This window comes from Artibeus jamaicensis, unplaced genomic scaffold, assembly GCF_021234435.1.
Source record: "Artibeus jamaicensis isolate MK-2021 breed Jamaican fruit bat unplaced genomic scaffold, CSHL_Jam_final scaffold_474, whole genome shotgun sequence".
NCBI classification, from domain to species: Eukaryota; Metazoa; Chordata; class Mammalia; order Chiroptera; family Phyllostomidae; genus Artibeus; species Artibeus jamaicensis.
In genome coordinates, this window is record NW_026522046.1 from 41,406,704 (window position 1) to 41,548,554 (window position 141,851).

At 48.2% G+C, this 141,851-nt stretch overlaps 2 protein-coding genes and 1 pseudogene across 4 annotated transcripts; 1 reads left to right on the plus strand and 2 right to left on the minus strand.

Moving 5' to 3' along the window:
• Positions 1-4,166: 4,166 nt before the first annotated feature.
• On the minus strand, positions 4,167-33,873 carry RRP1B (ribosomal RNA processing 1B). 2 transcript variants are annotated; one of them, XM_053657739.1, is made up of 16 exons: positions 33,641-33,873; positions 25,673-25,755; positions 24,581-24,638; positions 23,025-23,110; positions 22,603-22,664; positions 22,122-22,251; positions 21,465-21,529; positions 20,794-20,975; positions 19,028-19,122; positions 18,401-18,498; positions 17,126-17,148; positions 16,174-16,299; positions 14,899-15,626; positions 9,748-9,894; positions 7,611-7,674; positions 4,167-6,748 (listed from the first exon to the last, which is right to left on the minus strand). In XM_053657739.1, exons 1-16 carry the CDS (start codon positions 33,756-33,758, stop codon positions 6,555-6,557), a joined length of 2,259 nt encoding a protein of 752 aa, XP_053513714.1. In that variant the 5' UTR covers positions 33,759-33,873; the 3' UTR covers positions 4,167-6,554. The 2 variants fall into 2 exon arrangements, with proteins under 2 accessions (XP_053513714.1, XP_053513715.1); XM_053657740.1 differs by lacking the exon at positions 25,673-25,755 and having other exon boundaries at positions 33,641-33,730.
• A 1,171-nt stretch (positions 33,874-35,044) lies between these two features.
• HSF2BP (heat shock transcription factor 2 binding protein) lies at positions 35,045-115,994 on the plus strand. 2 transcript variants are annotated; one of them, XM_037136337.2, is made up of 8 exons: positions 35,045-35,219; positions 35,958-36,108; positions 47,016-47,119; positions 57,376-57,525; positions 59,729-59,861; positions 64,110-64,227; positions 75,876-75,979; positions 115,267-115,994. In XM_037136337.2, exons 1-8 carry the CDS (start codon positions 35,184-35,186, stop codon positions 115,473-115,475), a joined length of 1,005 nt encoding a protein of 334 aa, XP_036992232.2. In that variant the 5' UTR covers positions 35,045-35,183; the 3' UTR covers positions 115,476-115,994. The 2 variants fall into 2 exon arrangements, with proteins under 2 accessions (XP_036992232.2, XP_053513568.1); XM_053657593.1 differs by lacking the exon at positions 35,045-35,219 and adding an exon at positions 35,697-35,821.
• On the minus strand, positions 50,650-53,752 carry LOC119042584 (60S ribosomal protein L4-like; annotated as a pseudogene).
• Positions 115,995-141,851: the final 25,857 nt, after the last annotated feature.

Here is a 141,851-nt window from a genome sequence, read left to right on the forward strand (position 1 = left end):
ATCTCCCTGGCCTGGGAGACAGAGAACAGAAACCCAATTAATGTCATGTGTGCCAGCTGAACCAAGGACAGATGAAGTGAGGGGAGCTGCGGCAGATCCTGGCTGGCAGGATCCATGTATGTTGTGGCTGCTCGTGAACAAACACACACGGACAATGGAAGTCCTGTGGAGAAAAAGGGACGGCATGGCTGCTCTCTGAGAGAGAGAGGGCGAGAGGGCCAGAGAGCCCAGTCCCTGCCTGGACAAGCTTTTATTGCTTCTCTGGGTACATTACATGGAGGATGTTCCTCTTTACTATGCACAGGTTCACTGCAGGGCACTACCTTTTACAGATAACAAAGGAAAGAATGTTGCTAATTACTTCAAAGAGAAGGATGTTGCAAATCAAGGGGAAAAGTGGTTGAATGGTCACACTCCATACTTGGGAGGTTTAACTCAGATTTTAAGAAGTTACAGTAAGCCCTTGTGCCTCAATTCTGGGTGAGGGAGTTTTAGCAAAAGCAAGTCTCATAGAAGTATAGGTACAATGCAGGCCTGATTCCCCATGGGAGAACCTCTCCGTGGGCATGGTCCTGTGTGCTGACACGCACCCCACTGGTTTTTCACGTGAGTGCTGAGCTACATTTCCACGCCATATGAAGTGGTTCCCTACAGGGAACAAATCACAAAAACCCCGTTAAAAGCCAGACAGACCCAAGATGAAAATAAAAAGCACAGCAAAGAATATCCCCCCTCCCCATCAGCTCATTCTGATGCATCAGCATATTAAAAATGCACCTGGGAAAATATTCTGTGGAAACCTGCCCCTAAGATTCTCACCTGCAGAAAAAGACAGAAAGCCCTCAGGACAGACACAGTACAGGCTCACCCACTAGAGCACGCCCCTGCCCCTTCTCAGGCACGAGCTTTTTACTTCCTCCTTAACTCTAAGGGTCCCAAGGAGGCTTGCAGCCAGGGAAGCGGTGGGCAGTGGCAGCTTGAGGCAGGTTGACCCCTGATCCTGTCCCCAGGCCCCCTTTTCCCTAACTTCCCAGTGAGCTGACAGCAGCCTTGCCTCAGCTCACTCCTTTCCTGTAACTTTTCTAGGGAGCCACAGCAGAGCACTGCTCAGGATCTCTCTCTCTCTCCTGTTGCTTCTTCTACCCTGAGTCCTTCCTTTGTTTCACTCTCCCCAGCCTTAATAAAAATACTCCCCAAATCACCCGGACCCGTGTCATGAATCTTCCCTATGCAAAGTCAGGAATGCACATGCTGCTGCTGGCCCTCGGCAGACCCACTCAGGGCCAGGCGCCTGTCTGGCAACACAATGATGTGCTTATAGAGGTCACTCCTTGGCGATGTTGGCCCACTTTCTTGTCCATCATGGACTCTGAGACGGTTCAGTTGGAAAGAACATGTGGACCAGGTGCGCAGCAGCAGTCCCCTCGAGGTGACAGTCTGTGGGTGTTTGCATTCAGTGTGTGCCCCCCTGTGTGTCCAGAAAGGCTAAGGCCGAGGCCACCGGGTCTGGCAGGAACCTCTCCAGCATGGACCTCCGGGATGTCCTGCAAAGGAAAACCCCTTCTGCTCTGTGGTTTTCCAACCGGAGGGAATTCAAGGCAGCAAATACTAAACTGAGGGCCATGCTGTGTGGAGGGCTCCTGCGAATGGCTGCAGGTCTTTGGACCAGCTCACGTGGGCTGGTGAAATGCAGGAGCTGATTCAGTGGCTCTAGGGGCAGGGAGGCTGAGATTCTGCATCCCCGACTGGCTCTGGAGGTGCTGGCCAGGGTGCAAACTTGGAGAAGCTAACCCACAGCCCGATGGGGCCAGGAGTTGGTGGGGTAGGAGTAGGTCAGAACCTGGCCTTTGCAGACCCAGGGAACTGGGACCAGACTCCTGCTCAGGCACCTATGAGCCATGAGGTCAGGGCAAAGGCCTGGCTTCTCCAAGTCTTGTTGACTCAGCTGTGGACAGGGAGTCATCAAATCTCCTTTCTGGGAAGCTGTGAGGCCACCTGCAAATTACAGAGCCTGGCAGAAGAGAAGCACTTCCCCCCCGCCACCCCCTCAGAGGAGCTCTGTCACCTCTGTCACCTCTTCACCTCCAAGAGAATGGAGAGAGACATGGGCTTTTGCTCTGGGTTGCAGGGTTCCCCTGTCTTAGATTTGGAAGGTGCATCCTCCATAGCCCTGCACTGGCCTTGGAGCCCTGCCTGCCTGCACTCCCTCCATAGCTATGGGAGCTTGAGAGTGAATGTTTCCCTTTGGCTGTTGGGTCTACATGGACCAGCTCTTCCCCTCCAGGGAGCAGGGAGCTTCCCCTCCAGGGGGTGGGGAACTGCCACTCAGCTGCTGAGCCACTGAAGCAGTTCTGCAAGGGAGAACTGGAGTGTGTGGGTGCAGCCCGCTCCAATGCCACCTCACAGCCTCTCACCGATCTTACTCAGCCTCTGTAGATTTAATGGAATAAATGCCACTTGGTCTGTTGCAGCCTTTTGATCCATCTCTAGAGACTCTGAATGGCTGTCTTTGCTCATTCTGACCAGCACAGCAGATCCTGGGAACATCTGGATTCCCCGGTCTCCTCACACTCCCACCTAGGGGTGCCTATGGTTCCCTCTGGGTGCAACCTTCTCCCCAGATACCCATGTGGCTCACTTTTTAACCTCTTCAGTGTCTGCCTTCTTGTAAACAAACAGCCCTTGCCATCAGTCCAATTAGTTAGGACTGCTGTCCATAAGCAGTCCATAAGCCTTGGACTGCTCCTTGCCAGCAGTCCATAAGCCCTGGCCGGGTAGCACAAATGGTTGGAGCATCGTCCTGATATGCCAAGGTTGCAGGTTTGATCCCCGGTCAGAGCACATACAAGAATCAACCAAGGAGTGCATCAGTAAGTGGAACAACAATTCAATGCTTCTCTCTCTGAAATCAATTAATAAAAGCATTTTAAAATATTTAAAAAGTATTTAAAAAGCATAAAAATATGGATTCCATGTAATACTCTTTCCAAAACTTAATAAAACCAGCAACTGCTTACGCATATACTTCTTTGTGCTTGCAGCCCAGTAAACACTTGCGCCAACACGCCCCTGGTTTTGCTCTCCCACCTGGAGCTCCTGCCCCCTGCTGACAAGTACACTTCCACCTGCTTGTCATCCCCACCAGGCCAGGCACAGCTTTTGTCTGCAGCACGCCACCCAGGACAGCACCGGGTGCGGCAGGTGTGCAGCATCTGCTGGGTGATGTCCAGGACACACTGTTGGGGTCCACAGGGAGCGGCAGCCCCTGGGAACCTGTCTTCTCGGGAGGGTGGGTCCTGTCACCCACCAAACTGTTCTCTGCCGAGCACCATGTGAGCCCGTGTGGGGTGGCTGAGTGTTGTGGGGTTGAAGGGAGCTGAAGGCTGTGCCTCTGGGATGAGAAGGTTCGGGATGGCGGTGCCCATGCTGGTGGGGGGGGCAGGGGTCAGCCGAAGGCTTAGAATTGCAGGTGCACACATGGTGAGAAATCTTGGTGATGGTCACCCCAAAAAATGCTGTTGCAAGTGTGACCTTAGGCTTGCGGAGGGAGGGTGATGTGACCTCTGCCCTAACCCTGCTCCCTGATCTTAGGAGGAAGGTCCTGGTTGAGACTCTGCCCCTATTTGGGGGGGACAGAGAACAAGAGCCAGACAGAGGAGACAATCAAGCGTGGGGTCCCCAACGACAGTTGTGGGACTTTACACTCACCCCAAGGAGTGTTCTGATCCCACAGGCATGGGATGGACCCTCTGCTGATGCTGGAGCCACATGTGAGCTGAAACCTGAGTGCCCCTTGTTAGAGGCACGGGAGCCTACAGGTGCAAGGCGTATGATGGGGGGGAGGCCTCACGGGGATCTCAGTGTTCCGGTCATGCCCTTGACACCTGGTGGCGGCCACGCCTGTGGGATGCGCGGGCGAGCCCACCCAGGATGGCGGCCCCTGTGTGCCTGTCCTCACAGGCCCAGGGCTGGCAGTGAGTGCCTGCTTCTGCAACCCAGGAGGCTGCCCGGCAGCCCCGCGCTGGCTCTGCAGAGTGCACACAGGAGGGAGAGACAGGTGCCTGGGTGGTCTGTTTTCAGACCCTGCCAACCAGCACCTCCCACCCCGCTGCGCTGTGCTGGTCCCCGAGGTGGCACCCGCTGACAGTCAACATCCAACTCGAATCTGAGGGCAGACAGGCTTTTCTTTATTGAACTTGGTTTTGCTGAGTATTGATAAGCCCTGCGGATACTACTACAGACTGGCTGTAAACAAACAGTCCCTGCCAGCAGTCGCATAAATTCAGAGGAAACATACAAAAATCAGAAGATGGACTCAATTTCATAATCTTTCCCCTCACTAACAAGTGCTTCATACGCCCCCGTGTGCTTTCAGTTCAGTACAGGTTAAAAAGGACAATACATCGTAAAGTATGACACCAGGTCGTACAGACTGTGTTACAAAATACTGTTTAGATCACCAGCATCCAGTTAAATGATTTCCTTTTTTAGACTGCCAAGTCTGTTTGGCGATTTTCCCTAAGAAAATAACATGCATCAAGTAGAAAAAAGTTATTCTAAATAGTTTCTTTATGTGACACATTCTTCTGTGTATATGTACTGAGAATCTTTAAAAATTTTTTTTTCCTTTGTAGCCAAAATTTATAGAGATTAAAAATAAGTCACAGTCAAGCTACTGGACTTACCCACAAAATGGAGTAAGTGAGGGCGGATTCAGAGAAGGACGGATGTGACCCAGGACCCACGGCCTCCAGATCCAAGTTGACAGGCAGGTGGCGCATTTCCCTGCCGACGCCTCCGAAGACAGAGGTCGTGCAGAAGCCGAGAGGAGAGACTCCCACAGGCACCCCGAGAACAAATGCACCACCTACATGTGAGAATGTCTTGCTACGGCTTAACACCGTTGGGTTATGTGGTCCGTTTGGCTCTAAGACCTATGTTTGAAGCTAAAATAAAAGTTGTTAGAAAAATAATGTGACCAAGGATGAATTTCTTTTTAAGTTTAAAACACTGGGCCACTCAAACCTTATCTTTTCACACTTCAGTTATGGCTCCGATGGGATCTGGCACGACAGCAAATGCAGCGCATGGGAGCCACGCAGCCGCGACACCGTAGTCTCCGTCTCCCACACGGACGGGGTTTCCATTACAGAGACACGCCCACACCACCGCAAAGCTGTTTCTTTTTCTCCCGGCCTGCGACGACACTTTGTCACAGAGCAGGCAAGGGACAGTTCCCCTTCCTTCGCGGGCAAGTCAGCCCACCTCCAGAGTGCAGATGAAGCCCACCCTGGTTCTGTGATCACGGAAACCACAGTCAGCTGGATGATGTGATCTCGGACAGCTGCCCTTCACTTGAAGCCACTGCCGGAGCCACTGAGGACACGCTGGGGCCCTTGGCTGGGAAGTAGCAAAAGGGGCTGGCCTTGGTTTTGGTGAGAAACTGGGGCTCTGGCTTGGGGGGTGGGGGACTTTCACTCCTGGGAGGCCTGAGATCCAGGAACAGAGAGCAGGCTGGGAAGTGCTGGGCACCGGAGGGGAAAACCGAGTCCCCAGGTATGACTCCTCCTTCAGGTCTGCACTTTGTCATCGTGCAAACTCAAGAGAGAGCCAGCGACCAGGGGCTTTCCCGAGGTGACCACCGATTTCCGAGTCAGCATCCCATCCCTCTCTCAGGCTCAGGGCAGACCCAGCTTCTCCAAACAAGGTCAAAGATCAAGTGAGGCTGCTTGAAGTTCATTTGCTTCCCCAATTCAAGTCGGTGTGCCTTCCCTGCAACCCTACCCCAATTTTTTGTGATTAACTAAAATCAGACTTTATAAAAACCTGCAAGTGCAAGACTCAGTATTTCAGATACAAGGTAGCTATGAACAAATAAATATGCCCACGCAGTCCTGAAAGCTGCTCTGCCGCCTTCCAGTGGGGGCTGGGCTCTCCAGACGCTGCAGCCACCTCCCTGGAGAGCTGAGTTTTCCTTTGAGATGAAAGCTGCTCTGTGCCAGGTGATGCCAGGTGACACGGTGGCTGGTGCAGACACTTCCGTGTACAGAGCGGCTGGCGCACGGCGACCTGGGCTGGCGAGCGGGCCGGTGGTGCTCTCCTGGTGAGGACACTGGGTTGGCTGAGAGGTAGGGTCACAGGGCAGGACACGGGCCACAGGGCTCTGCTCTCCCGCCCCCACTCGCTGGTCCACCCCCAGCTGAGCACATGTGGAAATGTGACTGCACTGTGGATCCAGTCCAACTCCGGGCTGTCCCCGTGCCCATGGTGCCCACTCGCAGTGACGGTCAACACGCTCTTGGCTCCCATGCTCTTGGCTCCCACGCCCATGGAGGCACTGAGTGAACCCAAATGTGGGATACTGGGGAGCTGCAGCACGGATGATGTATGTAGCAAAAGCTTCAACCAAGGCGCCCACAGCAGCATCACAGCTCACACTCGGACCCTCGGACACACAACTCATAAAGCAATAGAAAACACCCCACCTATAAAGTTATAATTTATAGAGTATTCTGTACAAAAGCAGTCTTTACTAATAAGACTCTCCTACTCTCCTAGAAGAAGTCCATAGCCGTCGGTCTTCTCTTTGGTGTGGCGGTCAGTGGCTTCTTGGTCCCCAGGGGAGTACTGGCGGGGGAGCTGGTGGGGGTCTTCAGCACTCCATGGAGGGGCCTCTGCTCAGGGTTGAAGGCCACTCGGGAGGCACCCGTGGGACTGACTAAGATGCTCTTGTCTGTCTTCTTGAATTCTGCCCAATGAAAGCAAGGCCACATGTTACTGGGTATGACTTCTCTGTCCTGCCTCTGTGCTGTTCCCCCAGCTGGGGGCCTGCCCGCTCACTTCTGGGCAGGGAACCAGCCCTAAGGGCCGCCTGGATAGACCCTGAGGGGAGCACCTGGAGGGCAGGGCTGTTTCTGGGACGTGGGCAGTGAGTGAACCCGAGGTTGATGAAGAGCTGCAGGAGGAGTCGTTCCTTCTGTGACCTATTCCTCCCACCACCTCCAGCGGTGCAGACATGACCGGGGACGAGGGCAGGGTGGCGGTGTGTGTGTGTGTGTGGGGCGGGGCATTGCCCAGGTCTCTCCTGTGCCTCTGTGTGTGTGTCCCCACGCGCGCGCGCGCGCACACACACACACACACACACACACACACACACACAGAGGTACTTGTCCCTATAGAGAGCCAGGTCTTAAACTCATATACTTTTAAATGCATTGGCTTCCTTTGGAAAAAAACTAACACAAATGAATCCTGCCAAAGGTAAAAGCTGAAAGACAAGATATTCCTTTCCCCCTTCTTTTGGGCAGGGAGGTTCTGAATTTAAGTAGAGGTGGCTACTGCCAACAGACCGTTAAATCTCAAGCCAAGACAACTAATGCATTCTAGGCAGGTGGGCATGGGAAGATGGCCATTCATGTCACCTACCAGGTAACCACTGTCCAGAGGCCCCAGAAATCTACACACACCAAGCCCCCAGGCCCCTCGCCCCCACTCCCCACACCGCCCTTGGATGAAAGCTGGGCCCAGCCAGGGACTGAACCTGCCTCTGGACAGGGTCAGGGCCGTCCGCCCAGGGGCGGACCACGAGTGCAAGCACACCCCGCACTCACCCGCAGTCATGTTTCTGTTCAACCCGAAGGTGACCTTCTTGGAGCTGGATGGTGTTTTGTTGAGCTGCAGAAGAAAGAAAACCGTAACAGAGGTAAGAGGGAGGCACAGTGACCGAGGTGCCTCGTGTGTGGAGAGTTCCCGAGCACTCACAGGTGCCCACCAGCCGCCGGGAGCACACGGCACGGAGCCCAGGGGCCTGCGTCCACCTCCATCACCAGGACCTCGCTGCACACACCCACCCTGGGCCCGAGCTGCACGCGGTGCTTCTGCGAGCACACACGACGGGTCTGTGAGGTGGGCGGGGCCAGCGCCACTTCGCAGTAACCCCCTTCACCGCTGGCTCCAGCCTCTGCCTTCCAGGGAAGAAGGCAGCACAAAACTGCCATGTTTGAAACCTCCTAAGTAACAGAAGGGTCACCATTGAAAAATGATAGAGAGCACCCATTTCCAGTGTCCAATTTCAGCTTTCACTTGGAAATGAAACGGGTGACGTCACACCCACAATGGGACAGAGCTTCCACGGACAATGGAGCCACACTTGCCCGCTTTCCGTGCACAGGGTTCCAAACGGATTTGAATGTTCTAACTACTCATCAAAACTGACTAAGTTGAGCCCCAACTGGTGTGGCTCAGTGGGTTGGAGCACTGTCCCATAAGCTGAAAGGTCAAGGGCTGGATTCCCGGTTAGGGCACATGCCTGGGTTTTGGGTTCGCTCCCCAGTCCGGGCGCCTGGGAGAGGAAACCGACTGATGTTTCTCTCTCTCCATCCCTTCCCTCTTCTCTAAAATTGATAAGGATGTCCTCAGGTGACGATGAAAAAAAATAACCATCTCATATTTTAAAAATGTCTGGAAGCTGACCCATTTTGCGTATGTAGCACTTTCTCAGATTCCTTCCTGGAACCCACAGTTCTGTGAGAATCCCCTAGTCCCACCTCACACCCTTTTTGCATCAACATTACCATTTTATGAGCAGAACCTGACGCCTGTAAGCCCGGAGTCACTCACAGACATCCCTGAGGCATCCTGGGCAGCAATGTGAACACAGGCAGGAGTCAGTCTGCGGGCTCAAGGCCGCGGAAACAGCGCCTGCTCATGTCTCCCCAGCAGGGCCGGCCCGGGACCTGTGCCCACTGCTCCACCAAGACCTCCATCTCCTGGAGGCAACCCCAGATGAGCCTCCGGCATATGCTGGTCTGCACCTGGTCCCACTTCTTGGTGGTGGTTGGCGGAGGTGACCCTTTCCTTCATGGCCTCTTCCTGGCTTCCCAGAACAGGGCCCACTCTCGCCCACCATGGCTGGGGCACTGCACCCGCTCCTCCTACCAGCCTGAACACCCACTAGTGTCCTTGGCAGGAACCTCTGATGGGGGACTCAAGGGTTGGAAAGTTTAGTTTTAGGTAATAGTTAATAAGCCAATAGTTAACACATGGTAAAAGCTATCGTTCCAGGAACTGGAGGCAGGACTCCAGGAGACCGCAAGCAATTGACCTTTGTGCCCCAGAGGGGACTGCGAGCAGTCAGGGTGGTGTGTGAGCCACTGTGTTCCAGGGAGAGACAGTCGGCTGCCCAGGACACAGATACAGAAAACTGCCCGGGACACAGGACACAGGACACAGATAGAAAATCACTGGTCAGTGAATGAAAGGATGTCAGAGAAACTGCTGGACTATGGCTTTTGTTGGATTGACCTCTTTCCTGAATTCCAAATCCCTTACCTACACTTTTTCCCCTTAAAAAAAGGCTGGCGTGAAAGGAAACATAAGATGAGTTCTTAGCACATACCTGCCATCTTCCCAGACCACTGCCCAGCTGAACAAACTGCCCACCAAGACTCCGTCCCTGTCTCTCCGAACACCAGCTTTTCCGGTTCCATCTCCTTCCCTCCACATCTGATCTGTAAACCTGGGGTTCTCTGGGGCTTCCTGCCACCTGCTTCCTACCTGGTTCTCAGCTCTCCCCTCTTCCATGAATTCTATGAGGCACCCCTGATCAGTCCCTCCAGGCGGCCCCAGAGCCAGGGCCTTGCACAGCCTGCACAGCAGACCCGGGCTCCCCAAACAGGAGCCTGTGTGCCGTGGACAGCAGCGGAGGCCCAGCACGCATGGCCCCTCTTGTGCGGTCTCAGAGCTTACCTGCATAGCAGGGGTCACCGAGGTGGCAGGGCTGCTCTTAGCTTTTCTGAAGAACAGGGGCTTTGGTAGGAAGGGGGTATCAAATTTCACAAAGTCATTCTCAGTCCTCAGCTTCTTCTTCAAAGGGCTGAAAGCTCCACTGCTCCCCTGTGTGAGGGAGGGGTTAGAAGACAGGGGAGGTCACACCCAGTGCCACCTGTGCCACCCCCCCACACACACAGGAAGGAAAAGTGGGACAAGGGGGTGCAGACACCACAGGATGGGGCGGGGGGGTGTGTGTGTGAGGGCACAGACAGCAAAGCAGCTCAGATGAGACCCATTTACTAGCTCAGAAACCTCACACCTCGCTCTTCCCACAGCCAGATTTGCAAACAGCCCTTTTTTGCTCAGCAGAGCAAAACTGCCACTTCACCAGGGCTCCCTGCCAGCAGGCCCAGAGGTTTCTCATCTTTTCAGCCACAAGAACCATTTTTATTTGTCTGCAAATTCAGTGCCGCACTTTGAAGATTTCTGCCTTTCAAAGACACCTCACTGTCACGCACAGCTTCAGGATGGGGATCCGTTCTGAGAAAGGTGCGGTTATGCAACTCCATCGTGCGCCCACAAGAGAGGCCCTGAGACACACCTACACGGCACAGCGCCCTGTGCACCTGGGCTCTGCGGTGCAGCCTCAGCTGAGGTGCAGCCTCTGCTTCGGCGCTGGCGCTACAGGCCCGTGCAGCACGCACTGGGCTACGTGCTGTAGGCAACTGACCTGAAGGTCGGCGCCGGTGGTCTGAACACAGAGAAGGGGCACATGATAAAGGGCCCTGTACGGGGCGTTTCCCACGGATGGAGCTCACAGGACTGGGAGGTGCTCTGGGCAGGTCAGGGGCTACGTGGGGAGTAAGTGTGAAAGCCTCGGACATCACTGCACACTTAGGCAACGCAAATTTATAAAACATGCTTGTCTTTCTTCAATAAATCAATCATAGCTTACTGTAACTTTTTTACTTTATAGACTTATTTTTGTAAATTTTATTTTAATTGTTGTTCAAGTACAGTTTTCTGCCTTTTATTCCATCCCAGCCCACCCCCCTAGACTTAATTTTTAAAAAAATCCTCACCCGAGTTTTTTACTGATTTGAGAGAGAGACAGAGGGGAAGAGAAATGTGTGTGCAAGAGGGAGAGAGAGGGGAGAGCAGCACTGATGTGAGAGAAACTCCTATCGACTGCCTCCCGCAGGTGCCTCAACCAGGGATCGAACCCACAACCTTTTGGTGTATGGGACAGCGATCCTATTAATTGAGCCACCTAGCCAGGGCTAAACATTTCTAACGCGGCTCTTGTAATAACACTTAGCTAAAAATGAAAACAATATATGGCTGTACAGAAATATATATTTTTTAATGACTTTTTAAAAAAATGTTTTAGTGATTATGCTATTACAGTTGTCCCATTTTCCCCCTTCACTCCCCTCTACCCTGCACACCTCCTCCCACTCACATCCCCCCCTTTAGTTCATATCCGTGTGTCATACTTACAAGTTCTTGGCTTCTACTTTTCCCTTACTATTACATTTCCCGTCTATTTTCTACCTACCATCTAGGCTACTTATTCTCTGTACCTTCTCCCCCTATCTCCCGCTCCCCCTCCCATTCCCATTGATAATCCTCCATGTGCTTTCCATTTCCGTTGTTCTGTTCCTGTTCCAGTTCTTTCCTTAGTTTTTGTTTCTGTTTTAGGAGTGGCTGGTAATTATTGTGAGTTTGCTGTAATTTTACTGTACAGATGTTTTTTTATCTTCTTTTTCTTAGATAATTCCCTTTAACATTTCATATAATAAGGGCTTGGTGATGATGAACTTTTTTAACTTGACCTTATCTGAGAAGCACTTTATCTGCCCTTCCATTCTAAATGACAGCTTTGCTGGATAGAGCAATCTTGGATGTAGGTCCTTGCCTTTCATGACTTGGAATACTTCTTTCCAGAACCTTCTTGCCTGTAAGGTCTCTTGAGAAATCAGCTGACAGTCCTATAGGCACTCCTTTGTAGGTAACTGTCTCCTTTTCTCTTGCTGCTTTTAAGATTCTTTCCTTCTCTTTAATCTTGCCTAATGTAATTATGATGTGCCTTGGTGTGTTCCTCCTTGGGTTCAACTTCTTTGGGACTCTGTGAGCTTCCTGGACTTCCTGAATGTCTATTTGCTTTGCCAGATTGGGGAAGTTCTCCTTCATTATGTTTTCAAATAAGTTTATTTTCAATTTCTTGCTCTTCCTCTTCCCCTTCTGGTACCCCTATAATTCGGATGTTGGAACATTTAAAGATGTCCTGGAGGTTCCTAAACCTCTCGTTTTTTGGAATTCTTGTTTCTTCATTCTTTTCTGATTAGATGTTTCTTTCTTCCTTCTGGTCTACTCCATTGATTTGAGTCCCAGTTTCCTTCCCATCACTATTGATCCCCTGTACTTAGCATAGCCTTCATTTTTTTCATCTAATTTGCAACCAAATTCAACCAATTCTGTGAGTATCCTGATTATGAGTGTCTTGAACTGTGAATCTGATAGATTGGCTAACTCTTTGTCCCTTAGTTCCTGGAGCTTTGATCTGTTCTTTTGTTTGGGCTTTTTTTTTTTTTTTTTTTCGTCTTGAGGCACCTGTTACATATGAGGGGCGGAGCCTTAGATGTTCACCAGGGCAGAGAAACCCAGTCCCTTGGCTGTGATGCTGTGAGGACAGGATTGGAGAGGGAACAATGGTGCTTGCTCCACTCTCTGCTGGATTTCAGTCCCTTCCACCACTTCCCCTAAGCAAATTGGGCCCTTCTGGTGCTGATTCCCAGTGGGTGGGCTTGTGTACATTCTAGGGCCCTGTGGGTCTCTCCAGTGAACTCCCCTGTGAGGCTGGGAGTCTCTTCCGGCACCTCAACCTCCACAGATGTTTTCGATCAGTGTTTTGAGGCTTTATTTCCCTGTCCTGGGACCTCGGGTTGCATGGTCCGTCTCACTCCCCAATTTCATCTGGTTTATCTGTGTGAATGTGGACCACACAACCCGCCAGCGGCCTTTTGTGCCCCGTGCCCCCCTCCGCAATCTGCCGCCTCCACAATCCACTGCCTCGCCAGGTCCGCCCACTGCCGCCTTGTGCGGTGCCCTGGGTCCGCCAGCCACCCAGCTGGGAGCCCTCTCCTCCAGCTGCTGGACTCCGCCCCTCCTACCGGCCTGGATGAATGTGTCTACTTTAACTCCTTGGTTGTCGGACTGCCATACAGTTCAATTTTCTGTCAGTTCTGGTTGTTTTTTGTTTTCAAATTGTTGTTGTCCTTCTTTTGGTTGTGCAAGGAGGCAGTGTGTCTGCCTATGCCTCCATCTTGGCTGGGAGTCCTGGTTGTACAGGAGTATTTTCTTTCCACATATCCTCATTCTACAGGCACTTTTCTATTACTTTTTTTTTCATTTTTGAAACCTTTTTGCAAACACACACATTAGCTTAGGCTGCACGGGGTCAGGACAATGCCACAATCCCCACCTCTACACCTTATCCCATAGGAAGGCCTCCACGGCAGTGATGCGCCTGGAGCTGCCACCTGCTACCGCAGCTGTGCCTGCCTCTGGAACAGCCCCCAGAGGACCTGCCTGGGGCGCTTCTCCAGGAGATGGCACGCTGCTCAGAAAGCAGCAGGACGGCTGTGATGTCTCGAGGCAACAGGAATCTTTCAGCTCTATCATGGCACTAGGGGACCGCTGTTGTACAGACCGTCTGCCAGTGACTGAATGTCACTATGAGGCATGTGACTTATTAAAGAGCTCACTTTTACATTTTTGATCAGAGACACCATTGCGCACAGAAGGTCTGGCATGAAAGCGTGGGTGTGGTCTCTGGCTTAGGCCCTGCAGGTCCGTTTAAGGCAGGCCACGAATGTCCTCTGGGCGCTCTACACTGGACAGCCTCCTGCCCAGAGACCCTGCCTGGGTTTTGGGACCTTAGGAGTCTGGGAAACCCAGTGTGGTCGACGTCACTCTGGTGCTCCTGGCCAGTCTCTGGTGACCCTGGCTTGGAAGTTGGCTGCGTTCCCTGAGCAGGACCCATGAGGGGCACACCCAGGGGTCCTCTCTCATGCACAGCCCCACTCCTGCTGGCAGAGATGCAGGGACACAGTGCCCCCTTTGGGAGGGAAAACCACCGATAATCCTATCGCTATTTTGCAACTGTCCCAATTCTAAGAGCAGGTGCAGGGGCCTGAGAAACGGGACGTGAAGAAGAGATTTTCTGACACTCTTAGTGAAGAAAGAGCACTAAGTGAGTGGTGAGTGCAGGATGGAGGCTGCAGAGCCGAGAAGGTGACACAGCTCATCAGGTGAAGGTCCGGGGTGACGGTGGACTCCTGCAGTCCAGGTGAGTGTTCTGTTTTCCCCAGTGGGGACTTCCACTGACCAGAAACTCACTCACTCATGCTCACCCCGTTGGAGAGGCCTGGACATCACAACCGCGGCGCTGTAGTGAGCGCAAACCAGGCACTGTGCTGGGGCGGCGAGCTGCTCCCAGAGGGCCAGGGAGGGGACGGTTTTGGCTTGGAGGGCCATAAGGTGTCTGTTGGAACTACTCATCTCTGCCACTGAGTGAAAGCGGCACACGACCAGGCACGGCCGGCACCAGTGACTCTGTGTGCTAACCACTGGCACAGATGCACCTTGTGTCCAGAGCCTGGCTGGCTCTCATTCACACCTGGCTACAGAGGTCCAAGTGGGATGAAAGTCTTTCCATTGAAAAGACAAGCCACACAGAATGCTGGGCACGGGATTGGCTGTGAGTTGAAAATCAAGACCAGTGTTTGATGGGACACTTCTCTGCCTGTTGATACAGCAGTGCATTGTGCCTGCCTGGGCCACGGGGACAATCCTCCCAGCCTGATATGGCCCTTCCGTAGCCCCTTGGAGTGAGCAGCTGGGTAGGGGTGGGGAGGGAGTGGAGCAGCATGACAACTGTCTTGGCCAAGTCTCAGTCATAGTTCTTTACTCACTGGTAAAGGGTGTTAGGAACCATTATAGCCCCTTAGCCCAGAGGTCTGATCTGCCCGCCCTCCTCCCTAAACTGGGGCCCAAGGAGGCAAGAACCCCTGATCTTTTGGCACAGGAGCCTTGGCCACCCTGCCTGGAACCCGGCCACCTTACCAGAGTCTGGACGCGCTTGAGTTCAGATTCCAATATTCTGCTGTGTTCAACCAAGTTCAACATCTCCTTCATTTTCTTCCTCTTTTTGAAGATGGCAGTTTTCTGCATGCCTGGATTGTAGAGGTCAAGACGGCTGGGCTCCCCCTTCTTTTTCTTCAGTCTCCCACCCGGGGGCAGGGAGGCGGGGCAATCTTCTCCGTCTGCTGGGCTTGCTGCAGGGCCCTCCTCCTGTGGCGGGGGCCAGGCTAGCGTTGGCGGGCTACCATTGACCCAGGGGGCCTTGGGTTTCCTCTTCCTCTTAGGGGCTGGGGCTCCACTGGCAGGGAAAGCTTGGGAGGCAAGTGCCTGACCATGACCATTGCTGAGGCCTCCTTGACGCAAGTCCTCCAGAGGCGACGCTGCTGACTCCAAGGTCAGTCCTTGGAACCGTGGGCTCCGCTTCCTCGCTCGTTTCCTCCTGCTGCGAGTGGGAGGGTGCGAGGGGGGGCGCTCTGAGCCGCTCTGCTCCTGGGGGCTGGGGGCGGCCCCTGCCCCCGGCTCAGCCACACCCGGCTTCTGTGCTCTGCCCGGACCTCCCTCTGGCTCACTGCCCCCATTCTGCAGGGCGGGCACGGCTGCGTTCCCTGACCCTAAGTGTCCATGCCGAAGGTGGTTCTTCTTCTTTTTCCTTTTCCTCTTCTGAACACCGCCTTTCCTCTCTTCTCCCTCAGCCATGAAGAACTCGTTTCCTAGAAGGACAAAAAAGTCAATAAACAGGTGCCCCGCTCCCAAGCAGACAGCAGGGGTCGTTGGGGAATTCTGGGGGAGAGCGGCCCTGGTCCTCGGCACACCTGAGCTCCACTCGCTCCTCCGGCCCCTCTCCTCCCCTTCCCAGCTGTGATCAGACACCTTCCCAATGCCTCTTTCAATGCAGATGGAACTGAAATACACTCAGATTTCCACCGATTTTCAGGCCAGAGGTAAAAGCCACAGACCTGGGGTGGTAATAAAACCAGCGCTTCCCAGGGCAGTGCGTACCTAGCATCTCCAGGTCCTCGGGCACTGTCACCACAGACGCCGCGAGGAGTAAACAAACGCTTTTCGTTTAGGGAACGTGGTGCCCCAGAAAAGTCAAACACGTGGAAACAATCTTTCAGCCATGAAAGCAAAGCTTTCGCTCTGTAATGATTTATGGAGACAGTGGCCAGAGGCCCCCAGGTCGGCAAAGCACCCGCCGCCCCGAGGGCCACCCACCCCGTCTCCTCAGGCCGTGCAGGTCTCAAGCCTTTACCTCACCTTTCCCTTTTTCCACGTCTGGTTTCCCCAAAGGTTTATTTCCTCTTTTCTTATGCCTCCCTTGACTGAAGGTTGGGTCCTCCTCATCAGTAGAAAAGTCCTTGGTAAAACCGAGCCGAGGTATCCCACTTGCTGGGCACCAAAGTCACTGAGTCAGCTCTCTGGGACTCTCGCAGCTGTCCCCGGGGGCCCGGGTGCTACGTCCCCTCCCCACACCATGCAAGTAGACCTGTAACCTCGATTTTTGCCTCTTCATCATTGCTCCTCAGAGCAATGGACTACCTCTCCAGTCCAAACTGCATAGCTACTGAACACAGGAACTTCAGACTTAGAACAACCTTGTGGCCTCCTCCCTCAAGGCAAGGGGCTGTAAACCTCGGGTGGCGGTGGTCTCTAGCTCAACCCTGGGGCTTGGCTCTGCTGCCTCCACCAGGTCTGTGCACCCCAGTTCTCAGCACCCCCAGAGGTCCAAGGGACAGGTGCAGTGTACCACCAGTTTGCTCAAATGCAACGAAGTTTACAGAAAGCAACTCTTCCCCACAGGACGAGTGATCTGAGCAGTCAACAGAATTTTGGGCCCCTGAGAGACTGACTGTTCTTCATAAAGGGGCAAAGTGACACTGGGGTGGACCAATGGATATCCCTCTTGTTGAAATAACCCCCAACCCCCAATGCTCTCCAGGCTCCCCCTGCTCTGGCAGCCCTACTGTCTGGCTCAGCTTGGTCCCTGGGATGGGAGAGTGGGCGGGCAATATTTAAAATAAAACCCGCACTGGTTCTTCTAAGGGCTTCTCTCAGCTGTGCCTACAAGTAGTATAACTGACAACCTTTCAAAGGTAGAGGCCTCTGCTAGTTCTCACGTTCTCAATCTTGCATTTTACTATTTGGCACAAATGCGCTTGGTAAGGTCCGTATTTAGGTAAGAACGTCAGTGCTAATCTTCTGACTTCCTCACCTTCTGAGAGATCCTGGAATCTGAAAGAGAAAACAACGGAGGTTCACTAAGAAATCCCTTCTTTCTGTCTTCAGTAAACACAGGCACAAAACTTGCAACAATGCGGTATCTGTAAGTCACTTTGTCCCCTAGGAGGACAGGCCAAGGAGGCGGTGGGACACAAAGGCCAAAAACAAAGGACAAGCCCACTCTCAGTTGTCCTTCTTGCTCCTTAAGGCCGAAACAGCTTAGATCTCCGCCCCTACGGAGCCCTCCTGTTAGTTCACCAGGTGGAGAGATGCCAAGTAGTATTTGGTCTGTGAGATTTCGGTTCGTGAGAACACAAAGGAAGCGTGCAGGGCTGTGTGGACCCGGGGGCGGAGCCCTGGGCCAGAGGGCAGAAGTGTGCGACCTGCCCTGTCTGGCAGCAGTGACTTTGGGCAACTGGGCAATGGCAGCGAGGACCCCGTGCCCGAGTTAACCTGTGGGTCGAACGAGAAGTTTACAAAAGCCATCTTATAGAGCTTTTCTTTTTTCTTTTTTTAAGATTTTATTTATTTATCTTTAGAGGAGAAGGGAAGGAGAGAGGGAGAGAAATATCAATGTGTGGTTGCCTCTCGTGGGTCCCCTACTGGGAACTGGCCTGCAACCCAAGCATGTGCCCTGACTGGGAATTGAACCTCAATCCTCCGGTTCGCAGGCCTGCGCTCAATCCACTGAGCTACACCAGCCAGGGCAGGGCTTTTCTTAACATGAACTAATTTAAGTGCCCAGAGCAATGCCTGCTCACGTGGAGAGCCATCAAACTCAACTGTTGTATGTCATTGATCGTAACACACCACTGGGCTCTGCAGTGAATTACTGGTACAGTCATAACGACATCAACGACAACCTTAGCACAACCACAGTGAGGGGGGAGGGACAGGGCGCAAAGCCCCACCCCAACCCACCCGTGGCAGCAGGTTACCACCGCAGCAGCACCTTCACATGCAGTCTCTGAGTCTACTCAGCTCAGACGTCACCAGCAGACTTTTGTCCACATCACCGTGACACAGCTACGAGAGATGAGTATGGCTGCATGTGACGAGCAGGACCGGGATGGGGTGGGGGTGGGGGGGCGGGCGGCCGTTGTCGCTGAACATTGCAGTTTATGTGTATGTGTGTGTGTGTGTGTGTGTGTGTGTGTGTGCGTGCTATAAATAAAAAAGTAAGTGGTGACAGCGTGAGATAAATGAAAGGGCTGGACTTGAATGTGAATGAGAATCAAGTGACATCCGCTCAATTAATACATACTTCTTGATTAGCTTGGAGAGACGTTTCCTGTTGAAGGGAGGGATATTTTTCCTGTTGGTCATTTCTAGGAGTCGGTCAGCAATGGCCTTATAGTCAAACTAGGAGAGAAAGAAAAGTAACATAAACCCATAGTGACCTGACTCGGAAACGCACACCCACTAGTGACAGGACACGCGCAACATGGGGCTCTGGAAGCTCCCAAGGAGGACCACCTGGACAGGCACACACTCACACCTAGCAACCAGAGGCTTAAGGAAGACCTTCGAAAAACTTGTTCTATTTCTTCTCGGAAGAAGGTAGCTGTAATTCTTCTTTCTCTTCTAATTTGCACTTGGTAACATAGTAAACTTTATTTGAAAAGCAGTGCTGAGCTGACTTTGCTGAATGGAATAGAACCGACCTTAGCCATTCAAACCAAAATGAAGACTGACGTCTTTCAAAACCCATCATATTTAAATTTGTCTCCAATAAGCTTATTATGAAGAAGGTGACATCAGTGAATGGAGGGATGAAAAGGACTTTACGCACTAGGCCTTAGAGTTCAGTTAGCTCTGACCCTAATTCCCAATTAGTCAGGCCACTCCCCAGAAACTCTGTCTTCTATGGAAAGCAACAACTGCCACCAACCTGGAGAAGCGGCCCAGTGTCCTCCACGCTGCCGCCGCCGTCTCCCGCGCCTTCACCGCCGACTCCGTCCTTCCTGGAGTAGCATTTACCCAGTGCTATCAAAACACAGCCACAGACAAAGTTCCTCAGTTACTCGGCAGTGACTACTTCGGAAGGAACCACTGTCTAATTAGGCGTCTACGAGTCAAAAGAACAATTTCCTTGAAGAGAAAAACCCCACAAATACATTTATAATTTCCCAAAGACGTTTTGGTTTGTCGGCCCCTGGACATGGACACGCCTCTGGGAGCAACCACAAATTCCATCTTTTCAGTCCATCCCAGACAAGCGGTGGCCCTCCACGCTGCTGAACGCTCGGCCTCCCCGCCAGACAGCGGGGGGTGGGGGGGTAGGGCGGGTGGCGCGCGGCCCCTGGCTCAGGCACAGCGGGCTCTGGCCTGTGAGCGGGGAGCAGACTCAGGAGCCCACGCCCACCTTCAGGGTGGTCTGTGCGGTAGACAAAATCCGTACCGTGGTACACTAAGGGCACGGGGCTGCCTCAGGAAACACAATGTATCAAAGCAAAATTCACATTAAATGAGTAATTCAAAGAATTATTGACAACTCAACTTTTCAAACTTGCACTGTTTTCGATTCCTATCTGCTCGGGGTTTTAGTTAACCTGTCACCTGTGGGGAATTTAAAATTAAAATGTTTCTTCTTTCCCTTTTTGTTTCGTTCCCGATTAAAAAAATAATGTATGATCAATGTATAAAATTTAGGAAAACAAACAAAAGCACAAAACAAACAGAAGCTACTCACAACTCTGTCATGTAGGACTATTATATACTCCAAGATCATTTAGGGCACACGTAAATGTGAAATCAGCCCCGGCCGGGTGGCTCACTTAGTTGGAGCATCGTCCTCTGCACCAAAAGGCTGCAGGTTTGATTCCCAGTCAGGGCACATACCTAGGTTGCGGGTTTGATCCCCAGTCGGGGTGCGTACAGGAGGCACTGATCAGTGTTTCTCTCTCTCTCTCTGAAATCAGTAAGAACGTATCCTTGGGTAAGGATTAAAGTTAAAAAATCAGGCTCTTTCCACATTGAGTTCTGTGTCCTGATTACAAAGACATTAAATTTCCTGTGGTCACTGGTTTTTAAAAACTCTGCTTTTCAACGGCCTCGTAACATTTCGAAAGCGCAGGTATGCCCCGACCGGTTTTCGCAGCTGCACACCGAGATGCTGTGAACCACCGTCAGAGCTCTGATGGGCCACGACTTCAACGCACACTCTTGACGTGACCACAGGGACACAGCAGTGGTGAGAATGGTGAGAGCTCACAGCTGGCCTCAAGACAAAGAAGCTGAGGGAACGTGGAGATCAGAAAGGCCACAGAAACCAGGGCACGCATACGACAGAACTGCGCTGGGTCTCCCATCCGGGACCCTCTGCAGATTGCAGGCCACATCAGGGAGTTTAAATACAACCAAATCACCGAGACAACAAAAACAACACCCAGAGCAACAGCAACCATGGGAAAACCCTCAGAGAACGGCCCTCCATCCTGGGGGGTAACAGAATCACGCGCGCGAGGCACAGGGTCTCCCCCAGAGCAGGTACAGGGGTTTCAGACATGCACCCGCTTCCTGTCTCGGGTGGTGTCCAGGGCACCCGACAAACTCTGGGATGTAGGCAGTGAGACCCCAGCCGATATATCAAAAAGTGTTTGTTTGATGAGGACTTTACCTAAAAAAGAGAGAGACTACTCGAGGAAATTCTCTCACCTGTCTTCCGTTTCCTGAATGTTCCTCTCCACGTCACCTCCTCTCCGGCTCTCTCTCCTTCAGAGAGGTGGCCGTCGCCCACTTTAGTGTGCAGTTCCTCCACTGCCGCTTCAGGTACAAAAGGAGACTGATCTACAATGACTTCAAAAACACCCCTAGCTATAGTCTGCACCAGTGCATGGCTGAGGGGGAAGCACAGCAAAGAGGATGTGATTAAAACCAGTGGTCTGGACCTCGCTTCTGAAGGAGGACAGAGTGACAAGGAGGGCCGCTGCGCCTCCAGCTCCGGCCTACCCAGGACCCGGTGTGACCGGTCAGCTGCTCAGCGAGCACTTGTACTTTTACATACACTTCTGTGCTAACCAACTGTGGCTGCAAGAAGCCAGCCAGGGGCTCTGTGCTGGAAGCAGTGGGATGGACAGACAGCAGACTGAACTTTGGGTGGGGGAGGGTGTGATTCTTGGGATGACTGGGTCAAACAGTAAAGCTAGAAGAGCTGGATTATGACTCAAAGCTTCAAACATCCTTTCATTGGGAATTACGCATTCAGTGGTTCTTAGCTTTGGACAACCATCCGGCTACCCTGTGTCGTGCTGCACGACACAAAACAACCCCCCCCCCGCCCCCAATTCAGCACCAACTGCAGGAATAAACACATGTGAATCACTTACTCCTTAGTCTTGGCAGCAATTCTGCAGAATGGATCAATAAACTTGAGATTCTGATCTGCCAAAAGCTGTAATTTAGAAATAAAACAGGCAAAAAAAATAAATAAATAAAGGAAATAAGAACCTTTCCTCCTTTCTGATGTGTCTTTGGAAAAGGAACCACCTGTTTTTTCTCACGGGCTGAATCGGACTGAGCGACACTGACGATGCCCAAATGCACGGTGCGTGGGCTGCCCAGGCGCTAGAGCCAGGCACTGGAGCCAGGCGCTAGAGCCACGGCCCTCCTCCAGCTGCCTGGGCACCTCAGCAGGGCAACAGCAGAGCGCCGCCCAGCGCAGTCAGCGCTGCTCCATGCTGCCTCCTCGACACTGCAGCTCTGTGTAAATACCATCAGAGACTGCGGTAAGGGATTATTTTTTAAATAAAAGGTACATACTTTAATTTTTAAAAATCCCTGTTCACTGCAGAATGCTTGTGAAAAAGAAAAAAGTAAAAATTGCTCACAATCCCAAATCCAGATAAGCACTTGCATGCTGAAGAATGTTTCCTTTCTGGCCCTTGGTCCCCGCCACCCCAGCTCCCAGGAGCACTGGAAGGACGGCCAGAGCCCCGGTTGGGTCAGCCGTGGGCTCCGCTGGCAGGTGTCGGGCTGTTTCTCACCTCTTTTCCTCCTACTTTGGACAGTTCATCCAGATAAATGTCAATGAAGTGGAATTTCACTGCATCGGGAGACTGACTCTCAGGGTGCAAGACTTCCTTCATCAAGACATCGAGAAGAAGCTGGACCCGGCTAAAGAAAACACATGGGACTGTTAGTGCGACACGCCCCCCCCCCCCCCCCGAGAAGACACAGCCCTCAGTCTCATGCTGCACCACAGTGCCAGCCACGTGAGGCTGAGAGAGTCTTACAGGGGAAAATGCAATGACTAAGGTCAGTACAAAACAAGGACTGGCCTGTGCACTCAACCCTTTTATGCAAAAGGTCCTTAAGGGGAAGAGGATTCTGCTTTTCTTGGCACTCGGCAGAGTGGAAGACCCGGACTGGGCAATCCACACTTGCTGGTTAACTGAGAGGCTTGAAAACACACTACTCCTTTAAAAGTTTTCAGCCAACGCGCAGTAGCCCAAACAGTGTGCTGACCTTTCTTCCCAGCCGGTCTGCTTCAGAACTTCAAAGCACTCTCTCAGGACCAGACGGATCAGCTAAAGACAGACAACTTGTGTGAGAATGATTGATCAGCTCAGCGGAAGGAGGCCAACGACTTGGGCGGAGCCTGGATCCCCAAATGAAGAAACAGCCACAGTAATCATGCTTAACTTCTGGAACGTAAGAGGTTAACTGAAGAGCCCCAGACTCACTCCCAGCAGCTAAAAGGGACAAGACAGAGGGCCCTGCACACAGGTTCAAAGCCCTTTAACGTTCACACGGTCCTGTCACCTCGGCAAGCCTAGAACTTACTCTGCTTCACAGACAAACCTTCCCACTGTGCTTAGGGTGCTGGGCGTTCTCTCTCCCTCACACGAGCCTTCGCAGTAACTGGGATGAGGGCCCGCCGATCTCACCATGTAGAACCTGTCCAGGCGCAGCCTGTCAATCCCCGTCCACTCTCGGTTCATGGTCTGCCAGAAGGTCCGAAGGAACAGGCGCTCTGCAGTGAACAAAAGGCTCTGAACGCTCGGCTTTCGGGCCAACAGGTGACCGCGTAGCACAGAAGCAACGATGAGAAACAAACCAGGACCACTCAGGATTTACTATCTCGAGAATTCTTGGATTGCTAGAAAATTTGGTTAATCATTAAACACCTTCAATAATCCTATTTACATTTAACTAAAAGCGTATGTAGTATGGGAAGGCAGGTAATCTCTTTTGGAAAAAAAATTTTTAATCCTCACCCAAGGACATGCTTAATGATTTCAGAGATAGGGGAAGGGAGGAAGAGAAAGGGAGAGAAACATCGATGTGAAAGAAACATCAGTGGGTTGCCTCTCACATGGACTGGGGACTAAACCCGCAGCCTAGGTATGTACCCTGACCAGGGATCGAACCTGCGACCCTCTGGTTCATGGAAAGATGCCCCAACCAAACTAGCTACACTGGCCAGAACGAGACTGGTAACATCTCAACACCCAACTGGAATGCTCTCTGGAACATTTTTCTTAATCCGAAGAAAGCCGTGTTTCTAAACCAAAAGATCTTTGGAGCCATGTCTATCAGTCTTTTCCATCCGCCTACAGCTAACAATCCAAAGCTGGTCATTTTGATGGACACTTGGATGACCCATGTGGACACTCAGCATTTTGTTTCATGTTTAGTGTCGGCTGGGTGAGCTATATAATGAAACATTCTATTTTTCTCTTCTGAGCCATGCAACTAGCACTGTTTTGTCCAGAAAAATTTTTGATTTTTCTTGCTTCACTTCTTTTTGCACAAAGCTTTCTTGATAGGTGAAAATACTATATTATATTCCACGTGTAGAATTTTGTTCGTTACACGTCAGCTGAGACTCAGCTAAGATTCAGGGAACCAGGGAGGGTTATGAAGGCCACTGGGATGTTCTGTCCTCCGGAGTGGTGAGCAGAATGAACTCATTCTGCTGTCTCTTTCATCCTCTGAAAGTGATCAATGCCTGAATGTCCCAGAAGTAGTGTCTCCTTTTGTTTATTCTTCTTGATAAAGGGGGGTTACTTTACAATTTATTACCACTGACAACTTAAATGGCCCTAGTTTGAGGATAAACCTGGCACCTGGAGGTCACTGCACACACTGGCAATGCAGAGACAGCTTCCAGGAGTGTTAAAGTGACTCAGAATTTGGAGATTCTGGAGAATTACTATTTAAAACATTTTTGGGTCTCTTTGAGATGGCCAGTGTGGTAGTCTGCAAGAAACCAGTCCCCCGTCAGGGTCAATACCCAAGTTTACCACAGTTCCCGCCCGTGGAAAAGTGTGTCACCTGACACCCGCACGCTGGAAACCCCGGGTTCATGTTAAATTCGGCCACTCAAGAGGTGGAAACTTGGAAAAAGGGTGAAGAAATAATATGGACTAGATACCCTAGGCAAGTTCCCAAATCTGAAAAACGAGGAAGTTTTGAAAGTCACAAAAACATCAGGACTTACGGGCCTCTGGGTTGTTCACAGCATGGACGAGCTGGGAGATCGTGTTGGCTAGCTCCTCCTGCAAAGGCGGGGTGCGGAAGACACTGGGGTTACCACAGGGCCACACTGAGGTGACGGCGCACGGTCAGCACCTGCTCCCGCACCTGCTAGGCGGAAGGGTGGGTGGCAGCCTGTACCACTGTTTTCAACGTCACTCTCACTACGGAGTGTGCAGGTGGATTTTATTGAAATTCATACAAATGTGACACACCCAATTTCACAGGACTGCTGTGCCAATGTCCTACGCCTCTGAGATTTGTTTAAGCTGCATGTTTGAAAGAGTGCCTCTAGCTATCTGTTCAAATCATCCATAGAAGAACTAACTTAGCTGTCAATTCCTGGCTTTGAAACTGTGTTAAAGCTTAAATAGAAATGCTTATCCTGACCCCCCAGTAACAGAAGCGCAGATGCCCCGGAAGCGGGTGCTGCCGCAGCGAGACCCCAGACCGCCCTCCACTTTGCTTTTGCACATTGTAACAAAGCTCCTCGGTGAAAGTCATTTCCTAAGTAGTTGTGGCGGGGGCACCCAGTGTGCTTGTCGGCGGTCCAGATCACACGCACACCTGTGCTGGGTCCCCGCTGCTTCAATGGTGGGGGCGTCACATGGGGAGCTGCTAATGGCTCTGTGAAGACCCTGACCCCAGGGAGGTGGCTGTCCAGCTCTGGGCACCCCCTTAATCTGCGGCAGCGGTTTGCCTGGAGTCCCGGCCACTCAGAGGTTCTTAGACTAGTGGTACAACAATGACATTTTTGACCACGAATAACAGGAAGCCAACAAAAACTTTAAGTAATGTAAAACCTACTATAGAACTATGAAACTATGGCAGAGAAATAATAAGTCTGTAATGTATGTGCATTCTTTGTTATTTGAAAAGATAATTAACCTCAATGCTTAGACACTGCATCCCCTTCTATACAACAGGCGACAGGGGATCCTTGAAGCAATGCTTCTCGGTGTGGCACATTAGGGGACTGGCACAGCAAGTCTCTCTCGTCTCCGTGTGCCACAGACCCAGTAACACCAGTAACAGGGCAGAGGGAGGTGCGTGTCACCTGCAGAGGGGGCTCGTCCTGCACCCACATGCAATAGAAGAGTCCTTTCCATATTTTTAGAAGTTCTTCTTGACTGAAACCTCCTAGAGGGCAAAACAACACAAACATCTTAGTTCAGAGCCCTCACATTTCCCTTCTTAAAGTACAGAACTGCCGGCATGCGCAGTGAGAATAACACCACATACATTTTCATCTGCACAGGTCTTTTTTGTTTGAAGCACACATTTCCCCATTGTTACCAAACAAATACATATTAATTATGCAGTTTTATCACCTATGGAGGCAGAGTGGTAGTGATGGCATGTCATTATTCCAGTAATGTAAGGAAGCAAACGTCATCACAACAAAAAAGTTAATTAATGGAGTGTTCATTCATGAGTTCCCAAGGTGCCCCTCTGCTTCAACTGCCATTTCACCCTGCACAGCGACATTTTCGCTGGTCATGCAAAGTAAAAATGTAAATCCTACAAAAGGTGCAAGATTTCCCTGAATCTCACACAGCTGGCACCAGAGGAAGCGGCAAAGCTTTGGGGTATTTTTACTAAGATGACCCTTTTAAGGGTCCTGCTGGGAGGTCACACTTGGCCCCACCCTGATCTCTGCCGCTCCTGTTCATAGTTTTCATTCACGGGCCAATTTCCGTCTTGTGTTAACTGGTGCCACCGTGGTTGGCCTTGCTCTCATTATGTGAGACCCCCCACCCCCCATCTCTGTACCACCTGCAACCAAGCCGCAAGGTGTGCACAGTCTTTTACCTGCCGGGTCAACCCCAGGTGTCACGGAGTAACTGCTGAGTGACATAAGCAATCACAGAGTCAGGAAAATGGAAACTTCTGGAGTTCCCAAGCCTGTGGAGAATTAACCAAACCCTCGAGTCTTAACGTATCTTACAAATGGTCTTTATTAATACAGCACTAGCAGGTACTGAGAAGTGTCTTCAGGAGCAGCAAACTGTGGTTGATTGGTAAATGTAACAAGGATGTATTTGGAATCAACGTGATTTCAATACTCCAGAAGATAATTAAGAAGTGACAAAAAAAAAAGTGACAAATATCCTTTTGATGGACTGAATGAAGTTTAATTAGTGCATTCCGAGGGAAATTTTAGCTGTATGGGTGTTGATTTCCAAGTTACTAAAAAGTTTTCTTAGAATGACAATTTTGTGGAGGTGCATTTTCTTTTCTGATATTCTTGCTTAAGACCAATATACCAGAAACCATAGTAAAATTAATTTATTAAAGTGCATTTCCTTTAGAGGAATTTGAAATTTGGGCAAGTGATGTGCCACCTGACTTTTCTCTCCTCTTGTTACAAACAAGCCACATCCAGGGCTCTGCCCATTGACGATACAACACAGCTACGTGCGGTGAGAGGGATCGGTTCCACCGGAACTGAGCCTGCTGTGGTTCCGACCACAGAAAGTGTGTCTGGCACGGTAGGAACCCATGCTTATGTTCACTTAACGTTAAGACTAAGGAATTAGTGGACCTGGGCAAGGACCACCGATGGCTGCTAAAACATTAGATTAAAAATTACCGAGAACTTTAAAATGGACAAATCAGACCAACAACACACAAACCCACTGGTCTAGCTCAGTTCACAAAGATCAGCGCCTACTCACTCGATGCCGGATGCGATGCAGTGGGGGAGACACAGCACCACCTGCCAAGTCACCCCACAGATACGAAGACGCCGCTGTGGGGTTCAGAGTGAGCCGCCCAAGACGTGTCTCTGGGCCATGGGACTGCTGAGAGCTGCAGGCAACGGGGACCCCGCAGCCTCCGGAGGAGCTCCTCCTCCTCCCTTCGCCAAGTTGTGTCAGGGACCCTGCTCACTGAACGTCACCAGAAGTCACTTTTCTGACCCGTCCACAGGGCAGGACAAACGACTAATGACCAGACACCTGCTTTCTTATCGTCCTGCAATGGCCTCCTGCGCTCCGAAGCCCCAGGTGCCTGGCGCCCTCCCCAGCTCAGGGTGCCACACGCCCCTATGCTTCATCTTGTCTCCGAACCTCTCCCGTACGGGGGAGTCTCTGACTCTCATGTACATGGGGTTCCCACGTGTACATACATCATAACATTTGGTCATTTTCTCATTACTGTGTCTCGCTTTGATTTACTTATTTGAGCAGCCAAACACTGAAGGGTGGAGGAGAGTTTCCTCCTCCCCTGCACTAACCTGCACCTAACCAGATCTAAATACCAGCACCAGTTTGCAGGAAATGCGGGGGACAGAGGAACCTGTCAAATGAGACCCGAGATGCAGACAGCAAAACCCTAAATGCGGGAAGCTTCACAGGACAAATGACCCAGTTTCTCCAACAACTAAATTGCATGGAAAAGAAAAAGATGGATAAAAACTTTTAGAATATAAGCTCAACAGACGTATCAACCAAATGTAGTAAGTCTTGTTTGAATTCTGATTTGTCATTTAAAAATTATGAAATGATGGGAGAAATTCAACATCTTGAATATTTCATATTAAGAATTTTTTTAAAGGGTGTGATGATGGTACTGTGGTTATGTTAAAAAAGAGTCCTCTTCTAGAGATACATTCTGAGTACCTGGAAATGAAATGAGGTGTCTGAACTTTGCTTAAGGATTTAGGGGGAAGGAGGAAGCAGGCAGATCAGACAAACTGGCCAGGTACCGAAAAATGCTGAAGCTGACTAATGAGGACTACTCCTTAATAAAAAGACCTCCCCCAAGCCCCCAAAAAACTGTATGATATTACCAAAGTGTTATCATGGGCTCTTGTCTTTCTTCTTGTTTGGAAAACTCTTTATAATGAAATTAGAAAAGCACGGACACGGATGAACTGGATTTACATGACACGATTTTCTGCATCAGGCTTGGTACTGAGCATTCCTTGTTCTTGCTGGGCAGCTACACCTTTTGGGGAAAAGGTGTAGCCCCTCCAGCCCCTCCAGGGCTGCCCACTATTAAGGCAGGGCCCGTGGAAGGAGGCAGTAGTTTGGGCTGGACTCATCCACAGAGAGGCAAAGTGCACTGAGCTTATGCCAAACCAGCATGAATTCCTCTGGCCACAGGACTGGTTCAAGAATGGAATCCCCACTGACAAAGATCCCCCTGCTCAGGCTTTGGGAAAATCTCCAGTCCTCTCCTAGTTGATTTAAAAGAAGACACAGTTTGGACCCGCGCTCAGCCATCTTGCCACATGATGGGGAGCCTGAGAATGAAACCAATCTGGGGGCAGCAGAGTTTGCTGTAGAGAAAAACTGGGTCTGTGTCTTTAGTTGGCCTTTGAATGAAAGCTGTTTCAGTTTTCTCCCCTTAAACCTCGGGTGGCTTGGATGTTTTGTCAAGTTATAATCGCCAGAGTCCTAACCAATGAAAATGTTTTCATTGCAAAAATTCATGTACTACCAATTACACAACCATAGATGCTTGTTCACTGACTCCCAAACCTCAGTCTCCTCCAGAGGGACCACTGTTATCTACTGATGTGTATCTTTCCAGATCTTCCCTATGCATTTACTGACATGTGATACAAAAGTACATGGTTGTGCACGTGTGAGAGACCTAAACAGCATCACATGTTCTACATATTCTGTGCTCTGGCCCTGTTCACTTAAAAATAACACAGTGTATCTCCAGATGGCCCTTCCAAGTGCACCAGAATCTCAAACAAATGCTAAGTGATCATTTGTCTCTCTGAACAACCCATACCTTCAAGGGGTGAAGGTACAAGATGATGTACCACGTTTCTGTAATTGAAAACAGATTTCGACAAAGTAACCTTGATGAACAGACCCTAGACAGTGGGCAGGAAACTGGAGCTGGAGCGTGAGAGGCAACAAAGTAGTACAACGGAAACAAACCCTTGGTCAGACCTCAGCTTGCTACTTACTAGCTGCACAGTGTTACAGTTGCATTGTAGTGGGGTTACTGGGCTGTAGCTAGCCTTGTCAGCTGTCCTGTTTCCTCACCTTGACATACAGGGTCTGGCAGAAGTAAATCCTGCTTGAGTGTGGTTGGTAGGGTAATCACATGCATGTAATAATTTATAGTTTAATTTTAACATTTCACCTAAAATGTCACAGGCTCTGCCTGAGTGTGATATTGTTATGTTAACGAATTACATGCTTCTGATTTTGTAATAAAAAAGGAGCATTATTTGTGCTGGACCCTGTATATAATGTTTATGATCCAGGCCAAAATTAAGAGCAAGCATGAGAAGCTTTTTGTAAAAGCAAAGCACTGTTCGATTTGCAGGTGTTAGGATGGTTTCACATTTGCTACCCACAAGCTGTTGGAGTTCTCCTTTCATTTAAAATACCTATTTTCAACATAAGTATAAAACCACTTGTTTTCACCCAGGAAATTAGCTGGTAAAAACAAGGTACCAATTTTTGGAGCATTTAAAGCAAAACAGAGAAATGTTCATTATTTAATTTCTTGCAAAACTCTGAAGGTGAAGTATTGGGTTGGCCAAAAAGTCCATATGATTTTTCCATAAAATAAAAGACATTTTTCATTTTCACCGATAACTTTATTGTGGATATTTTGAAGATGTCGGCTATCTCCCATGTGGTATAATGTTGACTGTTCTCAATTTGATTGCTACCTACTTCAAATGGTCTACCCAAGCATGAAGCATCGTGCTATGAGAAATCTCTAGCACAAAACCTCGCTAACCACTTTTGACATATTTGATCGGCCACAGGATCTTCTCCATACACCACACAAATCTTTTTTTGTGTTTCAGTTGCCTTTTTACCTTTCTTGAAATAATTAGCATAATATGCCAAAAAGTTGCATATTTTCTTCCATCTTTAATATTAAAATGGCTATACAAAAATTCACCAATTTTGATGTTTTTGTTTTAAATGCATGCTGATATGACAGCTGTCACAATCCAATCTAACAAAATTATTTCAAATGAGGTTAAAGACAACTAACTAAGCACTACTAGGTCCACCTTATGGAAAAAAAAATCAAATGAACTTTTTGTCCAACCCAATAATGATCCAAAGCAGTTTTGTTTCACAACTGCTTCTTGGCCTGCTGAGACTCTTAATACAACTAAGTTTCTGACGACAATATAGGTTTAGTTAGTTTCAAATAACTGAGATGAAATGAAAGTGAGCTGTGGATATAGGAAATAGCAAGCTTTGAAATGAGAAAATCCAAGAGCCCGCCTCACCACAAATGAGCACAGGAGCCGTCTCTCAGGTGGGGGTGAAGTGATATGTTGAAACCCACACCTGTTCAGAACAGGTGTTGCTCCCAGTCATTACCACCACTGGGGCGAGAGACCCCCTAAAACTATCAGCATGGGAAATACTCATCTCTCCCATTACCGCCACACACCTGACACCAACCAACTGTAAGGTGCACTGATACTGAGTGTGCCACCAAGAGAAACCAAGAATGCAAATCGGAGTTGCAGAACTGATAAAACAGGTGGGGGGTTTTGTCTGTTTTGTTCATGGCTGCATTACCAGTGCCAAGAATAGTGTACACAGTAATAAAGCACACAGTCAGCACTCCCTTCATATTAGCCACATACAAGAATGAGTAAGTGAAGACGGATGAGCCCTCCCGAGCAAAACCACAGACGGTGATCACTCTGTGGCTGGGAATATACAACATGATCTGGTAAAGCACTAGGGCAACCTTTAGGTGCCTTAAGCAGTACAAAGACTTCTAATCTGTTTTTAAAACCACAAAGCTATGCTGCTGGTGGAGAGTTTACGTATCTGTAAGAGTAAAGTCTCAGATTCTCTTTATTATACCAAGACAGGATGCAAAAAAAAAAAAAAAAAACCAACCAAACAAAAAAACACCTGAACCTGTCAATAAGATTTAAATGTTAGGTGATTATTCCAAACTTGTCTTTCTACTTCAATGGAGCACAGCTGTGGCAAAGACCATCTTTATTTTGCCCCATCATCACTGTCTACAAAATTCACTTTGCAGTTAGTTTTTCAAAGGCCCACTATACTCTGTGTGACACGGATGCAGCATCAAACAAGAGGCAGTGGACGAGTGACTCTGGGTGCGATGGGTGCCAACCAGACAAAACCCTGGGCACTGATGCAAACCCACAGCCTCATGCTCCTGACTCAGCATCTCAGGTCCTGGATGTGCGCACCAAAGGCTGTGAGCATCAGGCTCTTGCTCAGCCCCACATGCACTGCATCTGGCCTCTCTCCTGTTCTTGTACACGGCCAGGCCCTTGTGTGCCTGGGTGTGCCCCCGCTTGCAGCTAAGAAAACAGACGAAGCTTACCATGTTTGGGGGGAAGAGTTACAAACACATTAACAGAAAATCAAGAAGCAATGTGGCTAAGCGTTACAACAGAGATAAACTGGGTATTACAGAACCCTAGGGGAGTTGGGGTGAGGTGAGGAAAGTGATACTCAATACTGGGAGTGGATCGAGGGTGGGAATTTTTTAGGCGTGTGCTGGAGAAGCAAAGGCAGAGAGGTGAGAGGTGGGGTGTTGGCCACCAAGACCCAGGAATGGTCTGCTGCTTATGGAGCACGAAGCAGTCACATTGGGGAGGGGGTGGGAGAGGGGAGGAGAGACCACCTGCAGACCTGGATTACCAGGAAGGTGGTGGTGTGTTTTAGGAAGATGACTCTGAGCTGGTTTGTGGAGGATGGGCTCAAGGTTAGATAGGGTAAAGACAACCACCAGAAAAGAGTAATTCAGGAGATGAAACAGGTAAGACCAAGGGACATTGGATGAGCGGTGGGGGAAGCAGAGAGGAATCTGGGAGTGCAATACCATGCACCCAGCCAGTCTGAGTGGATGGTGGGAACAGAATCAGAGAGCACGGGTGGCAGATGGGCAGTGGAAGGGAACAGGTTACAGGGAGAAGGAAATGAGTCCCCTTAAGGCATTCTGAGTCTGAAACTCCTGTGGGACACCCAGGTGGAGATGCCAGGTGAGCAGGGCGTCACTGAGCTGAAGTAGCAAAGGCCTGGGCTAGAAATTTAGGTTTAAGAGCCTTCGATGTATCTGGGATACCTGAAACCATGAGAGTCAATTCAGTCTGTCAGAGAGATCCTCACAAAATTAAGTCAGGAATTTTGGTCTTCATTCCTCTTTCTAACAGACTTCCCATGAAACTGTTTTTTTTTTTTTTTCCCTGGGTGGCCCCTTGTGACTTCTCTTCTAGGCTTGTACAATGCCAGTACAGGGGAGATAACATCTATTCTTTCAAGTAGACCCTGAATATATTAGTAAATAAACCAAACTTTTAGTGCAGTAGAAAAACCTCCATTTGATATTGTAGCGCACACCTCGGGGGTCGGGGGGGGCATAAGGATCTATAGGACATTTTGCATCAGGTGAACAAAATCCTTCAAGAGCACCCACTGCAGTTAAAATCCAGCTACAACCCTTAACGTGACCCTGCCTCACCCTCCCTGACTTACAGGTCTCTTCTAGCCATTCCTCAAGCTTGCCTCCCTCTCGCCTCTGTTCAGATATAATGAACATCGCCCCGGGGTGGCCTTCCTGGTCCAGCCTACGTAGAGAAGCTCCCTCCTTTCCCGATTTCCATTTCCGTTATAACACTACACAAACTCTGCTATAGCGATCTCCCTTCCCAGCTTTGCGAGCACCAGTTCCCCTAAAGTAGGGATGGTCTTCTCTCCCATAACCCCAGCTCCTAAAGGTATTGGTCAGATGATGGTGTGAATCGATGACCACAGCAGGATGGATCACGTTGAGCCTAGTATTTAAAGTACAGGCGCGGGGTCCGGCAGATCGGGTCAAATCCCAGCTTCCTCACTCACTGTGACCTCCAGCAGACTACCTAACCCCTGTCGGCCTGCCCCTTAAACGTAAAACAAGACTAGACCCAGCAGGAAGCGGTTCCCACGGTGTGAACACACAGAAAAGTAAGCGGCAGGAGCGCGAGCCACAGCTCCGCCGGCGGCTCGGCGCCGGTCCCGCCGCCATGTGGCGCGGCTCATCGCCGGGCGCCCACCTGTCTCCCTCTGAGTCTTCACGCTGATGTACTGGCGCAGCTTCCTCACCGCCCGGTCCCGGATGCCCTTCTCGTGGGACGCCAGACGCTGGGCGAACTGGATCTCGGCCGGCTGCATGGCGGGGCGCTTTGCAGCATCCCTGGCGACAGTCTTCCACCCCTCGACCTCCCGCCGTTCCCGAGCGACTGCCGCCTGGCCGCTCCGGCCGCGACTGCGCGGAGGAGAGTGGCGAAGCGCGGGGTGATGGCGTCACGAAGGCGCCGGCTGCCGCTCGCAGCGCGTTCTGGGAGAGAGAGCGTCGTGCCCTGGCACCTGGCGGAGCAACCCGCTGCTTTGCGCCTTCACGCCTCCGCTGTCTTTCTGCAGCCAGATCTGGGGGCTGTCGCCTGCGAGGCTAGCCAAGCAGGGTTGGCTCCTCGCCTGGAAGAGTCGGATGGCCAATTGTAAATGGCCTGGAATCTTTAAGGTCACACACACACACACACACACACACACACGCACATCCATTTCGTTGGCAGCTGTTCTACAAAATGCACAACACCGAGATTTTTTTGTTGTATTAAACTTCTTGTACCGTCTCCGCAGGTGGACACTGGGAAGAAGGGCTGTTCTTCAGATTCTTGCAGGGATGCTGGGGGTAGCCCCAATGAGAGGCCTCTGCTGCCGTTGCAGGCCGCGCCCCTCCAGCGTCTTGGTCTCGCTTCAAGGGCAGTTCTCGGTGCGCGGGCAGGGCCAGCGGCAGGTTATAGCAGGTGCTGGGGGCTCAGGGCAGGTCCCTGGGGGCAGGGGAACCGCAAGTGCAGGCAGATTCCGGGATGGGGGTGGGCAGGGATTTGAAGCCTGTGCTTAGGACACCACTCTCAGGTCTGGAGAGCACACACTACACTCTGGAGACTTGGTAGTGTCAGCTTCCTGGGGGTTTCAGAAACAGACAAAGTCTTAGTTGTGAAGTGACCCAGTACATTTGAACCCATAGGCTGCACCATATTTTGCGAACTCAGTGGGCCTAGTGGGGCAAGCGAATGGACTAGGTGGCGTCTCCAAACTTACGGTACTCATCTCAGTTATAACCAGCTGGCTAGATGGACGCTCCTGTATCAGGCGCACTTCCTGAGGAGCCTGGAGCCCGAAGTTTTCACCCTTGCTAGGAGTTTAGAGCGAGCGCAGGAGCGTGGCCGCTAGCTGCACAGGTAGCAATTCACTTGAACTCATTGCCCTTTAGCCTAGCATCTCTCGCCAAACAGGAAAGGCCGATTCTATTTACTTCACTTGTCACTTACACCTGGGCCTTGCTGTTCTTCCACTTTGCAGTTAATAAGTTTAAAACCGCAGCTACGCCAGAAGAGCCAAAGCGAAATCCAGCTGATCCCACCCCTCCTCCATAGTGCAGACAATGCAGCTCAAACCCTACGAAGTTTGAGCCTCGCCGCTCTCCATAGCCGCTCCGCTCAGTCCTGACTACGTTCCCGCACTTTCTGGCGTGAGAGGTCAGAGGGCGCGCCACCGCTCAGGCACACGGAGCGGACCCGGGCCGCAAAGGCCATGGATGAGGCAGACGGCGCTGAGGAGGCCTTCGGGGTTAGTGGGGAGGCCCTGGGCCGCTGTCCCATGGTCTGAGCTGCCACCCTCCCTTCCCCGCGCCGGACCGCAGTCTGTGTGCGCCTCGTCCAGTGCACTCGGGGACAGCGTGGCCTGGCTCTGGGGTGCGGGCCGCGCGACCCCGCCTCTGACACGGTGGATGCGGGTCCCGGAGGCCGCGCGGTTGGGCGGTGGGTGCGCGAACGGGAGATGAAGGTGGCTCCCCTCAGACACCCGCAGCCCTCCGTCCCCGGGAGGCCGCGAGTTGTGTGTCGGGGTTTAGTGCAGGCTCAGAGTTGCCCCCACGTCACTTGTGCTGCACGGGGTCGAAGAAGGACCCCGGTTCCGCCCGCTGTTAATGGCGGTACTCTGGGGAAGTTCCCAGCTTCCGGTTTCCGGCTTAGACCACCTTGGAGGGTTGTGGTGAACTCAAATGAGGTGGCCGGCCTTGGCCGCCCAGTAGGAATCATTTCCTCCATCACCTTGGCACTGAGACGTTAAGGGGAAGTTGCTGGCGTTTTCTTCGACTCTCGGGCTTGGGGCCTCGTATGCGCTTAAAGGAATAGCTCCCACTTTGAGAGCTGGGGGTTCAGCTCCGAGAGGTAATATATACAGCAGAGAGCACATTAGGTGAAGCCGTAAGTTTGCATCTAGGAACATAAGAGGCATTAAAAGGAAGCAAGCTGGCGGACTACTGGAGAGACTTGTAATAATCCAAAGATCTTGTTCTGATTTCAGCTCTTGGGAACCAAAGAAGAATTTGTTAAAGTCCGAAAGAAGGACCTGGAACGGCTGACAACGGAAGTGATGCAAATACGGGACTTCTTACCCAGAATACTAAACGGGGAAATGCTGGAAACCTTCCAGAAATTAAAGACTGTGGAGAAAAGTGAGTCTCACTTCATCTTGAGCAGTCACTTGGCGACAGTGGTCTGATCCCGCACCACTGGCTTGACCTGGAAAACAAAAGTACCGTATTTCGCTGTGTTTAATGTGCTCTCGTGCATGTATAATGCACAACCATGTTTTTGGCCCAAACTGTCAGGAAAAAGAAGCTTTCCTTTTAATTTTTTAATTAAATTATTTATTTATATTTAGAAACAAAACCAATTATTCTATTCCAGGGTATTATTTTGCATACACATACCATTATTGCTTTCTAGAGTTACACCTTTAATCATAAGCATAAATAAAATAGTTAAAAACATGTATATAGATATGGGGTTAGTACTACCCATGTGTAATGTACATCCTTAGTTTTCCCTCACAGATTTGGGCAAAAAACATGCACATTACCCACTACAAAATAGGGTAATTGTAAATAAACTTCAAGGTATGGTTGTAGTCCTTAATTATGTTTGGGAGTCAAGTAAGACATAAGAAAAGGAGAGGCTTGAGTGAGTAACTGGGACATATGTAGTTTATTTTGGAGGCAGGGTTGCTAGTTTTCTGAAGTATCTGTTACTAGCTTCTCTTTCTTTCCACCTGTCTTCCTTGGCAGAAGAATTTTGTACTTTGGAGTTGAAACAGATCTGCTCTAAAAATTAAGTCTTTATGGGTGGAATTTAAGGATCTTACCATGGAGTTAAATGTGTCTGCAGAGATGGCTGGATATGTGTTTACTTGCCTCCAGGTTGATGGGTGGGTCAGTTTCTAGCATTGGTTGAAGTTCCAGCTTGCTAGGACTTGGCCATTTAGGTTTTCAGATTTGAGACAAGCCATTGTGTCACAGATCTTTCTAGGAGCCTATTGAAGTTCTTGGGGATACTCAGGATTGATTTAGCACCTGCCTGATAGAGGCTGAGTTACAATTAAATAAAGTTTCAGTGGTTAGGGTTAACTCACCACAGTGCGTGGGGCTGTTCCCCATCACTTTAGGACAGGTGCACCCAGGGGACCTGGGTTGTGTTTCTAGCACTAGTCCAGACTGGAAGATAGCTTCACAGGACAAGTTTCTGGTTTGCACAAACATATTTGGTCTAGGAGTGACCACATCCAGTTAGAGGGGAGAATGTTCATTGTTCTCATAGCTCCCCCCACCCCCTTGCCTTTGTTTTATTCTTTTGTTGAAATCCTCAGATCCACTCTCCTCTGCTCTGCCCTGTGGACTCCTGCAGGCTGCCTGCCTCCAGCTCCCTTGCTGGCTGCCAGCAGGGCTCACCAGTGGAAGGCATCAGTGGGCAGAGAGAGGGATGGGGGCATTTCTGCTTGCCCTCTCCACCGCTGTGACTCTCACCAGGGGCTTCCTCCTCCGTGGTCTGTAAGCCTCCAGCAACGCTGTTTCCTACTCTTTCCTCCCCTCATTCCTTCAGCCGAGGGCTGTTGCCAGTCCCTGAGTGCCCCACCATCTTGTTGGGTCTCTTGTCCTTGCTCTCCCATTAAGTCTCAACATTTGGGTTGATTTGTTTGCCATCAGGACCTTACCACATACGTTCATGTTGCTGGTTCCCATAGCTGCAGGTCATTGATTTCTTAAACTCCCCAGTCTGACGCCAGCTTATCCAGCACCTTCTGAGCATCATCCTGAGTGCATTTATTTTAAGGGAAGGAAAGCGCCAACCAATAGTGAGTATGTCAGTCTGATGGTGGTTAGGGTTCTCACTGCAAATTAGGAAACTGGCATTCTGAAAAGCGCACCGGGGGCTCCTGAGCTGATCAGCATGAGTCGATCTTTGAAGGTCAGTCCTCTGCCCAAATGAAATTGTGCTTATGGAAGCAAGGGTCTCACCGAAGGCAGGCTTTGGGATGTCTTGCCCCGCAGTCCCCGGCCTTCCTCAGACCATGTCGTCGACTTTTCCTCACTGGTCTCTTGACCCATTTCTTCTCAGTCTCCTTTGCTGATTCACCCTCCTCTGCAGCAGCCTGTTGGCCAGTGGAGTTCTTTGAGGCTCAGGCCTGGGCCCACTCTGCCGTCATTCCATGACCGCTCTGTGGGCAATGTTACATACACATGGCTCCAGTGACCATCTTGGTGCCAGCAGCTCCCAGATTCATCTCCAACTCAGACCTCCTCCAGGCACAGGCCCTGCATCTAACTGCTGTGTGGCCTTTCTTCTCACATGTTTGGCAATCATTTCAAGTTCTAAATGTCTGTCCTAGCCTAATCAGTCTATGACCATGAGGAAGGACCTGATCGTCTCACGAGGTCAGGTTTACTGGCTCATCGCAGTGAGGAAGACCACACAGCAGAGGAACTGTGGGCATCTTGCCAACAAAGGAAAGGACAGAGTTACTGTAGGATTTGGGGCAGGGTGGAGTTTAGGTGACACACAGGTGAAGCTGTGTTTTGATGGGCTTCAAGCAAAGTAGGGCTGTGTGTGAAGTGGTCAGCATCAGGTCTGTCTGCGGTGGACCCAGGTTCTGTTTCCTTGGAAACTACAAAGTTAACAGGGATGTGGAACACAGTGTGTAGAAACCCCTGTTTGAACTCTGTAGCTAGCTGGAGAGCAAGGCTGCTGCTCTGGGTCACAGTGGTTTTGATCCCACAGGCGACAGTGGAGTGTTTCCTTCGTACTGGTGTCAGCAGAATTCCCAATAGTGTGGGACTCGACAGGCAAGTTCTAAGTTCTCTCTGAATAAGAAGCCCGCAGTCACTGAAAGGGGGAGTCGTCGTGACACTTCTACAGTTGCACTGTGTCCCTTGGGAGAACTATTACTTCCTGTTAACTTGGCAGCTGGCTTCACCTGTGTGTGTCATCCCAGCTTGACAAATCACAGGACAGTTTCACTCTCTCAGAGCAGGTCGTTTTTTTATCTTTTCACAGGTGACTCATGATATCCATCATCCCCCCATCCCACCCCAAATTGGGCTGCCTGAGACTCCTCAAATTCCCACCCTCCAGACTAGAGACGACCAAGGATTCCCCTTGTTGCCCACCTCTCCTGCTCACTGTTAACCTGTCCACCAGTAAGCCCTGTGCGTTCCCCCCGGGGATGCACCTGACTTTGTGAGTGTGCCTCCACGGCCACGCCGCCACCTGAGTCCTGGCCCCTGTCATTTTACCCCAGTTTCTGCCTCCTGGCAGTGTCCACTCTTTGCCGCTACCCAGTCTGTTCTTTGTACTGTAGCCCAAGTCATTTTTAACAAGTCAGTCTGATTGTGTCATTCTCCTGCCTAAGTCTTCAGTGGCTTCTCCTTGCCCTTAGGGTAAGGACCAAAAACTCGGCAGAACACGGACCAAAACCCACTGCCACCCAACAACCTAAACCAAACACTGCCGTGGCTGGAGAGTTCCATCCTAGCGCCATGAGATGGATTACGGCTCTGCTTGCCCCCGCTGCTGGCACACTGCCGGGCGCCTGCGGCGGGGGAGGATCCCTAATGGCAGCTCCTTCCTCTGCACTTCTCTGGGCTCCGGGATCATGACCCACCCCAGGCCCTGGCTGTCTGACAGCTCCATGCTCTGTGGTTATCTCCCTAGCCCGATGAGACCGTTGCCCACTCTGCTCCGCCCTGCTGCCTCTTTGCCTGTGCTGCTTGAGTATGCGGACGCCCAGGGAAGCGCTGGGGGGAGCCATGCCCGCTCACATCACAGGTTTGGGTCCTTCAGTGTGTGTGACCTGCTAGCTCTCGGGGACCTTCTAATGGCTTTTGTTTAAATTCTGCTTTCTTTTTATTCTCGGTGGGAAGACTGATCTGCTACATCGCTCTCATAGCTAGAAATGGAAGTCCTTCCGTGTAAGTTGTTGTGGTTGTAAAAGTACACTGTAATGTCACACAGAAAGGATAGGCTAAGAGATGTTCCAAATTAAAGGAAGCTAATGGTATGTGACAATGAAATGCAATACCCGACCCTACGGTGGATGCTGCACCTGGAAGGAAGAAAGCACTGTAAAAGGCAATTTTGGGTCATTTGACAAAATCTGGGTGTTGGTTCCAGAGTAGATAAAGGTGCTAATATTAATTTGCCTGGGTTTGACAACCGTGTATATAGTAGGTGTCTAAGACATTTTCTCTATTCTAGGGAAATAGTCATTGAAGTATTTAGGAGTAAAGGGCCTTGATATAAGTGTGTAACTTACCCTCAGGTGACTCCAGAAATATATATTGTGTGTGTGTGTGTTTGGTACAAGTGATGAGCAAGTGTGGTGAAATGTTACGAGTGGATAAGTCTGAGCAAAGGCTCTATGGCTATTTTTTGTTCTTTTTTTTAAATTCATGTAATGTTCTATAAGTTTGAAATTATGTCCAAATGAAAAGTTTAAAAACAAATTGTAAAGTTTAAATATTTACAGAACCGAAAGTATCCTTGCTGTCCTCTTAGGTTCTTAGCAGTGATTTCTGTACCACACGATTTCCGAAGCCTGGGTGATTTGAGATGAAGTTTGCAAGAGTTGGATATTGATGAGAAGAGAGGGGATCTCTCTTTTCGCTCAGGGAAGGATTATTATTTCTGGTCATAGAAATACGAACTAGAGAGAGAGTCATGAAGAGTGGGACAAACGAGGATCAAGAAAAGATTATTTAATTTGACCAAAAGTTACTGCAGCCCAAATGGGTAAGATCAGAGTGTATCACATCCATATCCTGGAAGGAAATAAAAGGGATAAAAAAAGAATGGAAGGAAGGGATGGCAGACCAAGGTATGAGCAGGGTTTCGGGAACCAGCCCCAGGCTAGCATAGGCCCGGGAACTAGAAAGTGGGGTGCCATCACCCCCCAGGGCCTGAAGGAGTGGCAGGAGAGCCACCAGACTCGCAGGAGGGTCGGGGCTCCACAGGACCACGGCCTTCCCCAGAAGGTAAAGTGACTGCTGATGTGATGCATTGGGGGAAGTCAGCGTCCCAACCTCCGTCTCCTGTCCTCGTTGCTGGTGGGGCCGCCACTCTCCAAATCCAACAGGAAGCCATACACAAGGGAAGCTGGTTGCTTTGGCCTTTGACTTAATGCTCTTTGGGGCACAGAGCAAGGCGGAGACTTGTCTAGAATATGGGGGGCCGGGGAAGAAGAAAACAGTCTCCCAGGGGCTTACAGACAGAGGCAGTTGAACAGTGGCCAAGAGAGCATAGAGACATTTGAGTAGATCCCTCCCAACCCCTGATTGTTAACATTGTGTTTGGATTTGTATGCCAGTAAATGAAGAGCAGAATTCCCTGACTCTGGGTTGGGAAATACTTAACAATTCATTTGAGTTCAGCAAGGTGGAGTGTAGTTTTTTTGTGATATTTAAAGTCTTCTAGTAAATTTAGTTGGTAAGTCAATCTGGTAGGTGTTATCTGCCGGATGTCCGTCAGTCACAGCTAGGTAGGGTGGGGATATAAGAAGGATAAGAATGAATCCTTTTCCTTGATGATTTACAGGTAAACTGAGGAGTTCTCGTGTGCAGGGGTGAGAAGGCAGCACTACAAGGGCCTGCCCCTTATGTTGGCAGCGCTGGCACAGGGCAAATTCCTATCAGTCACACATTTTCTTCATTCTGTAAAAGATTACTCCAGTGGTATTTATGTTAGAAAAATAGCGGTTTGCAGATTTTTGGCAGTGCAGGAAAAAAAAAATGCTATTTCCATGTTTTGGTTCTAAGCTCCCACCCCTACCCCACCCCTTTGGTTGCTTTAGAAACTTGACGGCTAATTAAAATGTTGTTTGGTTGGCTTAGAATGGGCCCTGGGATTTCAAGTGCATTAAAACTCCTTAACTGAGAGTTTTTAAGAAATGAAATCTTGACTATTCTAATTTTTTCACTTCTCAACATGCTGCCTCTGGCACTGAGATGGGAGGTGTTTGAGTTAAATGAGGTTGTTAGGTGGGCCCCAGTCTGCCTTGGTCCGGCCGCAGGGGGTCAAGGGGTCCCACAGGTGAGGGTAGGCGTCGGCAATGGGTAACAGACGACAACACGCCTCAAAGGACAGTGAAGCTCTGTTCCGTTTATTGCAAGCACAAGCAGGTTTTTATATTTTCATTTTAGGTAGTGATTAACATTTGCAGGTGTATAGCATGATCAGTTAAGCAGAAAAAATCAATACAAAGGTAACCAGGAAAAGTACAAGAATTTCCATAGTTTCAGTTATATTAAACAAAAATTGTTTTGACCAGGAGAACCATTAATCAGCTGATTTGAAATAGCTCTATGTACAGAGTTTGAATGTCTTATTGTTTATTAAAGGTCTAGAATTTGGCATGGGGCAAAAAGGTACGCTAGACCGAGCAGAGGTTAGGAAATTGATTATAAGGCCTTTGTGATGTCTAACTTAGCTATCTATCTTTCTGTCCAAAATGTTTCTCTATGTACTATGGACTCTAACTCCTTGGTAATTGTATCTACGTGCTTAGTTTATAGTATCTAACAAGCTTCTCCTGTTTCTTTGCCTGCTAAATTCTAATTAATATATATTTCTGTTCAAGGTAAAGGAGGGGCTGTTACTCCAACAACTTTTAGACATTCAGGGGCTATTTCATTAGAGGGGATTAACTTGGGGGAGCGCTCTGGGTAATTCTGGCTCCCTGCTACCTAGTATTAACTTGTCCTGCATCTGCTTAACTGGGTCAGGGAAGGAAATATTCTTCCCCTTGGACTCACTGGACACTGTGGGCCTTTCCTCCTCTGGGCCCCCAGAGAGGGTATTATTTGGGGAAAGGCCAAGGTGGCATAGTTCTCAGTCTGACCTAGTTGTTGATCAGCTCTGAGAATGGCCATTATTTCTAGGAGATTCCAAATTATCAGAAAAGTAAATGTCAGAACACCAAGAGACAGCAAAAACAGAATCAACACTGTATATCCACTTATGCCACGTCCTCCAGGCCTGAATATGCTTCTTTGAGGCCATATTCCCCACACTCGGACTTTGTCAGACAGCATGGTTGGAGCTGGAACTGGACGTGGCACCAGTCCTCCTCATAGAAGGGACATCTGGACACAAACAGGTGCAGACAGAATGGAGGTAGTGCAGAGAGACGGGGAAGGCCAGATGAAGGCGGCGGTGGGTTGGAATTGTGCCACCGCGTACCAGAGGTGAGGAGGAAGGAAGGATCCTCCCCCTACAGGTTTCGGGAGGAGTGTGGCCCGCAGACACCTTGATTTCAGACTTGTAGCTTCCAGAATTGTGAGAGAATACATTTATTTCTGTCCTAGACCACCCAGTTCGTGCTCTCCAGGCATCTTCTACTTGTCGAAAGTTTGCATTCCAACACTTACCTTTAAGAAAAGACCTACATTAGTTAGTACCTGTTTTTGCTCATTGAAAGCAATCTGAAGGCAACTTTTGCTTTTACCAAATAAAAAGGCTGGAAGTGAAAACAGCATTCAGCATTTGCTTTGCAGCAGTGGTTATAAAGGCAGCACGCACCTGGACCGCCAAGCTCCTCGGCCAGGAACCACACTCAGCATCGAGCTGCCAGAGCTTTCTACTGAGTCTGTTAGCATCTGGGCTTTATGTCCATTTATTTTGTGCATCTGTCAGCAAGACGTGTCCTGAGATAATTGCTTCTTCACTTTATGTCATTTGGCTCATGAAGGTTTCATAGGAACACTCTACTTTTGGATAGCTGGGGATGTCTGTACCAGGAAATGAATACACCTTCCAGGTCTCAGCTCAGAGTGGAATCCATCAGGAGTTAATTCTGAGTTCTTTTCTAGACCTATTAGAGAGTGATAAGGCAAAAGTTAATGGCTTTTAAAAAGACTTTACTTTGGATTTGAGACTCTTAGTTATTTTGATCAGAAACAAATATTTTCATATTAATATGAAACAACTAGTAATTTATTATAGACATGCCAAGTGATAAAGGCTAGGGGACTTGATCCCTTTCGTATAGTTTAAATTTCTTTTGTCAGTGTTTTCATCTGTAGCTCTCTGTCCTGCCTGTGAATAGTTCTCTGTACCTTCCCTGTGAATCAGTTGAGCATTAAGAGATACATCATTCTCATGTTATTAAAACTGTCGAAAAGGATTATAAAATTCAGAGGATAAATAGATAGTGAAAGGGCCTGTTGTTTAGTTTGTTTTTATGTGTTTGTGTTCTGTCTCAGCCACCCTTCATTCAGTTAACAGTTAAGTGGAGTTTTCTCCTTCATTTCAAAAGCTGTAGATTAGCTGTTGAAATACAGTGCAGGCTGAGTGGCTGCCCCTTCCCTGTTCTAATTAGTGAGGCTGGGCAAGACAATGCCTTGACTGTATATAGTATTTCATTCACTGTTCGGATTATTTCTGTCTCTGATTTTTTTTAAAAATTGCAAATTAATCTCATTACAGAAGAATAAAACATAAAGTACTTGTGGTTTTATTGAAGAATTAGCCAAAAGAATGTTTAAAGAAGTGAAATTTATTTTTGTGGCACATATTTATGCAGTGCCCATTACATGCCTCCTGGTGTTCTGTGTGGCAGGCATGGCCACGTTGAAAGTGCACGGTTGTCCAAATGTACATAGCGAAGTCCTAACCTCCCGTATCGCAGAATGTGACTTTATTTGGGAACGAGCCTTTACAGAGGTAATCAAGTTAAAGTGAGGTAACTAGGATGACCTCTAATCCAACATATGACGTGTGTTCTTACAAAAGGGAATTTTGGACCCAAGTGTGTATAGAAGACGGTGTGAAGAGACCAAAGAGAAGACAAACCGAGGATAGAGGTCTTCACAGTTCTTCATAGGAACCAACTGTGCTGACACTTCGATCTCAGACTTGTAGCCTCCAGAACTGGGAGACAATAAATTTATTGTTTTAAATAAAAACTGATAAGTAAATAAAATTAAAAAAGAAAATGCAAGGGGGCAGTTTTGTCAGGAGGCCACGGCAGCGGCAATGCTCCCATTTGGCCACAAGGCGGCGGCCTCGCACTGAGGAAAGGCACCTGCTTCCTCCTGGAGAGCCCAGGGTTGGGGGTCGCATCCCTAGTCCCTGGTGGTGACAGTGCGATGGGCTGGCCTGTGCTTGAATGGAGTATTTTAACCCCATCCTTCTGTTAACGTGCAGGTGGACAGCTATGTAGAGTGAGAGGCTATGGAATTACCACAATGAGTCAGAATTCTTACCGATTTTTATGTATAACAAGGCTTGTAGAACCGATTTCCAGTTTTACCATGTTTAAGTAACATGCAGTTTAATAATAGAAGAAATATTTAAAAGCTAACTCTAAAGAATTTACATCATCAATAATTTTGTCTTAGTTCCTTTCTCCATTTTGTTTGTCTGTGACCAGTTTGTATTTCATATATAATAATGGGTAACGTATATAAATATATGTCTTCATTTAGCATTGTTACTAAGGCAAACATAGTTTTCCAAGCGTAGCACTTGATTGGTAGTTGATTTCTTGTGTGTCCAAGATTAATGGGACAAGAAGGAATTCTAGTGAAAGTCAGTCACATTGTGGAATAAGACATCATAACAGGGCAGAAGAAAAGTGATTTAAAGGAGAAGTGGTCTCATGTTACTTCACCCCAGTTTCTAAGAAACACCTTTTAAAAGAAGCTTTGCCAGTTTCATAATCTCTATCTGAATGTTTAGCTTTAGGTTTTCATTTTTCTTCCAGGACAAAGGTTCTTTGGGAAATATACACTCCCTTTATTCTCCAGAGCTTTGGGGATGCCCATGTTGTTCTTGGCAGGCCCTCTAGGCTTCTTGTGTGGGCTTCCGCTTTCCCTCCCTCCTGAGACCCCCGGGTTCCAAAGTCACGCCCCTTCTCCTTTGTCTGCACGTCACCGGAGGAAGTGTCTGTTGGCTGCATTTCTCTATGGTGAAGTAATGCTCCGTTTTTGAAGGGTCTGTTCTCTGAGGCTCTCTCACCATCCTCTGTTTCTTTGCCCTTTAGCATTCCTACGCTTGGCTTCCCTCAATTGCTGTCACTAGTTGTGTGCTGATGTCATTTAGTTAGTGATGAGAAACCAGGCTGTTGTCCCAAAGCAGTTGAGTTGTCCTCAAAGTCTGTTCCCAGACCAGCAGTATCAGCCCACTGGCTACCTTGTAAGAAATGCAGAGTCTCAGGCTTACCTTAATCCTATTGAATCTATCTGGGCCCAGCCTGCGTCTACTCAAGTCATCTAAAGTCTGAGAATCACTGTCCTCAACTGTCCACTTTATTCAGAATAGTGACACCATCATCTCTGAGCACATGTGCTGTCCCAATCTTGGTACATGTCAGCATAAAAACTGATGATTTCTCAGCCCTTGAAGTCAGGGCACTTACTGTATGTGTCTCTCTGCTTTTTGAATGCTGGTATTTTTGCTGCATACTACTTTGTATCTGAAGTGATGATGCTTTTGTTTTCAGCTTTATTAACGTGCATGTCTTTCGGAATTTCTATTGGTCGTTCAAATCGTTTAAATGAACTTGGTGTGGAGGAAGTGCTCCATAGTCGCCACCTTCTACTGCAGCCTTCTTTGGTCCCTGTCACCATGCTGTCTTCCATTGACTGCGGCTGCAGCTGTCCCATTGAGTCAGCCTGCCCGCCGGAGAGACCAGCTCCGTGAATCAGCTCCGGCTGGCACCGTCTCCTCGCTGAGCCGCCTTCTGCTTTTCCTGGAACAGATACAAGTTTGTGCCAGGAGACAGTCAGGCTTCTCAGCCCTGCCTCCAGTCCTTCAAATGCACACTTTTCTTAAAGCCTGACTATATAAGTTTGGCAGTAAAGTGAGGTCCTAAAAACACAAAGCAAAAAACAAAAAAGTGTTTTCTTACTATGGGCTAAAAACTGATAACAGCTTAAAAAGCAGGACTTTTAGAATATTTACTATTCAAGGACTGGTTATGCACATGTAACCTAAGAAATCAGTGTAAGTTTTCTAAAGAGATCAGGCATAATGAATGGTTAAAAGATATTAGTGATTTGAAATAGAAGGTATTTCTGTCTCTTTCTTCTAGACATGGAAAGGAAGGAGCAAGAATTAGAGCAACTGAGAATGGATTGTGAGCACTTTAAAGCCCGCCTAGAGACTGCGCAAGCCGACAGCCTGCGGGAGAAGAAGGTACGGTGCTCACAGACGCTGCCTAAAGCCGCCGGTGTCGTGGCCGTGGCCATGGCCGCCGAGCGGGGTCCGCGGCAGTCTTTCTGCCTGTAAGCCCCGGGGGTTGTATTTTTAAAGGTCGGTGTTCCGAGTAGGTCGGAAAATAGTTGAACACTTGGATTTTATAACCATTATAATGTGGACATTATTTACTTGGTGCCTTTTAATAGTCAGTTGCTGTTAATTTTTATGTTTAAAGGACCATTCCAAAACAGAATTTATAATGGAAAGTCTTGAAAAAATATTGCGTGCACAATTTATATTCAGAGGTAGATATGTTAAACCAGAAATATTTGTAATTCAGGAGATCAGCTACAGATATTTTTAGAGTAACCAATTGTTATATTAGGGGAGACTAGTATTTCTTTTAAATTACACATTTTACTTTTTATGAGGAAGAAATTATTTCTTCTGTAAAACGAACTATTCTGCCAGTTATGGAATTTGGAGCTTGAATGTATTTTTATTTTGGAGTAGTAAAACAATAATTGGACTAGTAATAACCAGCGAGTGTGTCTTATCCACTGCATGTTGGCAGGGGGTCAGCAGCTGTCCGTGCATCTCACTTCTTCAGCGCAGCTGGGGCAGCAGGTACTGCTAATTTAAGGAATGCCCCTACCGCTGCACCGAGCCTGTTCCCTACTGCCGCCTTTTGCGAGGGATTCCAAATGTGCCTCAGAGAGGATTTGCAAAACAGGGATTTTGTGTAGACTTTAGTACTGAGCAAGTAGAAAAGGTTAGGGCAAGAGTTTTAGTCTCAAAACTGCGTTAGGTGGAACGCCACATATTGAAAGGTGAAGCTTTAGCTTTGCCATATTCTGCTTAAATTATGATAAACTGAAATTGCAGTGTGGGGACTTTGGGCCTAAAAGTGTCATAGTCTGAAAGAAGGTGACCACAGGGCAGGACAGGACTTGATCAGTGTTAATGCGGTCCATTGGTTCATTCTTTGTCCAATCGCTGAGACATCCTTGTTAAGGTTGAAGCTTAAATTGAAAAAAACCTTAGATTTCCTGTTTGTTTTTTTTAAAATTGAAAGCATAGGAGAAATGCATGTTTGCTGGTGTGTTAGATATAATGCTTAAAAACAAGCCATTCTGCTGTGGTGCCAGTATAGAGGATGAAATGGCCATGATTATCGCCCCAGACTTGACCGTAGTTAAATGCGAATGTTTTAGGTTCAACTGTTTCCAGTTACGTTTGCTGTTCAGTGGTCCTGCTGATACAGTTCCAGTTTGTGTAACAAGGCCACGTCTCTTCTTGCTTGGAGAAGTGGCTGCCTTGTCTGTGGTCTGTGTCCAGGTCTGCACAGGGCACGTGCCAGACTCTGGAAGCTTATCTTAGAGTTGAAGAACGAGGAAGGAAACCGGGGGCTGTATCCCTAATCAGCGTATTGCTGGTAAGGACTGCATGGTGGGTGACAGTCGTTAGGGAAAGGAGGGAGCTACTGAATTCAGTTGTAAAAAAAGGTCAGATCACAGAGTATGGACTCAGATTCATAAAGCAGCAGCTCCCAACTGCTCTGGAGAATGATGACTGGAACAAGGGGCACTTCGCTCCTGACCTCAGGGATGGTTGAGTCTGATCAGTGGAGGAGGCCAGCTGGGCCTTGATGCGATGTAAGGGGCTGGCCAGGAAAGACCTGGCAAAGCAGCCTGTGAACACTGGAGAAGAAAGAGCCCAGCTTTCACTGTGCAGGTGAAACCATCAGAGGCTGTCTGGATGGCTTTTGGAAGGACTGTGCTGCCACCGTAAGGTTAGAGGAGGCTTTCCGTAGAGCCCCTGCTGGCAGACCTTCTTTAGTGCCCGGCGCTTTACCGCGTGTGAAGTGATCACAGACAGCGCACAGTTCCGTGTGCTCTCCGGGAGCAGGCCTGTCGGCGGCGGCTGGCCTGTGGTTCCATCGCTCTGAGTGCGGCTCTCCTGCAGCACGTGCCCTTAGTCAGTAACCTAACAAGGATGGACTGCCAGGTTTTTGTTACCTACACTTTTAATTTGGTAGGAAAGCGTTTACTACTTTTATGGTGATAAACGGAAAGTTGTTACAAACTTTGTATGTTATTTCAGAAAACTTTTAGAAGAAAAATTAATTGACAGTGTAGTTGAGTTAAAAATCAGAAATGAACTACAGATTTTTGAAGGAATCTTGAAAGTGTTTTCGATGCCCTGTTATGTATTGAGTGTTCACTTTACATAGGAAAATATATCAGGGTTCAGTTATTGTTTAGTTTAAAACAGTGTTATTTAAATATATTTTATACACCACAGAAGTCATCTGTTGTACAAGTATGGTTTGATAATTTTTAATAAATTTATGCAGTTGTATAACTATCACCCCAACCCAGCTTTTAAAAAAATTTTATGTTATTAATTTTAAAGAGAAAAAGAGAAACATCGATTTGTTGCTCAACTTACTGATGCATTCACTGGTCAATTCCTGTATGTGCCCTGATTGTGTGTGGGATGATGCTCGACCAACCCTGGCCAGGGCACCAGGCCAGTTTGTTTTTTGGTAAAAAATATTTTGAAATAATTACAGATTCACAGGAAGTTGCACAAAGTCCCGGGAAGTCTCCTGTCCCTTCACCCATTGTCCCCTAGTGGTGACATCATGCATAACTACAGGACAAAGTAAAAGCCAGGAAGTCGACACTGGTACAATGACATTGATTTGGGGTGTCCACTTTTTGTAGATGATTTTTATCTGTCTCTATAGATTTCCCTTTTTTGAACATTTTGTGCAAATGGAATCATACAATATGTGGCCTTTTGTGTATGTTGTAATGTTTTGGAGGTTCACCGATATTAGCTAACATTGTTCCTTTTTAGTGATGAATAATAATCAATTGGCTGGATAGACCAGATTTTTAAAATCCATTCACTACATTATGGATGAAGTTAGATTATTTCCAGTTTTGGGCTGTTATGAATGCTGCTGTAAACATTCATGCACAAGTTTATGTGTGGACATATATCCTAATTTTTCTTGGGGAGATACCTAGAGGTGAAATTGCTGCATCATATGGTAAGCATATGGTTAATCTTTGGGAAAGTGCCTGACTGTTTACTGAAGTGCGTATCACTCTGTATTCCCCACAGCAGGGTATGAAGGGTCCTTCTGTTTCCATATTCTTATGAACCCCGGGTATTTTTGGTCCTTTGGATTATGGCCATTTTAATGTGCATGTAATGGTATCTCACTGTGGGTTAGTCTGCGTTTTCCTCATTACTAATTAAGTTGAACATCTTCTCACGTATTTATTATTAATGTGTGTAACTTATTTGGTTAAGTAGCTATTTACAGTTTTTGCCTGTTTTTAATTGGGTTGTTTCTTTTACTTTTGAGTTGCAAGATTTCCTTATATATTCTTCATACAAGTCCTTTTTAGAGAGATGACTTAGAAAAATTTTTTTCACTGCTTTTTTGACATGTTTATTCAAAACTGGCTGTCTATAATGATTTGACCTTCATGGAATAAACAAATTTAAATTTATGCTGTGGGCTTCTTTTCTTCCATTGTGGGTTTCTTTTCTGCAGGCTTCTTGTCAGCTGCTGGTTTCTTGGTAGCTGTAGCCTTTTCTCCCACCGAAGGTTTATTCTGCTCCTGAACACTGGCAACCTTCTTTCCTTTCTTCCCTACCACAGGCTTCTTGCCTGGAATCCCCTTCTCATCGGATTTGGCTTCTAGTAGCTGCTGCTACTCTGTCCACTGGAGCTTGTGGTTCCTGGTCTGGTTCTGGCATGTGGGTCTTTGCATGTGGGTTTAACTTCAACACGATTCTCCGGTTTTGCAGGGGATTCTTCTTTAGGACTCAGTGATGAATCTTCTTGTGTGGTGCTCGGAGGGCTCTTTGGATCTCTGGGCTTTTCAAGATTCTGCTGAGGTGTGTCCTGAGCGTCTTGTGCAGGGGAAGGTTGTGGTCACTCTGGAGGGAGGCTGCTGTATGCCAAGTGCCACCCAGATCATTGTGTGGAAGCACTTTCAGTCCAAATGCAGAAATGGCCTGCATGCCCTCCGGGAGCAAGTTTCAGAGTGTTCAGTTTGCTTCCATTGCCCAACATAGTTCCAGGGATGTTTCTGAAGGCTTCAGTGATACCTTTGCCCTCATTATAGGTGATGCAGGGTCCCCGCCGCTGGCTTCCTTTTGCCCTTGCCAGCTGTCATTTGCTGAGAGTCATAGATCTTTGTGATATCATTCCAGACCTTAAGTTTCTTAAGAAGCAAGGCGGCCTCCTTGGTTTTCTTGTAGCTTTCAACTTTATCTTCATCCACCAAAGGAAGTTTAGTAAACTTCCTCAATATGATGACCTTTAGCATGACCACTGCTGGTAAGACCAGGGCAGCCAGGGCAGAGCAGATGGTGAATCACTTCTGTGTTCATCTGTGGTGCCAACAGTGCCGGATTTTGGTTGGTGCAAACATGTGGCCCCCACAACACACGTTTCCACAAGCACCCTGGCCAGGATGCTGGGTCCCACCACCTTAAACTCTGGGAATTCGAGCCACAGCTCTGCTAGCACCCCAGGACTCAGCTCTGGTCTGATGTCCTGCCAATTCACTGACAGCTGTTGTTTTCGTTCAGGTCGGTGTGAAGGAAGTTGAAATATCTGGTCAAAGGGGAGCCTTAAACACAGTGGGCAAGGTGCCATTTTTGCCAGATGATTCCCTCTCTTCGGAGTGTGCTGATATCAGTGGACGAGCACACGTCCTGGCATGGAGAGGAGAGAGCACATGCTGCTCCTCTAGAAATACTTTCTTTTAGTAACTGGCTGACTTGTCACTTTCTAAAAGTTGTCTTTTGAAGAGTAAAAGTTTTAAATTTTGATGTTCAATTTACTGTTTGTTTTTAATGGATCATGATTTTGTTGTGATGTTTAAGAACTATTTGCCTAATCCCAGGGTCACAGAAGTCTTCTAGATATTTTATGTTTAGGTCTGTGATTCATTTTGCATTAACTTTTTTCACATAAAAATATCTAGTCATCCTGGCTGGCGTAGCTCAGTGGATTGAGCGCGGGCCTGCGAACCAGACAATCGAGGTTCGATTCCCAGTCAGGGCACATGCCTGGGTTGCAGGCCGGTTCCCTGCAGGCCAGTTCCCAGCAGGGGACCCACGAAGGCAACCATACATTGATGTTTCTCTCCCTCTCTCCTTCTCTTCCCCTCTAAAGATAAATAAATAAAATCTTTATAAAAAAAAACTAGTCATTTTAGCATCACTTTTGGAAAACACAGTTTTTCCATTGAATTGCCTTGTCATCTTTGTTAAAATTGATTGCCATAAATGTTAGTGTTTACCGAACTATTATTCGTCCATTCTTATGCCAGTGCCACACTGGTTTGATTTTTATAGCTTTATGGTAAGTTTTTATTTTTGAAATCAGTGTTAGTCCTCTAACAGTTTTTCTTTTTCAAACTTAAGTTGCATTTCCATTTCCATTTTGGAATCAGATTATTACTTCATACAAAAAAAGCCTACTGAAATTTTGATAGGGGTTGTGTTGAATCTGTGAATCAGTTTGGGGAGAGTTGCCAATTTACTAATCTCAGGCCTTCCAATCCATGAACATGGTGTGTTTCTCCATTCACAGATTTATCTTAGAGGTATCGTAGGTTCCACTCCAGACTGCTGCGATGAAGCTGGTCACGGAGTTTTCCATTTCCCAGGTCCCATAAACATTTATATTTCTACTATACTATAGTCTAATAAATGTGCAAAAATAGCATGATGTCTAAAAAAATGTACGTACCTTTACTAAAAATGCTCTGTTGTTAAGAAGCATAACTGTCATCCGAGCCTTCAGCGAGGTGCAGTCTTTTTGCTGGGGGAGTGTCTTGCTTCAGCGTTGATGGCTGTTGACTGTGCCCGATCGAGGTGGTGGTCGTGACAGCTTCTTAAAATAAGATGACACTGAGGTTGGCAGCACTGATCGGCTCTTCCTTTCCCAAATGATATCTCTGTGGTGCGTGATGCTGTTTGATAGCCTTTTATAAACCGCAGTAGAAATACTTTCACAATTGAAGTCATACTCCCAAACTCTGCTGATGCCTTATCAGCTAAGTTTATGTAATATTATAAACCGTTTGCTGACATTTCAGTAGTATTCACAACATCTTCATAAAGAGTGGATTCCATCTCAAGAAACCACTTTCTTTGCTCATCCATAAGAAGCAAATCTTCATGTGTTAAAGTTTAATCATCAGATTGCAGCAGTTCAGTCATATCTTCAAGATCTAATTCTAGTTTTCTTACTATTTCCACCATATATGCAGCTGCTTCCTCCACCGAAGCCTTAGAGTCATCCACAAGGGTTAGAATCAATTTCCAAATTCCTGTTAATGTTGATATTTCAACCCCTTCCCATGAATCTCACATGTTCTGAATGGTATCTTGAATGGTGAATCCTTTCCAGAAAGTGTTCAATGTGTGTGCTTTGACCAGACCCATCAGAGGATCCACTAGTGATGGCAGTTTGAGCTTGATTAATGTATTTCTTAAATTATAAGACTTAAAAGTCTAAGTAACTCCTTGACCACAATACAGAATGGGTATTGTGTTAGCAGGTGTGCAGACGACGTTGGTCTCGTCCATCCCCACCAGAGCTCTCGAGTGACCGAGGGCACTGTCAGTGAGTGGTACTATTTTGAAAGGATTTTTTTTCTGAGCAGTAGGTCTGAGCAGTGAGCTTAAAATATTCAATAAACCATATTGTAAATAGATGTGCTATCATCCAGCCTTTTTTGCCCCATTAATAAAACATTGGCAGAATAGAGTTAGCATATTCTTAAGGGCCCTAGGATTTTCTAAATGGTGAATGAGCACTGGCTTCAACGTAAAGTCCCCAGCTGCATTAGCTCCACCAAGAGAGTCAGCCAGTCCTTTGATGCTTTGAAGCCAGGCACCAACTTCTCCCCTCTGGCTGGGAAAGCCCTAGGTGGCCTCTTCCAATCCAAGGCTGTTTCATCTACATTGAAAATCAGTTGTTTAGTGTAGCCACCTTCGTTAATTACCTTAGCTAGATATTTTGGGTGACTCGCTGCAGCTTCTACAGCAGCATTTGCTGCTTCTCATTGCATGGTCATGGTAGGAGATGGCTTCTTTCTGTAAACCTTGTGAACCAGCCTCTGCTAACTTCAGACTTTTCTTCTGTGGCTTCTTCACTTTTCTCAGCCTTCACAGAGTTGAAGCGAGGTAGGCATCTCATTCTGGATTAGGGTTTGGTCTAAGGAATGTTGTGGCTGGGTTGATCTATCCAGACCACTAAAACTTTCTCCGTATCACCAGTAAGGCTGCTTCACTTTATCATTTCCTAGCACTTTTCTTTTCATCAGGAGCTTGTCCTTTGCATTTACAATGTGGCTAACTGGTGCGAGAGGCCTAGCTTTCAGCCCGTCTCAGTTTTCAGTATGCTTTCCTCACTAAGCTTAGCTGTTTCTAGCTTTTGATGTAAAGTGAGAGGTGTGTGACTCTTCCTTTCACTTGAACACTTAGAGCTATTATAGGCTTATTGGCCTGATTTCAATATTACTGTGTCTCAGGGAGAGAGACGGGAATGGCTGGTCATTAGAGCAGTCAGAACACATGCAACATTTATGAAGTTTACCGTCTTAAATGGAGACAGGTGCCATTCACTGCTCCCCAAAACAATTACAATAGTAACATCAGAGATCACTGATCACAGGTCATCAGAACAAAAATAATAACGAAAAGTTTAAAGTATTGTGCAAATTACCAAAATGTGACACAGGAACGTGAAGTGAGTGAAGGTGTGGAAAATGGCAACAATAGACTTGCTTGGCGCAGGGCTGCCACACACCTTCAGGGGGGCCGACACACGGCTCTGAGCGCGCGCAGTGAAGCCATTGCAATGAAGTGAGGGCTGTCTGTATTTAAATCTTTTTTTTCTCGCAATAATGCTTTGTAGTTTTTATTGTACAGGTCATGAGCTACCTTTCTTACGTTTACTCTTATTTTTAAAAAAAAGATTTTATTTATTCATTTTTAGAGAGAAGGAAAAGGAGGGAGAAATAGAGAGAAACATCGATCAGTTGCCTCTCATGTGCACCCTGACTAGGACTGAACCCAAAACTGGGGCATGTTCCCTGCCCAAGAATCAAACTGGCGACCTTTGGCTTCGTGGGATGGTGCCCAGCCCACTGAACCATGCTGGTCAGGGACCTGTTTTATTTTTGGTGTTGTGAATGCAATTGTTTTCTTTGAGGGTTTTCTTTCTTTCTTTTTTTTTTTACTATCACTGTACTGTGGGTACAGCCCTACGTCAGGGCATATCTGCCTGTAACCCCCAGATGGGACCACAGTGAAGACAGCCCTGCCCGGTCTCCTCCAGCCGTTCTTATGTGTGATCTTGCAGCAGCATCACCACAACCAGACTAACTGGCATTCATACTGCTCCCATTGTGAGAGAAGCTAGGAGTCTTTTCTTAAATTTTTATTTATTTTCTCCTTTTAATTGAATGTAGTTGGGTGACATTGGTTAATAAAATTATACAGGTGTACAGTTTTATAGTAGATCATCTGTGTATTGTATTGTGTGTTCACCGCCCCAAGTCAAGTCTCCTTCCATCACCATTTATCTCCCTTTTACCCTTTTCTGCCTCTTCCCTATCCCCCTGTCCCTCTGGTACTCCCTATACTGTTTTCTGTGTTGAGGAGATATATTTTCCTTAGTCCCTTCACCTTTTTCAGCCAGCTCCACAGCCCTCCTAAAAGCTGGAAATCTTATGGGAAATGCTGTGGTCTAGTCTTCTGCACACGCCACCTTGACTTCAGCAGCTTCAGTGATAGACACCTGAAGAACGAACCAGGTGTCCAGATCACTGTTGTGATGAAGTCAGGCCTTAAGAACCCAGAGCTGAAAAATCCTGTAAAGCAGTGTAAGAACATGTTGTTGGCTCAGTGACCACTTTTCTCCCAAAATAAATATGGCCGTATAGGGGAGGGCAGAAGTAGCTTTGCACTTGTTCACATGGGAAAAGACACACAGGGTGTGATTGTCATAGCAGCTTTGTTAATGCTGTGTTTCGTGTAGTTGCAGCTACAAACCTCAGTTTATGTTACAGGAGTGTGAATGAAGCTCTGTATACCAAGTGTACCCTTTCCGGGGGGCCACCTGGGACCAAGTTACAAGGTCAACAAAGTTTGGTTTGTGGCCCCACTGCTCTTTTCTACCGCAGACAAAAGCCCCTGGACTTTGTCCTGTACTCTCACCTCTCTAAATGAAGAACCTGGAGCATCTAATATACTTCAACTTTTTGGGCTATTGAGCTAATTATGCTTTGGAATAAATTAATTTAACTGTGTTTTTGTATTTTAAGTGTATCTCTTATTAGAGAAATACTACTACCTTCTAAGGGAATTTCAGGTAGCAAGGAATAGTGAATCCAGCAGTGGTGGTTGGGGACTTCTTTGTGGGCAGGACTTCCCACATCACCTAAGACCCACCTGCAGGTGAATCTTTAGGTGTTTTCGGTGGTCAGAGGGACACCTGGAGGACAGTTCACTTTCTCTCTCGTTGGTAAGAGCCCTGGCTCAGACTTCCCAGGGAAGGTTCCTCAGGGGTGCTGGTGGCAGAGCGAGAAGGCCTCCGTCGTCTCGAGACACTGGCACTTACCTTGCCGTGCCAGTCCAGTGCTTGCCCGGGAGGCCCTCCCTCTGTACCCCTCTCCTTCCTCTATTCCCGTCTTTCCTGTGTGGTGTTAGCTGTGTCCTGTGGCGGTTTTACAGCGGAGTGAGCCACTTGGAGACAGCAGGCTCCTTTATCAAAATGTTGCTCTGTGTGTGGACTACTGTGTGAGGTTGTCACTTTGTTCACGTGTCCCAGCTGTCCTGGTCCTGGTCCTGGTCCTGGTCCTGGGTATAGCCACTTGGGACCTGAGATGCCTAATGTTTTCCTTTGACTTGAGATGAATCTGTGTCCCTGCTGTTCCCTTTTCTCCCCTGAATGAAAGCTTCTGGACTTTGGCAGTATCTATAAACTCTAATGCAGTAGGATGTTGTTTTCTAACAGTTAATTTTGGTTCTGAGGTTTATTTTAAAAATATGGATTATGGCTTTCTAAGGACTAGTTTTCATTTGCCAACTGTTTTCTATAATTCTGTGTGCATTTCTTTTCTTTAAAATATCATTGAAAGGGAAAACATGGGATATTCTGAAGTTGAATGCTATTCATTTTTCTGATTTTGTTTTGATTTCAGGAGAAACTGGCTCTGCGCCAGCAGCTGAACGAGGCGAAGCAGCAGCTTCTGCAGCAGGCAGCGTATTGCACAGAGATGGGCGCAGCAGCCTGCACGCTGCTCTGGGGTGCTTCCAGGAGCGAGGAGGTGGTCAAAGCCATTCTGGGAGGAGTAAGTGCGGCCAGCTGGACATTGTCCATCAGTGTTTATGTGACTGGGAGGGCGCAGCGTGTCTGTTAGGGCTTACAGACGGTGTCCATTTCTCTTGTGCATTCGTCAGATATTTCAGGGATGTCAGCTGTGTGGGGCCCACTGTAACCTGCTGCTCTGAGGGTGTGTACAACGAATGCAGTAAGATCCCAGAAGCTGTATGGCCTTTGTTGCCATTGTTCCACTTGGGTATTATTCCTTGGCATTGGTATACATATAACACAGATTACAGTGTTTTTACATATGTTATCTATTGGGTAACATTGAATGTTATTGTGATTTAACATATACATGTTAATAGCACACACACATATCAAGGAACTACACAGAGGGAGACAGATTTGAGATGGGCTGTGATTAACTTGAATAGGCAGTAATGGCATAGAACAGGGAGGGTGTTCCACGAGGAGAGAAACAGCATGTTGAAGGCATCGGGCAAATTTAGGAGTTTGTTTGTGGGCACTGGGAGGGCGCCTGACGCAGAGTGGAGGGTTGCGTAATAACGTGGGCAGAGAAGGCTGCAAGGCCTGTGGAGTGCGACTTAGAAGACAGCCAGTGCGGGTTGGCGATGCAGCCCCAGGGGCGCGAGGACTGGGTTCCCGAGCACTGGGTAAAAGTGGGCAGGACCAGAGGAGAGTCTGGGAAGGCGAACCCGGCAGGAGTGAGGATGGATCGGAGGTGGGGTGTGGGGTCTGCAGGCGGGACAGGAAGACGAATCCAAGTTCCAGTGGCTCAGGCTGGAGTGAGCTGATCTGTAGGGGAGAAGGAAGGGGAGGGGAGCCTGTGGTCCATGTGGTGACAGCGTGGACTCCACAGCTGACAGAAGGAAGGGAACCAAGGAAGACTGAGGTGTGAACCTGCGAGAATGGGGTGTCGTGAATGGAAATAAAAGCCTGGCGGGGATGTTTGGTCAGGCTGGTGATGAACTGGTCACCATTTCTAAAAATTACAGTTGTGTAGGACTTGCAGGGGAGAGACTAAATGCATTTTAAAAAGAGCATTGAACTTCATCAAGGTGTAGTTTGTGTGCGGTAAGTTCAGCGTCTGTGAGTGGACCACTGAGTGGCATGTAGCTGATTGCCACACTCGGGTGCCAGCACCACGGCTGGGCGTGGAGCACGTGTGTCACCCTTGACACCCCCTGGCGCCTGGTGTGCACACCATTCCTCAGAGAAGTGCTGCCGCGGCTCCGCACACCTGGAAGTGCTCTGTGCTCAGTCACGACCGCCACATGGGCCTGCTCACTGTCTTGACCTCTTTTACGTGCTGAGGTTTCAGTTAAGATTTTATTTGAAAAGCAGTTTTGCCAAAGGTTTGAAAACCTCTGGTTTCATGTCTAGAACAAACAGGACATATTTTTCCGGTACATTTTTGGGTGAATTCATCCCAGTACTTCCGTCATTATGTGAATTTCAAACTGTTCCCCGCGCGCGCGCACGCGCGTGTGTGTGTCTGTGTGTGTGTAATCCTCACCCAAGGGTATGTTTATTGATTTTGGAAAGAAAGGAGGTTGGGGGAGAGAGAGATCAACGTGACAGAGAAACATTTATTGGTTGCCTACTATATGTGCCCCAACTGGGGGGTTGAACCCACAACCCTTTGGTAATTGGGATGATACTCCAACCAACTGAGTCACCTGGCCAAGTACCCCAAATACATACATACATACATACATACATACATACATACAAACACATATACACACACATATATACGTGTGTATGTATATGTATTTGTTTAAGATTTTACTTGTTTGTTTTTAGAGAGGGGAAAAAAACATCAACATGTGGTTGCCCCTCGTGCCCCCTACTGGCAACCTGGCTCACAGCCCAGGCATCTGCCCTGACTAGGAATCAAACCTGCAACCCTTCACTTCTCAGTCTGGCACTCAATCCATTAAAGCCATACCAGCCAGGGCATATTTTAATTTTATTCTTTGAATTAGTCTTCAGGGTAGTTTTTCTACTAATAATTCTATTAAAGTCTAATAAAGTAAAACCCTTTTTTCCTCATCTTTTCAACAGAAACTTTTAATGAAGAATAGATTTTCAAATATTGCTTCTGTAATTAACACCAGGGTCTTTTTTGTGTATCCTGCAGTTTTAAAATGTTTTCGTACTGGTATTTGTGAAAGGGCATGATATTCTCATTTCCGAACTTTCAGGAGAAAGCTTTGAAATTTTTCAGCATCACTGGGCAGACAATGGAGAGTTTTGTGAAGTCACTGGATGGGGATGTCAAAGAGCTCGACTCTGATGAAAGTCAGTTTGTCTTTGCTTTGGCTGGAATTGTAACAAGTAAGTAATTCTTTGTGCACAGTAACTGTGCTAAGTGTGCCCCAAGCCGTGGTGGCAGCCCAGCGACGGAGCATTAGCGTCTCTTGGGAACGCTTCCAAACGCCGTGTGGTCCTCGCTCTGGAGCCTCCGGCCAGCGGGTGGGGGGGGGGGGGGGTTCTGGTGTGTGAGCCGTGGGGCATCATGCAGGCTGTCTGTGGTCCGGCCTTGTTGGGCAGGCATGGCCTGTTAGGAAGCATGGGACAAGTTCGCACGACAGTCCGTACAACTGCAGAAGTCAGAGTAAAACTCTAGGTTGAGCTGCTTGCCATTTGGAGTCATTGTCACTTTACTAACGTCTAATAAATTCAGAGCCTCTGTGCAGCCAAGCTGTTGCTGCTGTTGTGGTATAATAATCAAGGAACTCCAAAACCTGAATTGTCCCTTCAGTGAAAGTCTCCCAAAGGTTAGAGCCACGGTAGAATTCTGTGGCAAAACTGCTATGGGGAACAAAGCCAAGCAAATAATTGATTGTTCAGTACAGCAGGTGTGGTATGTGCTAGTGAGGACTGAGGCTCTTTGTTCCGAAGTCAGTGAAGTAGTTAGATTGCTGCGACTTATTTTTTACGTTGCTATTTCATCTCTACTGTTTCTTAGGGTAGTTCTTTGCCACTGAAGAGAGAGGACACTTTGTTTTTCCTCACAGCGCTGCCCTTTACCTACTGAAATACTAGTGAGGCAGGTCCTGCGTAGACATCGCCCCTCCATGGTTCCTCACGATCCTTCTGGGACACGTTCAGACTTTGGTGTCCAGGCGGTCCTGCTTCCCCAGCACTGATGCGCGGCAGGGTTGCGGGCAGCGTGCGCTCGCATCCTCGCACCTTCAGCTGAAGGCGCCTTACATGGCTGTACCTTAAAAAATTTTTTTTAAAGACAGGGCATTTGAAAATTTGATGACTAGATTTTTGCTATTTGCAAATGACACCAAAAGTCTATGACATATGTGACTTGTCATTCTGCTGAGTTGAGAATTTGAGCTGCTTGAATTGCCAGCTGGTATGTAGCGGTGAGGCAGTTGGCCGTGAGCAGAGCCAGCCTGTTGCCCAGCATATAAGCTCAACTCGGCTTTGTTTTTCTCTGCATGGAGTGGTTCACACATGAACTTGCAGAGCTGGGATGCGGACACGTGTGTGTGCAGTTTTTACTTCCACATCTATGAGGTTTAGTGGGAGCATTACATACTGTGGTGGTTTTATTCAGGTGCTGTTTTGCAGAGGCCTGAGGGGCATATGCATCTCAAATACTAAGACCCTGTTCCTTGGGGAGCAGGCAGTACAGCAGGGACCTTGGTTAGCTGTCACGTAGATTCTCTGCCTTCTACAACAGAGATTCCTTTAAAAAAGTTACATACAAAAAACTCATCCTTGACAGTTTCTTTTGTCACCTTTTGGCAGTTCCTAAGTTCTGACAAATGCATGTTATCATGTAACCACCAGTCAGGCTGTGGGACAATTCCACTGCCTCCCCCAGATCTACTCAACGTCTCCCCACCCTTTCCTTCTGTAGTCGCCCCACTCTCTACCACCAGCCCAAGGCAACCGCTGTTCTGGCACTTTGTCAAAACCTTTAGCTGGGGTTTTCTTGATGGCTTGTCTGGCATCAGTGTCTGCGCCAGGCAAGCGAGGACCTGCCTCACAGTCTCCTCTTGGAGCCTCTGCCTTTTCCTGTTTCTGGTGTTAGTTGGTTGATCTCTGACCTTAGCTATCAGATGTGTTTAAGAACATGTGTGATTTTGCAAATTACTGCCCCCACCTTTTACAGAATCGAGGTGTAGCTCTTTCCAGTTCACTGTATCCTAAAGCAAAATCTGGAAGTCAGAAATTTGTTTGAATATGTTGTTAGATTTCTTACTTAACCATAGTCACCGTCCTTAGTAATAGGCTGGTGTAGTGAAAGGGTCTGGATTTTCAGCCCCAGTGAGTCCACTTCCCAGAATGCAAATTCTCTGGGTTTTCTGTTCCTCATCTGCAAAGTGGGACAGTAGCACCTGTTCTAATGGCCTCACGCACTGTTGTAAATGTCCTACTAAACTGTGGTAGGTGGTGCATGCTGTAAACCAAGCTGCTGTTTGACATAGTGGGTGTGGTTATTTCCAACAAACTTGTGTAAGGGGACAAATGAAGGAGATAGAAGAATGTGGCAAATTACTATCCCAGTCCCACAAAGATGAACTGGCTTTTCTTGCAAGTGGAAAACTTAATTTTCGAACTTGCTTTCTCTGCTTTTGGTTATTCTAAAGTCATAATTGCACTCTTTGTCTCTTTATTCTAGGCTTGTTCATTCAAATGTTATTAGACAATGATTTCAGAATCAGGATTGCTTTTTGATAATTCAGGGGCAGGACTGGTGCAGCTCGTCCTTCTTGGATGAAGTTGTTCCACAAAGTCCAGAGAGTGCGTGTGTGTCAGCGACCCTCACTTCTCCTGGCCCCCAGGCCCCCAGTGTTCCTGCTCCCTGTTCCCTTCCTGCTCACACTCCCACCGACACAGGGAAGCTGTGTGGTATGTGAGAAAGAAGATGGGAGGGGAAGGCAGGGAGGCCCAGTGTCCAGTTTTGCTTTCGTCACTGACCAGCCCTGTGTTCTTGCATCTGAGACTGTTGATTTCATCTTCTGAGAAGAGAATCTTAGTCCTCAGATGATGCCTGAGGTGCCCCCAGCCCTGGCTTCTGTGGTTCTGCATGTTGAAGAATAAGGTTCCAGTTCTGCCGCATTCTGCCAGTTACACCTTAGTCATAGGTCAGGGACAGCCCCAGGGTCTTCAGCAGAGGCATGGTTCATTGGCAAGTCATTTTTGCAAATTAGCTACCAAAGTTCATAGCGAGGACATATGGTTTCCTGTGGGGTTCCAGTATGTGGTCAACTGTAGTTACACGAAGGTTTTTCCCTGAAAAATTACTTTAAGATGACTTTTTATAGGTTATGATGCCAAATGCTTAGAGCTTCATCTCCCCTTCAGGTAGTTCTTTAGAAAAACTAGAGTGTGTCATGTGTTGTCAGGTTCAAATTCATTGAACAAAGACTGGTCCTGTCAGGGAAGGATCCTCTCTTCAGTAAAGTTATAACTGTCGTGAATCACACACCAAATAACACAGCACCAATTTCTGAGGCAGCGATTGCTGGGAAGACAAGCAGCAATGGGGAAAACATGGTTAGGTTCAGGGGACTTCGTATCTCTCTTGATCCTTCCCAGTGTAGGAGACAAAAATAAATAGGAATGTCTAGGACCCAGCTCTGAGAAGGTGAGCTGGCGGGGTGATGGACCTTTATGTTTTGCCATTAGAGTACAGTTAAAGAACAAGTAAGCCATAAAATGCATCCTCAGTTCTCGATAATTCTGAGCAAAATGAAAATAGAAGAAAACATCCTTAAACCAGTAAAGGTATCTACCAGAATCAGGCATCAGGCACCACACTTGGCTGTGATGAGTTGAAACCTTTCCTCAAGGCAGGGCAGCAAGGATGCCGCTGCCCTTCTCTCTTCCACTGTGGCCACTTACTTCCACTAGGAACTTTGCTCATTTCGAATCATGCTTATCGTTCAACTTAGCTAAGAAAACTATTATGTGTGTACATAAACACACTTGGGTCGCTGACGTGTCCTCACAGGTGTTTGGGATGCTGATGAGCCCGTGTCAGCCGCAGCCGTGTCCCTTGGAAGCTGTGGTCTCTGCAGGGCCTCAGGCATGAGAAAGTGTGCGAGTGGCTGACCCACAATAGGATGTAAACGTTAGGAAAAAAGCGTTTTTTCACCATTAGCTTTCATCCTCTTTGGCCTCACGATTCGGGTTTGGTACTGTGGTTCAAAGTCATGAAGATTCCACTCCCAGGACTGAAAGTCGATTTTAGTGTCCTCGGTCCCAGGTAAAGTGATCAGCCCCACTTTCCGTGTGGACCCTGGCTGCCCACAGCTGTCATTCCAGGGTTTGGGCAGATGGCATCCACTTGCTGTGTCCCCTGGTTGGCTGCGGACATGCTCGATTCCAGTTCTGGGCTTCACTGCCAAGGGGCTGCTCACCTTGAAGCGCATGGCTCCCTGTCTGAGTAACCGTGTGGCTGCCAGCTCTGTGGACAACACCATTTTTCTCTGTTTTGCCAGCTATTCTGTTTTCAGTAGGTCTTTCAGGAGAAAAACAAGCAAATACTGTATTGTGGACAAACTTTTCTAGAGTCTGAAGTTAGATTTTAAACTTGGTTTTGTCTTTCTGTTGTAGACGTCGCTGCCATAGCGTGTGGGCGTGAATTCCTGGTGAACTCCAGCCGGGTGCTCTTGGACACCATGCTGCAGCTTCTGGGAGACTTGAAGCCAGGACAGTGCACCAAACTCAAAGTGTATGGTGGACAGTATTGATAAGCTAATGTGGTTTTTTTACTATTTTATTTATTTATTTTTAGATACAGGTGAAGGGAGGGAGAAACAGAGGGAGAGAAACATCAGTGTGTGGTTGCCTCTCATGCGGTCCCCACTGGGGACCTGGCTCACAACCTAGGCATGTGCCCTGACCGGGAATTGAACTGGCGACCCTTTAATTCGTAGCCAGTGCTCAATCCACTGAGCTACACAGCCAGGGCTTTAAAAATTAACATTTTTATGGATTAGTCAGACATTACTGATTGGGCCTCTTTTTCAGGAAAACACAATTAATTTGGCAATAGTTCTAAAAAAAACAGAAGGAACAAATTGCCTGGAGAATGCAGGGATGTAGTCTATTCAATGCTACTTTAGAGCAATAACATAAACAAAAGGAGTGTTCTTACCTTAGAGCAGTCGGTAAGTACCAGATGCTATCATGTGGTACTCGAGGGTTACCGGTCTATTAATGACCTCAAAATGAACTTAAATAAGTATTTGTTATGGCAGCACCTCACTTCCAAGTATGAAAATCGCTCTTCACTTACTATTGTTGTGTGACACGTCACCACCAATTTAGCGGCTAAAACAACACCTGCTTCATTCACAGTTCGGCAGGTCGGAAGTCTGAGGGGGCTCAGCTGGGTTCTCCAGCGAGGGTCTTGCACAGCCAAAATCAAGGCATTGTCCAGGACTGGGCTTTTTAGAGGCTCTGGGCCAGAATGCTTCCAGGTGCATTCAGCTTGCTGGTAGACTCCAGTTCCTTGCCTTTGTAGCACTGAGGTCCTTGTTTCCTTGCTGACTGTCAGGGAGGGGCCACTTTTAGCTTCTATAGATGACTGAATTCCTTATCATATGACCCCACATTATCTTTAAGCCACAGTAACTCACTGAATCCTTCCTGGAACCTTTGGGCTGTTGACGGACTTAGATTAGACAACTGGGCAGACTCCCTTTGATGAACTCAGAGTCAGCTGGTCAGTAACTTCAGCTGTATCTGCAGTCTCCCTGCCTTGGCATTTACCAGGGTGTGATAGTCTGCACACAGTGCCAGGGGTTAGGGCAGAAAATCGTGGGCCATTGTCAGATTCTGTGTACCACGTCATTGATTTTGAGTGTGTGCTCTTCTTTTTGGAGCATTTTAAATAATAGCCTCTTTAAAGTCTTTGGTCAGATATCACTAACATCTGTGCCACCTTGGCCTTGGTGTCTCTTGGTTGTCTTTTCCCTTTGAGTTGGTATTTTTCCTGTTTCTTCATATGCTGAGTACCTTTGAGTTGCATCCTGGACATTTGAATATTATGTTTTGAGAACCCGGGTCTTGTTTGATCCTGTGGGATTGGTTGGTGCTTTGTTTTAGCAGGCAGCCGACCTGGTTGGGTTCAGCCTGCAAATTCTGACCAGCCTTCCCTGTGCTGTGGTTTTACCGTCAGTTCCATGTTCAAAAGCCTTTGCAGTGCCCTTGGGTCTGCCTCTCCTATGTGCCCCTGTGGCCAGTGTGAGACCTGGGCAGTCGTTGACGTCTTACTTCTCCAAATGTTGGATACACTGCTGTTTATGACCAGATCAGTGCTTGCCTGGCTTGGGCCGAGGCCAGGAGTTAATGACGACCTCGTGGGGTCACCTTCCTGAGCTTCAGCTCTGCACAGTGTCGCTGGTACTTGTTGGCTCCTCAGGTTCCCCTTTTCAGTCCTTTGTCTGGAATGCTGGGGTTTGTATGCCCTGCTGTGTCATGTGTCTCCTCAGCTGGGCCCGTGTCCAGGGCCCAGTGGCAGGAGGTCAGAGGGTCACAGTCCTCCTGGTGGTGAGGAAGATTTCCTTCCAGGGAGTCAGAGTTACCTGGGGGCCCCCACTGGCCACTGCCAGGGGACCCGCTTTCTGCTCCTCAAGTCTGAACTAGAGTCTTCCTGGAACTCTTCTCTGTGTGGGTCAGTGCCACTCAGGGGTTGGGGCTGAGTGGCCGACTCGCCGCGGGTTTGATGGTTCTTACTCTTCTGGTCTTCTTCCCAAGTCTCAGTCTGCCTGTGGCTGTTCACTCCAGACCTCTCAGTCTGCCTGTGGCTGTTCTGCTCAGTGGTTCAGGCTGCATTCAGTGGAAGCTGGGGGGTGGGCATGTTGACTCAATCATATCTGGAACCAGACTCTAGTCCACGTTGGTGTTTGTGTTACCAGATATGTGTACACAGTATCACATGAGTTACATAGTTTCGTGTAGACTTTATAAGTTATTTATGGATCTGATTAATTCTGTTCAAGTATCTTACATCAAAGAAGGTGGGACATTCAGTCGTCTTTTCCCTGACTGATGGACAGTCAGGGTGTCATCAGGTTTTACTCTACAAACACAATGCTGTAGTGAGCATCTTTGAGAAATATCTCCTGCTGACCTGGATGCGATTTCCCAGAGAGGGCATATTTGAGAAGTGGGGCATACACATTTTCATGTGTTGTTGTTTTTTAAAGATTTTATTTATTTTTAGAGAGGGGGAAGGGAGGGAGAAAGAGAAGGAAAGACACATTAATGTGTGGTTGCCTCTCACACGCCTACTACCAGGGAGCTGTCCTGCAACCCAGGCATGTATCCTGACTGGGAATGAACCGGTAACCTTTTGGTTTGCAGTCTGGCACTCATTCCACTGAGCCATACCAGCCAGGGCTCATACTCAGTTTTATGAGATACTCCAAGTTGGTCATCAAAGCGAGCAGGTTCATCGTCCATGTTCTGTGCTCTCCACACCCTCAGCACCTCATTATTCTGTTCTTCTAAAGAATTTTGTGCTGTTGACCTCTGTCTGCCTATGTACCTTTACATTTAGGTTACCAGTGAGGTTGAGACCCTTTTCTCATGTTCAAAACACTTAAGTTTTTTCCTGTGATTTACCTGTTCGTTTCTGTTGCCCATTTGCTATTGGGTTATACTTTTCTTAATGATTTGCTGCTGTTCCTTATGTGTTCTGGAGATTAGACCATTGTCTTGTTTGCTTCTGTGGTCTTTACAAGGGCAGTGTTTATGTGTCCAGCTAACCCCCTTCTCCGATTTCCAAGGCAAAACTTTGTGTGAGGGCCAGGATTCTTCTCTGGTTCTGGTACATGGGGCTCTGTGTCTGTGTCCTAACCAGCTTTTGTCCGTTGCACTGGAAGATGAGAATTGCCTTCAGAGAGGTTTGCTTACTTTGTCAACAGTCTTGCATCTGACCCTGGCAGAGCTCAGGTACAGTTAGCCTCACAGCCCCATGGGTCTCAGTGTGGGCCAGACTGAAGCGGGCTTCTCATGTGTTCTCTTTCTTCTTCCCTGCTAACCCCTCACCCTGAGTCCCCTGGAGCGAGGACCTTTCTTATACTATATGTAAACTTTTTTTTGCCTCTTCATTCCTTGACTGTAACTTGCCTGTTTCCTGGGGATTTTGCTTTCTTTGCTGCCTCATGATCAAAGGCCACTCATTTCAGCAGCTTGGGTGCCTCAGACCCAGGGATGGGGTTTTTAAAAAAGACTTAGGTTTTTTTTGTTTGTTTTTGTTTTTTTTGTTTTGTTTTTTTTTTTAAGCAGTTTTAGTTTCACAACAAAATTGAGAGGAAGATACAGAGATTTCACCTCTGCTTCTACCCCCACACCCCATAGTTTTGCCTTTTCCAAAATGTCATGTAGTTGGAAGCCTTCTTTGCTTGCCTTCTTTCACTGAGTAATATGCAATTAAGTTTCTCCATATTTTTTCATGGCTTGATAAAGATCATTTCTTTTTAGCATTGAGTAACATTCCATTGTCTGGATGTCCCACAGTTTATCTGCTCACCCATGGAGGGACATCTTCCAAGTCCGGGCAGTTATGAGTACAGCTGCTGTCAACACTGTGCGCAGGTTTTCATATGGACATAAGTCTCCAGCTCCTTTGGGTAAATACCAAGGAGCACAATTGCTGGATCGTATGGTAAGATAGTGTTTAGTTTTGTAAGAAACCGCCAAACTGTCTTCCACCGCGGGTGCACCACTGTGCACTCACACCAGCGGTGACGAGAGTCCCTGCGGCTCCACGTCCTCGCCAGCGTGTGGCGGTGTCCGTGTGCTGGACCGAGGCCATTCTAATGGGTGTGCAGTGGTGTCTCCTTTTAATTTGCATTTTTCCGATAACATGTGATTGGAGCATCTTCTTGTATGCTTGTTAACCATCTGTATCTTCGGTGAAATGATTGTTAAGGTCTTGTCCATTTTTTTATTGGTTTTTTGTTTTCTTACTGTTGACTTTTAAGAGTTTTTTGTATATTTTGGATAATAGCCCTTTATTAGATGCCATGTGCAAATATTTTCTCTCAGTCTATGGGTTATCTTCTTTTTCTTGACATTTTTCTCTTGCAGAGCGGAAGTTTTTAATTTTAATGAAGTCCAGCTTATCAAGAATTTTTTCATGGATGTGTCTTTGGTGTTGTAGCTAAGAAGGCATCATCAGATCTGAGGTTTTATCCCATGCTGCTATCTCCTAGGGGTTTTATAGTTTTGCATTTTACATTTAGGTCTGTGATCTATCTAGAGTTAAGTTCTTTGAAAGGTGTGAGGTCTGCGTCTAGGTTCATTTTTTTTACATGTGGATGTTCATTTGTTCCAGTACCATTTGCTTCATTGTATTGCCTTTGCTCCTTTGTCAGCTATTCATGTGGGTGTATTTTTAGGCTCTGTGTTCTGTTCTGTTGACTTACTCGTCTGTTCTTTTGCCAGTCCCATGCTGTCTTGATTGCCGTAGCTTCAGAGTAAGTCTTAGAGTTGGGTAGTGTCGGTCCTCCTCCAACTTTGTTCTTCTCCTCCAGGCTTGTGTTGGCTATGCCAGGTCTTTTGCCTTTCTATATACATTTTAGAATCATTTTGTTAATATCCATATAATAACTTACTGGGATTATGATCGGGATTTTATTAAATTTATAAATCAAATTGGGAAGAATATCTTGACAGTATTGAGCCTTGCTATCAATGAATACGGAATGTCTGTTTACTCAGTTCTTTGATTTCATTAATCAGAATTTTGTAGGTTTTCTAATATAGGTCTTATATGTTTTGTTAGGTTTATACCTAAGTATTTCACTTTTGGGATGCTAATGTAGATGGTATTGTACTTAAATTTCAATTCCATTTGTACATCATTGGTGCATAGGAAAACATCGACTTTTATGTATTTAACCTTGTGTCCTGAAACCTTGCTGTGATCTTACAGGTTCCAGGAGGACTTTTTTGTTGATTCTGGTGCTTAGTAAATTCTGCTAAGTGAGCAAAGGAGGTGCAGATAACTTTCCGGGTGATGATCATACCTTGTTTGCTGTTAGGCACACAGTCATTATTGTGCATTTGGGTGGCCTGATACCTTTGTCACGGGAGTGGCTTCATGTCAATTGAAAGAAATCTTCAAATAAGATTGGATTTCTAAATTGTTTCCAATCAAAACTTTAGTTATCTTAGGGCATGGGAAAGTTATCATTAAGAATATTGTAATATATTTCTAGGATGTTGGTTAACAGTTAAATATTTTTGAAGACATATCTTAGATAATGTTGAGATTTCTTAATTTAAGAGTTGTCAGCATTTCCAGATATTAACAAAGGTCTCCAAGCTTCTAAAATGTTTGTTTGTAACCCTTGGGATCTGGCAACTAATGATATGTATTATTTTCCAGGCAGTAGAGCTTTTAGCCATAAAATGTTTAACGTTCACTGAATTGGGCTAGTACTGAGATATAAATTGGTAGTTGGTGCAATGAATATAACCTTAATACTTCTGAAAGGCATTTTTGGTTTCACCCTATCTAGTTTGATCATTTTATGAACATTTAAAAAAAAACAAAAAATCTACATCTGGCTTTTTTAACAAGAAAAAGGCCAACAATTTAATACACATGTGGGCACAAGAGCTAATCGGGCAGCTCATGAAAGAAATTCACTGGCGAGCTTCATAAGCGTGGATGAGACTCACAGCCTCAGTGGTGGTGCAGATCACAACCGCGATGAGCTTTGGTGAGGCCAGGCAGAACTTACTTACACCTGCCTGCTTGCCGGCGGGAGGGTGATGAGGGGCAGTGAGCAGCATCTGTTGAGGTTGAATGTGCCCAGTGTCAGGACAGGTGGTCCGCATCCATGTATGTATTCTGGAGGAAGTTTTACCCACAACCACCAGGATGCTTGTGTGGAAATGCGATAGCAGCCATGTTGGTAATAGTTCACACTGGGAACTTACCTGTACCTCTGTCAGCTGAAGAATAGATAGATTATGATCAATATGTTAGGACATATCGGTGAAAATGTGTTAGAACTATACAAATTGACATGGAAAACATCCCACTGTGGTCTGGAAGATCACATTCAGTATGCTGCTGAGGATACAGACATGTCGAGTTCTGTATGTATTTTGTACAAGTTTATAGAAACGTATTCAGAGTTCATACAGGGTATTCGACTACGTGAAGGTTTTCTTTCTTACCCAGGGAGGTGTGTATTGTTCTTTGTACCTTGTGTGCCTTCAGTGTCACATAATAGGTAAAAACTAACCTGTGGATATTTGATTACATGTGGCATTGACCACCAAGTTTTAGGTTCTTTTTTTTTTTAATATAAATTTTATTTAGTTACTTTTCAAGTACATTTTTTTTTAATCTATTTCTCCCATCCCCCCCCCCCCCCCCCCCCCCTCCCTCCCCACCCCCCCCCCCCCCCCCAGTCCTCATCTCTGTGTCTTTCATACTTGTTCCTCAAAATCCCTCCCCCTTTTTTCCCCTTAAGTTCCCTTCCCTCTCCCCTCTGGTCGCTGCCCACTTGTTCTCTATTTCAGCGTCTTTGTTTTTATTCTGTTTGCTTGTTTGTTTTATTCTTTAGCTTCCTGTCAAAGGTGAGATCATATGGTATTTGTCCTTCAGTGCCTGGCCTATTTCACTCAGCATAATGCTTTCCAGTTCCATCCATGTTGTTGCAAAAGGTAGTAGCTCCTTCTTTCTAAGTTTTAGGTTCTAACTGGATTGGAGCAGGGGCACAGAATCTAAAACAAGCATGTTAAATCGTTAATTACTGCACTGCTCTTTCAAAACAGGTAGGCCTCCAGCTGCCGGTTCTGTCATGTGGTCCGATGTGTCTGCTTGCTCTGCAGTTGCTTCTCTGTCGTGTGCCATCTGCAGTCTTCTAAAGGGCTTCATTGCTCACTGTGCCGTAGGGTTACTTGATGGTGCCAATTGGGCCACTTTACATTTAGCCAGTTTTGGAACACTGGTGAGTGGCTTTTGTTTGTGCTGGGGTGGGGGATCATCACAATTGTGCCCTCTTGCTTATTTTTATTGCAGGTGTGTTTTGGAGTACTGAGTGAGTTTATTCTTTGTTAGTTGTAACTTCTTTTAAGAAGTCGGTAGTTTGGTTGAGTCACCTTTACTTTTAGGGAGCCAGCCTTGTCAGCAGACTGTCAGAGGGCTTCTCTCAAGGAGAACTTGTTCCACCCCAGCCCAGTGTATCCAGGTGAGGGAAGCGTCCTTTTATACTTGTGATGCTTTTGTACCAGTTTAGGTTCACCAGGACCTTTATTTTAGCCTCGCTTTCAGTCCTTTTCTGATTGATGTCAGATGTCTCTAAAATTTTCAAGACCGCAGACAGAGCCTGGGACGTTGTTCTTTTGGAGCTCATTGATCCACTTACAAGGAATCTTCCACTGAGGTTTGTGGTAGGGAGCAGGCTCTGCCTGCCTTTTTTGTTGTTGGGGGGCAGTCTGACTCCAGTTCCTTGGCACCTTGGAAAGGCATTCAGTGTCTTCGTACTAGAAGAGTCCATTGAACAGCCTGTCTCTTCTGACTTGTCATTTGGACACTTGACATTTTTATTTACAAAGTACTTTTGGTTGAAATAGAAATGTTGGAATAGAAGCATTTGCATAAGAAACTCATTCTGGGTTTGTTTTTTGTGAAGTCTTGTGTGACCTTGGAGATGTCTCTGGTCTTCTGTGAGATGCAGCCTAGCAATGACATGGGGTCTCACGTGGCACTGTGGCCATTGCAGTCACATTCGTTCTCTCTTAGCTCCTTAAGGAGGGCTGATTTTGCCCAAATACGAAGTTTTAAAGGTACTTGTCAATTTGTGAATCATTTTTAACACCTTAAAATTAAATGCTCTTACTGGAGACTTTCAACTGGACACATTTTCTGGAACTTGCCCCACATTCCAGTGATCTCCCAGAGGTTAACGTTGTCTTTAAGATCTAGAGAAGACTAGCCTACCTTATTTTCATCCTCTAAAGCAGGGGTTGGCAAACATTTCCTATAAAGGGCTAAATGGAGGGCCTTTCAGGCTCTGGGGGCCAGAGGATCTCTGTTGAGATGACTCAGCCCTGCTCCTGCGGTGCGAAAGCAGCAGAGACAATGCACTTAATTTTAAGGAATTCTACTCTCTCTGTCAGTCATCTACAGTGCAAACTTTTCACCCTGGCTGGGGTGCGCAGTGGGTTGAGTGCCGAACCAAAAAAGGTCACTGGTTTGATTCCCGGTAAAGGGCACAGACCTGGGTTGTGGGCCAGGTCCCCAGTTGGGGTGTGTGAGAGGCAATGTGATTGATGTTTCCCTCTCTCTTTTTCTCTCCCTTCCCTTTTCCCTTACCAAAAAAGTCTTCAAGTAGAAACTTGTCTCTTCCTGGGATATTGGATTAGAGATCTCAGAGAATTTTAATGAAGGTGCTGAATTTTCCTCAAGAATGTGACACTTGAATATCCCTTAATAACTCATTAAATAGGTTACTAATGCATAGATTCCAGATATGTGCAAAATTGTCAGGAAAATAGGAAAGGACTGCAGTTTTGGCTCATGTGGAGGCCTGTAGGGAGGCTGAGAATCGTGGTGAGAGCGGGGCGCTGCTTCCGAGCCGCCGGTTGTGGTGTCTGTGAGGACTCTAGCCCTGCCCGACTTTGCAGATGCCCATGGGTGCGTGAGGAGAGCAGAGCCTGTCTGCGTGTTTGCCTGCTGCCACTCTCGGCCTCTGGGAGTCACTCACTGTCCGTGCGAACGCTGAGTACTCACTGAGTCTGGCAGGTGCCAGCCCGTGTGGCTGTAAAGAAGAGCAGCTGTGGAGCTGGCTTTTGACAAATTGAGTTTAGTGGGGAAACAGAAAAAGGGAAAACATGTTCCCCGCCATGCACGCATTCACACCCCATCATTTATTTAGTTGGTCCCTTTTTTGTGGACTCTATGGCCATTACTGAGTTTCCTTTTACTGAAGGTGTCATTCTGTCTCATCATGGCCCTGTGACTGTCCCATCTCTATTTAAAATGTTGATATATTGCTAATCGTGGAGGCTTTTTTACAGCTCTTGATTAAAAAGATTAAACAATTGTACTTTTGATTTAAAAAATTGTATTGTAATGTATTCTACAATCTTGGTTACTGAGCATTTTGAGACCCCTTAAATTTGCACCCCAGACAAATGCCTACTCTGCTCGCCCCATGTGTCCTTGCTAGTTAAGTGTTCGATTGTATGCTGAACATTGCAGAAGATACGTCGTGGACTCTGGACTCTGTTGTCTTTTCCTGAAGAGAACCGATGTTTGTCCTCACAGGTGTCAGCTTTTCCTGATTCCTTAACTCTGGCTCCCTTGAGGGGGTCAGCAGCCAAACCCTGCACCTCATTGCTGGGGATGCCAGCTAACCTCTGTACTGGCTCCTGCTGTCGGCCTTGAGCTGGCGCAGTTCAGAGCTGGCCAGAGCCGGGATCGAGTCTGTGTTCTGTGCTTCCCTTGTTCTGGGATCGGCCTTGCGGGGCTTCCTGCTTCCTAGCTTTGCTGTTTGCTGCCATTTCTTTTTAGCTCTGTATTCGATGTAGTTTTTCTCCTTTACCATGTGTCAGTTGCCCTTGAGTTTTACAGTCTGATTATTATAGTTTTTATTTTTGTAAGTTTCACTAGGTTCTTTTGAAGTGCCTGGTCATTTATAATACTGAGTAGATCCTTGATCATGTTTTTAATTTCTTCTTGAATTATTTATGCCTGTTAAGTGTACTCATTTTTCTATTCTGCAGTTGATACTTCTAGTATGTGACTTTTTAAAAAAAAATTCTGGCTCTTATTATTTCTCTGTTCTGTTACTTATTTCTTGTTCTTCATGTGTTTCATGATTTTTATTAAGAACTCATATTTCTTAGTACTGTATTTTCGGGAATTCTTTGAAGAACAGGTTGAGGGTCCTTTAAGAGAATGTTTGTTTACTTTGGCAGCTGAAGGAGCTCCTATCCCTGGTCTCTTTGTGTTAAAATTATTGGCTTGTGGATTTTCAGGACATAACAAAAAGTATGGACTTCGCCAAGCTTAAAAGTTAACTTTCTCCTGGCTTTCGGCAGGGCCAGTGACTGAATCTGTCTTTGGCCAGTCTGAGGCTGTCCGTCTGCCTGACGCCATAAGTACTTAAGCTCTGTGCTTCTGAAATCTGGTATCTTAGGCGCTTACCTCCTTGAATTTGTGTTTTCACTTAGTTCTTGGTCAGAGATGTTTCCCTTCATTTCTTGCCAGCTTATCCATTCCTTTAAGGGTTTTTTAAATACTTGTGTAGCCTTTTTTCTTGCCTTGCAGTGTGAAGTTTTGGGATCTCTGTTTTGCAGTATTGTCAGAACCAGTCCCTATAGTTTTCCAATTTCCATTAAACTATTACCAGTTGTGATCAGTTCCCAAGACTGCTTATAGGGTCCTGTTTAACTCTGCATACTGTTGTTGTTGTTTTTTTTTACCTATTTTTATTTATTTATATTATTTTAAAATCTTCACCCAAGGATATGCAATGAGAGATAGATAGGGAGGGAGGGAGGGAGGGAGGGAGGGAGGAAGAAGGAAGGAACCTTTCTTGTTGTGAGAGAAACATTGATTGGTTGCCTCCCATCTGTGAAACTTCATCTGGTTGCCTCCCATACACACCCTGAGTGGGAGTCAAACCCATAACTGAGGTACGGGCCTGCCTAGAAATCAAATTCTCAGCCTTTTGGTATAAGAGATGACACTCTAACCAACGAGCCATCAGCCAGGGCTGCATTCTGTTTGGTTGGTTGGTAGGAATGGTTGGGGTTGTGGTCCTCTTTGTCCCACAGGCTGTGGATTAAACAGGCTTTTATGGCCCAGCCTGGCTATCCAGACATCATGGCTAATGCCCATTGACTGAAAAGATACGATTAAATTTAAATAGCTAAATCGAACTCTCAGAGTTCAGTGTACTTATGAATTTAGGGTTAGCTGCGTGTAAATGCAGGATTGGTAACAAAAGAGATGATCCATAAAGGTGGCGTGTGAGGTTTCCTCTCTGCATTTGTGTCTCTTGATGCTGTGAGCCTATAAGAGGTAGTGTTAGTGCTATTACTGCTAAGTTTCCCATTTTCCTGTAGAAGGAAAATATAATATTTGCCTATGTGAGTTTCCCATTTTCCTGTAGAAGGTATCAGGCCCTAACATTTCCTGTAGAAGGAAAATGGGAAACTCACATAGGCAAATATTATATTTACATACCTTCTGATCACTGTTCCTGTCATCCAGATTTTAGACTCGAATGTAAGGAACCCCTAAATATGCTCAGGTCTTCCTAGCCAGGAGCTGGATTTAGGGTACAGCGCAGTGCGGAGGGGCCAGTACTTCACCGCCTTCTCTTTGCATTGCAGGTTAATGCTGATGTCCCTGTACAACGTGAGCATCAATTTGAAAGGCTTGAAGTACATTAGCGAGAGCCCAGGATTCATCCCTTTGCTGTGGTGGCTGCTGAGTGGTAAGGAGAGTTACCTGCATGTGTCTCTGTACAGCGTGCACACCTGTCTTCTGTGGCTGAGGGAGGCCATCATGTATTAGAAATTGGGACCAGCTGTCCCATCGTGTCACCATTTCTTCAAAGGGGTATTTCACTGATAGAAATTCGGGTATGCCAGGCTATTTCTAGTTCTGTTTCTCAAGTACTGCTTTCAATTTAGGTATAATTTTCTGACACAAAGAAAAAATGATGAAACAGCTGATATATGTCATTAGCTCGTCTCTTCCTGTGAGAATGGTCCAGCACCACAGGTATTGTCTGTGGCGCTGAGCACCAGGTACAGGAGAAGTCCCAGTGTTAAGGAATGTGGGGAAAAGGAAATCTGAGCGAAACTACAACTCTCAGGTTTTATGTTTGTGTGTACACTGTAGCATACATAATTACACATAATGTATATGTGTTCTTTTTGGGTTTTTTGAAATAAAAGCTATCTCTACTGTCTCTCTTTCCCTCTTCTCCTTTACAACTGATTAACCTACTTTTTGTACCAAACTATTCATCGTAATTTTTTAAATCCTCACCTGAGGATATGTTTATTGATTTGAGAGAGCAAGAGACAGAGAAACACTGATGTGAGGGAGAAGCATTAATTGGTTACCTCCTGTACACACCCCAGCTGGGGGTCAAACCCGCAGTGTAGGTGTGTGCCCTGACTGAGAATCGAACCCACAGCCATTTGGTGTGTGGGATGACGCTCCAACCAGCTGAGCAACCTGGCCAGGGCTGTTTATTATAATTTGTAACGCTGTATTTAGTAGGTACATATTTCACTCAAGTTTGCAAAATAATTGACTTGTTTTCTTAGATAAACTTTTATGTTTGAGCTTCAGCTCCACTTTGTGGCAAATGTTCACTTTTTGTTACAGGTATTTTCAGGTATAATTTATGTGCGATGAACTGTACACAGTTAAGGCAAACAACTGATAGGTTTTCATGCACATACACACCTGTAAAATCATCACCACAGTCCCGACAGTGAGCATGCCCACCGCCCCCAAAGGTACCTTGTGCTCCGGCCTCCCAACCACCCGCCATCTCCGCACTCCCAACTGATTTCCATTTTCTACAGCGTCACATAAATAGAGTCATACATTTTGTATTCTTTTATGCTCAGGAGAATTATTTTGAGAGCTATTCATACTAAGTAGTATTCTGTTACACAGCTATACCACAATTGGTTATTTACTCAGCTGTTGATGGACATTTGGGTTGTCTCCAGGTTTTGGCTATTATAAATAAAGTTGCTATGAACATTTTATGTAAGTCTTTGCATGGACATATGCTTTTATTTCTCTTGGGCAGATACCTAGGAGTGAAATATCGGGGTCATGCGGCAGGTGTATGTTAGTTTTTATGAAGCTGTCAAATAGTTTTCCAAAGTGGCTGTACCATTTTATTCTCCTCCAAGCAGTGTGTTAGCCTTCTGGCCTCTGCATATCCTCATCAGTCTGTGGTATGGTCATTCTTTTCAATCTTGACATTCCAAGATGCAACCTAACTGTGGTCTTAATTTGCATTTTTATTAACATTAACGAAGTGCCTCAGATGTGGGAGCCTTAGTTCTGGGGGACTTCTCAGCTGTTCTTCCCTCAGAGTCCGGCTCGGCCCGGCCTCCGAGACTGGTGTCCTGAGACCACCTGCCCCTCGCTGCTTCAGCCAGCTTGCAGGCAGTGATCCTCAGCGCCTTCTGCAGATTGTTTACTTTCTCATAAAAAGAGGGCCTTAGGCTAAATGTTCTCTAGGGCCCTTTCTAGCTCTCCTACTCTAGAAATAGACGACCCCAAGGGCAGCTGTTCGTCACACGCATTGTGTCTGGTGCTCTTTGACCAGATGGTGGGCTTTTCCTACCTGAACCTCAGTCACGTACGGTAGGGCTGGTGCTGCTTTTTGCCACTGGGGCATCAGACTTTCCTGTCCATGAAGGCAGTCCTGTTCTTTCTTTAAAACACAGCACACCTCTAACCCTCGTAGATATTTTCAGGGGTCACCTTACTTGATACCCTTACAGCTGTTCCCAGTCAAACAAGAACAAGGTCTGCCGAGCCTGGGGTGTCTGACCCCCGAGTTGTGTGTGGAATTACCTTAACTTAAAAATTGAACTTTGTTATAGAATTTGGTGTGTATTTTAGGAAGGTGAGTATGTATTTTACTATAGAATAGGAAAATAGGAGCAAAAATAGTTCCCTGACAAATAATGTGTGGTTTTTTTTGTTCTGGTAGTATGACTGCTTTCAGAATTCTAGATTGTAATAGTAGTTTAGGAGCAGGAGAGAATTTGAAAAGTGGGTTATTCTATACTAATAAGAATGTTTTCTAATTTAAAAAGATCTAGAAAAAATTATTTTACTACTTCTCTCAGTAATCAGCTTCTACTTTTATCAGTTTTTCCATTAGGAAATTCAGTATATTTTAAAGAACACAGATTTTGGATTTATTAGACTCAGACCGGCATTGCAGCTCTCCTGCTGAGGACTTGCCTTGCCTTTGGGGCCCCTCTTTCCTGATCTGTATGGGAGTGGGGGTTTCTACCTTGGGGTCTTCATGTTTGCTAAAAGGCAGTGGTGCCTGGGCCAACACCTAATACTCATATAGTAGGAATTAGTTTGGTATTAGTTTCCCTTTTTTGTTTTTAATCTGAGTCTTTCATGCTAAAATGAAAGCTCATTTTCTTTTATTTCAATTGACCTAAAGGTGGCAAATTACTTTCAAGCATTTGGACTTTTCCACTATTAATCATTTCTAACCAAATACTCTCGTTTCTTTTAACCTTCACTGGATCATTTTCCCTCCCTTTATTCAACTATGTGGCTGGCCTTTTCCCAGGCGTTCTCCAGATTCCTCACATTCCTTTTAAGCCACAGGACTGGCAAAGAACTCTAGCAAATAGCTAATGAGAACAGAGTGTATTGGGATGATGACCACAAGTTGTGTAACCATTAATGCAAACTAGTGTTATAGTGACTCTTTTAACAGTAGTGCCACATTTCCTACCCAGGTTTCGGTGTTGACTAGGCATTTGCAGACCATCTCACATTTACTTGGTCTGTCTAAGTAATATGAAACATCAGTCAGTTTCGGCAAATTTGTGCCTCCAGCCCAGACGTCTCCCTGAACTGCGGACTCACATTTCTGACTATTTACTTGACATCTCCGTGTGGATGTTTAGTAGACCTTTAAACTCAATGTGTTTAGACTAAATTCCCAGTCTTCCCTACACTGAACTCTACTTGTGGCCTTCCCAACCTCAGTTGACAGCAACTCTACTTTTTTCTAATTTCTCAGGCTTCTTAAAACCTTGGAGTAATTCTTGTCTTTATTTTTTCCCTCCCAGACCCATATCCAATCTGTCGGAAAATCCTGACAGCTCTGTTTTACATTATATCCAAAATCTGACCACCACTGACTGATGCCACCTGGTTTGGGGTCATCCATTCTCGCTCTTTCAGACAACTTCGGCGCTTCCTATGGCTCTCTCCATGATCCACCCTTGCAGGCCAGGAACTGGGAGCCAAGTGTGTGAAGGGATATTTCCCAGACCAACGCTCCTCACTAAAAACAGCAAACACGTGTTAGTGGGCTCTAGGGGTCCATTCGCCTGTGCACATCAAAGCCCAGTAACTCAGAACAGTAGTTTGCAGCAAAGAAACTGGAGATTTATTTAAGGAAGTGGCGCTAAGCCTTGAGGCACAGGTGAACTAGTTTTCTGCAACCCGGCTCCTGGAGGTGGAGCAGCCACAGAACTTACACGCATGATCCACAGACGTGAGCAGTGGTGGGCGGGGTTGCCTGAGGGAGTGGGCGGTGCTGGGTGAAGGGGACAAAGGGAGAAAAATCAGGAAAACTGTAATAGTATAATCAATACAATATAATTAAAAATGAAGTACTGATCTTGTATCCTACAAGATCATTTATTACTTTAATGCTAAAAATAAAAAATAAAAAAACCTGGCTTCCTGCCAGCCTGCATGGGACAGATTATATGGAAAAAATATTAATCATGGTGATTAAGGGAGTTGAGAGTAGGTGATCATTGGTATCAGGCCCTAACATTAACAGTGGGTCATTCTAATTTCATGAGAATGTGGTCAGTAGGGTTGTTCTGCTTTCAAAGGCCTGGGGCTGAAAACAACTGAGGTCAAGATGTTATCTTGAGTTTGAGGAAACTGTTTCTGTGGTCAGCCGGCCCAAGACTTTGTTCTTAAAGCGGTTTGATGCTGACTAGAATCTGATGTCCTGAGGGCTTAATGATTAAGGAAGGGAGTGGACACACAGAAAGGAGAAGGGTCATGCTGGGCGACAGCTAAAGAAATGCTCCTCTGAGCTAGAAAAAAAAGTAGTTATACCCTGATCACAAAAGCAGAGTGAAAGTGGGATGCCAGGGGAAGTTAACAAAAAATGCCCTGCTTTGAGGGCATTTGTCAGACTTGACCTTCAGGTTCCATGGCCTCAGGGGGTGAGGACAGGAAGCAAGGCCCAGATTCCACCCCAGCTGAATAGCCTAACAGGGGCTCTCAAAGGTATTTACCCACAGTGCAGAGGTAAATGGAAGATGTTCCTCCAACCCTTGGGGACTGCAGGGAAATCGCCTTTTTTGACCTCTGGCAATGAGCACAGTGGAGGAAAAAAATCGCTGAGAATTAGTCATCATGAGCTGGTTTTCCTGCAGCTTCAAAGACCTAATTTAAACTGATTGGGTGGTCCCCATTTAGACAATAGTGCAAGTCATTTCTGGAGGATTCTTTAACTTCAACTAAGTTCTTAAAGAATTTTTGCAGGTAAGGTTCAAAAAACTTGAGCTCACATGTTAAAAATGACAAAGAGCATGGGAAACATTAGTGAAAAAAACAGCTTTCCAATCTCAGTCATTCATCATCAGAAAAATCATCAGACCTGTATAAAATACGGACATTTAATGTGCTTAAAGAAATAAAAGAAGGGATAGATAAAAAAGATGAAAGTCTCGCCCTGGCTGGTGTACCTCAGTGGATTGAGCACAGGCCTGACAACCGGAGGATTGAGATTCAATTCCCAGTCAGGGCGCATGCCTGGGTTGCAGGCCAGTTCCCAGCAGGGGACACACGAGAGGCAACCATACACTGATGTTTCTCTCCCTCTTTCCTTTCCTTCCCCTCCAAATATAAATAAAATCTTAAAAAAAAAAAAACCTGAAAAAAATACTCTAAAAAAAAAAGATGAAAGTCCCAATAAGGATATGAATAATTTATAAAACAGTTACCCAGTTTGCCCTCCTGGATGCATAGAACTCTCCAACTGTGTATGTTTCCAGCACACACAGAACATTTACAAAAGTGACTTTTCTGGGCTGTAAAGAGACTCAACCAATTTCAGACTATCAGTCATATGGAACATGTTCTTCAACCACAACACTGTAAAGCTGGAAATTGATCATAAAAAGAGAATTGGTAAAATCCCACTTGTAGAAATGAACGCATGAGTAAAAGAAATAATAGCACTCAGATATTTTAAAGAGTAATAAAAATATTACATATAAAATGGTAAATGTATTTAAAAAGAAGAAAGCAGGAAGCTGAGATAAACATCTACGATAAGAACTTTTTTTCATGAGTAATTTTAAACTTTATTCACCCTTAAACAACCCTGGCATCTCTATGTCCACACTTTGTAGGAGCTGTAGGGACGTGAGGTTACACACACATCAGGCAGTTACGATTTGTCAGCACATTTAGGGGCACAAATAAACTGGGGACTGAAGTGAAACTCAGCTGGAATTGTTGGAAAAACCCGTTCAGGACTGAACCGAGGTCCTTGGTTGCTGTCCGCAACTTCCTTGACTACATCCTTTATTAATCAGGAGAAGTGGTAACAACCGGATAGACCACGTCACCGGCACGTGCCAGTCCGGATGGTGGATCGCAGGGTGGACTGGAGGCTGGAAACCTGGCTGGTGGCTGCAGCCCCCGTTCAGGATCTGGCACAGAGCAGCAGTCTGGAAAGTCTAGAGGCAGAGTGGTTCTCTCCCTCCTCAGTCCTCTTTTTCCAGACCACCTCCTAGACGCTTTCCTTAAGCAGGATACTGTAAGAACTTTTTAAAAAAGTGAAACAACCCAAATGAAGTATAAGGAAGAAAATAATAAAGGAAAAAGTATAAAACATTTCACTGAGCAGGTTTAGCCGCAGATCTGAGCTGGCAGTTGGAAGATTGGACAAACTTAAAGCTAGATAGGGGTTATCTAGTCTCAGTAACAGAAGCAAAGAATGAAGAGAAATGACCACCACTCAGAGGCTTGTTCTAAGCACATCAGTGTGTGCTCAGTAAGAGTCCCTAAAGGAAATAAGAGAGGAAGGAGCAGAAAAATAAGAAGTAGCAGCTTAAAATTTTTAACTTTGATGGAAAATAGTTTATACATTCAAGAAATATAGTGTATTCCCAGTATAAACCCAAAGAAAGCTATGTCTAGATACATTATAGTTAAACTGTTAAAACTTAAGACAAAGAGAACGTCCTGAAATCAGCAAGAGAAAAGCATGGGTAAAGAAACCACAGTAAGATTATCGTGTGTATAAAGGAACCACAGCAAGATTATCAGCTTGCTGCTTGTTGGAAACAGTGGTCATAAAGCAGAGGGATGTTTTCAAAGTTCTGAAAGACTGCCTGCCAAAAATTCTATATCCAGCTACACTTTTCTTCAAAAATGAAGGCAAAATATATTTTTTGATAAACAAAGGCAGAGACGTTATTGCTAGCAGACCTCCTTTTCAAGTAAGGAAGTTCTTAAAGCTAGAATAAAATCATAGCAGAGGACAATTCCGATCCAGAGATGCTGGTGGAGGCCAACTTGCCGTGCGCGCGTGTGTGTGTGTCTCACACGGGTGGGCTGGTGTTTCCAAAGCACTCTGCTGAAACTGCTATTTGAAAGACTGCTAGTGAGAAGGAAAGATCTTATCCCATTTCTAGGTATTTATTCACAATGATTGAAAACAGTATCTGGAAGAGAGAGTCTCACACCCATGAACAGTGGAGCATTATTCAAAATAGCCAAGATAAGGAAGCAACCTACGTGCCCACCGATGGCCAAATGGATAAAGGAAATGTGGTTCATCTACCTGATAGAACATTATTCAGCCTTAGGAAGGGACATTCTGGCTCATGCTGCAGCAGAGATGAACCTGAGGACATAACACTCAGTGAAATAAGCCACACACACACACACACACACACACACACACACAAATAGTGTATGATTCTCCTTATAGGCAGTATCTAAAGTAATCAAACTGGAACAAGTAGAAGGGCAGTAGCCTGTGGCTGGGGGCAGGAGGACGGGGAATTGCTGTTCCGTGGGTACAGCCTTTCGGTCGTGCAAGGTGAAAGTGTTCTGGAGAGCTGTTGTACAGCAGTGTGCACATGCTCACTAATACTGTGCTGTACATTAAGGGGCTAAATTGGAGGGTTTGTTTTTTACCGTAGTTAAAAAAGAAAAAAAGATCTCGCATCGTTCCGCCCTCCCTTGACTCCGTGCACCTAGATGACCAAGCCAGCTTCCTAGCTGCCTGCTTTCCCCTCTTTGCTCACTCCTCTTTCCTCACAGTCTCAGTGTCCCCCTGCTCAAGAACACAGAGCTCTTAGAAGTCTCAGCCTGAGACTCTTGTCTGATTCCCAGCACCCATCCTCAGACTTCCCACACTCCACCCTCTCCTTCCTCCCAAACCAGTGCTGAGCCAGGGTAGGTCTGAACCTGACAGTCAGATCTGAATTCTCTCAGAGCTTTAGGACTTTTAGCAAGAACCGACCCTCTCTACGCCTGTGCCCTCATCTGTAGGGTGAGGATTACAGAGGTCATTATGTCAGGTGCCTGCATGGGCCTGGTGCATATATGACAGCCGCTGGACTGATGGGCATTCCCTCTCCTGGTCTTTTCTGTTTCACGTACTCTGCACAGCTCCCCATATCATTGCCCCCTTTGCCTCTGCCCCCGTCTCAACAGCTGTGAATACCACCATCATTCTGTACCTCTTTGCTATTCCTGCCTGTGTTTGAAGGCTTAGCTGAGGTCCTCCCTCTTAGGAGCTTTCTTCTGCTGCTCTAGCCCACTGAGTTCTCTCCTCTTTCCCATTTTACTTAGAGACAATTTGATGTAACTTTTTTTTTTATCATGTTGCATGAATACCAGTTATCTAGAGCTAGACTGTGTATACATTTTTGGTAGGCACCACATCCTAGGTTTCTGTGGAATCCCTGTTATCAGAAACCTGCCTCTCCCAATGCCCTCAGCTGCAGCCTCAGTGTATAAGCCCCGTGCAGCTTGACCTCCACTCAGGAGGGTCTGGTGCCCCTCAGTCCAGGGTTACCTGGACAGCAGTGTTCATCTAGCTTTCCACGTGGTCTCTGGACTCTCTCTGCACTGAGCTGAGCCCTGACTGGACTTCTGTGGGTCTTCTGGATCCATGCCACCTTTCCCAAGCTTTTAGGCCTCTCTGCTAGCACTTAGTGCCTGCCCATCTCTGGTCGACATTGCCTGAAGACTCCCCTGCTTTGCACACTCCTCAGGGGAACCTTGGGTCAGTCACCCACCCTTGACTGAGCTTGAGTCCTCAAGTTGGGCTGGGAAGGCTAGCCCTGACTTTGTTTCTGTGGGTTGGTTGCTGGTCTACTCAGTGCGCTCCTGCTCCTTCCTGTGGCTCAAGCTCCTCCCCTGACCGCTGCTCAGAGTGGGGCTGTACCTAGCCACAGCAAGGACCTCAGTGATCAGCGCAGGAGCTGCTCTGCGCCAGAGGCTTCCTCTAGGAGGTGTCTGTGTGCATCTGGTGAAGAAGAGCATTTTCTCCTCCTCCCGGCCACGGGACTATTAAGTGTGACTCCAGGGCTACCTAGAGAAAGTTCACCTGTGTTCAGAGCACCTCAGAGATACCAGTCACAGAGTCAAGTCAGGAGTACTGACACAGGAGTTGCAAAACGCATTCTACAGTTTGCAGTCGGTTCAGCCCCCTCCTTCCCGGGGCTCATTTTTTTAGCTTTTTCTCAAATTTAGTGTTACTCTAGCACCTTCAGAGAATAATTTTTGTTTGTTTGTTTGTTTTTTAAGTTAAAGCATCATTTTCCTTTCAGTTAGGGCTGGGTCTGTCCCTGTCCTCCCCACACTTGATCCCATTTCACCCTCCAGTCACCTCCTGATGTACCACATCGTTTCCGTGTTCCATTCAGTGTGTCTTGCGTCTTCACTGGGAGGGGAGCTCCAAGAGGCAGCGATCTTTGTTTAGTTCATGGATGGGTCCCAGGTGTCTCTAACACACAGAGGTGCTCCAAGTACACTTCAAATGAGTGAACAAAAGACTTACATGCGGCTGTACACATCTCAGGCCACAGAGGAAGAGCATTATTTGGAATTTGGTTACTTCACAGAGAATAGTTGGTGTTTGGTTATATATATATATATTTGTGTTACATGCACAGAAAGGATGAGAAGTTTGGTTGGTAGTTACATGTTTTTTAGCGTTCCTATCAAACGTGACATTGAAAGAGTACTACATATGTTATGATTCTGGTGAGCTACATCTTAGTACATGAGCAGTGACAATAACCACTGGATCAAAAAGCAAAATATTTAACATAAGGTCTTTAAACATGTATTTATTTATTTACTTCCTTTTTTACTTACTAGAGAGAGGGGAAATATTGATCAGTTGTCAGGGACCAAACCTGCAACCAAGGCATGTGCCCCGCCTGGGAATCAAAAATCAAACCGGTGTCCTTTTGCCTTGCAGGACAATGGGGTCTTTATTTACAAAGATTAGCCTACTGTTCAGACTGTTAGTGCAACAATGTTGTATTTATCTTTTAACAAACAGCAACAAAAAATAACCTCTCAAACATTATTGACTTGGAACTCGTCCCTCAGAAGGGCCAGTAGAACGAAGCAGTCCTCTCCCCACAGGAGGCGGCGGGGCAGTTCTCTCTGATCAGTCAGCGCTTATGCACTTTTAACAGGAGACATAACCTACCTGTTGGTTTTCAGCTGTTGACAGGATTGAGTGGTCCATGAAGTGGTCAGATGACCGCTTCCTATCTTGAAGGGTGTCAGAAAACAGTTGGTTTATGTATGTCAAACCCAGCAATCTAAAATTTAATGTAATCTGATTCAGGTATAATTAACTCAAAGTCAATTTAGAAAGGGAAGTTAGTTTACATGGAAGATGAGTTTGCTGTGGGACGTGCTTAGTTTGTGGTAACACTAAATATATGTATGTGTTATTATACATGTTTATATATATAAATTTAGTATTTATAAGTATGAATATATATAGTATTATTTTTGTGATATATAAATATATATATATATTTAGTATTACCACAAACTGAGCATGTCCCACACCAAACTCATCTTCCATGTAAACTAACTTCCTTTTCTCATATATATATACATACGTGTGTGTGTGCGTATATATATATATATGTATGTGTATATATATATTTAAATGGAACTATTCAGAAAGTTATTGGAGATGGGAAACTTGGAGTTCATATGACAGCCCAGAGACATGGCTTGGGACTCGTTCTTAAGTGACAAAGCAGAGCACTGGCTGGGGACACTGAGAACAGCAGCCCAGCCAGGGTAGCTTCCTAGGGCCAGGAGCAGAGGCCTGAGGGGAGGAGAAAGGTCTCTGGGAGCTCCAAGTTCAAGAGGCAGATCCCTCTCCCTCCTGAAGTTTCCTGGCTTATGTCTCTGTGTGAGTGCCTTAAATTCTGTGATACTGGGCTTGCCACCCACAGAATAAAAATACAGATACTGATTTTGTTTTCCTCAGAGGGAGACTGTGAGCACTGAGTAGAGCAGTAAATGGAAGTGATTTAGAAATTTTCTTTAGAAAAGAGAAAATAGTTCAGAAGAAGAAAGTCCAACAGTGTCAGAACTCAAAGATCAAGAAAACAGAAATGGAGAAAAGGCTTTGACTACAGAGAATTATCAGTGATGTTTGAGAAGACTTCCCCAGAGCGCAGAATTAAAAATAAGGGAGGTTTTAGAAGGGAATGGGGCGGAAGAAGCAGTAGTGATCGTAATGTTGGCTGGGTGGTGGGGGGTGGGGGGGGTTCATGAAAGAGTTTTGTGTGTTTCTATTTAAGACTAATCCGATTCTAATTTTCAGGTTTTTGATTTCAAATAGAAAAGAAATAATTAAAAATAAGAATTAATATACCTAACATCAAAATACACCATGACCTGAAAATGATTAGGAGTTATTTTCTCTTCTGGTTCATCTTTAAATGGTGACTTCTTTTCTGACATAAAAGTAACTTACTAAAATGTGATATTTGCTTTATTTTTGGTGGTTTGTTTTAATATAGGCCACTAATAATAGAGTAATTATTATAATAATTCTTTCTCTACAAATTATGCATTCTTTTAAAAAGAATAGTATTTTTCATTAACTCACTGCTGAAAGATTCAGGGCTTAGGATTATGGTTCTTTATAAGGTTGTTAAACCTCAGCTAATGAAATTTCCCATGTGATTTGTCAGCCTTCCAGCTGTGAACACTTTCTATTGATGACATCAGTCATGGAGCAGCTTAGAAGCCATTGTTATTCAGAAATCAATAGAATCCACTTAGAAGATCAAAACGGGGGAGTTAGCATTTATTAAATATTTGTTGTATTTCTTGGACACAAGTATGACATTTTAGATGATAAAATTGTAGAGAAAAACTTTCATGCCCCAAGGTCATATGGTTCAGAAGAGGTCCTGGCAGGAACTGAAAGGTACACAGCCAGAGCAACTTATGATCCTGCCTGTGACACCCTCCCAGCCAGGTGTCCCTACAAAGAGACTTAGGCCAGTGGAGACGTTGCCAGGGTACCAGGTGGCCACAGTGACTTCAACCTAGGAGCATGCAGGACTCAGGAACCACCCACTCCCCCTGCTACCATCCCATGTGATCTGGGGAGGTGCCCATTAGAGTTCTGCTTACTTAGGTGCAATGTACAGGATTCTTCAGAATCATCTGTTGCAGTTGTACCGGGTCATAGAAGCTGAGATTACTCTCCCTATTTTGCATGACATAAAACTGTGCACTAGACAGTGCAGAGGATAATGGAGTTCCTGAGCCGGTTGCAGCTTGGATTAGGAACCATGCTGCCTTTCTTCTGTGACTTACGTGCCTGTGTCTGTCTACACTGGACCCTGTGGATGTCCCTTTTGTCTCTTCCTTGTGTCAATCTGTTCAGGACTTCACTCTCCCTTTCATGGCCCATATGACTTTGGGAAAGAGATCCTAGGGGCTTTTGTGAAGAGAGAGAGAACAAGAGAATACACACACACACCCTGATAGTCCACCTTGGGTGCCCATCTCTCGAGGTTGTGATCTGATTGATTGGGAGTGGGGCCCAGGCACTAGGGTTGTCACACCTCTTCAGTTGACTTCCATGTATAAGACGGTTGAGGTGGTCACAGCAGTTTTTCCTTGTGCTAGTCACTGATTTCAGCATCAAGGCTTATGCCCGTCAATGTGTGGCATCCTTCTGCCCGCAGTCACTGGTCTGGAGGTAGACATACGAGCTAAGTAGGTCCACCCAAACTCCAAGGATGGTGGAGAGCTTCTCCCTCATTAGATGTGAATGAGGAAGCGTATAGCCCAGAGTCCTGGTTGCATCTCACTGTGAGTGGGTCAGCTTCACAGGCGATGATGTGGAGAACAGAACAGAGAGAATGAACAGAGAGAAGTTCTGTGATGACATAATCAAGCCACTGAATACAGCCTTGTTCCTGAACTTGAAATGAGTAATAAATGTCATTACTGCTTAAGCCACTTTGACCTGGAGTTTTATACTTTTAGTTGAAGTATTCTGAGTCATGTTTCTGTAGTAAATATAACAAAATCTCCTAAATTAGTTGCCCATTTCTTGATAAAGAGATATAAAGAGGGTACAATAATTGGAGGTAACATTTGCATTTGCTTGAAAACTTGAAATGAGTTTTGCCAGCATCAGCTTACCTGATTCACTCTTCTTTTTTTTTTTAAGTATGTTGTATTGATTATGCTACTACAGTTGTCCCAATTTTTTCTCCTTTGCCTTTCTACTCCTGGTACCCCCTTCCCTCCAGCAATCCCCCCCTTAGTTCATGTCTATGAGTCATGCATATAAGCTCTTGGCTTTTCCATTTCCTATGCTATTCTTAGCATCCTCCTGTCTGTTTTGTACCCACCATTTATGCTTCTTAATCTCTGTACCTTTTCCCCTATTCTCCCCATTACCTCTCCCTGCGATCTCCATCTATGTGATTCTCTTCCTGTTCTATTTGTTTGCTTAGTTTGTTTTGTTTTGCTTTTTTAAGGTTTAGTTGTTGATAGTTGCGAATTTGTTGTCTTTTCTTGTTCATAGTTTTGATCTTCTTTTTCTTAGGTAAATCCCTTTAACATTTCATATAATAAGGGCTTGGTGATTATGATAAACTCCTTTAATTTGACCTTATCTAGGAAACACTTTTTCTGCTTTCCATTCTAAATGATAGCTTTTGTGTATAGAATCATCTTGGATATAGGTTCTTGCTTTTCATGACGTTGAATACTTCTTTCCAGCCCCTTCTTGCCTGGAAAGTTTCTTTTGAGAAATCAGCTGACTGTCTTACAAGAAATCCTTTGTAGATAACTGTCTCCTTTTCTCCTATTGCTTTTAAGATTCTCTCTTTATTTTTTGATGTGAATCCTGGCCTGTAGGACCCATGTATGTTGTGGCTGCTAGTGAACAAATACACATGGACTACAGAAATCCTGTGGAGAAAAAGGGACGGCATGGCTGCTCTCTGAGAGAGAGAGGGCCCCGGCCCCTGCCTCTGCCTGGACAGGCTTGTTTTGCTTCTCTGGGTACATTACATGGAGGATGGTCCTCATTTACTATGCACAGGTTCACTGCAGGGCACTACCTTTTACAGATAACAAAGGAAAGAATACTGCTAATTACTTCAAAGAAAAGGATGTTGCAGATCAAGGGGAAGAGTGGTTGAATGGTCACACTCCGTATTTGGGAGGTTTAGCACAGACTTCAGGAAGTTGCAGTAAGCATTTGCTGCCTCAGTTCCGGGTGAGAGAGTTTTAGCAAAAGCAAGTCTCATAGCAGTCTAGGTACAATGCAGGCCTGATTCCCCTTGGGAAAACCTCTCTGTGGACATGGTCCTGCAAGCCACTCGCTCGCCACTGGTTTTCCACATGGAGGCTGAGCTACATTTCCGTGCCATTCGAAACAGTTCCCTACCATCTTTAACCTTTGGCATTTTAATTATGATGTGTCTTGGTGTTGCCTCTTTGGGTCCAACTTGTTTGGGACTCTTCTGTGCTTCCTGGACTTATATATTTATTTCTTTGCCAAATTAGGGAATTGTTTTTTTCAAATAAGTTTTCAGTTTCTTGCTCTTCCTCTTCTCCTCTGGCACCCCTATGATTCAGATGTTGACATTTTGGGAGATGTCCCAGAGTCTTCTCAAACTCTCCTTGTTTTTTTTGAATTCTTATTCCTTCATTCTTTACTGGTTGATTGTTTATTTCTTCTTTATGTTCCAAATCAGTGCTTTGAATTCTTTCCTTTACTGTTGGTTCCCTGAGGGTTTTTCTTTATTTCACTTAGTGCAGCCTTCGTTTCTTCCTTATGTGTTTGCCATACTCCTTGAGATCTCTCGGCATCCTTATCACTAGAGTTTTGAACTCTGCATCTGATAAGTTGGCTGTCTCTGTTTCATTTAGTTCTTTTTCTGGAGTTTTGATCTGTTCTTCCATTTGGGTCATGTTTCTTTGTCTCCTCAATTTGGTAGCCTCCCTGTATTTGTCTCTATGTATCAGGTGGAGCTGCTTTGACTCTGTCTTCGCACACCTGTTACATTGTAAGGGGCAGAGACTTAGTTATTCGCCAAGGTCGGGCAACCACTTCATTGCTCTGTGGTGCTGTATGTGGGGGAGAAGTCTAAGAGGGAACAGTGCTACTTCCTTGGCTCTCACCTGTTTCCAGTCACTTCCCCCACTTCCTGTATGTGACTGGCACCCTTCTAGCTGCTGCCCTGATGCTGAATCCCAGACTGGGTGGGTTTGCATACATTCTAGGGCTGTCTGGTTCCTTTAAAGGGACTCTCCTGACAGACTGGCAGTTTCTTCCATCACCCCAACCCCCACTGGTTTTTACAGCCAGAAGTTATGAGGCTTTGTTCTCTGGGCTGCATGGAGCCCTGGGCTGCACAGTCTGGCCTGGGGCTGGGATGGCTTACTCCCCAGGTGTCCCTCCCAGTTTTTATCCACCACAGGTGAATGTGGGATTGCCCATCCTGCTGGCCACCGTGGCTGCTGTCTCACCACTGCCGCCACACCATGTCCTCTCTGCTCCGGCTCCCCATCTCCACCTTTCCTACGGTCTGGATGAATATGGTTTCAAGTCCTTGGTTGTTGGACTTCCATACAGTTTGATTTTCTGGCAGCTCTGGTTGTATTTTGTTTTGAGATTAGTTGTTTGAGGAGGCGAAGCATGTCTACCTACACCTCCATCTTGGCTGGAAGTCCTAATTTGCTCTTCTCCACAAAACATGAAGTTACAAAATGCAAATTGAAAGCTAACAGAACCCTCTGCCTGTGGTTGGGACGTGGAGGTGACAGAGGAGAGCTGCAAATCCTGCTTGTTAGTTGTTGGTCCTGTGCAAGTTAGTCAACTTGCTCCCACTCTTCATCTGCGAGATGGTGTCAGTGACATCTGCTGCAGGAACTCACTTAGCCCATTGAAGCAGAGCCCCCAGCACAGTGCCCTGGCACAGGACTAGGTGAACCCTGTGAAATTGCCAGTATCTCTCTACTTTAGACCTATAAAGATGACAACTTCACATGGTTTAGCTGAACAATTTCTCCAATAATGGTAGCTGTTAATAGCAACATCAAGTGAAAACTGGGTGCTGAAGATGTGATCAGGATAATTAAAAGCATTATTTTGTCTTCAAATAATGTTCAGTGGAGGTTTTTTTTTTAAACAGCCATGTTTCACTTGGTTTACATGATTTAAAACCTCAGCCGAGCATAATCACACGTATAATTTTTAAGATTGCAAACAGAGTGCTTAATTTTTAGGAGTACAGATAAGAATTATGTCATTCTGTAAAAGGCTTCACATCAGTAAGTCCAGGCTTTGATCCATGAGGTGTGCTAGTAGAAGGTTGCCTTCAACGTTACATTTTGTGGAATAGACATCACTGGCTTATTTGCAGCTTGGATTAGGAGTTACACTGCCTTTCTCCATGACTTACTTGCTTGTGCTTGTCTATTTTGGACACTGCAAATGGTCCCTTTGTCTGTGCCTTGTGTCTAACTATTCAGGGCTTCACTCTTTCTTTCATGGCTCATGTGACTTCAGGAAAGAGATCCTAGACTCCATTGCTCTCAAGGTAGACACTCAATTTGTGGATTTTCTGGATGTCTTCAGAGGAATAAGCAGTGTGTAGCAACTGACTAACAACAGGTTGGTGGATCGGTTTTTTGTCCAATTTAAGTGCTAAATAGAACCGGTAGGCCAAAAGGGCATGGTGAAGTGACTGATGATTCAGGTGGAAGGCTTGATGGTGGCAGTCTGCTGAGAGGCCTGCTGGGCTTGTGGTCTGGGCCTCCTCTCTTTCAGAGCCCCAGAATGATCTGGATCATGCAAGGCTGCCTCAGGTTATGTATGCTTGCAGAAGCTGAGACTTACAGAGCAAGAGGCTAATGGAGTAGTTGACCTGGGGTGGTCATTGCTGGTACTGAGGGTACTGTCACTGCCATCCAGAGCACCTTCTTATGTCACACAGCTGCCCCCAAAGCATGGGAAGGATGTACAGAGAGTGGAGACGGATGAGCCCAGGAACCTGGAGAGCCACCCTAGTCCCTTAGCATGGAGCTCAGCTCCGGTGACAGGCCCATGTTCTATGCAGTCTGTCCTCAGCAGCCTCCCCAGCAATGACCCCAGGCGACCTTATACTACACTCTCACCTGGCCAGTTTCTCCATTTTCACATGATCTGCCCCACCAGGGTGCCTACCATCGGTCACACTGTCTGTGCCCTGTAAGGGCAGCCACCTTGTCCTGTTTGAGGCTTATCTGTTCATCGGTATTTAACAGATGAATATGTGGCCTGGCCTCTGGAGGGTGCAACACAGTCGCAACTCTACTTCTATTTTCAGTTAGGCTCCTAATCCTTACATTCTAAATGTGGGGTTTTCCCTGTTTCACCCAGAGAAGGTGGTGTTATTGACAAGTTCCTGGAGGAACCTTGTGTCTTCTGGGCTGTACACTCTCCTGGGCCATTGCACATGGGACTCACCCTCCCAGCACATGCTGAATTGGGCTGTGCTCGTCCTGTCTGTCACACTGAGAGTCACAGTGCCAGAAAGTGGGGGAGCAGAGGCCAGGCCCTGCCTTGCTCCCCCATGCAGGGATGTGGCAGGTGATGTCTGGTGGACACATTGACTCTCATGCTCACTCACTCATGGATTCACTCGGTTATGCCCTAACATTCGTGAGCACCTGCTGATTGCCAAGCACCACTGTTGGCGTAAGGTGGGGATGGCCGGGCCTCCCCATGTTCTCTGCATTGTGATGTAGGAAGGTAGAGTAGAGCTGGTGACATACAGAGTTACTGCTGTGAAGGGTGACAACTGGGCCGGATGTCATTCGAGTCCGAGAGAGGAAAGATGAGCAAAACCCAGAGATTGAGGATGGGAAAGGCCATTAGATCTCATGTATGGTCTACGGCCATACCACCCTGAATGCGCCCAATCTTTCATCATTCATGACTAACACAGTATGTAACATAATGTAGTATATAAAATGTTTCTAGTCCAGACTGGTTAACTCCGTTGGCTGGGCTTCATCCTGCAAAATGAAAGGTCACCGGTTCGATTCCCAGTCAGGGACATGCCTGGGTTGCAGGTTCGGTCCCTGGTCGGGGTGTGTGTGAGAGGCAGCCAGTTGACACTTCTCTCACACATTGGTGTTTTTCTCCCTCTCTTTCTCCCTCCCTCTTCTCTCTCTAAGAACAAATGAGTAAAATCTTAAAGAAAAAATTTTAAAAAAAAGTTTCTAACTTGTGGAGAATTGTGATATTATTCATTTATTTGACTTCACGACATTGCCTTACTCTTCTTCAGTATGTTGTGTGGCACATGATCCAACTCAAGGTGACTTATTTAATTTCCAGATAGTGTGCTTGGAGGTTTTCCGGATAACTCTCTGATACAGGACAGTTTAATTCTACTGTGGTCAGAGAGCACACTCTGTGTGGTCCCAGTGCTTTTAAATCTGCTGATGCTTGTTTCGTAGCCCAGACTGTGGGCTGTCTCCCATGTTCCACATGCACGTGAGAAGAATGTGTAGCCACTGTTGGGGTGGTGTGTGCTGTCAACATCGTGCTTTCGGGTCGGCTGGTGGTGCGTCCTGACTGCCGTTCTGCTTGTCCTGTCAGTTGTCACCAGGGATGCAGGATCTTTGACCCTTGTCGTGGGCTTGTTTACTTTGCCCTTCAGTTTTGTCAGTTTTCACCTGATTTGTTTTGCAGCTGTGTTAAGTGCATATACATCTGGGATTATTCTGTCCTCTTAATGAATTGATTCCCTTGTCATTACAAAATGTCCTTCCTTATCCCTGGTAATTATCTTTCCTCTGGATTCTGCTTTGCCTGAGGTCAGCTTTCTTTCGATTGGTATTAATGCATCTGTGTATAGAATTCTAAATGTATCTTTATTCTGTTACACTGTCTGTGTCTTTATACTTAAGTGTAGCTTTCTTGTAAACAATGTATCATTGTTGGGCCTTGTATTTTCCAAATTATTCTGATAATTTCTACTTTTTAATTGTAGTTAAACCATTTACAGTTAATGTGATTATTGTGTATGTTTAAATATCATCTTGCTATTTGTTTTCTACTCGTTCTATCTATTCTTTGTTCTTTTCTCCTTCAATGTCTGCTTTCTTTGGATTAATTTAATATTATTTTGTGATTCTATTTTATCTTTATCATTGGCTGACTAGCTATATTGTTTTGTTTTGTTTTTTAATTTTTTTTCAGTGGTTACTCTGGGGTATGAAATGCACGAGTCTAACCTACTCTAGTCCGCTTTCGCAGCTCAGCACACCCACCGCTCCTGCAGTGGGAGAAACGCACGGCCTCAGTCCCTTTTCTCTCTCCCACCGATTCCTGGTCATGCTTGTGTGGAACGCCTCAAAGCCCAGTTTTATCACCTTTGTTTTGAACAGCTGCCTTTTAGAGATCGGAAAGGTCTGAGAGGAGCATCATTCACTGTTCCGCAGCTCCACGTTCTCCGCGCCCATGCCCTTCTGCCACAGGGCTCCCAGCACTGTTCTCTCTGGGGGCTGCTCTGCTGGGCGCTGGGTTTGCGGTTGGCAGGGTTTTTTCTCTCTCGCTGCCGTGAAGGTGTTGCTCCATCCTCTTCTGGCCATGTGGTTTCTGACCAGGAGTCTGCCGCCATTTGTGTCTTTGTTGCTCCCTATCTAACGTGTTTTTCCTCCTGTGGCTTTAAGAGTTTCTCTTTATCACTGGCTCTCGCCGTTGGAGTATGATGTGCCTTGGTGTAGTTTTATCTTCTCTGATCCACAGGAGTACAAGTTTACTTCAAATTTGGTTATTTTCGGCCATTACTTCCTCAAGATTTGTTTTGTTTTCTCCCCCTCTTCTTCTAGGACTCCAGGGACATGCTTGATACCCTCCTGCAGGTCACTGGTGCTTTTCAGTTTGTTTTTTTTTCCTTTCAGTTTTTACATAAGGGTGAATGTCCGGTGAAGAGCGTACACATGGTGGGCGGAAGTTTGCCAGTTCCACGGTTTCCTCAGGGGTCGGTGGTCCTCCCCCCAGACAGCACCGAGGGACAGGCCGAGTGTGCTCATCACCCTCCCCACCCCTTTCCCCACCGTGTGTCAGCACAGTCAGTGCAGACACGCTCACTGCGTAGACTTGCCCATTTAAAGTCTACTGCCCACGGACTGGACTTTCTGGAAAACCAAACCCAAAGGCAGTTCTTGGAAAAATCCTTCAGATAAGATGTCCACATTCTGTCAGGCTGCAGGTACATGATGCACCTCATGGCAGAAGGAGGCACAATAGCCACAGCCCTGGGGCTGGCGGAGTGCCAGCTCTCCCTGGCACTGGCTTCCACATGTCACTCAAGGTGCTCTGGACACTCTCTGGGACGGGGGAACTGCCAGTCTGCTGAGGAGGAAGGCGAGCCTCAGCGACCGGGAATACTGTACTTGGTCAAGGCCAGTCTGCCAAAAGTACTGTGTCTGCTGTTCATAGCCTGGCCCCCCTGAGCTTTCTCCTGGGCCATGCTGAATTTATAAATTAAACCTGCGTTTAACTTGAAATGTAAGAGTTACATGTTGCCTCCATTTAACAAATACACACTGTCCTGAGGAGTCTGTGTTTGCTGCTGGGATTTCTGTTGCGGGCACTGACAGCTGCTTATTTTAATGTATTTTGACATGTGTTGAGGGGACTAGTTTGGTTGTGATTCAGGCTCTGCATATACATCAGAGCTGACCCATCTGCCACACAAGTATATTTTAGAAAAGGAGCAAATTCCTCGTTGGGATAAGTAACACCTTTTCCACTTCCCTCTGTGTGTGATCTGTTGTCTAAAGTATCATGTTGAAAAGTTGAGAAGTGATTTTGGAAGGAGGCAAGTGAGGAATCTGTTGCTAGAGTGTAATTCAGAAACAGATGAGCTAATGCAAGCCGCCAAGATGAGGGGGTTTTGATTTGTAATGGCTGAAGTAATAGCATCTCTTTGGGTTTTTGGAAGGAGAAATCAGAAACATAAGATAGACTACCCTGTGAAGTCGCACCAGTCCATCTCACGGTCACATGGTGGTGAGAGGCATTGCACCCCAAGACCTTCGGAATCCAACATGAAACCACTCTCTTGGAGCCTTTCCAGACATCCTGTCCCCAAACCTGACTGTCCTCTTCCAGAGCCCCATGGCGAGTGTGACCGACAGATGCATGTTTGCACTTTCTGATTTGTTGCTTGTTAATGTCCTGGAACTACTTTATTATTTAAAAAACCCCTAACTAGGTAAGAGACTAGAGACTGGATGTTTTATTTCTTCTATTTCCCACTACATATGCTTCAGGGGCTTGATCTCCCTTCCACAGCCAAGGGCTCCACCTACCCTCGTGGCAGCAGTGGGTTCTTCCTGCCCCGTCCCCCCCCCCGCCCCGTGGTGGGGGATTCCACCTGACTCCGAGGCAGGAGGAGGCTCGGCCTGTCCCCCAGGCGGCTGGAGCCATGGGCAGGGTGTTCTGTGGCTTGGAGTGGGCTTGGGCAGCTCATTTATTAGAAGTATTCCTTGAGCTCTGAGTTTTGTCCCGGGAACTAGAGGTTCAGAAGTGAACGAGACAAGAGTTCTTCCCTGTGAACCTTACATTCAGGTGGAGAGACTTGATAATGAACAGGCAGAATGGTGTGTGTCATGGAATACAAATAAGGATGGAGCGGCATGAAGGCTCAAGAGTGACCAGTCTTCAGGGTCTGCTCTGTAGGTTTTGAGTGGAGACCTAAGTGAGGCAAGGAACAAGCATGCAGAGATCTGTGAGCAGAGCATCATGGGCCAAGGACGGGCAGTGAGAGGACCCAGCAGCAGCCATGGGCAGTGAGAACGTGTGAGTGGGGGAGGCCCACGTGGCTGGAGAGGATACAGGCAGTGGCAGGAGAAGAGGCAGAGTGGGGCCTGAATGCCTTAGAGCTGGTGCACAGCTGAGAAGACTTGGGAGGGAACACTGAGCAGGGCGGTCTCATGTGCTGTTTGCTCAGCTCATTCTGGCTGCTGTGTGTGGGGAGGCAGAGAGCGGTCAGAGGCTAGGAGGGTCGGTAGGAAAACTGTGGCAGCCTGACCAGGGTGGTAGCAGTGCCCATGATGGAGGTACGCTTTGAGGGAGAGGCATGTGAGGGAGGAAGGTCCAGGGGACACTTCGGTTTGGGGCCGGGTAGCTGGGTCAGTGGTGGTGCCATTGGCAGTGCTTGGGGCAATCAGTACGGGAATGGAGCTTAGTGTGGCACGTGTGACGTGTGAGACCCTACTTCATATTCAGAGGGAGGAGTGGAGAACGCACACTCTGAGAGGAGGGGACGCTGTGTCGGACTCCACAGAGCTCATGCCCTGGAGTCTGTCACCCTGCAGCAGCATGTGGGTTCCTGTGGCAGTATAAAGCATCGTGAATCTCACCTGTCTTCAGGTTTACAGCTCAGCACCTGTCTGCTTAGGGGTACATCAGTTTTGGTTGATTTGTGAGCATCGATTTTGTTCTTATTAAAATGGGATTTTTTTCTTGATCCAGTGAATTTTTCCTCCTCCATTGTAGAGAAGTGATTGTAGAGAAATCCTTTGTGTTGTTTCTCTCAAGAGTATCATGCCTTTTCATTTATGCATTAAGGGTGGTTGGTTGCAGTAATAACCTGAGAGAAAAAAATCAGGAACCAGTGCAGGGACAGGAACAGTTGCCACCTGGGAGGCTGAAGAGATTCATTATGAATGTGACTAAGTAAGAGATTTTCTGAATACTTGTCACTGGGAACAAATAGTATATACGACATGATTTGGATTACTTACATTTTAATTGAGGATACTCCATTGACTCTAGAGATATTTGTATATTATAGTTTAATGCTCAAAGCACCTATTTCTTTAACCTAAAGAAAAAAAGACTTGCAGGGAACAAAAGGAAAATAAGTAAATATCTTATTTCTTATAACCTAAACAAGTAAATATCTTATTTCTTGGCTGGGTGAGCTGCTGCAGTGATGTGTAGCTCATTTTGAAGGCATGCTGGGCATTGTCTATTTCCAGAATTTGTCCAAGGTCAGACTTGAGTCTAATAGATAGTCAGCTGGAGCCAACACCTCAGGCACAGAGGTTCCTGCCTGCCTGGGAAACCAGGTGCACACTGCATACAGTGGGGCTCCCTGTGATGTAGGTGCAGCTCAGACGGTCTGCGGAGACATGAGCATCAGGAGTGTGCACGGTGCTGGATCTGGGTCCCAGAGGGTTACTGCCTTGTGGCCTGTGTTATAGAACTTGAACTCTGCAGAGAAGGTATAGTAGTCAGGGTTCACCAGAGAAATAGAACCAATAGGATTTGTCTGTTTGTCTGTCCATCTATACATACATACATACATACATCCAGATCTAGGAGGTGATACATTACAGGAATTGGCTTGTGTGATTATGAAGACCAAGCAGGCCCCAGATCTGCCTCTGCAAGCTGGAGATGCAGGAAATCAGTGGTGTCATTCAGTCTAACTCTGAACGTCCAAGAAGCAGGAGGGCTGGTGTCTGGTGGCAGAAGAAGATGATTTCACACTCAAGCAGAGAGTGAATTTGCGCTTTCACCGCTTCTGGTTCTGCTCAGGCCTCTGGGGACTGGTAATGCCATCCACACTGTGACCTCTACTCCGTCTGTGGCTTCGCCTTCACACACACACCCAGAAATCATGTTTTTCCAGCTCTGTACTTAGCCCAGTACAATTGACACATGAAATTAACCATCACAGAAATCAAGACTTAAACAAATTAGTCTGAGACGTACAAAGTACGTGATGAGATGACAATACCTAGCATTTCTCCGTGTTGTTCTCTACTGGGCCTTATCCTGAGCACATTAGATTAACTCCCATAATCCCTTCACCAGCCCTGGGAGGTCACTACTGGTGCCACCCAGAGACAAGTGACTGAGTGGGGACCTGAGCCAGGGAGGAGGGAAATCAGTGCGGGCCTGAGCAAGTGGGCTGGGAGGACTGGCCCACACGCCAGAGTGGGGCTGCAGGAGTCCTGCTGGCCTGGGTATGTGGGAAGGGTTTCTCTGAAATGGCTTTGGTCAATTGTTACTTTTCTTTCTGTCCCCTCCCTGCCTTCTCCTCTTTCCCTTCCTTCTGTTAACAGAATAAATTTAGTAAGTGCACACACTTAGAGAAAAGAATACAAAACGTAACAATGCAGCTGAGAACATTATCACAAAGGAACACTCATTATTAGCACCTCCTAGACTGAGAGATGGCGAGTTACCAGCACCCTGGAGGCCCTTTGCGCTCTCCTGATCACTGCTTGATTCCTCCTCGTTCGCAGCTCTGAACACTGTGTGAGGGAACCATGCTCCTGTGTCGGCTTTTCACTCCCATTCTGTTCGTGAGGCCCTCATGTGCGGCCTGACCCTGTAGGTGCGTTCATTGCTGGCCTTCTCAGTGCCATGGACATTCAGGTGGCGTGATTCTTGGTGGTGGTTGTCATGTGAGCTGCAGGATGTGGAGCAGCAGCCTTGGCCTCTACCCACTTGGCCTGTGGGCCCCCCCCCCCCCCCATTAACGACAAGCAACGCCCACCCACAGTTGAGACTCACTGCTGTACAGGATTTCATTGTATGATCCTGACCACTTACTACGCGGATCACACATTTGTATTGTTTCTGGATTTTGGTTTTTACAGATAATGCTGTTCCAGAATTCTGGTGCCGGCCTATGTAAACAACATATATTTTCCCATTGGGGGCATCTTTTAGAGGTAGAAGTTTGGGATTGATGGCAGTGCGTGTCTTCAACTCTAGCGGCTGGTGCTGGGCTTCCCCAGGTGGTTGTGCCAGGTGTAAATTTAACCAGCAGCCAGGGAGTGTTCTGGTCGCTTTGCACTCCCCCAGGCACCTGCTGTGGTGGGCCTCAGCCGGTCTGCTGACTGCTGCCTCATTGTGGTTTTAACGGCGCTTTCCTGATGAGTCCCTGTGTTTGCTTGCCTGCCAGATGTCCTTTTTTGTCAGGTTCTTTTCCACTCTCCTACATGTTTTTCTTTTAGGTTGTCTGTCATCTTAATGACTTTTACATTCTGGAAACAATCTTTGTTGGTTTTGTAAAAGTTGCACATGTATCTTATCATTCCGTGTCTTTTTTTATTTCCCTTAATGGTGACTTTTGATGAATCAGAAGTTCTCTGTAATCTAGAAGCCTCCTTTTTCTGCTTTTCATATTTAGCTGTCCCATCTCCCTTGTGTGTGTGTATGTTGCATGGTAGGCATCAAGTTTAATTCTCTTTCCATACGGATATGCACAGCCCAGCACCATTTATTGGCAGGATGGTCCTTTCCCCCCGGCCCCTCAGAGAAGCCTTTGTCGTTGCTGGCTCTCCATTCCACCGCTGTCACTGCAGCACCACGTGGTCTCTTCCAGAGCAGCACAGGCACGTCACGTCCCCCTCGCTTACTTTTCTTCAAGAATGCCTTTGCTGTTGTTAGCTCTCTTCTATGTAATCTTTACAGTCTGTGTATAAAAGTCCACAAAGGAAACTGTTTTGATTTTGATTAAAAGAGCATTGAATCTGTAGATCGGTTTAGAAAAACTGACATCTGTGCAGTGTCGAGACTTCAGTACATGACGTGATATTTGTCTTCACTGTTTAGATCTTTCTCTCAGGAGTATACTGTTCTCTGCATAGAGCTCTTGAATATCTTTCATTAGGTTTACTCCTAGTAGCCATGTTTTCTTGTTTTGAACTATGTAATTCCTTTGTCCTCTGTCACTGGACACTGAATTCACTCAACAACTGTTTACTGATGTGCCCCTACTATGTGCAGGCACTCTTTTGACCCTGGGGATACAGCAGTGAGCCAAACAGTCCCAAGACCCTGCCTTCACGGAGCTGGTGAGTGAAGAAAAAGTAGAGAAAATAAATGAGCAGAACAATGTGTTTTGTGATGTTTAATGCTACTGAGGAAAAAAGGCAGGGACGGAGAGTAGGAAGGCAAGTGTTGGCTCTTGTTTTAATTTTAAGATGTTTGTGGAAGGCTGCTGAGCAGCTGACTTCCACGTGCAGACCTGAAGGAAGTAGGACACTGGCTCTAGGATTTCTGGGGAAGCACGTGCCCCAGAGGGATGGGCGGTGCGAGGGTTCCGAGGTGAGGGTGCCGGCTCCGGCAGAAGAGCAGCAGAGGTGTTGGGAATGGGCTGCTGGTGGAGAGTGGGCGTGAGGTTTTGTTTCGTGTTGTTTGGAAATTGCTACTTACGGATGCCAGCTATGTACCGAGCGTTCCAGTAGACACTTCCATGCGTCTCCTTATTCAGTCTCTACAGTAACTGTGTAGGTGAGTAAACCTTCAGTCCACAGCTGAGGAAACCAAAAGCCTTTGTTTAAACAACTTTGTGAAGGTGATGGGGGAGACTCCAGATTCCATCCTCACTCCTGTAGGACATTCTGTCGTGCAGATGGACTACAGCCACCTCACAGTTCTGGTTATGCATTTAGTGCGTGGATTTTTAAAAATGAGGGTGGTAGTCAGATAAGTCAAGATAGACCATTTGTTTACATTTTCAGTATGACTGAGAATGGAAAGGCCTGGGGAGCATGTGCAAGTGTGTGTGTGTGTGTGTGTGTGTGTGTGTGTGTGTGTGCATGTGTGTGTCTGCGCATGTGAGTGTGAGTCTGAGCTGTGCCTTAGGGAGCCATGTCAGCTGTCAGGAAATTCATCAGGCTGAGTTTGTCGAGTCTTCTTTGTGTCAGCGTGAGTGCCTGTGTTTGAGAAGTGTGACATGGGGAGTCAGTGCCTGTGACAAGAGCTGTCACAGGTTGTGGAGTATGGATGTCTCAGTGCCACGTCTTTGTCTTCTAGTCCTTAGTCAGCCACAGCTCAATTCCCAGAGAGCCATGTTTCCTGGCCTTTGTTCCCTGAGTTGTGGGCCAGGTCCCCAGTTGGGGTGCACAAGAGGCAACCACACATTGACGTTTCTCTCTTTCTCTTCCTCCCTCCCTTTCTCTAAAACGATTAAATAAAATCTTTTAAAAAATAAAATAAATGTGTGGTTCCAGATACTTCTGGCCAAGATGGAGGCGTAGGTAGACACACTGTGCCTCCTTGCACAACCAAAACAAGGACAACAACAAATGTAAAAACAAAAAACAACCAGAACTGACAGAAAATTAAAGGGTATGGAAGTCAGACAACCAAGGATTTAAAGAAGAAACATTCACCCAGATGGGTAGGAGGGGCGGAAAGGACCCTCAGCAAGGCAGTGGCTGGCAGAGCTGGCGGTCCCACGTTCACATGCAGATAAGCCAGGAGGAACAACTGGGCAGCGAGACAGACTGTGAAACCCGGGGCTCCAGCGCAAGCAAATAAAGCCTCAAACCTCTGACTGAATAAACCTGTGGATGTTGCAGCAGCAGTGGGAGAAACTTCCAGCCTCATAACAGTTCTTTGGGGGGACCACAGGGACCTAGACGTACACAAACCCACCCACTGGTAATTGGCACCGGAAGGGCCCAACTTGCTTGTGGGAAGCAAGTGACTAAAAGCTGGCAGAGAGTGGATCAGACAGCACTGTTCCCTCTCTGACCCCTTCCCTGCATACAGCGTCACAACGCAGCCATGTGGGTTGCCCCACCCTGGTGAACACCTATGGCTCTGCCCCTTACTACATAATAGGCAAAACTGAGACAAAAAAATAAGGCCCAAATGAAAGAACAGGTCAAAGCTCCAAAAATAGAACTACATGACAAAGAACCAACATACCAGATGCCCAGTTCAAAACACTCGTAATCAGGATGCTCACAGAATTGGTTGAGTATGTCACAAAATAGAGGGAGAAGTGAAGGATATGCAAAGTGAAATAAAATGTACAGGGAACCAACAGTGATGGGAAGGAAACGAGGACTTGAATCAATGATTTGGAACATAAGGAAGAAATAAACATGCAACCAGAACAGAATGAAGAAATAAGAATTCAAAAAAATGAGGAGAGGCTTAGGATCCTCCAGGGCATCTTTAAATGTTCCAACATCTGAATCATAGAGGTGCCAGAAAGAGAAGAGGAAGAGGAAGAAATTTAAAACTTATTTGAAAAATAATGAAGTGGAACTTCCCCAATCTGGCAAAGGAAATAGACTTTCAGGAAGTTCAGAGAGTCCCAAAGAAGTTGGACCCAAGGAAGCACACACCAAGACACATCATAATTACATTAGCCAAGATTAAAGAGAAGGAGAGAATCTTAAAAGCAGCAAGAGGAAAGCAGAGAGTTACCTACAAAGGAGTTCCTATAAGACTAACAGCTGATTTCTCAAAAGAAACTCTGCAGGCAAGAAGGGTCTGCAAAGAAGTATTCAAAGTGATGAAAGGCAGGAACTTACATCCAAGTTTCCTGTATCCAGCAAAGCTCTTATTCCGAATGGAAAGGCAGATAAAGTGCTTCCCAGTTAAGGTCAAGTTAAAGGAGTTCATCACTTGGCCCTCATATGAAATGTTAAAGGGATCTATTTGAGAAAAAGAAGATGATCAGAACTATGAACAGTAGAAGACAACAAACTCAAAACTATCAACAACTAAACCTTAAAAAACAAAACAAGGCAAATGGAGCAAACAACTGGAACAGGAAGAGAATCACAGAAATGGAGATCACATGGAGGGTTATCAGCAGGAAGGGGAGGGGGAATGGGGGAAAAGGTACAGGGAACAAGACGCATAAATGGTCAGATACAAAATAGACAGGGGGAGGTTAAGATAGAATAGGAAATGGAGAAGCAAAAGAGCTTATATGCATGACCCATGGATATGAACTAAGCTAGGGGGGATGCTGGGGGGGTGCGTGGTGGAGGGCAATGAAGTGGAGGAAAAAGTGGGACATCTGTAATAGCATAATCAATAAAATATATTTAAAAAATAAAAATATGGTTCCATTCATATGATTTTCAAGAACAGGCAAAACTAATGTAAAAATGAAGACCTCAGTGGGACTGCCGGGAAGGAAGGGCAGGGCACGAGGGAGCTGTGCGGGGCTGGCAGTGTTCTCTGTCTGGTCAGGGTCAGCGTGCGCATGGGTGCGTACACCTGCCCGAGCGTTTCAAATCGTACGTGAGATCTGTGCAGTTTTATGCAAAATTTAACCTCATTTTGACAACCATCCACGAAAAAAATATTTTTATTCATGTAATTTTATATTATGTATAATAACTAATCCCTATCTACTGGGTCAGCTTTTTTTCGATTTATCTTTCCCCATTTACTCTAAAGTTGTCTTAAATAGTCTCCCTGTGTACATGGAGAACCGCAGCAGAGGCTGCAGTAATTTTTGCTTCAATCAACAAGCACACTTTACAGAACTCAGAGAAGCAGAGCCTGTCGTGTGCACCCTTATTTTATTTTCATTGTTCTTTCTTCTTGATGTTCTGAGATTTAGTCTTTACCATTTCCTTTCTGTTTAGATAACTTTATTTAGCTCTTCTCTCTCTTGTTTCTTCTTTTAGATTTACAGAAAGTTGCAAAAATTGTAGAAAGGATCCCTCCCACAGCTTCCTGTAACGTTAACCCCCTGGAGTAGTTATCAAAATAGGAAATTAACATCGGCTACACTCTCAAAACCTAATCTTCTGCCCTAAGTCAAATTTTGTCAGTTATCCCACTAATCTCCTTTTTCTAAAAACAGCTTTGTTGAGATACAGCACACGTGCCATAAAATTCAGCCACTTACAGTGCATCACTCAGTAGTTCTGAGTGTCTTTGCAGAGCTCTGCAGCCGTCACCACCACCTAATTTAAGGACACTTCCATCACCACCCTAGAAACCCCCAGACCCATTAGCAGTCACGCCCCATAATTCTTTCCACCCAGCCTACTACTCTCTGTTATGTCTCCATGGATTTATCTACTTCAGGAAATTCATACAGTTGGAATTTTATAGTATGTAGCTTTTTGTGTTGGCTTCTTTCATTTAGCATAGCTTCAAGGATCATCCATGTTGTAGCATGTTTTAGTACTCCATTCCTTCTCATTGCCAAATAATATCCCATTGTGTAGATGCCCCACATTTTGTTTATCCATTCATTACCTGATGGACATTTGTGGTGTTTCCACTTCTGGGCTGTATTATAAATAGTCAAACTAACACTTAATAAATGCAGCACAGGTTTCTGGATGGTGAGCTGCAGTTCAGTAGCAGAACACAAGGGGAATTGAAATAGAGTTTATTAGTCACAGGTCCGGGAGGAGGTATCTGGCAAACTTGGAGGGGCCACATGGGGAGGTCAAGGCAAAGTGCAGGCAGAGAGAGGCAGGGCCTGGGACTCATGCCTTTATGCGGGTCTGTGGGGGGTGTGCTTTGAGGTTCCTGGGCTGGAGCTGGATTGGTCAATTCAAACCAAAAGAGTGGGTTTTCAGCAAGCCCCATGGGGGTTTTATCTAAGGGGACATAGGGGTAGGCACTGGGAGGCAGGGGAGGCTGTTGGTCTCAGGGTGCTGGAGAACTTATATCAGGACTTACATTTGCTTGTGACCCTCTGGGCTGTCATAGAGGGCGTGGCTTACTGCATGAGGGGCCAGTGTCAGTTTAGGGGACTCCACTGAGCCAAACAAAATGGAAGGTGAGGCAGCAATACCACGGAGTAGCTGAGCTACGCTCTCCACGGGCTGTTTCAGAATAACACATCTTAGGAGCACTCCTGTACCAGTTTTCACAGGGTCTAGCCATTCTCTTACGGTAGGTCTGTGACAGCTTCTCTTAATTCTCCTTCAACTGAGAAAGAATGTCTTGAATTCCCCTTCACTTCTGAAGGACATTTCCCCTGGGTAAAGGATTCTGAGCTGACTGTTCTTTTGTTTCAAAACATAGGAAATATTGGGTCGACTCCTGACCTCCATGGTTTGTGATGAGAAATCCAGTATCACTGAATTGTTTTTCTCCCGTAGGTGAGGGGTCATTCCTCTCTTGCTGCTTTCGAGACTCTGTCTTTAGTTTTCAGAAGTTTGGCTGTGATGCATCTTGGCACAGATTTCTTGAGGTCTGCTCTGTTTGGTGTTTGCTCAGCGTCTCGGATCCATAGGTTTGTGTCTGTTGCCAAGTGGAGTAGAATCTCAGTGATTATTTCCTGGACACTTTCTAGCACTGCCGACTTTCCCTCTCTCTCCAGACCTGCCATGACTTGGACGGTGGATCTTTGTTATAGTCCCACCGGACAAGAGGCTGTGTTCGTTCTCTTCCCTGTCTCCTCCCTGTCATCCAGCTGGGCAGTTTCTGTCGTCCTGTCTTCCAGGACAAAAGAATCACTGAATCTTTCCTCTGCGCCCTCCATTCTATCTCCGTCAGGTTTTTAATTTCAGTTCTTGTATTTTTCATTTCCATTTTGTCCTCTATATTATCTGTTTCTTTGCTGAGATGCTCTGTTTTTCCATTTGTTTCCAGCATGTCATGGTTGTTCCCCAAAGAACGCGTATGGTGGCCGCTCAGAAACTCCTGTCACATAACCCTGACATCTGTGTCATGTCTGTGTTGCAGTCAGGTGAACGCCTTTTCATCTAAGTCCCTTCACCCTTTTGTAACCCCCAGATTGAGCCATCTGTGGGGATGTTCTCAGACTCAAGTAATTAGGTTTTCCATGATTGTTAAAAAAAAATAAACGGTGTAGTTATAACTCAGAATTTGCTAATCTGTGGCCCAAACGGACCCGAGTTGCATGTTATTCTCTCCCACCTATGCAGTTTGGGTGCTTATAGGCCATTTCCCTCCCCCCGTCCATGTTCCTTTCCAGCACGGTCACCATGTTGACTGTTTTCTTGCAATGATGTCACCGTGAAGTTGCTCCTGTCGGGCTGTACCCTTGAGTGCGTGTGTCTCCTCGTGTGTGACCTCCAGGGGCTTGTTCTGCTTTGCCCTTTGGTGAGGGCTGCACAGCTGTCTCTACAGCTTGCCCAGTTGTTTTATTTGCTCTGAAATGTTCTTATTGTGTGTGTTATAATAGCCTTAGCCGTACAAACACAGTCTTCTCATTCATTCAGCAAATATTTGTTGTATTGGAGATACGGTGACGGGCAAGACAGACAGGGTCCTTGCTTTCCTGAAGCTTTTCACTGGGGATGGGGGGAGAGAACATAACTCCGTAGAATCATTGATATTCCGAGAATAAAGTAGGGGATGGGTGACAGGGTGATTGGGTAGTTCCACTGGTGGTAAGGGAGTGACTCTCTGAGGAGAGAATATTTAAGTTGAAATGGACTCTTTTTTGCAGCTTCCACCTTCTCTGTTTACATGGTCCTTCTGTTCTTGCATTAGAGTCTGTTATGGGCTGAACTGTTGAAAATTCATATGTTAAAGTCCTAACCTACCCAGTAGCTCATGATCATTTTTGGAAATTGGGCTGCTAAAGAAGTAATTAAGTTAGAATGAGGCCACTAGGGTGGATGCTAATCCAATTTGACGGGTGTTCTTATAAGAAGGGATTAGGACATAGGGTGTGAGCGCAGAGAAGAGGCCATCTGCAGGACAAGGCTTCAGGGGAACCAGCCCTGCTGACACCTTGATCTTGAACTGTCTGTCAGCCTTCAGAATTGTGAGAAAATACATTTCTGTTGTGTAAGCCGCCCCATCTGTGGTATTCGGTTTTGGCAGCCTGAGCCCTTCGCATCCTCATCATAGTTCTTTAAATTCCCCGTCTGATAATCCAGAGTCTCTGTCATGTCTGAGCGTGGTTTTGAAGCTTGGTTTGTCTCTTCAGACTGTGCACTTTTCCTTTCAGTGCGCCTTGCAGTTTTTGGTTGAAGGATAAATGTTACTTGTTGGGGTGCAGTTTGATGTTCATCTGGCTGGGGATTGGGCTGCATTCCGTGTGTCCAGTGGCTTCATGCTCCTGTTCTCACCGTTTCCCCTGTCGCCTTTGGGTTTCCCTGAGAACTCCTCCTTAGACAGCGTCTGTGTCTTGCAGTCTCCCGGCTCTGATGCTCTGAGTGTGTAGTTCTGGTTGGGTGTTGTGGTGTACTGTGATCTCGCTGGTGTGATTTAAGGTATGTGAGAGGAGGGGGAGTATTCCATCATCTTATGATTCTAGTGGCCTGTGTCCCTGGCCGTGACCCTCACAAGTGTTTCTTAGCCCCCGCCCTCTGTAAGTGAGTCAGGAATGGAAGAAGGGGCTGTAGGGGGAGTAGTGCCCGTCCCCCTGGGTGGGCTAAAGCTGTGTCAAGTCTCTTCTCCTGGAGAAGGGCGTTTGTCACGGAAAGCACCCTAGATGTGTTTCAGGACAGTTACATCTCTGCCAGACCATGTGAGAACCTGGTGGGTTCCTTGGAGGTCAAACCCACAGGAATGTGGGGTTCTCCCTAAAATTGCCACATCCCCAGGAGTCTCTCACTGTCATGGTGGTCCACACCCAGCCTGCAGCAGTTTGTCAGAATGGTCACTTCCATGTTCCTCTCAGTTCAGGCCCCACTGGTCTCTGTCCCAGGATTACTGAGCTTCGCTGTCACTCTCTAGGTTTGCCTGTCATTACCCTGCAACCTCACTTCAGTAATGGGTCCAAGAAAAGTCTTTGATTTTCAGTTTGTTATGCTTTTCTTGTTATAAGGGTAGCAGTGATACTTTCCAAGGTCTTTACATGTAGGAGTTGAAATTGCTAAGCTGAAATTTGAAAGGAGCAAGGCAGAGGGAAGTTGGGGGAAGTCATTCTGGGCAAAGTGGACATGTAGAGCAAAAGGAATTAGGCCCATTTAGGGATGCAACAGCAGGCCAATGTCACTGGTGCACAGTGGGGAGGGGAGAAGGCTGGGTGATGACCTCAGGGAAGCCTCAGGGTTAGGTTGGGTGGGGCTTTTTTTTTTTAAGATTTTATTTATTTATCTTTAGAGGGGAAGGGAAGGAGAGAGGGAGAGATATATCAATGTATGGTTGCCTCTCGTGTGTCCCCTGCTGGGAACTGGCCTGCAACCCAGGCATGTGCCCCTACTGGGAATTGAACCGATATCCTCTGGTTCGAAGGCCCACGCTCAGTCCACTGAGCTACACCAGCCAGGGTCTGGGTGGAGCTTCTTGAGCCAGATTGAAGACCAGGGAGTTTATCTTGGATGCAGTGAAGACCTGTTGCAGAGCAGGGAAGTGACATATTCTAATTTCTATTTATGAGGTTTCATCTGGTTGCTGTTTGGCAAATGGAGAGGGATGGGAAAAGGAAAGAAGAGAAGTACTCAGTAAGAAAGCCACAGAGAGGGAGACTGTAGCAGTCTAGGTGAGACAAGATAGCCTAGCGCAGGGGGGCTGGTTACAGATTTAGGGCGTGTTGGAGGTAGAGGCAGCAAGTCTACTGATGGGTGTGATGGGAAGTGGGGAGGAATCAGCGACGATGCCTGTACTTCTGGCTTGAGCATGAGGTGAGTGGTGCTGTTTATTGAGATGAGGAAGACAGGGCAGAGACAGGTGAGGGTCCAGGGATGTGAATGCAGCCTCGCAAAGGTAAGGTTTATTGAGTTATAATTTATACAGAGTGCAATTCACTGATCAGTAGACGGTTCTGTGATTTTAAGCAATTGCGTACACCAGGAAACCACCACCATAATCAAGACATGGAACAGAACCGTCACCTCGGAGTGTTCTCTTGTGCCCCTTTGTAACCAGTCCTCCTCGGTGACCAGGCCCTGGCAACCTCTGATCTGTCTGTTTCCTGTTTCTGTATGTTTAGGCGTTTCCAGAATGGTATATAAACAGAATCATGAACTGTGTAGATTTTAAAGTCTGGCTTGTTTCCTTATAGTGCATTTGAGATTCATCATGTTACTGTATGTCAGTTGATTTCTTTTATTGCTAATCACTCACCATGGTTGCTGTCCATTCATCAGTAGAAGAACCTTGGATTATTTCGGGCAATTATAAGCATAGACACTGTGAATAAAATATTCGAAAAGACACCTAATCAGAGAATATGCAAATGTCAAGTAAGCACATGAAAAGATGTGTCTTTTCAAATATTTTGGGGGAACAACCAGGTTGCCTAAAGAAGGGTGAACAAGCCCAGGTTGGAAACAGGTAAAAACTCCTGTGCTGTCAAATATTTTGCTTATTCTTATTGTGTTGTTTTGTTGTTATTGGGTTTTCAGAAATCTCTTTATATTCTGGGTTCAGGGCTTTGTTTTTTGTTTGTTTTATCACATAAGTGTCTTGCAAGTATTTTGTTCCAGTCTAGTGGTTTGTCTTTTCATTTCCTAACTGTATCTTTTGAAGAGCAGTTGTTTTTTTGAAAGATTTTATTTAGTCATTTTTAGAAAGAGAGGGAGAGAAATACTGTGTAGGAGATACATTGATCAGTTGCCTCTCACATGTTCCCAACTGAGGACGTGGCCCAAACCCAGGGATATTCCCTGACTGGGAATCGAACCAGAGACCTTTCGTCTTGCAGGCTGGCAATCAGTCCTCTGAGCCACACCAACGAGGGCAGTTTTTAATTTTTAAAATAAGAAATGAAAGCTATGATAACTAATTTGAGACCTTTGTTTTTTTCCTAATATGAACATTTAATGCTATAATTTCTCCTTAAAAGCACTGATATAACTGCATTTCACAAATTTCTATAATATTGTGTTTTCATTTTCATTTTCTTCACAGTATTTCCTGTTTTTCCCTTAAGACTTCCTTTTTGATCCAGAGATTGTTTAGAAGGGTGTTATTTTACTTAGGGTTTTTTTCACATTTTTTTACTGTTATTTTGTTTTCTGTTATGCATTTTTTAATTTTGAATTTAATCTCTTGTGATCACAAAACTGCCTTTGAATTTTTTTAAATGTCAATTAGGTCAAGTTGGTCAAGCATTTATTATCCAGGGATTATTCTCTATCCTTACTGATTTTCTTTCTTCCTTTTTTAAAATTAGTAATGGAACTAAGAATGTTATGGTTCCCAGCTCTACTTGTGACTTGGCTTATCCATAAGCCTGTGGAGTTCTGCCGCGCCGCGCGCTTTGCGTCCTGCAGCCCCGTTGTCGGGCTCACGTTCGTGAGTCGTCGGCACCGTTGTTGCAGCGGCACGCTGACCTCTTTGTAATTATGCAAAGTCCCTCCTCATTTCTGGTAATAGTTCTTGGTCTGAAGTGTTTGCCTACTTACCAATCATAATAATTTGAAATTCCTTTTCCGATTGTTCTTGTATTTGTTCCTCTATTTGGGTCATCTCAGTCTGGTTGATTATCACTGTGGGCCTTGTGTTTCCCTGGCTTGGTCATTGTGATTTCTGATCCAGTGTTGGACATTGTGTGTAAGGCAGTAGAGTGTGTGTGAGGTGGGGGTGGGGGGGCTAGCACTTTTCCTGTAATGGGCCAGGTAGTAAATATTTTGACCTTTGAGGGCCATATGTGGTTTCTGTTGCACATTAGTCTTTTGTTTGTTTTTCTTTTTAAATAACCCTTGAAAGTGTAAATATCACTCTTAGCTCATAGCCCGCACAAAAATAGGTCATGGAGTGCATTTGGCCTCTGGGCCATAGTTACCAACCTCTTCTGGAGAGAACGAGGTAAATAGTGTTTACTGCCGGAAAAGGCCACGCCTCTTGTTGGCACGTTGGGGTGTTAGGCTGGGTTTGGGTTTTGTTGTTGCAGTGGTTACGTTCTGTGCGCTCCAGCTTCAAACTCCTCTAACCTTTGCTTGTGCTGAGGGTGCAGATACATTAAAAAAGAAAAAAAAGAAAAATTGGATCACTCTCTTACATCATACACAAAAATGCACTCAAAATAGATTAAAGATTTAAATATGAGACCTGAAACTGTAAAACTCCTTGAAGAAAATATAGGGAGTAAACTCTTTGACATCAGTCTTAGTAGTATCTTTTTGGATACATCTCCTTGAGCAAGGGCAACAAAAGAAAAAAAAAATTTGAAAGGCACTACATTAAACTAAAAAGTTTTTGCGTAGCAAAAGAAACCATCAACAAAATGAAAAGAATATCTATTTGATAGGAAAAGATATTCACCAGTGATACAGCTGATGAGGGATTAATACCCAAAATATGTTAGGAACCCATACAACTTAACACCAAAAAATATTTTTTGATTAAAAAGTGGGCAGAGGACATTTCTCCAAAGAGGACATACAGATGGCCAATAAACATATGAAAAGATGCTCAATGTCACTGACCATCAGGGAAACGCAGATCAAAACCACAGTGAAGTACACACCTCACACCTGTCAGCATTGGCTGTCATCAGAAAGTCAACCAGCAAGCGTTGGAGGTGGAGAAAAGGCCTCATTGGTGGGAACGCAAGCTGGTGCAGCCACTAGGAAAAACACCTGCCATGTGGCCCAGCAGTTCCAACTCTGAGTGTTTATCAGGAGAAAACAAAAACATGAATTCAAAAGACACATGCACCCCCACGTTTATTGCAGCATTATTTACAATAGCCAGTATATGAAAGCAACCTAAGTGCCCATCAATAGGTAAATGGATAAAGAATATGTGGTTTTACTTATTTATTTATTTATTGTACTGTGTGAAATAAGTCAGAGAAAGACAAACACCACACGATTTCACTTATATGTGGAACCTAAATAAAACAAAACAAATGAACGTACAAAACGAAACAAACATGCCCACAGATACAAAGAACAAACTGACGGTTGCCTCTAGGGAGGTGGCGAGAGGATGGGTCGGACAAGATCTTGTGATGTGACTAAGCTAGGAAATGAGTACACACAGATGAGTTATATTTTTTTTCTAATTTTGTGTATGCCTTATTTTATAATTTTAAAAGGCTTCATTAAGAACATGTAGAATAGGAATTTGAAGCCCCACCCTCCCCCACAAAAAAGAATAAAATCTCACTGGAGGCACTTTAAATTTTTTGCAGAAGCATTGTTTATAATTTATAATAACATATATCAAGAAAGCCTCAAAATACTCATTAACTGAAGAATGGACAATAAATTGCAATCACTTCATGCAATGAAATGGATGGGAAATGGATGAACTACAGTTTCTGTTTTCAATTCAGATGACGCTCTAAAACATAATGCTGGGTGAAAACTGCTCACTACAGATGATACACAATAGGCCAAAAAAGGGAAGAAAGGAGAACGTAGAATGGTGACATTAGTTCTTTTCCAAATTAATATTCTGGTTTACTGCAATTTCAATCCAGACCTGAGCAGACAAACTTATAAGTTGGGAGACAAACTTATACTAGAATTTATATGAAAAAGCAAAGGAATTAAAATAGATAAAACAAATTTGATAAAAATAAAGTTGAGGGATTACATATTCCTCTAACCTTTCCTTGTGCTGAGGGAGGGGGCTGAGGGGCCAGCGTGCCTTCCTCAGTGCCCTGCTGTCTCTCTGGGTCTGTGCCTCAGAGGATGTCCTGCCATCTGTTGCCTCTCCCCCACCACAGACTGCTCTTCTGGCTACTCCATGTCTGCTGGGCTCCTGGTAGAGGATGGAATGGAAATCTCTGTTGTTTTGATTCAACTGCTGTTCACATGTCGGGGGGGGGGGGGGCTTGCTAATGGTCTCCTCCTCCCTGTGGCAGCTACCCTCTGCCAGGTACCTTGGTAGGTCCTATACTAGACATAGCTTCCTTCGCCTCCCCCAAGGTAGGAGAATTCTAATTTCTGGGCCTTGGACTTCCTGCCCCTGCCCCTGCCCCAGATAACACAGGGTTTTCTTATCTCCTTCCCCAGCACGGCAGTCCTCACGATGCCCCGGGAAGGGAAGGTGGGGGGGGGGGTTCTGATTCAGAAGGGAAAGCCCTGGGTGGGCCTTGGTATTGTGGCAGTTCCTGCTGAAGGTTTGTTCTGTCCACTCTTCCAGTTCACTTACTTAACAGGTTTTGCAAGTCTAGTGCTAAGAACGAGGTCCTGATTTTGAGCCTGGTTCCAGTTACAATATCCAAGCAAGAAGTAAATTCATGGCATGTTAAAGGCTCCCCATAGGGAGAAATGGTAGGGGGAGCTGGATCCACTTGGTTAAGGGGCAGAACTTTGTGCTGGACTGCTGTTTCAGTCCAGCTGTTTTTAATGGACGCGACAATATATGCAGGGCCACCAGGTTCTGTAACTCACACGGGAAAAATGGAATACGGTGTGAAGGCCGCAGCCTGTGACTCTGGGACTCGGTGTTCCGAGCGCACGCCGCGGTTTCTCAGGGTTTGCCGCAGTCGGCGTGGAAGCAGAGTAATGCCCCTGAAGGCAGTCCTGCAAGAGGACAGCATGCCAGTCAACAGCGTGAAAAGCCCTTGTATTTTTAGTTCAGCATTTGAAGTTACACGGTTGTGAGTAATATTTGAAGACAGGATGTTACTAAATGGATGACAGATGAATTCTGTCATGCTGCTTTCATGAGCTAAGCTTTTACATCAAGAAATTATGTTGTTTCTGGGTCAGCTCGTAGTTTTCAAAACTGTCAAGTCTGTCATTCAGAAATCCAAGAACCCTTGGCGGTGGATGCTACTCAGAGGTTCCTGCAGGAGTTTCATTCTAACCAGAGTGTTACCTCTTTCTCCTTAGATCCCGATGCAGAGGTGTGTCTTCATGTTTTGCGACTTGTCCAGTCAGTGGTTCTGGAACCAGAAGTTTTCTCCAAGTCAGCCTCCGAGTTCCGGAGCTCCCTGCCCCTGCAGCGCATCCTGGCCATGTCCAGGAGCCGCAACCCCCACCTGCAGACCGTGGCCCAGGAGCTCCTGGAAGACCTTCGCGCTCTGGAGTGTGATGTGTAGGCGTGCCCCTTCCCCTTCCCGAGGTCCCCACTTTGTGTTCTGACACCATCACTGCGTGCCGTGTGTTACAGATGGCCAGGAGTTCTTGACTAGAGATGGATAGGAATGAATAGGTGTCCACACAGCTTCCTCCGGAAGTAAAGGTCCTTGCGGGTGGCTCATTAATCTTGCCAAGGGGAGCCTGAGAAAGAATCCATCCTGTCGCAGCGGCCGTGTCAGCTGGGCCGTGTCAGCTGGGCCTGGCTTCTCAGAGTGGTTTCTGCTCAGGCCACTTTCTGAGACCCGTGGGTTCCCCCCAGATGGGAGATTAAATAACCACCTACCCCATTGGTCAACATTTTCCTGAGACACATTTCTTTGAAAAACAGTTCATTCTCTCTCTAGTAATTATAATTAATCCCCTGAATGCAAGTTTACCTTTAAACCTTTTGGTGAACCTGCTAGTTCAGATGCCATCGGACACTTTAGTTTTGTATTTTTGTGCCTCTTTTACTTTTGAATAAAGAGAGTCAGAAGAGTTGGTGATGTGCTCCAGGTATTGTGTTCTGAAACATCGCAGACGTGGTATTAGGAAGCTGCATATGGCAGTGCTTGATAGGAACGCTCTCCTTATGTTTACTGGGCCCTTTGTAAACTCAGAATGAAGTCCACGTTTTCATGGAAGATATCATGAAAAGGCCTCCTGGATTAGAGCCTGTGCAGTTCGTTGACGTTCTTTAAATGATGTACACGGTGGGTACCAGGGTCCCTTCACCACAGGTTTCCTTCTCATCTGTGGCTAGGCCACTGGCCGAAGATAAAGGGGGCCCACTGCACTTCCCACAGATACCACCTGTGTGAGTTGAAGTCCATCTGAGTCACTCCTGAAGGTCACGTCAGGGAACACGGGCTCTCCTGGTGATGCTTCCGTCGGCATGACGCTGGGCCGTGGGCTCCGGGTGTCCTGTATGAGCAAAACCTCGTGCAGGTGTTCCTTACAGTGGCGGCCTTGGAAATGTGTATAAGCTGTTTCTGTTGTGTGGCATTTTAGAACAATTTCATTTTTCTTTTAAGTAGACTTCTGTAGGCAGCGTACGATTTATGGCTGAGGCCGAATGAAGGAGCTTAGGGGAAGGCACAGTTGCTTGAATTTCACAAGCCAGCATATTGTGAAACACTAGCTCATCAGGGCCAGAGAAATGTTGTAAAAAGCAATTTAAAATTCATGGAGGCAGAAATTGGTCCATCTGTGCTGCATGTTTTTGTAGGGCCTGATGATTGGCGAATGAAATTGAGGATGTTATGTTTCTGTAGTTTTTCTAGTGTGGTATCATTTCCTTTTTGATTGTTTGATAAGGTAATGGGAGCTAAACTAATGTAATTAGTTAGTGCTGTCTCTGCACGTGCAGGGTCTTTCTCCTGCTGAAGTGGGACCAGTGGTGCAGAGAGAAATGACAGGGGCCGAGCCCGTGCACATTTTGTCGTTCAGCTGATGAGCAGGGGGCGTGAGGAGGAAAGATAAGTTTTCTCTCCTAATTTTGAAGGCTCAGGATATGAAGAGTTATTATGAAAAAGCCTTCAGGAAGGAAAATGACAAATACATGTTTGAATGTATGTTACAGGAGAAGTATTTAAGGCCAGTTTCAAGGCGTGGCTAGTCTTTCTAATACTTTGCTCTTCATGTGAAGGTCAAGAAGAAAACATGAGTTCTTTAAATGTTTTTGAAGCTAGAATTCAAAAGAAATGCAGTTTTTAAAATATGCGTAAAAGCAAGTACTTGACAGTGTTCAAGGTCTGTGGTGAATTTTAAAATCAGGAACAAAAGCAATAAAATGGTACATATATTTTACATTTTAATTTGCGAGGAATTGCTCTTATATTTAAGTTAAGGAACTCTTCTTTCCTCCCATGCTGTTGATTTTTTGTGTAGAGTGTGAAACCTGTCAGCCCCCCAATGGGACTTCGCCCACCCGCCCTCCCGCCCCTCACCGGTTATCTGAGCCGGCCTCTTGTTCCCAGCTGAGTCCTCTCCTATGCGGTGTGGCGGGGGCGGTCCTGGTGGGTGGCTCTGCTCCTGTCTGCGCCTGGTATGAATTGGGAGAAGCCTGATGTTGTAAGTTCTGCTCATCCCAGATATTTGTTTTGCCCCTGTGTCTTTTACTTATTCCAGAGGATTTTAAAATTAGAGTACCAAGCAAGTATCACAAGTCTGGGGCCTGAGAAAACCAGCCTGAGGCTGGAGTCAGATCATAGGCAAGGCAGGGTTTCAATACGAGTTGTAAGTGTGCCGGTCACACTGATTCCGCCAGACCTAGCTGTATTGCCCTGGCATCGGGGTGAATGGAAATGGTTGGTAAGTACTTTCATAGACTTCACTAATTTCCTATTAAGTCCTGAAGGTGAAGTTTGCTCTGTTTTTGTTTTTTGTTTGTGTGGTTTTTTTTTTAATGATGTACGTGCGCTTAGACTACTTGGGAAGGACTTCGACCAGTGTCGGGTCTCTGGGGCAGACCCTGGTGGAAGTGTAGGACAGTATAGCATAAAGCATCCTGTAGGGGGCGTGCATGCTCAGAAGGTGGAATGAATGAACCCAAAATCTTGGGATGCTTGTTAGGTACAGGTTCAGGTGGGAGGGCAGAAGACAACTGGTAGACCTCTGCCTTTACAGGATTAGTCTCAAAGGCCCTGGCCTTCTCCCAGCCTGAGGGCAAGCCCATGTAAACATGTTTCCAGATGTGGAAGTGGACTGAAGTAGTCTTTGAATGTACTAGTGTGTTACAAAATTATTGTTACTGATTTTTTGTTATATGTAGTTTTCCAAGTTTTTAAAAATTGTGTAAAATTTGCCACATACACAAATGCTAAACATTCAATTTAACCATTTTTAAGTGTAGAAATCAGTGGCATTAAAAACATTCCCAGTATTAGGTGAGCATCACCACTATTTAAGAACTTTTCGTCATACCAAACAGAAACTCTGTACCCATTAAACAATAGCTCCTATACTTCAACTGCCCCCCTCCCAGCCCTGGAATCCTCTCTTCCACTTCTGTCTCTGTGAATTTGACTCTGCTACATGTCTCATATAAGTGGAATCACGAAGTATTTGTCCTCGGTGTGGCTTATCTCAGCATATGTAGTCTTCCAAGTTCCTCCATGTCATTGCACGTGTCAGAACGTCATCCTGTTTATAGCCCACTGGTAAGTATTCTGTTGTACCCGCACACCACAGGGTGTTGTATCTGTCTATTAACGGACCCTGGGGTTGCTTCCAGCTTGTGGCTGTTGTGAATAAGCTGTGGTGGATTTTGGTGTACAAGTCTCTGTCCCCAGTGCATTTTTGGGAGTGTATCTAAACGGGTAACTGCCATATCAGATGGCACCCTCATGTGTCACTTAGAGAAACTGCCAGACTGATAAACTCCTGTGCAAATTCTCCTCCTCCTCACCACACTTGTTTTCTATTGGAAGGTTCTGGTGGGTGTGAGGTGGTCTCTCATTGTGGTTTTGATTTGCATTTCCCTGATGACTAATGGATGTTGAGCATCTTTATCATGTGCTTATTGGCCGTTTGTGTGTCGTCTCTGGAGAAATACTGTTCAAGTCCATTGCTCATTTTTCAATTGGGCTGTTTGTCTTTTTGCTGTTGAGTTGCAGGAATCTGTAGTATTCTGATATTAACCCTTTGCTAGCCCTATGACTTAAAAATACTCCCATTCTGTGGGTTATCTTTTCACTTTGTTGATAGTGTCCTTTGATGTATAAGAGTTTTATGTTTTGATCAAGTCTGATGTAATCTGTTTTCTCTTTTGTTGCCTCTGCACTTGGTGACATATCCAAGAAGTCACTGCCAAATTCATGGTTGTGCGTATGTCTTCTATGTTTCCTTCTAAGAGTTTTATTGGTTTAGATCTTACATTTAGGTCTTTGATCCATTTTGAGTTAATGTTTGTATGTGGTGTTAGGGAAGGGTCCAACTTCATTCTTTTGCATTTGTATATCCATCCAGTTTTCCCAGCACTATTTGTTGAACTTTGTAATTGTCACTTGGAAATATTGTTACAAATATGATTTTCAAAATGCAAAGATTCATGTACATTATGCTTCTTGTATTTTAAAAATATCTGTTTGTTTCATGCATAGCCATGATTGCGAGGGTTTTGAGTTGTCCCCAGGGGACCTCCCTCAGCTGCTGTTCCCCTCCACGGTGTGCACTTACTGTTCTGAGCATGCAGCACAAATGGAGGTCCAGAAAAGTGGCTCCTGGTAGTAGAGGCTGTTATATTTTTTAATCAAGGGCATATTTGCAGCTCAACTTTTCAATAGGAATGGGTTAATGCAAACAAGTACTCTGGGAGAAGAGTCCAGGCAGCAGGAAGAGTGGGTGCAAAGGCCTTGCAACATGTGACTGGGGTGCATTTGAAGACCGTAGAGAGTGAGCAGGTCATGGGCAGGACTTTGTGGTTCCCTACGTGATAGCAGATGATTGGAGAGCTGGGGCAGGAGCAACCAACCTCTGATTCACATTTTTAAATGTAAAGAAGTGACTCTGATTTCAGACCCACAGTCTTCTGCCAGATCCTCCACCGTGAGCAGCAGGAGTCCAAGATGCCAAGACCAGCGCACTTGGTCTGTTTCCAGATTGAAGCCCTCAATCTCCCTGGGCAACCCAGGCCAGCTCGTGTACCTCTCAGCTGGCAGCCCACAGACTCACCACACCGAGGTCCGGGGCCCAGCGTGCAGGATCTCCCTGGACCCTGTGCCTTCCTGACTGCCATGCACATGTGCCACTGTGCAGAGCATGGACAGTGATGCCACAGTGGAGGAGAGTGCTTGTTTGGTGCCAGCCTGGCGGCCTGTGCCCACTCTCAGTAACTCACACTAGGAGCCCTTTTTCTGTTTCATTGGGCCTGTTCTTTGCTTGATTGCAGACCCTGAAAACAGTGTTTGTTAGCTCTGGTGCAGTCATGTAGCCCTTGGACAACCCAATACACTTCTCTACGCAAAAGTGCACAAGAGCACACGTGCCTTTTCTTGCATAGTTTCTGGGAGTTTGTGGGGTAAGGATTCCTTGCCTTGGTGTGAGAACCATATTTGTTGAACTTACATGGCCTGATGCAGTGCTAGTCACATAATGAGGCACTCTGGCAGGAAGAGCATTTCTGTGACATTGAAAGGTCTCCCACACTAATGTCAGCCCTGCACCTGCACAGGAAGTATTTGGTGTCCTGGTGGAGGTCAGGGCTTGTGTCTGATTTGTACTAGCTCAGTCCTCAGAGGCACTTTCTGCAGGTGAGGGGATGAGCCCAGAGATGTTAAGCTGCCTTCCCGAGTGGTGGAGCTGTGATTTGAACCTGCTTCCCTCTTTTGTAGCCCTTAATCACAATGCAGTGTCACCTCTGCCTCTCTGGGTTTGTGTCCATCCTCACCTGTGGTCACTAGTTCTCCAGACCAGGGCCTGGTCCTGTCTTGAGCCTTCACAGTTCTGGTGACTAGTGGTTTAAATTCCTCTGGCACCCTCTTAAGCCAGCATGCCCTGGGTGCCACCCACAGGTCCCTGGGATCATAGGGGCAGGGGAGGAAATCAGAGGACAGCGGCCAGAAGTCCACCAGTTAGTGTCCTGCCCACCCCAGGTGGAATTTAGACAGCATGTGCTGATCATGGCAGGCTCCCGTGGCTGCCTGGTCACATGATAACATTTTAGAAAGATGGGGGAAGGTGTAGATGAGTCATTGGTATTAAAAACATTGATTTTTAAAAGGTTCTGTTTAGTATCTTCAGGTCAGTTTGCACCATTAATATTTACTCCTATCTTAGGGAGCTAATTGTGGACAGGGTCAATACAACCTGTCTTATATTTGCCTGGGATAATTCTTTCTTTCAGTCTTTAAGACCCCAAAGAGTTCCAACCAGGAGCAGACTGATTCTCTTATTACCCGCTGTGGGCCAGAAAGCCAGCCCCAGGCCCACCAGGAGTCGACTACTGGCTGAGCCCCTGGCTGTAGGGCAGGGCAGAGGGAGAGTCGATCCCCGTGGGAATGGCGGTGCTTTTTCTTTTCTTTTTGTTCTTTAAATGCTAATAGAGGAGAAATACAGGGCAGCTGAAGCTTGCAGGTTATCACCGAAGGGCAGAGTGGAGCAAGTCCCAGAATTGTCAGGTAATTCACAGAAAGAGCTGCTCCCCAGGACCTGAGGGTGGCCTCAAGCATCACAGCTGCGCCTGAGGTGAGCCACATTCACGGAAGCCTGTGTACCACATGTGACACACTTGCTGCCTTTATGCGTTGTACTTGGTGCATTGATCTCTTCTGGGTGAATCAGCATCCTCCCCCACCTACCAGGGAAGTGAGTTTTCTAGGATCCTGGTGCTACACTTGGCATTTAAACACACTTCCTCCAGTGATGAGAGTAGGAGGCTGTTTCTCCAGTCAGGAAGAGTTTCTCACCTCTGTGTGCCTCCTGGTTACAAGGACAGGAGCACAAGTAAGTGTTGGCCCAGATCCCTGTTGGTCAGAGGTGTTCACGTTTGGTTCTGACTGGGCACTGGGAGTGTGAGGCCTTCAGGCCCAGCTGAGCTGTGGTCCTGCCCGAGGCAGCCCGGGCTGTGTGCTGTGTCTGTGGGCATGGCCATGTGGGACTGGTGACTCCTCGGTCCTCCTGGTTGCCGGGAGGTGTCCTGTAGGGTCCTTGTGGGAGCAGGCCAGAGCCCCTGCCCACACCACCTGCTTCTGTGGGAGCCCCTGTGCCCCTGGGTGGGCCCAGCACACCCTGGCTTCTCTCTCATCTCACTTCTCACCCGTCTTGATTCTACCAGGGCCCTGGCTACTTGGGAAGGAAGGGAATGGCCTTTTCCAGGCACTGGCCTGCCTGGTGGAAGCATCCATGGTGAGGCCGGGGCTGTTGGTGCCCTCACACTCTGGATTTTATCCCTCTCAGGAGCCGTGTGTTGCTGACTGCCAGGGCGGCCGAAGCCGTAGCTGCCACTATCCTGTGGCATCCACTCTTGCTGCTGAGCTGCTCCTCCCTTCTTCCCTGCCTACATACGCACCGCCACAGGGTTTCCCCACAGCCCTACTCCCACCCCCGAACACTGGCTGCTTGAATCAGGCGTGGACATAGTGCAGTGCAGGTCTTTGTAATGATGTCCCCGGCAGGTCAGTGAGTGGGTACAACAGCCACAGATCTTGTGTGCTCTATGTGTGCATGTGTGCAGACGTGTGCCGGTGTGTGTGCCTGTGCATGTGTGTGCACCCGCATGTGGACTAAGTCATACCTTCCTTCAGTGTTAGGCCTGCATCTTGGTTCTAGTGCAGCCAGGTGACCCTGTTGTGTCTGTTCTCCAAGCCCATGAAATCTTGGTGGGAGTTTGGCCACAAATAAGCCCACCCACACCTCCCGAATAGAGGCTTCTTCCCACAAGGAGAAGGGGAGCTGTAAAACCGTAGAAGTCTCGAGGCAGCAGTGCCCTGGGGCCATGTCCTCCAGGAGGGGCCTCAGTCCGTTCTCAAGCAGACAGTGCAGAGGAGCAGGCAGGTCACTGAGCCCCTCATGAGGGGCTGGCCCTTTGCTACTACCTGTGTCCTGACTGGACTGGTCACAATAGCATGATTATTTTTATGTGATGTCCCGGTCAAGCATTTTCTGTGCGGAACTAAGGAAAACCATGGTAACATTTTCCAGGCCAGATGGGGCCCTCTGCTGCAGGGGATCGACAGGCTTCAGATGTTTGTTTCTCCTCGTGCCTTCTGGCTCTGTGTCCCCATGTTGGAGAGGGCCTGGGGTTTGTCTGCTCTCTGGAGGGCCTGGGGGTTGGGATGACCAGTAGGCCCAGGAGGAGGGCTCCGCCCCCTCATTGACATGGAGACCTTTGTGTGGTGTTTCTGGGGATGTACATCTATTCACCTGTTTTGGCCGTAGACTAAGCATACCGTGCTCAGACAGCTCAAGACCTAAGGAGGCTGACAGGTGGCAGAAGCCATCTCTGAGCCCTGCAGGACAAACCAGAAACTTCCTGTCCTCTGACCTAATGCCCATTCTTTGATCTTGTTTTCTCTGCTGTGCTGGAAGAAAAATCTCATTCCTGGAAATTGCCAGGAGAGAAGCCATATCTTAAGGTTAAAGAAGCAGGAGTCACAAGGGAAATGAATAGTTTAGGTCCCCAGCCAGCGGCCTGGCTTTGGGATGAGGGCTCCCTGCCTCTGGGGCTCAGATGCCTGCCGACCAGCTTCCTCCCCTGCTCCTGTCCAGATCGGACAGTCTCATGTCCCGTTGACGTCATCAGCATCAGAGACTCAAAGCAAGGAACAAGACTGCATGTACTCTCCGGCGCTGCTGATGCTATCCGTAGGAAACCCTGGCCGAGCTCTGCGCAGGTGAGCGGCCTTCCTGTTTGTTCCGCAGTCAGTCACACTGAGTCTGGGCCAAGAGACCTCATCTGCCCTGACGTTAATCCCCAGGCTGCTGCTGCTGACAGCCTTGCACAATGGGCACTTCAAGCAGTGGGGTGGCTTCTTTTCCCTGTAATTTGCAACCCCTGCCCTGCTCAGCACGCGCTTCCTCTTTTCCAAGTTCTCTGGAACACTGTAGGCTGGGCTACGCTTTGACCTGCTCAGGGGAGGCAGCCTGTGTCACAGAAGGGAAGCTCTGTTCTATGCCCGGAGACAGGGCCTGGCCTCAGCGCCCAGCTGGGTTAAAGGGGCTGCATTCATGCTTCAGGGTTCCCAGGTACTAAAAAATGTACGCACCAGGAAAAGCAAACTAACCAAGTTCAGTTTGTTTCTATTCTTTACATATCTGTATGAACTATCTTTGGGGCCAGGGGATCCATTAAATTATCTATCACAGTCTTTGAGCAAGGCATTTCTTGTGGCTCCAGAGTGGCTGCTGAATGGCCAGGCCAGCGCCCCATCAGGGCAGGAACCCCGACCCCTCTCACCAGGCTGTTGCCTGTCCCAGAAGCCAGCCTAGATGAAACCAGTGAAAATCAGCCAGAGTGGGGTTCAGGCTGGTCTCCCATCTCAGAAGAAGAGAGCTTGTTCCCTTAGTAGCTAACCTCCATGGGCCCTCCTCCACCCATGCCCTGGCGGTGTCCCTTCCTAATCACTCCCCAGTCTGAGCAGTGTGGCAGAGGGGAGGCCATGTGGAGGAGCTTGGCTGGGACTTGCCATCCAAGTCAGCTTTCACTCTGGCTTTGGAACCCGTCCCGTGTTTTTGCCCGCTTCCACGTTCTCCCTGATTGCACTCAGTTTGGGCTCCTGTTAAAATCTGTCTGCATTTTCCTAGCACGTCCCAAGCACATGAGAGGTGGGGGAGGATCTCCAGCCAGGGCCACAGATGATCTGTGTCAGTGTGCACTGGGGGCAGGCAATGCTGCCAGGGCGAACCTGTCCTGATCCAGGGTCCCCAAGGCTGGGTGGGGTGGCCTGGACCTCTCCACACTCTGACCAATGGGGTGGCCTGGTCCCTTCCCTCTCCTCCCCCCACCACACTGCTGGCCTGGCTCTCCATGGCTGCCCAGTGTCTCATAAGCCCCTCTTGCCAATATCTCCACCATCTGCCCCTCAGCCTCCAAGATGGTACCAATTAGGTGAAAGGCTAGCAGGGGTTTCACAGGGTCTCTAGCCTGGCATCTGAGCACTGTGTATAGCTCAGGGCCTTTCTTCAGACCTGGACTCTTGGCTCATCTTCACTCCAGTCAGAGCTGTCCACAGGCATGCCTGCAGCCCCTACCCCAGCTGCGACCTGTCCTTCACCCTCTGCTCGGGCTCCTTGGATAGGGCAGTGGGATGCCTGGCCCGCCTGGTCAGCAGTCCCCCAGGCAGCGCACATGGTCCCTACCTCCAGCCTATGGTAGACAATGCCAGAGTATGTGCCCCCAGGACCTCAGAGGTCCTCCAGGGGATGAGCCTTAGTTGTTGCTGTGGACTGCATGTTTTGTACCCCTTCCCAGATTCACATGCCATGGTCTTAGGAGATAGGGTGGGGCCCTGGTGATGGTAGTGGCCTTACAGGAAGAGACTAGCAAAATGGTCTCTTTCTCTCCCACGTGGGGACACAGCAAGTAGGACGTGGTCACCTTTGAACTAGGATGTGGGCCCTCACCAGACACTGGATCTGCCTGCTCCCTGGGAGCAGAAGGTTCTGGCACCATGCTGCCCTTGACCAGCTTCCCCTGAGTTCTGCCCTTCCTGGTGACAAGCGTCACCAAGGCCTGCTCTTCCTAGAAAGCTGGTTACTAGAATTTTCCTACAGGCTAGATCCCTTCTTGGGAAACGGTTAGGAGGCCTGAATGTGTACATAAACTTCGGGAGCCCTGTCTCCCTCGGAGCTCTCAGGCCTCAAGAAACTGCAGTGTGACATTCGTTTACTCGACATCACAGGCTGAGCCCCCGGTCTGTGCTCCTGCTGCACGTAGTGTTTCTCGGGAACTGCTGAGCCAGCCCAGGCCTTCAGTTCATCAGACAGGAACCTGAGGCTCCAGTGGCACAGGGGCCTGCGGGGGCCATGCGAAATTGTGAGTGATGGAGGACGAACTCAGATCCACTGGGCTGACGTGGGGCTGGGAGCTCCGTTCCCAGCTCGTTCCAGCCAGGACTCCATGCCAGGGCAGTGAGAAGGAGGGTGCCAGGCTGTGCCCATGGGAGGCAGGACCGTGGCAAGGTTTTGTACCCAAGGCACAGTGTGAGACTAGATGGGTTCAGTGTGACACAGGATCTTGGGTTAGGGCTCATGGGTGGAAGAAACATGCAGATTGGCTGAGCTCCTGTTGTTGGAAGCACTGTGCCCTCAGAAGTGCTCGGCCCGGAGAGACATCACCTTCCTCCAGCTGCTGCCTACATCCTCGCCGGTCTCCTGCACCGCAGGGACCATTTCATTCCCTCTCATACTGGGCAGATCATCACAGGTTTGAAGAGAGCTATCATCTTTCTACCTTGCCTTCAAGAGCAGTGACAAAGACTTTCTGAGAAGACACAAAGGAAGACAGTAGGAGAAGGATGAGTCTTTAAACCAGCGATTGCTCACAGGCCGGCGTGCCGTCCCAGACCTGGACTGCCCCCCTTGCTGGGCTTCCCGGAAGGGCTGGCGGGGGTTGTCAGGGAAGGACTTTACCGTTCCAGGAGCTTGGCTCCTCGGGCTAGTACAGGCCATGCTCACTGTGCATGTGTGTGCGAATGCACGAGTGCACATGTTCACTGTCAAGTGGGACCTGGGGTCTCTGTCCCCCTCCCTACTCCTTCCATGACTGTCCCCACCAACCTTGAGACCTTTCACGTGTGTTTTGTCCAGACCACAGCTGAAGCTGCCTCCAGGGGTCTCCTCTGGGGCACACAGACATGGTCATCAGATGGATGGTTGTCAGAGTAACCAGGGCATTTGCTAGGAAATGAGATGGGATGCGGCCCCAGAGGTTAGTGCCACCGAGGTGCCTGCATCTTTGAAAGCAGCAGTATTGTGGTTCAGTCCCAGTGAGGCCAGTGAGCAGGACGGGTGGGTGGAGGGAGGACCCTTCTGAGGGGCATTGCTCACAGGGGAGGATGTGGGGTGGGAAGGAGAGAGAAGACGTGATAGGCCTCCCGGCACTGCTTGGGTTTCCCACCAGCCACCCACATGCTCCTCCGGGGCTACACGAGTCCTAAGCCAGGGAGGCATGACAGAGTAGTCGGAGCTTGAGCCCTGCAGTGTGGGTGGTGTTTAATCACCAAGTCCCATCCTTTTGGGAAAGAGGAAATGAGTCAAGAAGAACAGTTGCCACGGCAATAACTCGGTGTAGACCCGCACCTGTGCCTCCGTCTGCTTCCTCACCAGTGGTGATGGGGAGGCTGTCCGTGGAGAGGCTGTGGGCACGGTGCCGTGTTTAATGGCAGCCGGGAGGCAGAATTCAGGCGAAGCTGAATTCCTAGTGGCCTCCAGAGCAGAGACGCCAGAGAGTGGAGTGACGGGTGGCTCGGAGCCCCGGGTTCTCAACACTGTCTGTCCAGAGCCCGGCCCTGGACCAGAGGCCCGGAACCGCCTGCCCTTTTGTCCTGGGTACCAATGTGAATTCGTGTTTTTGTAACTCAGCAGGACCGGATGACGTATGGTCCTCATGGAAGGTGACTCTGTGCGGACCCTGAGCCTAAGGGTGGAGGGGACACATGGTAAGTGCCGGCAGTTGGCAATGACGCCCCGTGGGCCCCGCTGTGAAGACACGCCCATCACAGGGCCAGGAAAGCTTCAGTAGCCTCAGCAGCTGTGTGGCTCACGGGGCTGCTGCTGCCCCATGTGCAGACGGGTCCCTGAGACTCACTCTGAGGGTGACAGCTCTCTTCACCAACTCAAGCACTTTAGTTTGGGGTCAGCTGTTGGGCCAGGAGGTCGCCCCCCAGGTCTGATGGGCTGTGTCCACCTCCCGATGACATCGCAGTCCCCTGAGAGGTGTCAGCAGCCCCCAGTCCCTGGCCCTTGGGCTCGATGTCACATTTTTCAAAGCATCTGGTGAACTCTGTGTAACTGCATGTACACACGTGTGTGTGTGCACACGTGAGCTTGCATGGGAGCTGCTGCTCTCACCTGTGGCTTCCTTGGGGAGCCCAGGTGTTGTCTGTAGGTGGCCCCCTCCCCGTCTAAGGACATCAGCCCCCCCCCCCGCCCCAGGGAGATGCCTGCTGCTCGCTCCCCCTTCTGAGGGAGGCTGTCCTCAGGAGCCGGGGGTCATTCAGCAGCAGTGTCTTTGCTAAGGAAAATGCCGCTGTAGCGCTCTCCAGCGCGCCGTACAGACGTGGGTGTGTGAACCACCCCTGTGCCTGTGCCCCAGCCTCAGGGATGGGGCTTCCGGTCTGTCCCGTCAGTCAGATGCACACAGTGAACTCCCTGCCTGTCCCTCCTCTTCCCTTCGGCAGCAAACTTGTTCACAGGGGGACTGGCACCCCTGGTCTTTGAGTGGTGCTACTGTGGCCGGGAGCGAGGTGGCCCTTTTGTGCGGAGGTGACAGCTGTCAGCACATGCCCTGTGAGAGCGGGGCCAGCAGCTTCTGTGGAGGACCCTCCCCACTGAAGCGATGGGACCAGGATACCAGTATGGGACCAAGGGCGGCATCACTAAGAGAGCCCGCCCATTCCAGTCTAAGGGGCTGCACAGGTGTGCGCAGGTGGGTCTGGTTCACTTACCATTTGGCTCGCTTGGGCCGCTGTGACAGAAACCACAGACCAAGTGGCTCTAAAAACAGTTACCATCTTCTGGTTTCAGAGGCTGGAAGTTCGGGCCAAGCTGTGGTCAGGCTGGTTCTTCCCGAGGTTTTCCCCCCTGGTGTGTAGATGGGTCTCTTCCCCGGGTCCTCACCCGGCCCTCCCTCTGTGCGTGTCTGTGTTCCGATCTCTTCTTATAAGGACACCAGTCGGATTGGAGGAGGGCCGCCCTAGTGACCTCATTTTAACTTAATCACCTCAGTAAAGGCCCCATCACCACACATGGTCACACGAATTGGCGGGACCCAACAAAGCCCATAAGACCGACATGTCCTGGCTTGACCTCACCTGTAATGCACCTGTCTTTGTTTCTGTCTCCCGTTCCCCTTGCCCATGTTTCATGGAGGTGCAGCTGTTACCATCGCAGGTGCCCAAGTCGGGAGACTGAGGCTGAGAGACACAAATAGGTGTGTCTCAAGGCTGTGACAGTCCAGAAGAGGGGACAGAGTGTGGATGCTGGGTTTCAGCCCAGCGTGATGTGACAGGTGGTGTGAAAACAGCATCTGTGGACAGGGCAGTGGGGACAGCGTTTGTGGCCCCAGGTGGCGTGCTCTGTGAGGGCAGGGACCCCACTGGCCCTGGGCCCCGGGCGGCATGTATCGGCCAAGAACAGGTGCAGTCTGAGTGTGCATGGCCATACCTCCCAACCCCAGGGAATCTGGTTGTGTGCCTGCCAGCCTCAGCTTCTGGCACTTTCTGTTCCTGCTTGAATGTGTCGGGATGGCACTGGCCACTGTCTGCTGGCAGCAGCATCTCTAGGGACACCCTCCCCTGCAGTCAGGTTTGCTGTTTTGAACGTGTAGAACTGCGCATGCCCACCACACTGGTCACCCCACGTTTCCATCCACGAGCCGAGCCAAGGCTGCTCTGTGCAGCGGGGGACAGTCCCCCTGCCCTGCCCTGCTTTCTCAGCAGTGCTTACTTGGCTGGTGCCAGGGGCTGGGCTCAAGGTCCACACCAGCGGGTGGTCCACTTGCTCCTGGAGCTGCGTTTCCTGCTGGCCACCCACTTGTGAGGACAGGGTGTGGCTGCCTCCCACCTCCAGGCCGCTCTGACCTCTGAGACAGGTCCAGGGCTGAGGCACAGCCAGGGTCCACCTTGGCCAGCTGGCCTTGAGGGCACTGTGGCCTGGTCAGCTCTGCCCCTGCCCCAGCGCGCCCTCTCTCCTGTAGACCCTCAGGCTCTGGTGCATGCCGATGCCCGACTCCTGGCTATTCCTCTCCAGTTCGGGCCACCCAGAGAACCCTGGACATTTGGGGCCCAGCTCACATTGGTTTGGTTTGTTTGGGGGGGTCCCTTGAGGCCCCTCTCTCTTTGCAAGATGCCCCACAGAGGTGTCCTTTAGGGTGTAGTTGTCCTCAGAAGGCAGGGTCCCTTGGAACTCATCTGTCCTGAAGCCAGCAGTAGAGTGGGGACACCCCTCCACTCCAGTGCCCTGAAGGAGAAGCCGCTGAGCTGCAGGCACAGGGCAAGGGGGCTGCCCGCTGCTCTCGGGGCTCCCGGAGAACGTGGTGGGACGGATACATTCTGGAAGTTTACGAAGAACGGGCTCATCCAAACCACCTCACAGATGTGTCAGAGGCTCGCTGGGGAGAGGCGTTTGCAGCACTCACGACAACAGGGTCAGTCCCTGAAAGGGAAAAACTCATGCAAACAGAGAGGAAAAATCAACAGCCCGTAGAAAATGGGCTCCCATCACAAGCCGGCATTTTGCGGTTGTTTGGCCAGTAAACCTGGGAAAAGATGGCCCACCTCGTTCCTATACAGGGAGAGCACTTTACACCCACCAGTGGGTGGGGGCCAGGAAACCCAACGATTCGGGAACAGAGTTCTAGGCAGAGGGTGCCTGGCGGGGTGTGGCAGGAGTGGAGGAGTCGCCGTTCTGTCCTTGCACAGGGTGGGATCCACAGAGCTCGTTAAAGGTCTTTCACAAAAACAAAGACTGGTTACTGTTCACGTAATGGCCTTCTATGGACAAATGGCGAATGTGTGCCTTGAAGCAAGGGTCAGTACCCCCGGAGTTCATGGAAAAACGGGGGCGGGAGGGCGGACGGTCCCCTTGCAGATCCCAACCTTCACATCCAGTCTCCTGTCCCCCATCCTCACAACTCCCAGCTTCTCTGCCAGAGTGGGCGCAAGGGAGGACAGCCGTGCTTTAAAGCCGCAGCCCTCCCTCCGTTTCTCACCCAGGAGTGCTTTGGGCTCTAAAGTCCTCCGTTCTCCACCCCCCAGGGGCCTCCTGAAAGGAGTGGGCACCGAGCTCTGGCTGGAGCCAGGCTGTGTGTACACAGCCTCAGCCAGGTGGCCATACCCTTGCATCCTGAGAGTCTCCACAGAGCCAGGCACGGTGGAGATGTGACACTGGGTCCCCTCTGTCCTAATAGAGAGCATCGACCTCTCAGGAGCTCTCCCAGCCAATGTTACAGACGGAAGCTAGAGGGCCGCTGGCAGCCCGGGAGCGTTGGCACTCACCCATCCCCAGCATGAGGCTTCTCTCTCTGCTCTGCTCCCTGCGTGGCACCCACCTCAACCCCAGTGACAAGAGTGCAGACCTGCAGCCAGTGTTGAGTCATGAGGCCACACAGCTTCTGCAACATCTCTCTGGAAGGTTCTGGGGCCGAGAGAGGGAAGGGCGCTGGCAGGGCTGTGAGTGTGGGGTTTGAGGATGGAGGCCGGTTCTTGAGTCCTCGGCAGCATCCAGGTCAGGAGGGAGACGCTGTTTGTGGCTGGGGAAACTGAGGTGCGGCAGGGCTGTGGCTTGCCCGAGGTCACAGTAAGTCCTGAGCCCTCCCTGAAGCCCAGCCTGCTTGGAAGCCCCATGACTACACGTCTGTGCTCTCTGCTAGTTCTGGGAACACAGGAAATGGGGGAAGCTCTCTGCTTCCTGAGGAAGTTTCTTTAGGAAATACACTGAGCCCCAGGGAACCCAGATCCTAGGCCGGGAGCAAACCTGGGGGAGCCTGGGCAGTGGCCTTGGACAGGTGGTGGGAGGAGCCCTGTGGCCTCCCCTGCTGCCGGGGACACTCCGAGCCAACACCACAAGATTGAGCCTCCTGGGACCAGGCTTCCTGGAATTGGCCCAGGCCAGGGCCTGGGGCTGTGCCGAGCTTTTTAGAAAACACCAGCTCCTGGTGGTTTGCTGATCTGTTGGTTTCAAAAGGAGGGATCAAATTTAGGCTCCTGCTGGCTTCAGATGGATAGATGGATCCTCTCTCAGGAAGAGCTGGGTGGGGTCAGAACTCCTCCCCCTGGCTGGCGTCCTTGGGCCAGACCTGCTGCCCCAGCAGGCCTGCCACCATGGAGTGAAGAGGCCAAGCCCCATCCCGTCTCTGCCCTGGGGTCTCCAGGCAGGAAGGCCAAGGGCACGGCAACCAAACCCAAGCTTCCTGCACAGGAAGGCGAGTGTGGGCACCCACGTCCCAGCATAGCACCTAGTCTGCGTAGAGCTGAGCAGGGGGCAGTTCTGAGAGATTTACCCTCAGCTTGATCCTCACTGTGGCACCTATTGTCCCCCAGGGATGCTGTTCTTGGGTCATTGTCAGTGGGACCCCGAGGCAGGGGGAGAGGCACCTGGCAGTTATGGGTGTCTACCTGCCTGAAGCTGGGACAGGAAAGAACGAGACTCTGATGAAGGCTGGGGGCCACCAAAGGACAGGGTGCCCATTACACAGAAAGGGAGGCTGGCGGGACTGGGTAGGGGAGGGAAGGGCCCCAAAAACTCAGGGCCCGCCCCCCCTGCTCTTTCTGGTACTGGGAGCAGCTCGCCCCGCCCCCCGCCCCTCCCCAGTGACAGTGCAGCTTAATCAGGACCTGGGGACTTCGCCTCTCCAGGGGACAGCCAGCCATGTTGGTGTCCCCAGGAGCCTCCCTTCTGCCTCTCACTCTCTCTCCCCTGCTGTCTTGTTACTGCCCAGAGACCCGGGGTGGACACTGGGTCGGCGGGGACGTGGCAGATCCCAGCGGGGATAGAGATAACAAGTGAGCGAATCACTAAATGAGGTGCTGCCATGGGCTGAAAGCCATGAGGGACAGGACAGTCAGGAAGAGCAGGGAGAGTGCCAGCCAGCTGGACAGAGGGGCTCAGCAAGTGCAAAGGCCCCAAGGCAGGAGAAAGCCAGGTGCATGGGGACAGACTGGAGATGCTGACAGAGGGGACCCTGGCACAGTGCAGAGGTCAGAGCTCACTACTGCCCAAATCTCTCAGCAGATGGTCAGCAGTGGGGAAGGGAGGTGACCTCAAGCAGGTATGAGATTGGTGGTGGTGACCTGGGATGGTGGCCAGTACAGACAAGGTCTGCACTTGCAAATAGTCCTGCAGAACGCAGACCCACTTCCCTCCCTCACAGCCTCCCAAGAATGGGTGGGCCAGTTGGGGCAGGGTGATCTTCTCAGTCAGGTAGGGGCTGAGAGCTCCTGGCCAAACAGGAACAGCCGTGGCTGCAGTGACCACAGCAACTGCCCCTGTGGCAGCCTGGTTAGCACTAAGCAGCCCCCAAGGCCCTGGGAACAGGGCTGTTCAGGTCTCGGCCTTGTAAGGGCATGTCTGGGCCAGCAGCTCCATTACTGACAGTTGCACGGGCTCAGCTGTGATCTCAGGGAGGCTACCTCTCAGCAGGCGGGAAGCTCTTCCTGGCTGGCACAAGTCCCACACTGTCTGTCCCGTCCCCATGTGCCACTTCAATTTCAGATGGGGAGAGGACACGCGGGACACGACCCGGTGCTGCTGACCCGGTGCTACTGCCCCAGCGTCAGGGGTTGACCACAGCTGTGGAAGTGCCTGGAGAAGCCTGTGTTTCTGGTCGGGGTGGGAAAGTCTGTCCAGAGCCCGGGGGCTGTGGTCCAGGTCTTGGGACTTCAGTGCAATGTGCTGTCCCTCTTTGATTCAGGATGTCCCAGCCCCCCTCCTTTGCTTGGATTTGGGCAACTTTTGAAGCTAGCCTCTCTCGTCCCTGCAGGGGGCCCTAAGGCAGGAGGGAGAGTTTGGGGGGGCCCATGCTGGGACCACCCAGGGCCTCCTGTCAGGTTTGTGTGGGTGGGCAAGGGGAGAGATAAGGTAAGGTCTCAGGAATCCTGGAAAAGCATTGCCTCCACATTCCCAGCCCCCCTTCCCCAGGGCATCTCTTGGGCCCCACTGAAGTTGGGGAAGGGGGCCCCTAGCTGGGGCAGGGGGCGTTGTAGCTGGGCTCTGCATGCTGGGGCACCAGGGGACACTCTCAAGGCCAGCCGCTGAGCCACCTGAGCAGGCAGAGGTTCCTCAGACACCTGGTCCCCCGGGTAAGGCAGCTCTCCACCCTGGAGTGGGCAGCTTTGGCTTCTTGCTTCCCCCAGGTTTGCTCCTTGCCCACGACCACCCCCGCCCCATGGTCAGCATCTTCCTCATAAGTCTGCTTCCCTGGCTGGCTGCTCACCTGGTCCTCATGGATCCTGGGGGTAGCGGACAGGACAGCACCTCGCACCCGTCCGCGGTTCTGTCCTGTCCAGGCACCAGCAGGAGAAGCTATGTAAATGCCCTAAGGAGCTTACAACCCAGGACCCCTTCCTGCAGTCACCGCCTGGAGGCTCATGGGGCAGAGCGGGCTCATGAGCCAGCATCCACACAGCCAGGCCAAGGGAGCACAGCCTGCGGGGGGTAGGGGTGGTGAACGGCACCTGGAGCAGTGGCTGCACAGTGGTCGGGCACAGGGTCCAGGACGTGATGGTGCCTAATGAGCCAGCTGCTCAGACCCCAGCTGGTGCTGGGCTATTTCATTGTGTTTGCAAGTGCAGGGTTTCAGCCTGATAAAGGCTTCTCTGAAGACCCCACAGCAGATGGCACCCGACGGTGAGAGACTGCCTTTCCCGTGTGTGGTCGCCGGAGTTGCTGTAGCCAAGTCCCACAATCTGAGCGGCTTATACAACAGTTATTTTCTCTCAGTGCTGGAGGCTAGAAGTTTAAGATCAAGGTGTTGGCCGGGCAGGTCCCTTCTGAGGCTGCGAGAGAGAATCTGCTGCATTCTCTCCCCCTGCTTCTGGCGGTTGCTGGCCACTCTGGAGTTCCCGGTCATGCTTGCTTCCCAAAGCAGCAAAGATGGGTTTCCATTCAGGAAGGTCCTAGTTGCCCACCTGGAGCACAGCCCTACTGGGGTGGGCCTTCAGAGGCCCCCAAGGCCTTTGGGGTACAAGGCAGGCAGCCCACCACCCAGGCAGCCCTCAGGGCCTGTGATCACAGATGGGTGTTGGCAAGAGAGAACAGAACAGCGACCCACCCAGCTTACTCTGCCCCATCCCCACAGCCCCCACGCTCTGCTCACAACCCAGGCCAACAGAGGAAGGGCCTGCTAGCAGGGACCTGGGTTCACCACGTTGGGCCACCTCTGCCACAGGAACTGTGCCGTTGGTTTGAACGCTGAGCAGGCCTGTGACAATAGAGCCAGCTCTTCGTCTCCCAAAGTCAGGGCTGTGGGTACTGACCAGCATGCTCAGGGTTCAGTAAGTCCTGCGTCGGGAGGAGACCTGCCCTGCCCACCCACACCCCACAGAGGGGCTGCCATGTTGGGGGCTGCTTCTCCCCCTGCCTGCCTGACACTCAGAGTGGGGGGTGTGATGTGGTGGCTCAGGTCACGTCGATGGGGCCCGGTCCTTAGCATCATCTGCTGAGCGTTAGCCAGACTGTTGTTAAACAGCCTTCTGGGGGCAGGCCCAGCTGTGAAATGGGGTCGAAACTGTGTGCAGTAGATGGCGTTCTTGGTGGCAGGGAGTTGCTATCAGCCTATGGAAAAGCCTGGGAGTGTCAGCCAGGGAGGCATTTAAGCCAGACAATCTGTCATCTGCCGGGGGCCAGACACCTGACACAGGGGTGTGGGCCAGCCAGTGATGAGCCACAAGTGGATGGGCCCCAACAGGGGCATCCTGAGGGCCCCTGCCAATCATGTCAAGTTGCTCTGATGCCACAGATGTGACCTCCCCCCCTCACACACAGGCTTTGGGGTCAGGAATAGCTGGCTGATGGGCTGGTTGAGCTGGTCCCTGAACACAGATCTGAGTCTCCTGACTCAGGCAGTAATGAGGAGGAGCCAGGCGGGTGTGCTGACCCCTCGGACTGACGGACTTGCGGCTCCAGCCTCTTTGAAGATCCAAATAAGTCCTGGCCCCTGACCTGGTCGTTGCCCTCCGGGCTTGGGAACCAGAGGAAAGCCCCACCCTTGGGCCAAGGTTTTCCTGCTCTTTGAAAAGATTTAGGTTCCAGGGTCCCCACCCTTGAAAGGTTCCCAGAATCAGCCTGTCCTCCACCCACCCCCACCACTCCAGAAGCACCCGAGGGGCAGGCGGGAATCCAAGGGAGCAGGGTACTGAGTTTGTTTGCCCCTGGGAGCTCTGATGACCTAGCACCAAGCTCAGTCACATTCCACCCTGACGGCCCGCATGCTCCAGAACAGGAAACTAGAAGCCCGTGGCCTCCAGCAGGCAGGAGGAGGGCCAACCTGCTGAGCTTTCCTCTGAATTCCCAGGGGAACCGGGATTGGGCCCTATGGAAGCAACAAGCCAGATGGCCAGCAGGGACAGGCTGGGACTTACTTGTGTCACACAGGGGTATTCCTTACTTGGTCGCACCCCACAGCAAGGGCCGAGTTCTGGCTGTGGGAACACTGACTGTTCATGGCACATATGCACAGACAGCTCCGGGGTTCCCAATGCCTTCGGGGTGGGGGTGGGGGCCTGGCTGGAGCTGCAGGTGTCTCCCGTTTTCAGTTGCACATGGAGGTGACAGAAATAAAGCTGAAGTGTGCCCTGCTGGGGGTTCCCAGTACAGTGCCACTTGGCCCAGGTACAGTCCCTTCATCCAAGGCCCCGTTGTGCCCACGTTGGCAGGCACCTTGTGCAGAATGCTCAGGGATCTGAGTCGGGCTGTTCTCAGGCCACAGAGCCACGTGCCCGCAGGTGATTCCCATGGGTGGGTGCCTCCCACTCCAGCCCTGCATTGGCCCCTGTCCTCCCAGAAGTCCCTCAGCTCCTCCTGGCCTCTGGAGGCTTTGTGACTGTCACCAGAGTCTTCACTCTGGGCCATGTGCTCCCATTTCTGAGGGCCCTTCCCATAAGGTGAAGTTAGCTTTTGTCCTTCTCTCCCACCCATGGGAACTGGGCCAGAAGACGCCTCCTGGTTTCTAGGTTCTGAGCCTGCAGGGAACTCAGACCCGGGTGGTGGGCGCCCTAGGCCAGGTCACATCCTCAGTCTCATCCAGGATGTGTCCTGGCCCTGCTGAGCACCAAATGCCAGTGCGACAGGAGAGATGGAAGCGCAGTGCCTGGCACTTGCTAAGGTAACAGGGCTGTTGGGGGCCTTGCTCACAGCCAGAGATCCTCCTTTGGGAGGGACACTTGTGGGAGCAGTCCAGCCCCGACCCTCACCCCCCAAACTCCAACAGCCCCTGCCAGTCTCCAACCCCCAATGCAGCAGGAATGAGCTGCAAACCTAGAGGCATTCCACACATACTTCGTGCACCCACACATCCATGCACGGTGTGTACACACATGCTGTGCACACACTCAGGCTGCACCCATGCATATGCACCATGTACTCACCTGCTTAGACGTGTGCACGAACCGTGTTTACAAACCTGGGGAGGGGGTTGTGGCAGCAGGTTCTCAGGCAACGAGCGGTGGTGTGTGTGGTATGTGAGTGCAGTTTGTAGTTTGTGGTGTGGTGTATGTGGTGTGTGATGTGTAGTACATGTGCTGTGTCGGGTATGTAGTATATGTAGTATGTAATGTGTGGTGTGTGAGCGTGTATGTGCACATGCACAGCAGGCTGGAAGCAGGAGGCCCGGCTCTGTGAATGATGTGGTCATCCAGAGCAGGCGGTGGGTGTTATAAAGCGAATTTTCTCATGACAGACCTCTGACGCAGCCCAGGCCCCCTCTGGACATGCTGGTGGTGGCTCTGGTCTGAGAGGTACCAAGGAGAGTCAGTTTGGGACATCATGAATTTGAGGTGCAATTGCACTCCTCTTCCTGGGTACTGCATTCCTTAAAAACTCAAGGAAGCAGGGAGGCCAGCTTGGGACGCAAAGGGCAGACCCTTTGCGAGGGGCTGTGTCCTGGGCCCGAGACAGGCCTCCTTGTCGCCATGGGGAGGTCCCCCGCCCACTGGGGAGGGCAGAGGCTGCAGGCCGTGCCCACCCCCAGTACATTCCTGTGGTTTGTGGGCAGGGCGGGCGGGTCACTGTCTGGTGAGGAGGCTGAGCCAGCTGTCTCAGCGGGTGTGCCCTGCGTCGGCCTGGCTGGTGGCATCCCTCTCGCCTTCCCCTGCCTGGCCAGTTCAGAGCTGCCCCTGGGCTCTGCGGGCAGCACACATGCAGGGTGAGGACGTGGCCACCAAGGAGAGGGCCTGGTATTTAGATGGCGGCCTCCTCTGGACTGGCAACTGGCTCTTCCAGGGCTTCTGTGGGCGGCGGGCCCTGTCTAGGTCCTTTTTGAGGAAAGGCCTGTCCTGCCCACTCCTCCAGCTGTAGCTAAAAATACTGGGGTCATACCTAGCCCCAGCCACCCCACTCAGAGGGCCTTGTCTTCCAGACAGGAAGCCACCCAGTGCTTTCGGTCCTGCTAAAATGCACCCCCTCAGTACAAAGTGGTGACACCTCAGCAACATATGCTTTTCTTTAAATTGTGTGTGCAAGGTGGAGTGTTAAACTAGTATTTACATTTTAGCAGGATCTTCCTGGAGGCAATTCCCTAAACCAAAAGCAACACGTCCCTGTTACAACAGTTCTGCTCCGCTTCACTCAGGGGACCATTGCCAGCCTCCTTTTATAGAAGAGGAAACTGAAGCCTGAGGCCCTGAAACCCCCAGTGAGTGTGGGTCTGTGCACCCCCCAGTGGAGGCCACACCCGGGGACTTGGGGGCAAACTCAGCCCTTGCCAGCCCCTTCCTGTACCCCACCACCTTGGGTAGACTCTCTAAAGGGCAAATGTATTTCTGGCTCAAAGATGAGGCAGGGCCAGAGGGCCTTTGGAGAAACCCTGGTGACGTGATGCCTCAGGGTCTCCCCATGGGTGGAACAGCAGGCCTTGGGCCCGGTTGTTCTCCAGCCAGGGCAGCAGGGGACAGGGTGTGCCCCTTTTGCAAGGCCATTCAGATGAGGCAGGATGGTCAAGAGGTGCCTGTGAAACACCTCTGGGCTCCAGTTCCGCTGCCCGCCTTTGGGTGTCTCCAACCCAAGCAGCCCGAGGTGTTTCATCTCTGAGTGCATTTGGGGAAGGAGAAGGACAGACCTCCCAGGGAGCAGGCAGGCCCCAGGGCTGCTGGATGAGGGACCATCTCAGGACAACCTCCCTGTTGTGGGCTGTCATGGGGAGGTGGGTTGCTGGACGCCTTCCACGGAGATGGCCCAAGTCACACAGGCCAGCAGTGAGGAGCACAGCTCTCAGCTTCTTTGTGTACAGAGGCCCAAGCCTTGAGAGTGTGGGGCACAGGGTCCATCCACACAGTAGGAGCAAGTATGCCCATGGTCAGACCATGAACACAGGAGTATGTGCACAGGGTGGACAAGTATACAACCCAGGAAGGGCAAACACCCAGTAGGGCATGTGCACAGCAGGGGCATACATGGAGTGGGATCTTACACACAGAAGGGTCACACACTCAGTAGGGATATGTGCATAGTAGGGACATGCACACAGTGGGACTGGCATACAATAGGGATGTGTGCACAGTGGCGGTATGTGCAGTGGGAGCTGGCACACAGTAGGAGCTTGCCCGGTGCCTGGCATTGTGCAGTGGTGGCCCCTGAGAGCAACTCCAGTACCAGTTGACTTCATCCCCAAGTCTCCAGTGGCAGCTGGTCTGGAGTCACCTTGCTTTTGGCAGCCATGATCATTGGTGGGAGGACCCCCAACCCAAAGGCAGCCCTGGGGAAAGTATGTCCTGGAGCGAAGAGGGGCGGTTAAGGTCCCCCCTCTTCTAGTCCCTTTCTACAGATTCGAAGCACCTAGGCCTGGCGGGCAGATGCCACAAGGGCTCAGATGGGCCCTGGGAATGTGGTACGGTGACCGAAGGGTGGCACTGGGCCACCAAGGCACAGGGGTGGGGCGGAAATGAGAGGAAGGGTGGCTGCTTTAGGGAATCTGCTACTACAAAGAAAGAGAGGAAGGGACTGCTGGACAGGGCGGCCAGGAGGGAGTGGTGGCCGGGAGGGACAGGCTGGCTGGCAGGGCCCTGTGTCCCCACACAGCAGGGAGAGAAGGAGAAAGCTGCTCCTGGGAGCTTCAGGGACCAGCCCCCTCTGCTTCTGCAGATATCACTTCCTCCTGAAACACAGGCCCCAATGCGCAGAGCAGCCAGCTTGTGATAGAGCACAAGGGGACACTAAGTGGCCGTGGCAGAGGGACAGAGAGCCTGGAGCATCCCTGACCTCCACGGATAGTCAGTGAGCTGTGTGATTTCATTTACCCCTCTCTGCGAGGGGGCCGGGGGGGGGGGGGCGAGTTGAGAATGGAGAGGGCACAGGCCTAGCCTGAGGTCACAGAGCGGGCAGAGGCGGGGCCTCTGGGATCCCACCACACTCCGGACCTCTGATTTCCACTGTCTTCAGAATTAGATCAGTTCGCTGAAGCCACTTGCTCCGAACCAGGTGGCCCCCTGTGGTCTCTTTGGTGAATAACTAAGAATGTCCCCCAAGTTTTCTCTCTCTGGCTACTTTCTGGCAGATACGTATCAGTCTAGCCTGACTGCCTTTTCTTCTGAATGTGCCCTTGACCCTGACTGAGGTATTTGGCTAGAATTTTCAGCCCCCACTTCTGCCCCTGCTGGCAAACAGCTGCAGCCAACTGCCCAGACCAGGTTTAAAACATTTGTCTCAAGTTTGGGTAAATGGACCATTTAAAAAATTGATTTTTCAGCAAACTGATCAAAGTCCTTCTGTTAAATGGCTTTTGGAGGATCGATTTCCTGTATCGTGAGCCAAACTGTTTCCCCGGGTGCCCCAGAGTGTGTGTGAGTCTTGGGGGGGCCAGAGGGAAACGAGGTCGGCAGAGGGTCCCTTCAGCCCTAGCAGTTGCCCACAGAGACCCTGTGGGCTTCCTGGGCTGGTGACCCAAGCCAGGGGACAGAGGTCACAGGCATATGGCCTCCTGGTGTGGCAGGGCTGCCTGGGCAATGGCAGGGACCCAGCCAGTTCACCACCAGGGCCCAGGCTGCCTCCCCCAGTTTCTCCTGCTGCGGCCTGGTCTGCTTCACCTGCCTGTCCGTCCTGACACGCCTGCTCTTAAGCAGACACAACAGTCCTCAGTCCTGGCTGGGCCTGAATCTCTTCTCCTGGGATGGATGTCTGCACATGTATCCCGCCTCCCACGCTGTAAAGGGCGTCAGTGGTCAGTGTGGGAGGGTTTGCCCAGAGCTGTGCCGTGCGCTGAAGCCTCCGAAATAGACTCTGCAGGCCCTTCCTCTTCCAGGACAGCCTGTTGGCAATGCCCACGGTAGACAGGTGTGCTTCTACCAAGAAGTGAATAAATCTGTGCCTGGTGAAGCAGGTATGGACTTTGGGGCAGGACAGCCCTTTGAGCTCACACCCCACAGCTCTCTGCCCAACGCAGGGCAAAAGTAGGTGGCACAAGGGCTCAGCACCAGGATTATGTCTCCGCAGACGGGACACAGTATCACCGTGTCTGGAGCTGGGGCCCATGGGCTTTGGGGGGGAGTGTGGTGGGTCTGTGTTCGGTCCCTATGAGGGGACTTGGCTGCCGGGACTCAGGCCACAAGTGAGGGCGAAGTGCTGGGCTGGGCCGGGCTGGCTCCAGCCTCCAGGACGCTGTGGGAGGGAAGCAGAGACGAAGCTGGGCAGGAGCAGACCAGTGGCGGTGCCAGACCCCTGCGGGTCGCCAGCCCTGGGGCCGGCTGGCCGGCTGCACAACTTCCAGACAAAAAAGGAGGGAGGGACAGAAATAAAGTAAAAGCAGAAACCCAATGACTAAAAACCAAACTACTCAGATTAAGTCTGCAAACCAGAATCTAAACACGCAAGGAGATTCTGTGTGTCTTGTTTGCACAGGTCTGAGCATGTATGAAATGTCACCGAATGGTGCATTTTAAAGTGATCGCTTGTGTGTTATACAAATTCGACCTCACTTTTTAAAAAAGCCAACAGAATCCACACGCAGAACATGAGTTCCTTCAGGATGAAGTTCATGGGTGTGTGTCATA

What these genes read in the sequence shown, in the direction of transcription:
- HSF2BP (XM_037136337.2), top strand. Translation starts at nt 35,184, where the DNA reads ATGGATGAGGCAGACGGCGCTGAGGAGGCCTTCGGG. An exon ending in TCAAAGCCATTCTGGGAGGA is followed by an intron (nt 57,526 to 59,728) that starts GTAAGTGCGGCC and finishes CCGAACTTTCAG; the next exon opens with GAGAAAGCTTTGAAATTTTT. An exon ending in GCTGTGGTGGCTGCTGAGTG is followed by an intron (nt 75,980 to 115,266) that starts GTAAGGAGAGTT and finishes CTTTCTCCTTAG; the next exon opens with ATCCCGATGCAGAGGTGTGT.
- RRP1B (XM_053657739.1), bottom strand. Translation starts at nt 33,758, where the DNA reads ATGCAGCCGGCCGAGATCCAGTTCGCCCAGCGTCTGGCGTCCCACGAG. An exon ending in GAAGACTCAGAGGGAGACAG is followed by an intron (nt 25,756 to 33,640) that starts GTGGGCGCCCGG and finishes TTTGCCCTCTAG; the next exon opens with GAGGTTTCAGTCAAGAAGAA. An exon ending in ATTCAGGAAACGGAAGACAG is followed by an intron (nt 19,123 to 20,793) that starts GTGAGAGAATTT and finishes GTGTTTTGATAG; the next exon opens with CACTGGGTAAATGCTACTCC.